Source organism: Osmerus mordax, chromosome 13, assembly GCF_038355195.1.
Source record: "Osmerus mordax isolate fOsmMor3 chromosome 13, fOsmMor3.pri, whole genome shotgun sequence".
In the NCBI taxonomy this organism is placed as follows: Eukaryota; Metazoa; Chordata; class Actinopteri; order Osmeriformes; family Osmeridae; genus Osmerus; species Osmerus mordax.
This window is the reverse complement of record NC_090062.1, coordinates 8,871,288-8,993,183: the sequence shown is the minus strand read 5'-3', so window position 1 is coordinate 8,993,183 and position 121,896 is coordinate 8,871,288. Positions and strand designations below refer to the sequence as shown.

At 44.2% G+C, this 121,896-nt stretch overlaps 1 protein-coding gene across 1 annotated transcript; it reads right to left on the bottom strand.

Annotated features, from left to right (window-relative positions):
* Positions 1-525: 525 nt before the first annotated feature.
* On the bottom strand, positions 526-114,354 carry neo1a (neogenin 1a). Its single transcript, XM_067249025.1, has 28 exons — positions 113,838-114,354; positions 70,443-70,763; positions 52,389-52,664; positions 51,152-51,302; positions 42,036-42,172; positions 35,135-35,289; positions 34,793-34,913; positions 23,475-23,634; positions 23,154-23,308; positions 21,377-21,525; positions 20,030-20,168; positions 19,584-19,633; positions 17,527-17,671; positions 15,894-16,004; positions 14,982-15,176; positions 14,453-14,548; positions 10,699-10,874; positions 8,967-9,105; positions 8,652-8,759; positions 8,104-8,298; positions 7,033-7,101; positions 6,701-6,839; positions 6,281-6,522; positions 5,570-5,662; positions 4,821-4,994; positions 3,797-4,051; positions 3,509-3,645; positions 526-2,811 (listed from the first exon to the last, which is right to left on the bottom strand). The coding sequence occupies exons 1-28, from the start codon at positions 113,926-113,928 to the stop codon at positions 2,728-2,730; spliced, it is 4,263 nt and encodes a 1,420-aa protein (XP_067105126.1). The 5' UTR covers positions 113,929-114,354; the 3' UTR covers positions 526-2,727.
* Between the last annotated feature and the right edge of the window lie 7,542 nt (positions 114,355-121,896).

The window sequence follows — 121,896 nt, the reverse complement described above, 5'->3', positions numbered from 1 at the left end:
CTAAAAAAAATTGCAGTAGGCCTACGACTGGGAATATTTATGGTTACAATGGTAATAAATGTACTGCTCTATATACTTTAGAAATGATGGAAAACAGTATGTATGAATCCTTCAATACTAATGAGAATAGTATGTTTTGACAGCAGCAGATGGCCTCATGAACAATAAAAAAGCCTCCCCAAATTAAGTTCTAAAAATCGGTATCCCAGTGTTTTTGGAAGATAAATGTATTTCCCTATAATGGTTTTTGTTATATTTGTTATAATAAATAGATACATATAATAGTGTTATAAAATTGGTTTCCAAAAACACAGGGATACAGATTATTAGGAATTTAATTTGGGGAACATGGTGAGTAACTGGGAAGTTCATGTGTATTAAACCCACCTCTTGTAAGCACTGAGATACTGATGACTAGTGCTTTGGATGATTTGAAGATTGGTTCATACAATGTATGTCAATGTTGTCTATGGACTTCTTCTACAAACTATAAAAATACATTCCATGACAAAACAGACAAGTAGAAACATGAACTTTGTTAGTATTAATAATAGTTTGTATACACAAAGTATAGGAGCACCAATAAAAAAAAAAAAAGATCTTATTTTTTCCAAACTTTTTAGATTTTTTTTAAAAAGCCACAGAATTTTCTACAGAAAGCAAAAAGAGATCTCTGTACAGAAACAAGCAACAACATAATTCCTCATCAGCAGCACAGTAAAACCCCCGCCGCTCAAATTCATATTATCTCAGAAGCAAAATGAACATAAAAACAAGACGAGCTGCCTGCTGCTAACCTAGGACACTACGTTACACAAACATAGCTTTCTATTTAAAACACAAAATATGTAAGAAATGTATTTTTCCAAAAATTGAAAAAGTGCAATACAGGTTTGACTGTCTACAACTTAATAGGTTATTTCCCAATGAATAGTCCAGGTCATTTTCTCCTCTTTGCTCAACATTTTTCTTAACATGTTCCTTTTGAATCCATAGTTTAAAATCTCTTACAGTTATATTGACATTCATGAGGATGTACATTATGAGAAACATGGTATTCACAAAAGTAGAGCAAACAACTATGATTGCAATGAAAAATTTCTTTGGGTAAGAGGGTAGATGAAAAACTAGTTTCTTACATCAACATATTTTAATTTTTTTCTTTTTACATTGTAATTGTGTAAAGAACACGTTTCTCTCTTTCTTCATACAAAACAAACTACAAGTAAAAAAAAAAAAAACTGATTCAGGGAGTTCTATTCAAAAGGCCAACATCTTTGTATGTAACATTTAAAAAGAGCCTATACAGCATGTAGTGTCTGAAAGAGACCTCAGGTAATATTAAACCACTTCTCCATTATTGATAAAACCTCGTTTAACAAAGAAAACCTCTTCAACCAAATATTGGCTCTCTTGGAAACAAGACACACATTTCATAGAATATCAGACAATATATCAGGATTCAACTGCCATGAATGGTCAACTGGGTAGAATTTGAGGTTTGGAGTGAGAAATCGACTAGCCGAGTGGCCAGTATAGATGCTGCCAGGATTTAATATCCAACAAACAGGTGAAAAATCAGCACCAAGCTACAAGCCTCGCACAGAGGCGAAACTGGTTTGTAGGAGGGAACTCGGCAGAATTGTCACAGTGTAACTCAAACAACTTCCCAGGAGGACCAAGTCATTATTGAGTCGACGCCTGAACACAGCAGTAAGGCTTTTTAAACAGAGCTCCCACAAAAAATAAACTGACTGAACATTTCAATGTACAACAGAATGCCAGAGAAGAATGCAAGAATTCATTCAAATGTACTGTAGCCACGCACAAGGCATCTTTCCTTGTTGATATTGAAAAAGAGCTTTGAGAGTTCATTTGTCACTCATCCCAAATAACAATGAAACCAAAAGGAATAGACAAAATTATGCAGTAAAAAAAACAACATTTGTACATATCTATTAGGATATGCATGTAAAAAATTATTATACATAAGACATATTAGAAAAATAATTAAAGACATGGCACAATATATGACAGAGCACAGGGAGAGAAAGACATAAATGGATCAAAATGATAGCTATAAAAATGACCGTTTTATGGAGACAGAGAGAGGACTGCTATCCAATGTTCACTTCACTGAAACAGGGCAATAGATACGGAAATGCACAAAGAAATGACACTAATCAAACAAACACTGTGTGTAGACTGTGCCTTACGAGCACCAACATCAATACCGGCATATTTTGGACTTTTCCTTTTGTCTTGGGAAAAAAATAAAGATAATAATAATTGCCGTCGTAAAAACTACGGCAACGCAAACCTTTTCATTTTTTTGCTGATAAAAATTCACAATCATCCAGCTGAAAGCGACCAATGTTAGATTATCGTCTCTGAGAATGTTTCTTCATAAAAAGGTTGAAGCATCTTGTTTTTTTCCTCTTAAAATGGCCATCTCCTTCCTGAGACTGAGCAAGGTGAGGCAAAGTTTGAAAGGTTTAGTCTGGAGTATTTTTTTAAATGTTTCTCTGCAAAGGGTGTGAGAACCATGAGCGTCAGCCATTTTGTGTCCGTGGGCCTCTGGCTCCCAGAATGCTGAGGGGATTTACGTGAGTGTGTATTTCTTCTGGTGTGCATGTAAATGTATATTCATTTAGTGTGTTCGTCAGTGTGTGTGCAATGTTTGTCTGCCTGTGTTGCAGCTGTGTGTGTGCGCAAGAGTATGTGTGTTTAGGTTGTGGTTATGGCATTCAGGTCCTTCATCAAGCCCTCTAGGTGGGCCATCTCCTCCGTCAGCTCATCGGGTTCGTAGCTCTGAGGGAGAGGAACAGGGTTACTGCGGGGGGCGGGGGAGGGGCAAGGGGCAAGGGAGGCAAGCACCTGGGGGAGGAGAGGACAGGGTTAGGGTCAGTTAGGGTGGTTCGTAGAACAAGGCCAAGAGGTGACACGAGATGGGATGAAAGGGGGGGGGGGGGGGGGGGGTTGAGGGAAGGTCAATGGGACTGCGTTGCAAGAACAAAAGCGGTAACCAAAGGACACAATGAATGAAACAAATGAAGCCAATGTCAACACATTCAGTAGCCAGACATGGATTAGGGAAGACAGTGCCCAAAATCATTCAAATGATGAGGTTTACAGAGGTAAATTAATTAATCAAGCCATTAATAGGATTTCAATCAAATTATTTCCAAAGCAGCCGACAACACCAACATAAAATGGTGAGAGAATGAGGCAACAAGTTGAAAAAGAATGAAGAGAGAAAGGAGACAAGAATGAGGTTAAAATTCAATAACCGAATGAAAAACTTAGCATTTAAGTGTTTACAAAGGAATATATGGCATGTTCATGAAATGTGAATGAAATTAATTGTCTTTGTTGATGAAATATCACTAGCTTCAACTGATTAAGTGAATATTTGCAAGTTCCTACATGTTTGTGACAAATACCTTGTCACAGTTCCTGATAAAGCTACTTCAAATCTATTGAAGACTATAAAAGGTGCTATACTCACACTGTCAACGTCCTCCAACATCTTGCTGGTCTCTGGCACATCTGGGGCACTGGGAACCGTGACTGGCATGGGCGTGCGTGTTCTACCCAGTGTGCCAATGGAGGCCGTCTTCACCACGTGGGGGTGAGAGGAGGGCCCTGCAACACCACACAGTCAGAATGACGACCTTTATCACTCGCAAGATTCCTAGTCTTCTACCTCTGTCTAACTGAGATACATCGTAGCTAGCTAGAGCAGTTTGAGCTAACATCTGTTCTACTGAGTCCCTGACTGGTATGTGCTCCTCACCAGCCTGGGCGAGCAGCGGTGTGCTGGGCAGGGCAGGCGACTCAAAGGTTATGGCGGGGATGGCGGGCACGGCAAAGCTTTTGAGTGGGTGTGTGGGGCGCACGTGGGCCGTGGGCGGGTTGCTGGCAAAGCTAGGCTCCTCATCGGTGGCAGTGGAGCCGTGGTAGCTGCCGTCCGGGTCGGCGTGCTCGGACGCGCAGGATGGCTGTGATGAGGTAATAACTGGCTCCACGCTCGGGGTGTTCCTGACTGACTCTGGAGGGGAGAAAGGGAGGAGGACGGGGAGAGGACGGAGGGAGTGGGGTGAGACAAATGGATGTGATAACCGAAGCCTACTCTTGGAAGCCTGTTTGAATCCTTTCGAATATGAATAAACTTGGATAGACTTGTAAAATCGTTAATATTTGTTCTGCCTAACCAATTTTGTTCATATTCACAGAGGGGGAAACAAGGGTTAACATCCATAATATGTATAGGATGTACATAACAGATGACAGAGGCAGTCTCTTCAATAACCATTTTTTTTTTACGGTGTTGTTAGGCTGTACCGACTTCATTAAGGTGCCAACAGTCACAATGTGGTAGGAAGGGGGAAATAAAACTAACATCAAACTACAGACTGCCTTCATTTGAGTCCTCACGCACTCACTAGCTTTAATCCCTGGGAGCGTGCAGCATTGCACATTTCATTTCCTCTAAGAGAGCACTTTAAGAGGACAGTGAGTAGATAAGGACACACAAAACAGAAATAAGCTGGAAGAAGCTGTACAGGTTAGAGGAGCTGAAACATATATACATGAAAATGGAGGAAGGAAGCAAGGGTTGTCCACAACAAATCCTTTCCGCAACTTTTCTACAAACACAACTGCCTAAAATGAGTGAGTGAAGAAATGAATGAAGTAGTGAATGAATGAATGAAAGAATGAAGGCAGAGACCGGAGCAGAATGAGTTGTTAACAGGTGGGCTCGGCAGATGGGCCTTGTCCTGTCCTCTGCCCAGCCATCCGCCGGGTGAGCATCTCACCTGTGGAGTCCACCCTGTCTAGATAGGAGCTGGGCGTGGCACATGCGTGCGGGCGCAGGTGGGCACTGCTCTGGTGGTGTTGGAGGTAGCTGCGCGTCGGGGATGCCAGGCTGCCCGTGTGATAATGGTGGTGATGGTTATCAAGGGAATGGATGGGGTGAGCGCTAATCACGGCTGTGAATTGACACACACAGGACAAGACGTTTAACCAGCCACACTGACAGAAGATTTCTGAAGGAATGATCTTCAAATGCACCGACACGCACATATCAGATATTGGCTTTCCCAAGTCATTAAGTCAAATAATTACATTACAAAAGAACAACTCTACTAAAATGCACTGCCTTAAGACTTCCATAAAAGAAAATACTTTGGCCTTATCCTGGCAAAAATGCCAAAGATAGAAAGTAATTTCACACTTCAAATGAATGAATGTCGCTGCTTAAACACTGACATTGAGTTCCCCAACAGCACTTTATTAATGCTGCAAGTTTAAGGAGGATATATCCATTCATGCAGGCATCAGACTCATGCATGTCAAGGCCAGGCTTTTGTTTACATAACCGTGAGTACTAGCTATTCATGTGCTTCTTCGTAGAAGTAAAATCTTTGTGGATATTTTATTCACTCTTTAGTGTTGACCTGAAAGAGAAACCAACCTTGTCTCTCAAACACACAAACACAGGCTCTCTCACTTACATGCTTGCTTGCTTGTGCAAACACACACACACACACACACACACACTTACGCTGAGGGGGCTGTGCATCAAAGGGCATCATCATTTTAGGCCTCATCCCCCGTCGCCCTGACAACGTAGACATACTGTCCTCTGATTCGTGTCCTAGAAGTCATGGCAGAAACCATCCAATGAGAGAAAGACAAGTGCCAACGTATCTCCCTTGTCATCTCTGGCACTGAAGGCTATTAAAGATGTAATTCATTCACAAAATAGTAAGGTGTTGTCCTATTAGTTTGTGACTACAGTTAATCCTTTTGAAGCACAGTTGTTGAGGGGGAAACACCAGCAGTTAGTGAAATGCATGACAAGCAGGAATGTTTGGCATGAGAATGAGAGATTTGGGCTGAACCGATGTATGACTAGGCTAATAAACCACACAGTTCATTAAAATAAGCAACTGAGACAAATCACTCAATCATCTGCTACTTCCATTTGTTTTTAACATTAGTGAACTACTACGTTATTACTCTTCACATTAAAGAGTCAAAAATCATCTATAAACTAGCTCCACTATTTTTTATGGTGTAAATTTGTTGGTATACAGCTTTTTAGTTGGTCTAACTGAGATACATCATAGCTAGCTATAGCTATTTCAGTAGTTTTTTCTTCAGTTTTCCTGTTGTCTTGATGGTAACACCCCATCAAATCCTGCCTGTCAATCTCCTAGCCTGTTGGCCTCCCAGCCTCTGAAGCTGGACCCTCCGTGTTCGGGAGGCTCACCACGGTAGGAGTTGCGTCTCTGCTGCAGCATGGGCTTCTCCAGGCTGGCCTCTGCTGGGGTGATGTCCTGGGAGGTGCGTGGGATGGGGGTGTCGGTCATCACCGGGTTGGGTTCTGGTGACTTGTCCATTGGTTTGAGCTCCAGCCTCTCGTGGTGGATCCACAAGTCAGGCGGCTTCAGGTCCTTGGAGTTGCCCTTGTACTTGTGGGAGCCGTTGGACGACTTGGATGCCGCTCGCTTTCTGTAGGGGGTGGGAAGACAATGTTGTCAAAATCAGTCACGTGCGTGTGTTTGTATGTGTCAGGTAAAGAACATTTATTGAAAACAAGTCATGGAAATGAGTAGTGAAAAAGACAGAAAGGGTGAAGAAAATGTCTGAGGAAACAAGTGACCCGTTTGTTATAGCAGCCAGTGCTCACTTTTTCTGGTGTGAGGTGGTGCGCCGTGTGCAGAGGAAGGCCCCGACCACCACCACGATAATGGTGAACGCTCCAACAGAGATGATGATGACGATGACCAGGATATGGTTGTCCCCACTGCCGGTCATCCCTGGGTTACCTACACAGAGACACGGAAGAGCCACAGTGAACCTACTACACCACTGTAAAGCTGTTGTCTGTGTTTGTGTGTGTGTGTGTGTGTGTGTGTGTGTATGTATCAAGATTTGTACACACTCCACTTTTACACATCTCCCTATTGGGTTCAAGACCTTAGAGCTGACAGTTAAGACCTTAAGAAGAGAGGATATTACCAACTGGAGACCCAGGACCATGGTTTGGAGGTGGCTGGTTGCTGCCTGGTTTTATTGGCAAATTAGAGGCTGAGAAAGAGTAGACAGGAACAATGTTGGCGTTTTCAAACTTTGCTGTGATTGATGATATACGCAACAGTTCCTTACTACACAGATTCAAACCAGTACAAGGGACCAAGATTAGAGATTAAAACATTTGAGTAACAGTTAATATAAGGAAATCCGACATTAAAACACATTCATTTGATCCTAATGAATGGCTATCACATGAAAAATGTAATATTACATTTGTAACATTTCTAGTATTTTGCATTTGCGCGTTTAAACAATGGGAATTATGAATTTGATTTATGTTTGTTCAGTGGACAGTCAGGGTTCTACATATTTAATATACATTACATTTACATTCTATGATTGGTTTGTCATCGCTATACCTGTAAAAGAGATTTGCATGTAACATCCCAACATTCTCCCAGAAGACTTGGGACCAGAGGAAAAAAACCATAAGAATATAACCCAAGAACCACCATAGCCACCATTTGGAAGTAAGTAAGAGTGAAAGAAAGAGGGAGGGAGGTTTACCTTGGTCATTAGCCATTTTGTCAGAGGATTCAGCTAAACAGGCCAAAGGAGACAGTAGCCAGGGAGGAGGGAAAGAAAATACAAAGGACACTGGTTAGAGGGGGGCGAGAGAGATAGAGTGGGAGAAGGGGTCGGAGCGAGGATGGATGGGGAGAGAGTGTGGAAACAAAACACTGAGGAGAAGCGGAGAGGAGGTGTGGTACAGGAGCAGAAGGATACAGGAGAAATAGAGAGAGAAGGATACAGTGTGAGATAAGCGGGAGAGATGTCTCAGGAGAAAGCCCTGAGAGTTCACCCCAAGTAGTGTTAGGATAAGAAAAGCGTCTATAGAAAGGCAGCCCAAATCAGAGAGGAGGTTTCTCACTTGGAATTCATTTTAACACCCAACTACAGAGAGAACATGTCATAGAACTACTTTGTCTCCTTTCACCCATACAGTTTCTGCATTGTCACTATTCCCTACCCCTCCTCGGAGTACAGCAGACTTACTCTTGGGCGTGCGGAAGTGCACCGCCTCCGACATGGGGCCCATGCCCTTGGAGTTGCGTGCCTGGATCTTGAAGTAGTAGGTGGTGTCCAGCGTGAGCTCCTGGATCTGGTGGGTCAGACGGTTTCCCACCACCGGCTCGATCACCCAGTCATGCACCTCTGCGTTCACATCAGTGCTGTAGTAGATAATGTAGCCTGGGGTAGGTGATGAGGAGGTGGAGTTATCATACAGTCGGAATGGGGAGGGGGGGACAATAGGTTCAAAGGGAGAGAGAAAGGAGGAGAGTGGGAGAGAGACAGCAGGAGAGGGGTGGGGGGGAATTGGGGGCTTAGACAACTGATAAGCTTCTCTATCTTCCCGTTTGGTGAATTCAAAATATCACATTTCCATTTCAAATGACGTCCGTCTGACCGACAGCCTTAAGCCTAAGAAAATATTTTTATTTGTATTTTATTAATCCAAAATACCAGGTATGTTTATATACATGAGTGTGTGTGTGTGTTTAGCACTGAGGAGGGAGATACAAGCGAAAGAGTGTGTGGCTCACCCGTGATTTTGCCGTTGGCCTCCGAGGGTGGTTGCCAGTTTACGATGATGGTCCTCGGCTTAGTCTCTTTGCTCACTACCGTCACATCTTTGGGGGAGGAGCTGGGTACTGTTGAACGAAAACCAATAATTATTCATTAGGTGTACTTCACTTCAGGGGGCGCAAATAATAGAAAAGGACTGTTATAGTAATGATGTGTTGGTGTTTGTGCTTGTTTGTGCTGAGGACATTTGAGTGTGAACACATGGTTATTGTTCTGGAGTGTATGTACTGTTCTAAGTGCTTATTACGCGTGTGTGTGTGTGTCGGTCATACTAGTCTCAAACGTGGTCCCCTGAGCGGTCATGCTCCAGGTGCTGGTCCTCCTGCCCTTGGTCACCATGACGGAGAACTCGTACAGAGTGTTGGGCTTCAGCCCGGTTACCATGTGGCTCAGGTTGGTGGTGTTGGCAGTCTAAAAAGACGCACACATAAACGTATCAGACCCGTGGATAGGGAGGCTGGAGCTCAGTGGTTGAGCATGCCATTGCATAGTAAGAGGCTGCAGGTTCAAATTCCCACATTGTCACTTCACTCATATTCATGACAAGGCAGTACACTTCACGCCCACTAGGTGGTACCAGAGACTCCAAAAATCAGAGTCTTAACACCAAAGCTGAGCCCTTTTCATCACGCCCCTCTAATGACACAAAGCCATTGAGTTTTCATACAGTGGGCCTACTTCAAGGACAACAGATGGCGCCATCTCTGGATGCTTTGGGAATACATATTAAATAAATAGCTGTAAAGCCATTTAATACCCTCTCAATGACAACATTACATTTTGAAACCCGGAACCTTCTGAAGCTGTATTTCTTTACTAATCTTCTTTATGATAGCATTCTAATCTCAGCTCTAATTTACTATGGTAGCACCCGAGCAAAATGTATGCAGATTGGCATAGTACCTGCTGCAAAGATGGTCCAACTACATGCTGGTGGATGTTAGAGAGAGGGCATTGGTCCCCTTGGTGGATCCAGCTCAGTGGAAAGCTGCCTGTCTCTTTAATAATACAACGGTTTGTCTAGTCTATTCTCTATCCACTCTGGACAAGGTGGTAAACCCAATGAATAAACAAGGTGAAAAACAACGATGTCGAACTGGAACATGGCAAACAAACAACAGGGTTGATCGAGTCCAGTAAATTGTGGAAATCCCTGCAAATCCTTCAGACGGTTAGGTTTTCATCAAGCTAGCGTTTAACTTCCTGGAGTTAAGAAGCTAATCACACAATGCCACACAATGACATATGAAGGATAACAAATAAAATAAAAATTCAAAATAAACATAAGATTAATAGTTTGCCTGTGGTCAAGCGTCCGAGCTGTATCAAAGGAATAAAACAATGCAGCCTTTTATAGCCCATTGGAGACTTTAGTGGCAATGTGAGACTATTGAATAACAGAAGGTTGTGTGTCCGCTATACGAGGGGGTTGTTTGATAGATCAGACTTGTGTGTGAGAATTGAGCATATTCAAAATGCACTGTCAGGTTTCCCCTTTCCTTCCCCCAGCTCTCAGTTTGTCTTGTCCTTGTTGAATAATTTATGATCAAATGCAGCCCTTTATCTGGGCTCTGCTCACTGGTGTGTGCACATACACACGTGCTCACACATGCATGCACAACAAATACACAGAAACATCAATCTTGTACTTGGAGATGGGTAATGATCTTAATTGGGCTAGAGCTGGCTAAATCAACACTAAATCTGTCTCACACACCCTATTTTAGGGTGAGCCTCACTGTGCTTGTCTCTTATCTTGTAAACCTGGGATTTTAACAGAATTTTTTTTTGTATCCAATTAGTTTATAATCAAAGGGAAGTATTTATCCATAAACACCACATCTACAGTATATTCCACACATTCAGATGTGACTTTCCCCCTCCTAAATTAAGAGCCTTGATGGTCTCATTATACAGTAGAATGTACCAGCATTTACCAACCCACTCCCTAGACAGCTACTGTCCAGTAAGCAGGGGGAAACGCGGTTCACTTGGGCACCATACCTTCATCTTGGTGTTGGCAGGGATGTTGGTCTTCCAGCGCACGGTGTAGTAGCGGGCGTCAGTGATCTTCTGGTTCTTGGGCAGTGAGTTGTCAGCCCAGGTGACCTTGATGGTGTCGTGGCTCAGCACAGAGGCCTGAACGCCGACGGGGGGCAGCATGGGGGTGGGGTCTGGTACTGGCGTGTATGGAGGATGGAAGAATTCAATCAAATCAACGTCAGGGTCTATGGGTTCTGCGAGCAGTTAACACAGGTATGAGGTTGAACGGACAAAACAATAATGCGAATGGTATTAAAGGGGGGCGGGGGGGCGTGGAGGGAGGGGCAGGGTGGAATCGGAGAGAAAGCACATGCATGTCAAATGTAAGGGATATATTATGTTAATGAGTTTGGTATGAAGGGAAAAGGGAGGGAGAAGGAGAGGAAAAAGGAGTACAACGAGCATGGGATTGGGAAGGGTGAAAAGAAAGAGAGAATATTCTATTAGAAACATCAGACATTGCTGGATCTACATAGACTGAGAATCTATACAGAAGGTTGGGGTTTTTCTACATCCCAACTAGTAAAACAGAGTCAAGGACAGTGAACCATTCCAAAGATGACTAGAGAGAACTAGAAAGAAGATGCACAGGAGTATAGTCACTAGAGTGAATTCATGTTTGAACCCTTCATACTTCATAAGCACCATCTTTTTTATTTGTAATGTAAAGGGACACAAGAACCATATGGGGAAAACAGAACTGTAAATGATTATTTCTGATTAAAAAACATTCCTAGATTAAGATTTTTTCCAGTGGGTTCTTCTATTGTTACAAACGTTTCCAAGTAGCACTTTTTGGGAGCCAGTGCTGTGCTCTATTATAAAATTGAAACTGGCCAAGAGCAATATTAGATTCATTGGAAATGAAAGCATATAGCTCAAATAGGGCTTCTAGAGTCCCCCACATTATCATTTACTGAGTCTTTCAAGGAAAAACACACACACACACACAAATACATTGGTAGGAAGGAAGAAAAACACCTGAAACGTGAAACTAAAATCATGTTTTTGCCACATTGTCAGAACGCAAATAGCTTCACATTACAAAAATGTGTGTGAGGGATAGGAGCATAAAATAAGACATTGGCTAAGAACATGTTTTTTTTTTTACTAACTTGAAAATGCTGGGAGCACAAGGTCAGGGACAAGTGCAGCACAGGCTGCACCTTCACAACATGAGTCGTGAGTGTGTCAGATGGCCCTTATCCTCTTATATGTGTCCATTGTTGCATGAATGTGTTGGAAAAAAAGGTGGGCAACATTGCTTCTTTCATGTATCCTATATAAAAAAAACGCAACCTATAAAGGTTTTGCTGCCTTGGTCTTGAACTTTAACCTTAAACCTGTGTTTACGTGTGTTCTGATCCAGAAGTTTCTTATTGAGTGGTTCTGTTTCCCAAGCTTATCCATTTTTGTTGTTGTAAAGGACACTGTGGTTATGAAGCTGACATAATTTACAACAGAATCACGTTGAATACATATCCATGGTGCCTTCAAGGCTATGAGCACACAATTGCAGAATGTGTAAACTCTGCAGTGTGTGTGTGTTTCTGTGTGAGTTTGTGTGAGAGAAATGGGAGGGAGTCAGTTGGCTGAGCGGTGAGGGAGTCGGGCTAGTAATCCGAAGGTTGCCAGTTCGATTCCCGGTCATGCCAGTTGGTGAAGTGCCTTGGGCAAGGCACTTCACCCTACTTGCCTCGGGGGAATGTCCCTGTACTTACTGTAAGTCGCTCTGGATAAGAGCGTCTGCTAAATGACTAAATGTAAATGTAAATGCAAGAACACGTGATTTCCTGGTTCGGGGTGCCACGTTGCTGGTTAAATGCTTCAAGAAGGCTCAGTCATGGTTACGCTACACTTCTCGCCAACTGACTGCCGTCTCTGCTCTACAGATTCCAACCGTGGTCCAGCGGTAATGAGAGAAAGGTTCTGGTCAATTGCCGAACCCTCCGTTTTACACATCATTATGCAGGGCCGGGCTCATTATTTGCTGGCCTGTGTGTGTGTGTATTTGTGTGTGTATGTGTGTGTGTAAGCACAAGTGTGTTGAACACTGAGACAATCCAAGAAATAAGTAGCAGAAGGGGGAAAAGTGGTTTCAGGTTGGCACGGTTTTGCCAGGCTTTGCCAGCTCAGTGTGTCAAAGGGGAATGGAGAATAAGTCCTCAGGTCTGTGGACTAACTGTGTACTCGGGTTTAGCAGCACCAAGAAGTTTGAAGCACACCATACAGTCACTTTCTGAGACATCTGATCTCTCACTTGGATGCAGATTCCACCAATACACTATCAACTCCCGCTTTTTTAACTGTTGTGATTGAAGCAAAAAAATATATAAAAATAAAAAACCGTCGCTCACTTTCCAAGCATTCCCATTTTCTTTTCAGGGAGAAATGTATCTGGGTCAACTTGACTTTTTGAATCCGAACGTTCTCATCTAATGAACAAAGTGGTGGGGAAGGAGCACACTAGGGTGGTGGGCTTAGGTTTGGCTGGGAAAGGGAAATACTTGATCTGACAAAAGGGGTTGCCAAAGCCACAGCAGGGGGTGTGTGTGAGAGAGAAGGAGAGAGGGATGGTGTATGACAACTTGTGCGTTGTTCTACAGCGCAGTTGCAGTTTGGGTTGTGTGTACAGACTATTTTGACGCAATCCACAGCCTTCCGGCATCCTGTCCCCTCTTCACAGGACTGCATGCTGGTATAGTGTAGCACAGACAGACAGGGGATGGCGATGGGGGGCTGGCTCAGGAAAGATAGTAGGGGGGCGTGGAACACGCTTACAGTCTGCCCATAGGGGCGCCGAGGGGGGTAAGAAGTTAACGTCTAACAAAGTGTGTGTGTGTGCAGTGTCAAACTTTGAGTGAACTTGGCTGAGAAAAGCAGCTTGGCTGAGTTTTGGGGGGTTCTAACTTGAAGTCTGACACTAATTGTCAACAGGAAGCCTATCCACGGGAATTATATATTGGCGGTCTCGTCACACAAAACCAGATAATCCTGAAGGAGAAAGGGCTGAGGACACTTTTATTGTTAGCAATGTTTGACCTAAATATATCCATTACAAAGAGTACCATTCAAGGAACTCAAAAACAAAACTAAAGATGTAAAACTAGACCAAATCTCCACTTAATCTAACCAGTATTTAGAGACTTGTAACAAAGTACAAAGGACAAACTCTAAGTTACTTTAAACAATGGCCCATGCTCTCTCTGTCAGGCTGACATATAATGATGCTGAGAGAAATGTAAGAAAGCCAAAGCTTGAAGCACTTCTTAAGAGAAGTTATGGGGCTCCTCTCAAAATATAAAATAGAATATTAAGGAATACTTAAAGTGCAGCTGGCACTTTTCAAGGGAAAATAGGTTTGGTATGCTATTTTACGAGCTCTGATTGAAAGTCCAATCCAAGCTGAAAGATTGATCAACATTGAGTAGAGAAGGATAGAAAACCTTGATACCTGAAGAGAAGAAATCCAACCAGGGACCCAGTATTGAAAATGTGACAGGCAATGCCATTGGTACAGAAATTTGTAATGGAGATAATGTTCCATTGATGTGGTATTGATAGTGGGGAAGCAAACAATGCCTTCTACATTTAAAAACGGTATCATTACTGCTAATTCCATATGAAGTAGACATGAATGCAGTAGTACAGTATGAAAGGTGTCTGCAGTTTGTGTGTGTGTGTGTGTGTGTGTGTGCATGGCTGTGTGTTCTACCTGACTGTGGCCTGGTGATAGCGCTCTCGTACACAGGGATGCCCTCCCCAACGTTGTTGAAGGCCTTCAGGGTTATCACATAGTGGGAGCTGGGGTCTGATGCATGGAAGGAGAGAGAGAAGAAGGGAGAGAAGAAGAAAGAGAGGGAGAGAGAGACGTCGATAAAGAAAGCAGACACGAAAGAGTGTGTGAAATTAGTTATCAAGCTAACCAGGGCCAGGCTCTTGAGACTCCTTTCACAATCATTCTATTGGCCAGGGTGAATATTTAAACACAATTATTTCTTTCTCATTGTAATTTTGATGGAAAACTACAATTATGCACATATTTAAGCTAAGCAACTCTGCCTTCCCCCACTGTTTTAATGAGCATATTAGGGGTTACGACTCCAAAGCCTCCCCAGTGAGCATATCTACTCGACAGTACTGCCCATCGACTCCACACATGTACAAACATACAGGAGCCGGCACAAGACAACACTCAAAATGGGGATAATCTTCAAAATAAAAAGCGTCTAGGGAGTACCTACCTAAGTTCTCAATGCTGTAGTAGCGCTGCTTGTAGTCCACCTTGATGGTCTGTGCATGGGGGCTGCCGATACCGTAGCCGATGGTGTAGCCACGAACCACAATGTCCTGGTTCTCTGGCGGGGTCCAGCTCACCACGATGCTGTTCACCAGCGGACGCACATGCAGGGAGCTGGGGATGTCCGGCACCCTGGACTCTAGATTTGGAGAGGGGGGGGGACGGCACACAGACAACCACAGACACACAATAAATTAAAATAAGGATCACAGCTTAAATGGGTTGAGATGTGCCATACGCTGAAATAAGATGACCAGATAAGAGTCAGAGTATTAGTGGTTTGGCTCCAAGTCTTAGGTCTTGGAGTCTTACGTTAGTATAGGTCTCGTCCTAGGTTAGTTAAGTCTAAAAGGTTAGTATATAGGTCATTATGTGTATTAGAGGTCTAGTATATTGTACTGTATATTGCATACTATTTTTTATATTTAGGTTTATTATTATTTTATTTCTATTCTATTTTAGATTATCATAGATGTAATCTATGTTCTTAGTACTTATATGTTATGTTATGCCAGGTCTTGTCCCAAGAATTTCAGTACCCAGTCTGACCTTGTGTCACCCCTGCACCTGACAATAAAAAACTTGAAGTGCCTTAGACTAATTCGAGCACCCACTGCAGGCCAGTCCTCGAAGCACTCTCCTCTGGCATTTAAACCATATTCTCCCAGACACCAATTAAGGTTGTTTTAACTGGAACCAATAAAACGTTGTGAATTCAGTAAACCAACTTTGGCCAGTACAAAACTCAGTAGAATAGTATTCAAAACAGGGTGTTTTACTTTTAAAAGTGCAACTGGTCTTGAAAGGGCTGTCTGAGGGGAAGGAAGTGATGCGCAGAGGGAGAGTTCCTCCTTACCATCCAGGTCGCTCTCAAACGTCTCAGCTGTGGTCCACTCTGTGGCGGGTCCAGTTCCGTTCACTGTGATGGCCGATACTCTGAAAGTGTACTCTGTCCCTCGCTCCAGACCTGAAGAGACACACACATGCACACCATACACACACACAATAACACACGCACACACAAAGAGGAGCCATTATATCAACTGTCCCTAACTGTTGGCTGGAGGAGATGAACTGTATAGTGAAAACAACTGTCCTTTCCAATAACATCAACTTCCTCAAAAATACGATACTCAAAAAAACAACAAATACTCAAAAAGACATCACTTGCAAGATCTTATTAGCCTTCTGGATATGTGAATCAGAACCATTATGATACCCACAGGTGCTATGAGCAGGCAGAATTAAATTTCCACGACTAAAACACTACTGGATTCTTTTTTTATTCACACGACAAGCATCAACGACAGCAGTAGATAATTGTTATTTAAAAGTCACAATTTTGGGGGAAAGACGGCTGGATATTTCTTGGGTGTGAGTGAGGAAAAAATCCATAACTCTGTCCTGAGGCTGTGCTTGTCGTGGCACAACAATATATTTTATCCTCGGTTCGATATACATTTTAAAATAGAGAAGCAACTTTCTGGTCATTGATCAGCATGTTTTGGGAGAGTAAATGTCCATAAGGGGTGCTTTACAAGTCATGAATTGCCCTGATGATTTATTTAGATTTTTTTACACATTCTCGGTAGTAGACATCGTTTCAATCTTTTGAGGCAACTTCTCTGTTGCCAAAGGGGATGGGGATGGGTTTGCAACTTCGGAATAAAAAATTGAGGGAACACCCGCTGTCATAAAAAAAAAACACTGCTTCCAATTGCTATGCAAGTTCCTCATAACTGTTGGATTTTGCTGCTGTTTGTACGCTAAATGCTAATCCATCTATCTGCTCTCGCACTCTCTATCCTCTCCGGGGCGTCCCAAAGGCTGGGTGTGGAGAACCGCAAAGCCACACGCAGCCCTGGAGGCTAAAACATTCCAGCTAAATGTCTTTAGACCAACAAACGCCCCCTCCATTTCACCCTCTGAATGAAACCAAAAATGACTTTTAAGTCATATTCTCTTTGATAGTGGCTCACAGTTTGAGACTGGACCCTCCCTCCCTACACGCACACGCTAAAAAGTTGCTGAGATTACTAATTTAGTATGCATCGCCATCGCTTAAGAATCCCCGGTGAGAGACTAAATTCCACTGTACATTTGGAGATAGAGAGAGACTCCTTGGAGGAGGTAGTAATTATGTTGGATTTTGAAAACAGTGTGGATCAGAAACATACTTTTTTTTAACACTTAATGCCAGACAATGACTAAAATCAACAAGTGTCCAAACTCTAGGCATCAACGATATTCCAGCAAAGAGACATACAAAAGTCGTTCCTTATAGATTTGCACCCTGGTTAGAAAAAAAGCACCATTTGGCACAATTTCTGGTTACAAAAAAGGACACTACCCTTATCTGGCTTAACTGGGACACACTTGGAAGTCTGCATCTTTCCCAGCTTCGTTATGAATATTCATGTCTTGTGATTACCATGATCGTGTACATTGGCTCCAGTAGTTTTGGCTAACCCAGGGTGAAGGGTCATTACCTTCGATGAGCTGGGAGAGCTGTGTGCCTCTGGTGGTCTCAGCCGCTTCGCTCTTCCTGGAGCCTTTCCGGTAACGGATCTTGTAGCCGGTAATCTCCCCATTCTGGGTGCCAGGGGGTGGGGGCTGCCAGCGGACCATGATGCTCTGGGAAGGAGGGGGGGGAGTAAACACACACCCAAATAAATATGAGAGGGGGAAATAACAAAATCACTGGTACCCTCGAGACGCACTGTAAGATCAGATAAGATACCAAACACAGAAAACCTTTTAGGAAAATTTAAGAGAGACATCATGCTTGTTGTTGGCCAACATAATTCAGGACGAAAGACAGACTATTGTAACTCCATTAACAATCAGCTTTTAACTACCTACATTACTGTATGAGGAGTTAAGGGTTACTTCTACAGCATAGCCAGGGATGTGCCTTGAACCCTTTCTAAATGACTACCGGTATGTGGCATACCCAATTCTAAAGGTGCTAGTGTAACCTGAGATTGATTGTCACACCTGCCGACCTGTGTGCAGACGATGTAAATGGATATTATGTGACTTAGCGTCACACTGGTCAACGCCCATTCAGATGCACTGTGCAATTGTGCGTTGGCAGCAGCACTATTTTAATATGTGGAAGAGGACCGTGGAGGCGCGCAGCGTTGCGTACCAATGTACCAAAAAATTTCGCTTGCACGCTCTGAGCGCTCGCATTAAGTGTGGAATTCCTTTCTAGCAAATCAAACCCAGAACACGTTGTTGGAACACGTTACAACGTATGGCTCCGCGCCTGATTAACACTCAGATCGATAAGCAGTCTCAAAGGTTGTAGCAATATAAAAAATAATACGATCCCTTTCCGTAATCATGATACCCCCCAAGAAATGTTCGATGCACCCCTAGTCAAAGCAGGCTGCATCCGTGCCAGCTAACATCACAAACCTCACCAAAGAGAAGCAGTTCCAGCCATCACATTAGGGGTGAGTAAATTAAATGTTTGACCAAATATAGCAGGCACATTTTTAAGTTGATAATTCTGTACGGCCCCCGAATGATTTTATAAATATCCAAATGGCCCTTGGCAGAAAAAAGATTCCCCACCCCTGCGGTAGAAGGTGATGTGTCATAGATACTATCTGAGTGTGAGGGAACACATGCATAGATAATAAATATGAGTTGAGGAGTCCTTGTGAGGGGTGTGTGTGTGTGTGCGTGTTTGCAGAGGGTGGGGGGTCCCTGCAGGGCTAAGGAGGTATAGAGAGAGATGAATGCGGGTCCTCAGTTGGCGGGCTTGCAGTGCACTGTGGGGGGGGTGGGGGGGTTGAAGTTGCGTGTATGTGTGTGTGATGGGGGGTGGCTAACTCGGCATGTGAGAAAAGTTAATTAACGCTACCACACTGTCGCACCCAGAGAGAGAGAGAGAGAGAGAGAGAGAGAGAGAGAGAGAGAGAGAGAGAGAGAGAGAGAGAGAGAAACACACACAGACATAGACACGCACTCTTCACCACCCGAGTCAAGGGAATAGTGCAAATTAAATTGGCGCTAAGTGTGTTCAATTAGTTTATTTCCTTTTTTCTTATAACACACTCTGGTTTACCTCGTTAGCCTTGTTTCCTGCCCCTCTCCCATCATTCCCTTCTCAAAAACACATGTGTTTGATTGACCTTTGGAAATCACAAGAGAAGGTGAGAAGGGGTGGGATTTGTGGATAAAAAGAGAGCGTGTCAAATTGAAGCTAGATTACCCCAAAATTGGCTCGTGGGTTGCCAGATTTCTCCAGTATGAGATTCCAGTTTATACAATCTACTCAAGCCACAGGCAATGAATTGCAAGTGCGTAACAAATGCTGTTAATGCACAATAACGAAGCAGGAGAGCATTGTGTTCTGAAATTAAAAGTATGATGTCGAAGGGCAGGCTATAAAAGAGAATATCAAACCCGAGAAACAACCTGGCCTCGTAGTATTGGAAACGTCTTTGTGAAGTGTCAATTCAACACATGGAAAGTGACAAACTGAATCTCTTTGAGGTTTTAACCAAGGCCTTCCTTGTAAGCAGGGTCTTACCTTTGAGTTCTGGACCTCCAGAGTGAGATTCTGAGGCGGAGCACTGGGAACTGGAGAGTAAGGAGCAGAAAGAGTGGATAAGAGGTCAAGTCTCATCAGAGGGTTCACACTGAAAAAGCGTGTAAAGAGTGTAATAGTGTACACAGTGTTTGTGTGTATCGCAACAAATATACATTTACATTTAGCAGATGCTCTTATCCAGAGCGACTTGCAGTAAGTACAGGAACATTCCCCCCAGGCAAGTAGGGTGAAGTGCCTTGCCCAAGGACACAACGTCATTTGACACAGCCGGGAATTGAACCAGCGACCTTCTGATTACTAGCCCGATTCTCTAACCGCTCAGCCACCTACCAATACTACTATTGTAAAACTAGGCTCTGCATTCACAGACACAAAAAAAGGACTTTGCATTGGAAGCTCAGTCCTGGTGTGGCCTCTCCGCTCACCATCAGACAGAGTCCGGACGCTCACGTCGTTAGTGGACACTCCCGGGCCGTGCTTGTTGTAAGCCACCACCCGAAAACTGTATTCGGTGTACTTCTTCAGGCCTGTGATGGTGTAGGACAGGGTCCCAATGTCAACGTCCTGGGAAAGAGAGTGTGTGTGTGTGTGTGTGTGAGAGAGAGAGAAAGATAGATAGAGTGAGCGTGCGCGAGAGTGAGAGAGTTAGAGAGAGATTGAGTGAGTGAGAGAGAAATAGATGATCATTATAATTGGCTTTCCATACACACAGACACCAACTGGAAACAAGCGACTGGCATTCACCTCTTGTTCACTAAAGTGACACAAAAAAGTCAAGTCCATGTGGGAAAGCTCATCAGCAACCAAAGGAACTACATTCACCTTTGGTCCCAGGTAAGGTACCCTGAATATGACAGCTTCCCCCTATAGACAACACATCACTTCCTGAATATTTCCCATATCCTTAAATAATTGAGAGGCTTCTAGGAGGCCAGTAGTCAGCATGCACTCTGCTCTGCCCCTTTGTTCCATCCCTGTCTGTCAGACACCAGAGAGGAGAATATCAGGTCCTTCCATCCCTTCCCTCCTCGTCAGTCCTTCCTCCCACTATCTCCCCTCCTCTTTCATTCTCTCACCTTCTCTGCTACGCTCCCTCTTCCCCGTCTCCCTTTTCTTTATCATTATCTCTCTACTTTAACTCTCTCTCCCACCTTTTCTCTCTCCGTGTCCTCCAGGGAACTGAGGCATCATTGCCTCTGACATTTCATCCATTATAATATTAAAGGCTCTTTAATGCCATGCTGCACAGTCCTACTGGTTACCCAGTCCTACTGGTTACCCAGTCACACTGGTTACCCAGTCCTACTGGTTACACAGTCCCACTGGTTACCCAGTCCTACTGGTTACACAGTCTCATTGGTAACCCAGTCTCACTGGTTACACAGTCCTACTGGTTACCCAGTCATACTAATTACACAGTCCTACTGGTTACCCAGTCATACTAATTACACAGTCCTACTGGTTACCCAGTCATACTGTGTAACTAGTATGATCGGGTAACTAGTGGTTCACAATTGTTGATTTCGCACATGTGGCATCGATATGACTGGGATGGGGTAGTGCAAGGAAATCTTGCTAGTGAATACTATACCACCACTATTATACTAGTACAGGAGTAGAAACCCCTGCATATACACACACACACATTAACCCTAACCACATTTTAGGCATGTTACCGAAATCCACTAGTTTAGTTAGCATTAATATTCATTAGAACATTGAGATTTTACAAACGCTTATGGATACACACATAACAAGCTTTCCCATCCCACCTGCTCGATGCCAGAGGCCTTGTCCATGTAGTACAGCTTGTAGGTAAGGATCTCTCCATTGCCCGTGAGGGGCATATTCCAGCTCAGTGTGGTGGATGAGGGCATGGTTGATACGACCTGTAGGTTGGGGGAAGGGCCAGGGACTTGAACTGCGAAATGGAGAAAAAAGGCAGGAGGAAGTCAACATGTGTAAAATGAACATGGGTGTAGACATTTGAGCCATAACCGGGCAGCCATTTTGGAATGTTGCCGCCCGGGTCTTCCCATAGGAACAGCCAGATGCATGTGGCATTCTCTGACACGCATTCACAGCCCGCAAATTCCCTTTAGCATTCCGTTGTTGCGCACGGGAGTCGGAAAGATGCGGCCATGCATCACTGATGGGGACATTTATTTGAAGATTTTACCTAATTACCTCGGATAAGCTGAGCGAGCCAGGCAAAAAATAATAATAAAGTGGTGGAAGGGTTGAGCGGGTGCATGGAGCATTTCTTTTTTGCTCTTCAGGGGAATGAATGGTTACATTTAATTAGCGGCTCTGATGGCAACCATCAAGGTGTAGCAACACTTGTACAGTGGCAGGTGCTGAGGTCATCATACGTACGCTGGAGAGGCAGCACTGCTGTCTCTGAGGGTGAAGGAGTGTGTGTGTGTGTGCGTGTGCGCAAGTTAGAGAGGTGTGTATGTTTCATAGAAAACGAGTGGTACCGTGTGTAAGTGAGAGCACAGAGCGAAGCTGCAGGTGGGTCTGGCAGTGTTTGAAAGGCCTCATTTGTCAAGTAGGTGTGTGTGTGCTCATTCCTGTGTGCCCTCATGTCCAGTCTCTGTGTGTGTGCATACAGTATGTAAGGCCCTCTCTCTGAGGGGAAGAGATATAGGGCTGAGCGGTGAGTCTAGGGCTGGTATTTGGATGCAGGTGAACAGTCAGTTAGAGCCCTCATTCATAACACTAACGCACACCCGCACAGCATTCAGACACTGACAGAGACATACTGCAGTGCACTGCCCGCCCACTCTTCACACCCTGCAGGTAGTTAGGACTCCCGCTGGAACACATTAACGTGTGTATGTGCCCGCCAAGCACCAAGGACAATTGTGGGGAAATGCAGACTGACCCAGAAACAGATTGAGATTGAGTTGAGGCCTGAGCAGACAGACAGATAAATGAATGGGCCACACACCTCCGCTGTGCGTACGGGGGAAACCTTTTCATCATCCCATTTTCAAACAGAAATAGAGAGGGATAAAATAATAATAAGTCAAAATTGTATTTGTGTTTCCAGTTAGAACCACCTAATAAGAGATAGTGTGTGCTAGTAGTAAACAGGAATGTGTGAGTGAGTGCCCTTTTGAGTTATTTGGAAAGGAAAGAGGAAAAAAAGAAGAGGAATTCAATTTCTGTCCACATCCCCTCCTCAGCCTTGGTTCACAGAGGGAGGTTGTGTGAGAACACACACAGACACACACACACACAGATGAACAAATATAAGCAACTAAACAACATTGGTTTAATGTGTTTTCCACAGCTCAGATGAGAACTGTACCCCTCTGAGGTGCAGTGGGGTGGTCTGGGACTTGATGCACTGACAGCCGGGTGTGTGTGTGGGTGTGTGTGTGTGCATGGAGGTGTGTCTGCATGTGTGCGTTTCAGACATTTGAGAGTGTATATGCATATAAATATTTTACCTGTACGTGTGCCTATATTTACCTTGGTGTGTCTTATTTGTGTGAATATGCAAATGCATATTTATGTAGGTGTGTGTGTGCGTTGCCTCACCTTCAGCCTGGGTGGCCACCTTGAGTACGGCTGAAGTCTCCCCCAGACCATTCCTGTTGTGCGCTACCACCCTGAACTTGTACTTGGAATCAGGCATCAGGCTCTGGATGGTCACTTGCATCTCGCCTGGTCGACTGGTGTTCAAGATCCGCTCCCTGAGAAACATGCAGCCAACACGGTACATGAAACACATCTTGGTACCAGCAAATGCTGCATGGTAAACACATGCTAGTGCTAGCATGATCCTCTCAATGACTTGGATGGGATCTTGAATAAAGTTGCAAGTGGGGTGGACATTTTGGGGGGTGGAAGTGCTCTTACCTGCTGGTACCCTCCTGGCTGTAGTAGACAGAGTAGGTGAGCTCGTCTCCGTGCGGCTCGGCCGGCGGGCGCCAGGTGAGCTTGATGAAGCGGGTGGAGACCAGCGAGGCCACGACGTCTCGGGGGGCGGAGGGGGCGGGGCCGGCGGGGGCGGCAGCGCCTCCGGAGCCTGGCGTTACATGGTCAGTAGTGTCAGGAGTCAGTGAGGGGGGAAGAGGGGAGGGAAGGGCTACGTCTTTGGGTGCAGGAAAGGGGAAGACGTGTTCAAGTGGTGGTGGGTGGGTGGGTGGGTGGGTGGAGAGGGGGGCAGCCCAGAGGAAGTTATAAAGACAGGGGAGGAGAGAGGGAGACAGATGGAGGGATGAAGAGTGGAGCGTGAGGGTGTTCAAAAGGAACAGGGAATGAGAGACAGAGAGGGGTTGGAGGGAATGGGAAATGACAGCGAAACAAAAAAACAAAAGGAACAAAAGGAACAGAAGAAAAAACAAAATAACAACAACGTAACGAAAAAGGACTTTTTCGGCATGACAAGAAATCACAAATAAAACACTTATAACTACAACTGGGTTACTCAACACGCAGAAAAGCACAATACATGGGAGACTAACATGCAGAATCTATGGCAAACATGTCTAAGGGGATGGCAGGAGTTGCAGCAGCATCACAGAAATAACACAATTCAACACTGTCTATGAATATCAATTTTAGATTTCTTTACTAAATAAAAGAAGGAAATTATATCATTTTACAGCCCTACAACCAGGCCTATCATAGAATCAGTTAATCCTATGTGCAACATGGTGCATAATATCTTTATGCACTTTATTGTCAAATTCCACAGTCCAGATACAGGAATGCAAAATATGTTATTGGTTATGTTTTGTCAGCTACTTGAAGCTACATGTGGGATAGGTTTGCTTTCTACTTCCTAACTGAACGAGGTTAAAGGAAATGACTTGTGAGAGAGCATGGTGTGTTGGCCATGGTGAGAAATTTGGCTGGAAACTAAGAGGTATTTACGTCTCTGCAATCTTGGAACATTGGGTATTGGAACTGTTGAATTGAGTAACATAGGATCAGGTGACACTTTCTAAAAGCACACACACAGATGAATCCATCTTCCAGATTTACAAAGCGTGTCAACAGACAGACAACCTCAATGCTGATGAAGTTTCATAACTCCAGCTACAGTACCATACCCACTCATAGACGGACATGGTCACACTGACAGTCACACAGACAGTCACACAGACAGTCACACAGACAGTCACACAGACAGTCACACAGACAGTCACACAGACAGTCACACAGACAGTCACACAGACAGTCACACAGACAACTTGAATAACCAGTTAGTGTTAGTGGCTGTCGAAGACAGAGAAGCTAAGTTAGTAGCAAAATACAGGAATGCCATTCCACCAAGCCAAATATTTTTTTTTAGTAGTCTTTAAATAACAAAACCCGTTTCACATGAACATCAGGGCTTCACATACGCCCATACAAATGCCCCTTAACCGACCTAAACCCTAAAGGAAGACAAAAACTAGAGAAAAAAACTAATTTTAGACTTTTGGGAGGAAACCTTAGGAGGAGCAATTCAGTGAGGGATCCCCTCCTCCAGAGACGGTTGGTGAAAGAGAGGTGCAGAACAGTCAAACTCCCTCCCTTCCTCTGCCTGCCTCCCTTCCTATACCACTACCTGCCTCCCTTCCTCCCTTCTTATACCACCCCTTCCTCCTGCCTCTCCTCACCTCCTCTCAACACCTCGTGTTGTTCCGGACTCTTCTATGGGGATCACCTTTGTGGCAGCCTGAGCCGCCGGCAAATTGGCCCGTGTCACGGAAGGAATGAATGAATAAAAAGAGAGGAGACTGGCTGCTCCCCAGACAGAGGGGAGTAAAAAGCTGCCTCCTGCCCGATGGCCGCCGGCACTGGGCACCACGCCAGAAGAACGGTTGGCACACTGGGCACAGGGACTACACTGTGACCAAAATGTTGGTCAGTGGCACTACACTAGTGCTGAGAGCATTTCTGTCTCCTTTGTCACAATCCATCTGGCTAGCAGCGGCCGTCGACAGTAACAGTAAGGCTGGCTCTGACTTCACCTGCCTGCGCTATTAATAGAGGATTAATTGTATCATTAGGATGCGTGACATAGGTAATGAATGGGTGACATTGGGGCCTAATGAGGAAAGCTATTCTCTATCTACATAATGATTCTGGCAACTGCCTATGTGAAATTGTGAAGTGACAAGATGCATGATAAAATGTTTATCTTAATAATGATGGACATTTTTTAAAGGGGGACCTTAAGGACAGAATTAAATGTATTCAAGTTCTTCACCAGCTACCACACTTCTCAGAGTTCCAGAAATAGATCAAACAAGTGAAATTATATTCAACTTTCCATTGCAGAGTGCAGAGTGCCCTACAGTACCTGCCTGAATAAAATGCCACTTTGTTCACTAGTGAGGGAAACTGTGACGCTATCAAGTCCTCCTACATCTCGTCACTGCGCACACGCACAGGATACTTACCTCACTAAACATTACAAATGAACCAAGGTACTCTGCCCATGGACCGATGACTATATCATCCATTGCTGGGACTACTGTCCTTACCAACCCTAACGTCTCTGCCAAACTCATGTAATGGCAAAATGGAAGTCTTTATTTGTGCGTCCGCATCAGTAATTGTAATGTAGGTTGAGTCGAAGCGCACCATTCCGCAAATGGCTTATTACTGAACAAGCGCTTTTATCTGGGGGAGGGAAAGAGGGAGGAGAGACGGTAAGAAGAAGGACAGAAAACAAGATCATGCCAGAAGGAAGTGGGCGAGAGACAAAGATGACATGATGATGATCTAAATTAAAAATGCCCTTAGACAAGGTCAAGAAAGTTACTTCAAAGGCTAATAATTTGGCCCATATACAAGCTGCAGTACAACTTGTATATGATATCAATGCATGGGAGTCCTTCATGATACTTCTATGGTTATGCCAAAATGTATTTTCTGTGCAACAGCATGCTGCTATTGCCTCTGTTTGGTTGTCAAGAGCACAGCGGAAACATTGTGACATGTCTGTTCTACAGGGCACATTCTGTCCCTTGGTCTTCTGAGATACAATCAGAAGAATGAGAACCCCGAAAGCTTGTGGCATTACTGAGCAGCCCGCTTGATGTTCTGATAAAAAGTAGGAAGTCTGTAAGGGGGACAGATGTTTGGAGGATGAGACAATGCTAGGTTGGGAGAGTGAGAGACAGATAGAGAGACAGATAGTCAGAGGGAGGGGAGAGAGGCAGATCAAAATACATCTGTTGTTTGTTCTTTTGATACATCTCCAGGGTCCCTTGCTTCCGGCGTAGGTCCGGTTGCCCCAACGCTGCTCCTTCGTTGGGGGACACCGTTGGTCCCTGGCTGGGGCCAAGAGTAACCCATCGCTTATTAAGCTGGCCCTGGAGGAGGACTTGTCTTTTCAGATGGGCGTGCAGGAAAGGCATACGATTCTGTGTGACAGACTCTACAAGACACATTACCCAAAGGGTGGAGTGACTCCAAATGTATTCTTAAAAAAAGACAGCCTCTAAGACAGCCAGGGTTAGGGTGAGAAATCAGAATGAAATCCTTGAACTGGGTAAGTTCAGCACACAAATGAGACACACAGAAAAAAGTAGTCTGTGGTGTCTAAACAGAGTGTTGCATTTTCAGGCTATACTTTTAGACTTTTCTTGGTCAACAGTCACAAACATATTTTCTGGAACACTGCTTTGGTAGGACACCAAGACCAAGTGAAAGAAGCTATTCAGGGCTTGATAGCCCTATTCTGGCTGTGGCATGGAGTCTTACATCCTATTAGACAAGCTGGTGCTGCACTGCCAGCTTTCACTGTCACTTGACCATCACAAATAAGAACAGCGGACCATGAGCCAAATAGCTCTACATTCTATGTGTAGCATCTGGTACCAGAGAGTGGAAACCAAAGCTATTATAGGTGCACTGGAAATTAGATAAAAGATTCAGAAAGGTTTTGAGGGGCTTAGGTGTGTATATCAGTGGTGTGTGTTTGTGTGTTTAAGGGAACTGGCTGAGGAGATAAAGGACTAGAGGGGGCCAAGAGGCGGAGCACATCAGAGAGAACTGGGGGGCTTTATGTGCCATGGGAGGTGGTGGGGAGGAGGGCCGGGGGGTGGAAAAGTGTGTGTGAGAGTGTGTGTGTGTGAGTATGTGTGTGTGAGAGAGTGTGTGTGTGAGTAAGTGTGTGTTTGTCATTTGGAGTAGGGGTCTCAGCATGGTAAAGTTGGATTAGGACCCCCAATGGACCATGAAGGGGGCATCATCTGTGTCATGTATGTGTAATATTATCATAATGGGGGGGTCGAATATAAGGGATCATCTGGTGGAGGAGGAGAGATGGCACCCCGTGGAGGGGACTCAGATCTAGCCACTCCCCTACCAGAGAGCTGGAAGCCCCCTGGCAGAGCTGAACATAAACCCATCCCTCAAGGGTCACAGAGTAAGTCCCCTTTTATTACTGGGACAACCTTATCTCCTCCACCACCAACTAAATCCACAACATAAACTCCCAGCCTAACCCTCAAAAGGCTCTGCATCCGGTCATAACCTCAGTGTGTTTCCCTCCACAGACCGAAGACATGAACACAAGTCTGCTAGTGACCAGTTAGGTCCCACTGGACCTCCACACACACACAATTCCAAAGTTTATATATAAATATATAACACAAATAAGACTCAAATAAGAACAAGCTTTGATGGTAATTGAATCTGGTGTTGGGGACCCATCCCTAATCAACAGCCTGTACGAGCAAGCGTGTGAACGCTTCTGAGCATGCGCTTGCATTATACTCCCTATCCACTGGAGGGTAATTTGATTATGTGTGTTGTAGCAGCCCTCTTTCCCCCCTTCCCCCTAGCTCTTGAACATGAACACCAGCTGTGGCGAGAAAGACTGATATGCAAATGAAGGCGTGTGTCCATGTTTTTGATATACGCCGTTTGGGCCACATCGCTCTCTCGTGTTGCGACGAGCTCACTCGTGGGAAATCAGGGTCTCATCCATCAAGTGTGCATGCCCGCTTGCGTGGAAAAAGCCCGAAGTGAGGGATGGACTCTAAGAAAGATGTCTGTAAGCTGTATGCTTCCCTGAATCTTCCAACCGTGCTTTCCATCTTCCTATTACCTAGGTCCGACAAGCTGAATCCCCCTTTAACGTGGCAATTTGTGTGAACAGTAAGGGATGTTGGTGTGTGGGAGCCATAGCTAGTGTATAAGTTAAATAAAGGTAAATATGGCGAGCTCGAGTGAACATGTGCATACATGTGGTCTCCACGGGTGCTTCTGGCACCGACTGTGTGTTTGTCACACTGGCATTCTCCCCCAAAGATAGGGTGAAGAGGTGAAATGGAATGTTTGTGTAGCTGGAAGAGTAACCCCTTGTGGTTTGTGGGTAGTCTGCGTGACTGGCTAGCCAACTCCCTGGGTCGGGCTGTAAAGTGGAGCAGATATCATGCTATGTGGTCCCGGCAGGGTCCGCTGGAGTGTGGGTCCAAAAATATATTTTCCGTGTTTGTGTGTAGGGAGTGGGTGAACGGGTGACGCCACGGGGGAGGGTGGGAGCGGGGTGGTTTGGCTTGGCCAGGAAATAGGAAGCTGAAAACGATCTGCGCCACCCCTTTCTGGGCAAAGGCCTATCGGGGGGTCAGGTGACCTACGGCATATAGAGGAAGAGGCCTGTTTTTGGGTCGCGTGGCGCTTTCCGCCATTCAGCAGCGGGAGGGAACACCTGATAGCACACTCCGGGGACTGCTGACGTCCAAAACCAGCAGCCAGGATCCTGGATGGCATGTGCGTCTGTGTGTGCGTCTGTGTGCGAGGGTGTGCCCAGGCCCAGAGCAGATTGGGAGAAGTAGGTTTTAAGTTTTTTCTAAAACTAGCAGATAACAACCTTGAAAGAACCACTAATTGTTTGTCGATGACGAACTGGAAAGAAGTCGCTATGGAGTAAATACTGAACATGAGAGCTGGTGCAGTTGTTTGGGATATGGACGTGCATTCAAAATGAAGAAAGAGCCAAGCTAACAACTCTTGTGACATTTTCAAATGGAACGGTGGAAAACAAATAGTGAAGATGGTAAGGTGCATATGGGGAACAGCAGGTAGGTCACACCATGCTGATAGGCCTCAGTCTGCAGAGGTCGGATGCACACCATTTTCATCGGCGCACACAAAAAACAACAAATCGAAAAGGGTCTGATTTCAGCTCTTCCCGATCAATTTCCCCGACCCCATACCAGTACCTCCACACCACCCGCCATTGATTTCAACTTATCACTGCACACACAAACACCACAGTGGTGGTGAGGGAGGTGGGTGGAGAGAACACAGGGAGGTTGGGGCGTTGCTGGTGATTACAGGTCATCATGCAACACAGGCTGCCTCCAATTCTGTCCACCGTGTTTCCTCTGGGCCTGCTAGGATCCAGTCTAATGGGATTGTGTGGAACCCCCCCCCACACACACACACATCCCACTCAACCTGACTGAGTTACCATGACACCTTGTGTCATTTATCAACTTACAGGTCTAAGATGGGCCCACAACCCTTCCGGATGTGAAAACAACAGTAAGAATACAGTCAATCAGCCAGAGTTTCAGTAGTCTTCCTTTAAAAAAAAAATATGTATGGCTTGGTTTCCGTTTTAGTCAAAAAGCTATTCTGGATACAATACGTTTTTGGAGGCCCCCCGAGGTCGACTTTTCAGCAAGTCTGAATGTCAGTCACTCGCTTGTCATCATTTTTATCAATCGAGGTCACAACACAAAGTGCAAGCGGCTCCAGCTCTACTGAATAGACAATTTTGGCACCAAGACCCAATCTCAGAGCATTCATTTGGTACGAAAAGAGAGGAAGAGAAATGGAGACAGAAATGGAGACAGAGATGGGGACAGAGAGAGAAAGAAAGTGGAAAGAGAGAGGGGAGTACACCTGACTGATGCAGTTTCCAGTTACAAGAGTAGAAAGAGAAAAACCTATCCTAGAAGTAGTACATTTACTCATTTAGCAGTAGTAAGGAAGAATTACGTTTCTTTTTCATTTGCTGTAGCTTTTCCCTGTGTTTACTTTCCACTTTTGTACTGTTTCTTCCAGTGTGTAAGAGTAGACAGTACAGTAGCTACACTATCTGATATTAACATATTGCTTTGCCATCATTGAGTCCATCCTCACCTCCTCCATCACCGTCTGGTACGCTGCTGCCACTGCCAAGGACAAGAGCAGACTGCAGCGTATCATCCGCACTGCTGAGAAGGTGATTGGCTGCAATCTGCCTACCCTCGAGGACCTGCACACCTCGAGGACCCTGAGGCGAGCGAGGAAGATTGTGGCCGACTCCTCCCACCCTGGACACTCCCTGTTTCAGTCACTCCCCTCCGGCAGAAGGCTGCAGTCCATCAGGACCAATACCTCACGCCACAAAAACAGTTTCTTCCCTTCCGCTGTTGGCCTCTTCAACAAGGCCAAGGGACCACACTGACTCTAATGACTTCTTGCTTAAAACAAACTGCTTTTTGCACTGCATTACAAAATGGTATCTTGTACATTTGTATTTTTTGTAATATTTGTATTTTTATATTGTAATTTACGGCAACTTATATTTTATTTTATTGTATATTTAATTCTATTCTAATCCCACTTAATACTGCTAGTTTATGTACCCTTAGTATAGATAGTCCACATATTTAAATTTTAGGTATATGTTTATTGTATGCACCTTCCTGCCAAAGCAAATTCCTTGTCTGTGCAAACTTTCATGGCGAATAAATCCCATTCTGATTCTGATTCTGAATATGGCTTCAGGTGCAAAATACTTAAGGCTGAGGAGCTAATGTAATGCAGCTCCCTCTCGGTGGAAAGCAATTACAGTTTTCACAATGATGCAATTAGCATCAGTTACAGAGATTATACCTGGTTATAGATACATTCCAAACTATAACTTCCCACAGTAATTATGCGCTGTATATATGTATATATGATAGCGACAAGATGTATAGCTGACTACAAAACACAGTTGTATGTGTTGATGACATACTGTAACTGATTATAATGCCAAGCAAACAATGAAAAACAATAAGAAGCAGTTTATCACACCCTCATGATCCGGGGAAAGGGTAGCAGGTTTACTAGATATCAACTGGGTACCTTCTATTGTGTGATGAGGTCCTTCAAGGTCTCTTTTTAGTCGTTTTGTTTTCCACACTCCCACATCTGTTTGCAACTAAGTTAACCTACATTGCACACGATTGTGGAATGTCAGCAAAATTGCCCTGGACTGCAATTTAGGTTCTATATTTGGATTCACAGACTTCTTTAAGCTTAAAGGATAGTGTGCTTGTCAGGTTTGGTGTGTTTAAGTTTTGAAAGAAGCTTAGGAAAGAAGTGACAAAACTACTCTCATCTGGTCAGTGCTATGTATTTCTTATTCATGTTGTTGTCTGCTTTTAGGGGTTAGTGGGAGGGGAGGTTTACAACAGTACACTTCTCTTATGGCAAGAACATACCAAGAGCACCACTTTCATCCCCTCACCAGTCCTCCCTTCATCAGCAGATCTAACGTGTCAAGCTACCCTGGTGGTGTTATTAAACAGCAATTACTGCCACTAATACATTTAAAACATGCTAATAATTCAATAATCCAGCAGATGTCGTATACATATGACTTTTTGTTGAAAATACCTTTTGATTTGCTGGTCTCTACCTGGTCTTTCCCAGGACTAGGCTAGCATACAATAGCACATCTCTTCATATTTGTGAGACAGAGATGTGAACTCAAGCCCAAAAGGTGAAGGAGAGCAGGGCGGGGTCATGTTAGGGATGATGTGTGTGTGTTTCTTATATACTAGTGTAATAATTGGACCAATACGCTGTTCCTATTGGTCCAGAAGACGTTCTCAAAAGTTAATAATACCGTTTATATACCTCCTGAAAGTTCGCAGAGGTAAATAAACGGTTTTATGGACCTAGCAACAAGCTGTTGCCTTGGAGATGTAGCCATTGACCTTAACAACGTGGCATCTGCTCGGCAACAAAGTAGCCTAAGTTGCCCCCCAAAAAACTAAAACAACCAAATATGGTTTCTGCACAGGTCCGCAAACGCCCCGCAATCGCTTCCCGTTTTAAAGAAGTATCTGAAGCAGACAGAAGATGAATTGATGTTGTTGATATGTTGCCTAACAGATGTAGTGACGTCACCAGTGCAAGTGCAGCTGATTGCTCTGACAACATGGCGTCTGCTCCAGATTCGACGTGTTTGATTTGTGATCTTCCCACGTATTGTTGTAGTATATAAGAAACCAAATGTTTACTCCATTTCCATTTATTTCCATTTAGCCATTTAGCAGACGCTCTTATCCAGAGCGACTTACAGTAAGTACAGGGACATTCCCCCCGAGGCAAGTAGGGTTAAGTGTCTTGCCCAAGGACACAACGTCATCTGGCACGGCCGGGAATTGAACTGGCAACCTTCTGATTACAAGCCCGCTTCCCGAACCGCTCAGCCACCTGACTCCTCGACAGGTCAGCAAACGCTTTGTCTCCTCGATTTGTTAAAACGATTTGTTCTCAAATCTCGGTTTACAAAGGCGTTTGCAGACCTGTCGAGGAGTAAACATTTGCTGTTTGTGTCAGTGTGTCTGTGGGAACACTCTGGACAGAACATTTAGCATGATGCTCAGTGGAACTGCTCAGGTGGTGTGTGTACCCCCGAGAGAGAGAGAGAGAGAGAGAGAGAGAGAGAGAGAGAGAGAGAGAGAGAGAGAGAGAGAGAGAGAGAGAAGAGAGAGCAAGAGAGAGAAATAGGGGTGTTGGGGTGAACAAGAGCAGGGGGAGAAAGAAAGAGAGAAAGAACACAGGGGGGAGGTGTCAGATGGTTCTGGGTCTCTACGCATCGTGTGTAAACCCACGGCACAGGAGAAAGGAGAGGAAAGGAGAGACTTTAGAGAGAGACACACACCTCATCTTTCAATTAGACTTGTGTGGGAGTGAATCAACTGTGAACCTCACAGCCCAGTGCTCCCGTGTGAGTTAGGCTATTCCTGCCGGCTTTACCACTGTCTTGCTCAACACTGAGTCACAGAATTACACTTTCATATTTTCAGGAGCGTATGCAATTATTAAACTGCCAGTGTACGTTTAAGTAAATTAAAATAAAACTGACATTCAGAAGCAGTGATGGATCATCTACCAATTAGTTATTTAGAATGGGAAAAAAATAACACCATCTGTGATCAACATCATCCTAACTCACTGTCAAAGAAAATGGAGAATTCTCTTTCAAATATCAAATGTCAATGCGTAAATAATCCGGTTAACTTGTGTATGTGTGTATTTGTTACTTATGCACAATTGCATCAGTTTTTGACATTCACTCCTCAGACACAATTAAATACACTCAGGATTACGTAAAAAGAAAAGTCGTCAAACGACAGATGTACTGGAAAGAAGAAAAAAAAGGTCCCCTTTGATAGTGTGAGATGAAAGACTGTGCTCTCCAATGTCCTGCTTTGGGCAGGAAAGGATGCAAGAACAGCTGTGTCACTGATTCATTTATCCTCATTACCACACATTTTCTTTATGGTATTTTGGGTACAGTGTATAGAGCATAACTTGTCAAGTGTACAATATAACCACAATATATAACAAGAATATGAAACTTTAATATTGTTTACTTTTATTTGAGTCTATTTTTGGTTGCTAAATGTATTTTATCATCTTGCTTTCTGTCTCTGGCTCTCTCTCTTTCTTGATCTTTCTCTCTGTGTGCGAGTTGTTTCATGATTCTTTCAGGCTCTTTGATTGTCACTATACATGATAGCTTTGTTGTGCTGTTGTATGAGGCACTTGGTGTTCTGCTCCTGTCTCTCAGTGTGAAGACGCACTATGCAAATAGAGTGTTCACTACACAAGTTGTTCCAATGTTGGTTCCTATTAACATGACTAGAGTTCAAATCCAGGACACCGGCACTCTCAAACTGTCAGCTTACTGTACCGAACTACAGCCTCAGTACCATCAGGGGTCGATTTTGTCTTTGGGTAGGGGATTATAATGTCACTTAAAGTATCCCTACTTTGAACTTTGGAGCTGTGGAATTGACTGTGCATTCAGGCAATCAAACAAAAAATCTATTTAAACAGGCAAAATGCTATTAGTTTATATTGATATAGTTTATATCAAAACTAAACTACTATTAGAAATAAGTCTTCCCCCCGAAACCCTCCAAAGCCCTCAGTTCCTCCTCCAAACGTACCGTGTTCCAGGATGATCAGCTGGGCGCTGGACTGCACGTTCCCTGCATCGTTTTCCGCCAGGCACTGATAGAAGCCCTCGTCTGACTTGACCAGCCCCAGCACCTGCAGGTGCTGCTCCTCCTGCAGTCACAGAGGGAGGGAGGAGGAGAGAGGCAATGTTGGTCAATATTGTCATAAACTGAGCAAGACTATCGCCGGAAGCTAAATCCGTTTAGTGTCTTGCTCAACACCTCGTTTTGAATCTGTCCATTTGCAGGAAGTCTCTTATTGATGAATCAGAACACCATCTATAGCATGTTACACCTTACTTCAAGTATCTCTCAAAAAACGTATAAACGTACAATGATTTTGAAATAGTCGCTGGGTATGACGGCATCTCCGTTCTTCACCCACTTCACAGTGGTAGCTGGCGAGCCTGTGACCTCACACTCGAAGATGATGTCCATGGACTCGCGGGCGTAGATGTTGGCTGGCCGCTTCAGGAACTGGGGGGGGACTGTGGAGACAAAAGGGACAAGCGTTCATGGATGCACCTGGAACAAGCGGAGACAGGCAATGTGGAGTGTGTAGTTTGCTCACGCTATGTGTAAAACCAATAACGGGAGATGTTTTCGAACCCAAACAACATATCCTTTGACATATGGTTCATTTAACTGAGAAATAACTACATCTTTGCATACTGTGCAGTTAAACCATTTTCCATTAGAAAGTTATACTTGGCTGTTCTGTTAGAGAGAACTATTCTGAATGCTTCAAGAACCAAACTAAGTGACGGAAATTATCAGTGAGGAATGGAAGATCACCGAACAGAAAAACAGTAAAAGCCCACAATCTGGTAGAGAAGAGCCAAGCATGCTGACTCGTGAACTTTTATCCAGCAGTTCTGAAATCAAAGCAGGCATGTGAAACCACAGTCATGCCATCTCTGGCTGAAGAACAAATCAGACATTTACATCCTGCTCGTTTCAATCCCAGGAACAGCAAATGAATCGCATTACAGAATAACTTATTGGTCATTTTCAAAAAACTTTTTCTGTTCAGTGAACCTTTCTGTAGACAGCGAATGGTCGGAAAAATATCACCGACCCAATCGAGCAGAAAATGACAAATGACAAAAAGTATCTAGAGAAATATGAACTCAAAGGAAAATAACTGTACTTCTCCTGAAACAGTCTTTGTTTCTCATTTCCTAACTCGCCACTTCCCCACAGGTGAATATAACAAGCATGTAAGTACAGTCTTGGTTAAACATCAGAGGACAGACTCTGCCCTCTGCTCAGTAATGAAGCTGGATGGATATTTGATCTAGGGACCAGATAAAGAACATCATCAATCTCTCCAATAACAAGGTCAAACAGAGCACAGGGCCCTGGCCTGCTCCTCTGACTGTAATTGAAGAACTGTGTGTGTGTGTGTGTGTGCGCACGCGTTTGCAATAAACTGGATGTTAGGGGGGGTAGTATGTATGTGTGTGTGTACATGTGTGTACAAACACACGTACAAGAGTTTGTCTCTCCATGTGTGTCTGCTTGTTCTGATAAAGACAGGATCCAAATGACTGAATGAACCCACTGCTGTCTGCAAGTCAAGCGTGTCTATCGGCCTTCGTGGCTCTCCGTCAGGAAACTATGAGCATCCTGTGAACGGGCGGGGCTGGATGCTGACACTGGATATGCCCAGTGGATATAAGGTTTGTTTACTGCCTTGTCTATGTGCAAGACTAGTGTCGCTCCTAGTGCCCCAGCAATCGGAGGCCATTTCTGTAACATGATAACGTGGTCATTCAGCTGATGGGCTTGTCCAAAGTGAATTACAGCTTCCGATCTCTTTTCTCTGTTCTGCTGTGGCTGCTGACTCCTGGGACAGTGGCTGTGTGCGGTAAATGAGGATGTTAATGGTGTTGGAAAGTGTGTCTGTCAACTCCCTGTGAGTGCTCCCCTTGCCAGCTCTCTGTATGCATGTCACAGTCTCTGCCAACTAGGACAAGCGCGGGCTGTGTGTGCAGTGTACACTGTGTGATATTCCAGACAGTTTATGGTAAGTGTGCATGTGTGCATGTGAGTACGTTTGAAATGTGAAGGATTTTGTCCTTATATCTGTGTGTGTGTGTGTGAGAGAGACAGAGAAAAAGGGACAGAGTGAGAAACAGGCACAAAGAGAAAGGTACAGTAAGAGAAACAAAGAAACAGGAAATAGACAGATCGACAGGCAGTGTGTTTTTGAGGGAACGTCCAGCATGGTCTATTCCTAAGGAGTGGGTTATGTGGTGTGTTCAATTGTGCTCCTTTGTTTGTGTGGCTAGTGTGGTAGTGGGAGTGTGTGTGTCTGACAGGATGGTGCTGAGCATTTGATTATGGTTCTGTGCTGTATGTTTATGAATGTGAGTCTGTGTGTGTGTGTGTGTGTGTGTGTGTGTGAGAGAGAGAGACAGAGACAGAGAGAGAGAGAGAAAGAGCAAGAAAGAGCGAGAAAGAGAGACAGAAAGAGAAGGGCCCCCTGGTGAGGATTTCTGGGGTTTCTGGTGACAGACCCCATGGGTGATTGGGGCCCTGCGGTGCTCGTTATCTTTGTGCAGAGACTTAACTTCACCATCCCCCCTCACCACACACACACACACACACTTTCTACCTCACTCCTTCCATCCATCCCTCCCTCAATCCATTTCCGTCCATTCTCTCTCCCTCAATATTCGCCGTCCCTGAGCTGACATGCACCATTTCCCCTAAATGGAGTTCAGACATTTGGAACCTATTTGACTGAGCAATGAGCACAAAAATGTCTAAATATACCAATAAAGCTTATGGGGGACTGGGAACTGTCAGAGGAGTCTTGTGTGGGTGTGGGTGTGTGCATGTGTCTGCGTACAAGGATTTATGATGTTTAGTTAAAGTTTGCAGAGGAGGACTGGTATTCACATAGAAGAAACAATCCTTTCTGTTAGAATAGTGTCCAGTCTGCGCAGAGAGGGAGTTGCACATATTCTGTGAGGAGGGTAGACACACACACACACAGTATGTAGTTAAACCTCAGCTCGAGTTCTCAGGCCTCCACTAGATGTGGAGAACTCAACAACAAATGCAACAACGCGTACAAAATATAATATGGTTGCACATTGGAACTTCAAAAGCATTTGAGATTGACATTTGTCAATAGTCTGTAAATGTTTCCAAACACATGTACTGTGTTGTTATTCATGAACACTGATATACATGAACGCCTCTGTAGAAAGCACTGTACTAGGGAGTAGTGGCTACAGTATCCCAAATGAACCGGGACATCATTATAATGCCTGATAAATAACTGTGTGATATCTCCGAAAAGGAAAACGTACCATTACACATGGACAATAAAGATGACTACTCCACTCAGCCTTAATTCCATTCCAGAACCATCTATTTCCCTCCTTTAATCCTTTTCAGCCCAGGTCCATAATCATTAATAACACACTTATAAACTCTCAGAAAGTCGCAGTCCCGTGCCGAACACAGAGAGGCACTCAGACAACAAACACACTCGTCTCTAGATCCCAGAACAGTAGTAAATGGATGCTGCTTCAAAGTAAGAGCCTCTTAAGATACCAGTCAGAAAGAGAGGGAGAGAAGGAAAGCGAGATAGGGGGAATGAAAGAGGAGGAGAGGCAAAGAGAGAGAGAGGGGAAGAGAGACTGCCTCAATCCTCACATGGGGTTCAAATTATATCTTATGCTTGTAGATTAGTAAAATAGGCTTTTTTGCCAGCCTCCAACTCCACTGTATGGTATTTAGGAGGAACAAGTCAAGGTCAAGCATCTTAAGACAACTCAATGGCTTCCCTATAGGATATTCTTGTGTTTTTCGGGTTGGGGACGGCTGTGCACATATGTGATGAAGCGGAAGCGACGTAGGTTAGGAAAGCAATAAAACTTGGAAATATGAACTGGGTTAATGCAATTTGTTAGAGATTACAGTCCTCATAACTTCTTTAGAAAACCTCCTAGCTCAATTAAAGAAGCTCTTAGGTTCTTAATATAGGCTCTTAATATAGGCAACATAATATTGCAAAAATGAATAGATTGATCAAACGCGCCATCAAATGTTTGGCCCATACTTTCTCTTAATTACAGTGAACTGTATAAAAAAATACTAGCAACATCAACAATATTATAGAGAAAATAAACAGTATCTAGGCCAACAGCTGCCATTATTCTAGACTTGATAAAGTAGAGAGAAAGCCCAAACACAAAAAATACACAAAGTTCCTTTTCATTGCTTTGACCAGAGTAATTTGTCATCGAGCTAGCTTTATGAGGTTAACAATAACTGGCCTAGCACCCCGGACGGCCTGTGTTCCCCCCCGGGCTAGCGAAGCCAGGCTTGGGCCAATTACTGCTCCTGCTCCTCTCACGATAACAGCTTTCTTCTTAATCTCCAACCCGCCAAATAAACGTTCCAGAATATGGGAGCGGTTGTGAAAAGATGCTTGTTTGAGAATGCTCTTCCTAGACGTTGAGCCAATAGCAGCATGATGTCTGGTTTGAACTTGTATATCAGGGCATTGTCAGTCTTGGGACACTTCTGACTACCTTTTGTTGTTTCCAGAATGGCTTTACTCTCCCAGAGGACTTGTAAATACCCATTACAAAAGCTCACTTTCTGATCCACTACATGCTACTGACTGACCACCCCTGTAACATGGTATATATCATGGTAAGTGATGAGCATTAAGTACACTGCAGTATCATCTTCCACCCTCTAGGGGGCACTCTGTTGTTCAAAGAGAATAAAGACGTCACTGCAAGGGCAATGAACTACTAAACAGTTGGGACCCTTCTAACATGTTTCTGCTTCAGGGTTTGAAAACAAGCAAAGGACTCCACCAGCCCCTATGGACACTGCTTTAATGCTTTTAGGTTTCACAAAGGCCACATAAATAAGTTAGAAGTTAGTTGGATACAAGGTCCAATCAGACAACTAAGACTACAACAAAGCCTACCTCATGTGAAATAAAGTGTAACTATATAGTACAGCCTACTTACTACAATTGTGTTACTCTATCCTACATAGTAATGCATATGTCCTGGGTGTTTGGTGAAGCTCTATGGTGGTTCATGTAATCTTGATGTTGCCGAGCTTTTAGTACCTTGGGGTTTCATTATAACATGGGCAAAAACTGTGACAAATCATCATACATTCCTAAGATTCACTAATTGAATAAACTTGACTTATAAACAATGTACGGTAATTCTATATTCCTTTCCTGAAAAAATAAACAATTTCCTGCCAATCCCTTTCATTTATCCACTTAGCCCAGAGCGGTTCAAGAACAAAACAAAATCTAATCCAAGGCATGACATGCCAAGGGCCAAAACTAACATGGCTGGAAAACAATGTGCAAAAACGTCAACTCTTAACATGAGACAGCATTAAATGAGGGAGACAGGGGTGGGAGAGTGACAGAGACATGGGTGAGATAGTGAGTGACACTAATCACACTGATGTATGCTCCAGGCACACACACACACCTGCACTCTAAAACCAGATGTGAGAAAGCACTTCCAGAGATTTCCCCCCCATAAGGTTCTACACTTAAAAATACCTCCTGGAAAAATCCTCATTGCGCCTGGTTTATGACTGGTAACAAAAAAAAAGACTAGGTGGAGAGACCAGGAAGACAATGTGTTTCGAAGTGAACACCCACATATACAGCTTTTGGTCCACGGCAGGGACGCTCACACTCATATCCTTATCAAACATTCAAACGCCCACATCCTCTGCTTTTCTCCAATTTACAACTGCTATTTTTGTCGCTTGGGTGGGAAAACAGCACCTGCCTCATTCGGTAAGAGCTGCTATCTTTCCACACATTGCACGCACGCACATACACAGCTAGCTCCAATCTATGCTCAACTCCATTGGGGACTATGAAAGTTCGATGGGAAACAGGCCCTTCCTGTTCATAAGGGGCACACACACATTTGGATAAAGGCCCACAAAAACACACTGTACATATGCAACAACTAAAAGAGATACTGACACACAATCACACTTCTCAACTAGTAGATATGTGAGTGTGTGTAGGGGCCGGGGGCAGGCCCACAGCACTACAACAGTCGTACAGGTTCTCCATGATTAAAACCGCCTGCATCCTCCAGCTTAATGTATTGTCTTGCCAGCCCTAATAAAGGGGGATACGGTGCAGAGTGGCCATGAGGAAGGCGCCCCCCCCCCCCCCCTCCTCACCACCACTTTGTCTCCAAAGAGGGAGGGAGGGGGAGAGAGAGACAGAGGCGGGGGGGGGGATTGTGTGTGTGAAGAAAAGGAAAAGGAGGGATGGAGAGAGAAGAGAGCAGACCGCTCCAAAGATCTGAAACACACTTCTCCTTCTCTGGCAGAAAGGCCTGACTATTGATCTTGGGGAATGGAGAATGGAGAGGGAGAGAGGGAGTGAGAGAGCTGGCTTGTGTGGGTGTGGATATGTGGCAGGAACAGGAAACAGTCATGTTAGTAAGCCCTGCAATATTCCTATTCACCCCAGGTCCAGGTTACCTCATGGGGGGAAACTTCAGACGCTTATATTATAATAATCACATTCTTTGTATGTACTTTTTAAACATACTGTGACATCTGAGCACTAGTAAAGGCTATCATGTTTCTTGAGTTTCAAGTTTCTAAATGACTACACTGTTTTCACAAAACCTAACTATATGTTAATATGTAACTGGATCGTCAGTTTTATTGGGAATGGAAATGAGAGCAAGCTGTAGAGCAAAAGAGAGCATTTTTGTGAGAACACATACTGCCTTGATTGAATCAATATGTTCTGTGTGTGTGTGTGTGTGTGTGTGTGTGTGTGTGTGTGTGTGTGTGTGTGTGTGTGTGTGTGTGCAGATGTGAGTGAGAGTTCACGGACAATAGTGTGAGGATCTGTGTGTATGAACATGTGGAAGATCCAACTGTAGTGCTCACACTAATCCTACTGTCAAAGTGGCCTGTCCCTCTCTAAAGAAATACTGGAGTGAGAGAGGAAAAGGTGATGGTGACAGAGAGACAGAAGCAACAGAGATTTACAGGAAACCTCCATCGTTCTGTGTGTGTGTGTGTGTGTGTATGGATCAATTTATGGATCAATTAATCGATCGTTCTATCCATCTGTCTATCCCACAATAACACGTGCTAATGTGAGACTGTGGATAACCTTGGTCTTGAGAGACCCAGTATGCTGGCGTGTGTGAGCGTGTTAACCCCAGCCTGTCCCGGGTCCTACCCTGCACAGTGAGCCCCGCCTGGGCCTCCAGGGTGTCGTTGGTGTTGTCGGCCATGCAGGTGTAGTCTCCGGCATCCTCCTGCGTCAAGTTGAGGATCTGCAGGCTGCCTCCACCCACCACCTCCAAACGCCCCTCACTGTTTGGTGGAAAAGAGAGTGAAAAGCAAAGAAGATGTTAATAATAAAGTCCATATGACATACTGTTTGTGACCTGCAAGATGCTTCATTTGTTGCAAGATGCTTTGATTGTTTTTTGAAAACGTTAACTTTAAGGGACAGAACCAGATTGGCCGACACGTACACACTCGCTCACTCTGGATGGACGATCTGACAGGATTACCTGGTTTGAGTGGCCTGACATCTAACCCTCCCTGATAGAGACAATGGGGGCGTATAGATCTTTACAGGCCTATTAACTGTATGCTGAATGGTCACTTACAAGACTTAAAATAAAAAGATTTAACATGAGTTTAGTGTCGTAAGATCCGATGTTCTGCCTAGCCAGCGCCAAGGCCCAAAGATGACAATGTACCAGGCTTGGGTCATTGTAAACAGAACAAGCAACTACATCTTGACAGGTTAGGGTTAGGGCGATAACATTTGAAATTGGAGTCTGTAGTCCAAGATGACAAAATGACACTTGAATCTCCTTATGGAGCCGACTCTGTCTGGTTTGTATTGGCCGCCTTTCCCGGTTTTGCCTCCAGCTAACGCTGTGACGTATTTGTGACGTCAACTCTAAAAGGGTCAAAAGGTAAAGAGAAGGCCAGAGACATGTTCAGAAAAAGGAAGGGGAGGGGCCAAAAGGAAGAGGGGCTGCTGTGGAAGAAGAGACCGAGACAGCATACAGAGGGGGAGAGAGAACTGAACTGAAGGAGATGGAGAGAATGCCTGAAAACTGGGCTCAGGATGAGAAGACAGCAAGAGGCATACTGCACAAGCATCTGGATTGAAACCCCTTACATGTCAAATATTCCCTTCATGCCCTATTCCTTTCCCCCCATCTTTGTCTTGCGCTTTTGCAACATACAGCCCCTACCCAGAGTTCATCTGCTTGGCAGAACGGGTCTATATGTTGGAGTGGAGGGGCTGGAGAGGGTCACTGCTGTAGTGACCGGGCTTGTTCCCTGACATCATTATATTTGCCTGTACATTTCTACACGTATTCCCTGCCTGTTTATGAAGCCAAAGTTAATGTTGTCATACATGGCCGATAATGGGTTCAGGAATGGGGACACAAATACCTTGACATGAGATTCTGACATTGAACTAATACTTTTAAAAAGAGCTGAAACAACTTGGCCATCTTACACAATGGTTAAAGAAATAGGCCTAGAAGATAAAACGAAAACAGTCAATGTTTTGCTTTTCACCAAACAGTCAATCCAAAAGTTGTGTGTTGGCCATTCAGACTGGTTAGTCTCTTTACATTAAGCCAACTGGTCAATGTCCTGTACCAAGATGGAACCTAACGTTCTCCTATACTTAACGAGAAAAATAAATAAATACAAAAAAACTATCAGAACATTCTAGAACATATTTCCCCACCACCTTGTGGAAACAAATGAGGCTGAACACATTTATAAGGAATGTCTTTGTAATTTCCCAGGTTCCCAAGGCCGCTTAATTAAAAGGTACACAAGGGACCACAAATACCGTGCCGCTGTTTGCTTTTCTTTATGAACCGGGGACTACTTAACCTCACAAGTATTGGGCTTTTCGAGAAGAAAAAAAACAACAGTAGTAATAAAAACATTTCAGCCGCTGTTCATCTGATAAACAAATCAATGAGGCTCCATTTCAGAGGCCACCTTCCCTGTGGTACGCCTTACCGGCGAGTCTGTCTATTCATAGATGGAGGTATTACAATGCATGTATCAATAATGCCAATATTCTTTCTCGTAATACTAAATGCTGCAGCCGCCCCCCACAACCCCCACCCGCAGTGTTGAAACGCATCTCCAGAATGAGATCTTAGATGCTAATTGCAACAGCTAAAGTGCCTTAGGCATTCAAGTGGAAGATAACTGTATGTGAGGTAAATTTGCTTTACTTTATTTCGTTTGAATGGGTGCGAGCAAAGCAATGGAACTCCGCTACATTGTCGTGGAGATGATACTGTCTTTTGTGCTTTCCATAGTTGTTTCATTGTAATTTCCTTCTGAGTCGCGGTGGCGTCTGCCTCTGAAAGATACGCCATAGTTCTCGCGTTAGCAGCCGACACTTCACCGAGAGAGGCAGGTGAGCGAGGCGCTAATTAAAAATGCATTACACAGTCTTCACCTACAAAGAGCTTTTTAATTAACTTGGAATTTACACTGTCACTTCTCATCCGTTCGCGACGGTGTGAGAAAGCTAAAGTGAGTGCGGTGGACTCCTGAAACGCTATCACAAGCCTGGGGTTCAGGCCTCCAGATGAGGTGTCTGGTGAATGGTGCTAATTGGGACGTCGTGCTTTCTTTAACAGGCGTGGTAGAGGTTCTGTGTTGTAGATTTCAACCGTTGGAATTATTTGGTATGAGAATGCTGTACAAGTGTGAACCATGACTAAATGGATTACATTAGCAGACTGTCGACTGAATGAGATTGTTACAACCTACTACCGAATCAAACTGGTCCAGAGGCCACTGACAAGAGTATGGAGCACTGTTCAAGATCTTCATGTCACACTTTTCAGAGTGGCTCTGTGGCATGGTGATGTCTCTTATGCATTGCACCCACACACACAAAATATGATACACTTTCTTCCAACACATATGGGTATGCAGCATTTTTTATCTGTGTTTGATGGATGCTGTCTGTGTCAAGGAAAGCGGGTTGCTCTAAGCCGGGGAGGGGGGGGGGACAGGGGCGAGGGCAATCATAACGGTCACAACGGACATTCCTTATTAATGGGCAGAGAGAGTGGTGCACTTTCATGGGTCACTATTGCTCACCCTCCCCTTCCTTCTCCGATTCATTCTTTCTCTCACAATGTTCTCCATACCCCTCCCCCCCCCCCTCCCCTCCCGACACACGGACACTACCTGTACCTTCACTCCTCTTGGCTTCTCTGCCTACCTCTTTCTGACCCTGTCTCCCACCTTGTATATTTCACCCAGACTTTCTCAATCTGTCTCTCTCCCAGTCCAATTCCATTGATCCCACCCTCTCGCTTTCTCTCCCTCTCACACTTTATTACTCTCTCCCATTCCAACTCCTTAGTTCTCTCCCTCTTTCTCTCTCTTTTTCTACACTTCCCATTGCTCTCTAGTTCTCCCTATTCATTCCAACTCCATTGCTTTCTTCCGTCTTTCTTTCCTCTCCTGACAGTTTTCCCCTCAGCCAGCCAGAAAGCCTTCCTGTGTAGTGGTGAATGGTAGCTTCTGTGAGGTCCAGGTGTTCTGCTCAAGAATGAAAGCAAACTTCCCTCTCCTCGTCAGGGGTACAATTGAGCCAGTGCCCTGAATTCTGAAACTTTTCAGGAGGGAGAAATGAGAAAGAAGAAAACCTTATTTTCATTTCAGAGCCTTGCAGCCCATGAACGGACCGTTTTCGTTGTCATTTTTGGTGGGGAACTTGTGCGAGCACACAGTAATAAAATAAAATAAATCAAGTGCCATCCAAATTGGATTTGCTGCAACATGACAACAAATATGTTGTGTAAGGGGTTTTCATATCTGGATAGAAGCTTTGTGGGAGAGATACAATAGTAAGTCAAATAAGAATCGATGCAAGAGGCAAAGAAACAAAAACAAGGATGCCTTGGCAAGCCATGTCAAACGAGTCAGCCGTGAAAAACCTTTTTTTTTCCTTCGGCTTGTAATGGTTATCCACAGGGGCACAGAGATGGTAATGACTTGCACATACCTGAGTTTATTCACCCCAGCCACAGCCTGCTAGGGTAACCTGATTGTCTGATTAGCTTTTTATTAAAGTAAAGCTTACAGACCGCAGCATGCGTAATATCCACATATAAGTGGTTTTGAGAATGCTGGGAACAATATGTGTTTGAGTGGGTGTCTTTGTTTTTCTGTGTATGTGAGTGTGTGTGTGTGTGTGTGTGTGTGTGTGTGTGCGTGCGTAGACAGAAAGCCAGGGTCCAGGTGTATCTCAACTGGCTAAAGAAATACACCTTTCTGTGCTTTTATTTTTGCATTCATCTCAACCACCAAGGATAGATGAAAGTAAAACTGGGATTGGTCAATTACAAATTCATAGGCTAGTGGCAACTCAGGGGGTGTACAAGTGTACGGAAGCATGATGGTGGAAGACTAGGAGGGTTTGAATGTTGACACACACCCAGGCACGGTATCTGTAAAAGGTCGACAAGGGCAAGACGAGGAAAGTGGATGCCGCGGGGAGGTGTTAGACAGAGAAAGAGAGCCCAGCGTGTGTTGTGGCAATCCTGAGCGACAGACTTCCAGGAGTTTCTCTGCTCTGGTGGCAGAAAACAAGTATGCCTGTCTGTTCCCTCAGCTCAGACATAATGGAGAAAGTCATTCTGGAGCTAGGGCTTCTGTCACCAGCCATCATGCCAGAAACTGGGGCTTTGGTGGAGAGAGTTTCGTCCTGATGCATTACATGACACGCAAGAGGAGAAGTACATTTGCTAAAAAGGGGATGACTAGAGTTGTGGGGTTGGTTATATTGGAGTAATAATTGTGTTGCAAGTAGGTTATGCCAAGTTTGAAACCACCCAATGTATCTATTGTTTAAACAATGCACGTCCCACGCATTTCCAATTATGTTACCAATGGTCCCATGTACAACAATAATTCATACTTGTACAGTATCCATCCATTTTCTTCTACAAAAATGTGTATTTCTGTTCTGTGTGTGTGTGTGTGGGGGGGGGGCACAGAAGCTAAATGTATGAGCTTAGCAAAAGGTGGACACGCCATTAATCTTGTTGACTGACAATGGAAAAAAATTGAAAAGAAATCCTAGCCCCTTAATATTGATGGCTGGTGTCTCCAAAAGATTACTGTATTGGACTCTGCAGAAAACTTCCAGACAAGATATCTGTATTGTTCCTGCATGTGTTCATGCCACAGAGTGGGTAGAAGGAACAAATGGAAAACAGTGGGGCCTTCAAACCACAATGGAAATAGACAACAAGAAAAACGACACTATGTGTTAGCGACCCGTCTAAACATTAGGTCTATTTATGCAGTAATCATCGTCTGGTGATGCTGCAGTTAGGTAGTAATTTAGGTCAGGGAGTAATCCACAAAGGCAAGTGATATCAGCAATTGTTCCCAATTACATAAGTGGGTAGCTGGGACTGCAAAGCACACCGTTTTTGTATAGCCAGCAATAGCCTATTGAACATCTACTGAAGCTTACTGAATACCTAAAGACAGTGGGAGCAAACAAACAGCACAAGGGGACAGCTTTGTCATCACGTGGCTGCTGGTACGAGGCCTCCTGATCAGGCTTGTTGCCCCTTAAAGATGTCATGTCATGGTTTCCCATGGCGAGTGGTCATTTGCTTTAGCGTGATGGAGGGTGATGCCCATAAAATGGGCATTTCTTGAGGGGTTAGGGCGTCAGGACAGAAATGCAGGGAACACACCGAGGATATAAGGGTCTGATGGTGCGATAGGAGTAGGAGGAGGGTATGCTACAGGGGTCATTGCTACTGAGACATAGCTCCTGCCAGCTCCCTGCCAACCAGATGTAAGGACTTTCCAAGGCCAATGGGAAAGGGAGGGGTGGGTGAAAGAGGGAAAATAATAAGAGGGAAAAAAAGGGGGGAGAGGAGGAAAAAAAGAGATACAAGCAAAGCCAGTGAGCCAAGAAGGGAGAGTCTTACCCCATTATAGTCCCACTGCAAACACATTTCCCCCACCGCACCCTATTCATACATAAGCAAATATAATAAAAGCAATCATATTTAAATGAGGGAGTGAGACAAAGAGGAGAAGAGACAGCTTTGAGACTTCGGAGTCTTGATTTACATGCAATGTCAATTTTCCCGTCGCCTCTAGCTATACATAATTCATCGGCTTTATTGACTACCGGAGAATTCTATTAGGTGATAGAGTGATACTCGCAGAAGAACAAAAGCCAGTGCTTGCTTTCATAATGACCAAAGTTATACGTGAAGAACCAAATTGCAGAGGGTTGAAATAAAAAAGATTATGCATGTGAGACGGTCGCAACCAATCGACACAGGATTTATATTCAATGTGCGTCTCGCTACAGTTATTGCCATTGCTGTGGAATAAACGAATGGTTTTATGTATTTACTTTGGCTATTCGTTTCTTCTAAAGACTGTGGAAATGTTACTTGCAGTGTGACACCGGCCATGTTCTCCACTTTAAAACTTTTATGAGGTTGTTTCCAGGCCACCAGGGGGCTGTCTAGGGATACCTCCGCAGGAAAGGGGCGCAACACACAGTCCCAAAATGAATGACAATTTTTTTTTTACAAAAATGAAATTCTAATAATAATTTCTAAGCAGTATTTAGTTGGCTAAAAACATGCGCGATCACTGAAGGGTCCCAAACTCTTCAGTAGCATTACCAGAATGTAATTTGTAGTGACTCCTTACTTGACAACAACAACGGTGGGGTATTATTAATTTGGAAATAATTTGGAAGTAGGTAGTAAAAAACCTCATGCCATGGTTTGGACAGGCTTCTGGTTTGACACCATTAAGACAAATCTGACGACCCTCTGACTTCTCATGCACCTGCAACATCTGAACCCAACCATTCTATCGGATTTCCTTTCTGTTCCATCCTTTATTCTGTCTACATCTTTCATCCTCTACAACATCAAAGGCAGCATAGGTATAGTATTCTGCATGGACATGAAGCTGTACTGTATTTGATGTGCAAAACGGACTCCTGGTATCAAGGTTATGCGAAAGCAATAGACTATCAACCATTGCTGAAATATTCAACTTTCTCATCGTAGTTTGAGCTTAAAGGCAGGATAGGCAAGTTTTGCGAACCTATCAATTGTATCTCCAATTTGAAAGGATTCAAACCAACATTTCCCACCCCCTCCCTTAAAAGCCACTGATCCAAAACACACTTGACTTCTGCCAGAAGGCAGCCAGACAAATAGCCTGTCCAATCATTGCATTTGGTCCAAGAGATTTCAGATTGATTTCATTTTACTATCAAACCTTTAGATTTATTGGTTGCTATCAGGATGTTAAGTTTTTTTCAGGAAATATTAAAAAAAAGTACTTCTAAACAACATTACCTACCCTGCCTTTAAGTCAACCTCAGATAGAGATGCCATCTCAAAGGAATACATGCTTGAGAAGCCAATACTAAGGAATTAATTTGAGACTGTGGACAATAGTACCTACAGCACAACCACTAATGGCTATGGTGATAGAGGAAGCTTGTGGAATAAATGAAACAATATAAGCAAACTATATATCAGTATATTTGACTATAAGGTGAAAGTTTGTGTTTCCCACAAGCGGCAAAATGCATCCTTGAATCACACTGATAAGCTAATAAAAAATAATAATAAAATAGTTTTTTTAATGTCAAACAAAGACGCTACGTTGCTAAGAGACAGCAACCTCAGAGTGGTTCATTTTAAAAGAGCATGAAGATAAAAATGAGTGTAACAATAGATAAAGTCACATTTTGCCTCAACCCTCTGCCCTGTTACATTTCCACAAACGTTCTTTCATGGGCTCACTTATGCTGTTTGTCCTTTTAAGGGTCCCCAAATACGCCTGACTATTGTTCCAAAGACCAATTCGATTCTTCTCACAGATTTTACCCTTTTCCCTCCCCTATCCATGAACGCAGTTCCAATTACAAACTGACAAGTCCTCTCCCCTTGAGAGTGAAAGGAGGCTTTAAAGGAGAAACAGGGAGAGAGAGAGAGAGAGAGAGAGAGAGAGAGAGAGAGAGAAAGAGAGAGAGAGAGAGAGAGAGAGAGAGAGAGAGAGAGAGAGAGAGAGAAAGAGAGAGACTAACTCCACTGGTACCTCATTTTAATTGTCGGTATCACGGATGGTTCCCTTGATAATGTATTCGGCCCGTGTGATTCTTTGAGTAAGACGGGAAGACCTCCTTTGCTTTTGCCGCACATTCTAATTGCCAATGTAAGCCCTCCCCACCACCCTCCCCTTTAAATACCCAGAGGACATTTGGAATCTAAGCAATGAATAGTCCATATTGTAATTATACATTCAATTTAGTTAGTAACCTCCTAAATAAACGCAATGCGTTTTGTCTAACAATTACATATCTTCGTGAAGAATACCATATGAAGATGACTTATTGTGTTGGGACCGACAGACATGAGTGGGTGGGAAGAATTCTATTCAGTCTGACATTCACGACATTCAGTTGGCTAAGGCAGCCACAAAGGTGAATTATTTAGTTATTTCGAAGGGGCAATGCACGAAACCTACACTGCTAAACTTAGATAAATGAGTGTGCCTTGGTAGTTTTGTGATGTCCTCTAAACTTACAAAACGCATCACTCGAGGGGACCTAAAGGCTCTGGATAAGAGCGTAGACTAAATTTAAAGGGAGGGGACCCTAAAAGCCCCATACGTGAGGTGGAAAAACAACAGTCTACTCTAATTGGTCAGAAGACACTTTTTAGTGGCCGGTCCAGTCAGCTCCTCTCCCAGGGATTTGGGGTTGCCAAGGATACGATAACGAGCCAAGAGCAAGGCACAAACACGGGGGCCTTTAAAGAACTCCATTTATGAACTTCTCCCACATTCTGCCCACCCTTGTCGTCGTATCCTGCTGAAGTGACACAGCTGGCAGGACTGTGGCTCTGCTGAGGGGGAGGCGGTAGAGGGGGGGAGAGAGTAGTATTAACACCTCTCAGAACAGGCTCCCCCACTTAAAAGTGCTCGACTCTCCAGGGGCACTGGCACTGCATACAAAGGAGTACAAGGCAAACCGTCTCAGAGCGACTTGGAGTGTGTGAGAACTGGAAGAGAGTTTTCCAGTGAGTGGAAGCATAAGATTTCAACATCCACCACTATACTTTGGTGTGAGTTCAGGGAAGGGTCAGGACAAGTTACCCTGTTGTCTTTTGCCTCCATCTTTGAATCGACTGTTGAGCTCACAATCTTGTATTGGTGCACAAAAGGCTTGTAAGGCGGACAAAAAAGGAGACGCATCGTCCTTACCTTTCTTCAACCAGTTTGTCGCCAAACATCCATCGGACGTAGGGAGCTGGGTAGCCTGTCACCACGCATGGCAGCAGCACATTTTCCCCCACTGATTTGGTCACAGGAAGCGGTTGCACCAGGAACTCCAGCTTTCTTTCCTCTCCGGTTTCTGGGGAGGGTGAGAGAGAGAGGAGGGGGTGACCTTCTGCTTAACATGTTTTATCATTATTGTCTTCAAAAGCCTACCCTCTTACCAGGGACTTGTTCTAAGGGCATAGGGCAGGAACATGAAAAATGGTGTGCCACTGCATTGTTTGAACTGGGTAAACTCTAGGGTTTAACTATATTCTCTCTAGTATTTGAACTGTGTTCTCACTGTGTCAATCAGGGTATTTGGGGTCACTGCTAAAAAGTAGCAGAACAGAAATGAAAATTTATTTTTCAGGAAACCGAGAGGAAATATATTAAAATCACAGTCTCGTGTCTGTTTACACTCATATTAAGTCAATTTAATGTACATTCAAAGACCCAACTAGACTAAAGCTACTCGGTGGCCTAATATTCGCCAAAATGGCAGAGATCAGTTAGCTGTGTGTGTGTTTATGTCAACATACATCTCAGAGTCGTTCTACCACACGTAGTGGAATAGACAGACACCAGCTGGGTCTAGTTGAAGGCCGATTTATAACCTGTAATATCTTTTCCGTGCAGGCAGACTCCAGCTCTTAACAACACCAGTAAATAAAGTTTGGTGAGGTGGGGGGGAGGTGAAGCTCTGACACAATGGAATTCAGCCGCATTGAGCTGCGATTGAATTACTGTGCTTTTTCTGATGACCCACCGGGAGTTTTTCTTTCATTGCTCTGTCACTTTCCTTCTCCCTCAAATATTCTCTTTCAAATGTGTTCATATGTTTGTAGTTTAACAAAATGCTACTGAGTGTACACTGTGTACAAGCTTCTCTGGATTTCAAGCGCAGCATGTTGGATCGAGACCACTTAAAAAAATAAAATAAAACACATTTGGAGAAACAATGATACTGTGCAATTAGACTCTGCGAACTTACTCACTTTGCAGAAGATAAAACAAAAAAGATTCTCTCCTCAGTAGTGTTTCACCCACAGCAAAATTCGCCAAAATGTGCCAAATATGAACTAACTCTGTCACGTCAGCTTCTAACAAACTAATAAACCAGAGAGAAGGTACTAATGATGGCCACTGTGCTATGCTATGCCATGCTAAAGCTTCCTCTGACCTGGCAGTGTCAGGAGCTGAGCCTCCTCGCTGGTCTTGGCTGGTCCGGCATTCTCCACCACGCAGCGGTACATTCCAGAATCTGCCTCGGAGGCGTTGCTTATCACCAGGGCCCCACTGGGCAGCTGGACCCGCCGCGTGCCCAGATCAAGCAGCTCGCGTTCCCGCTCCCAGTGCACGAAGGCCGCCAGGTCTGCATTGACGTCGCACGCCAGTACCTGGCTGTCGCCCGGGCGCACGCTGGCTGGCGCAGGCTGACTGGCGAAGCGGGGCATACCTGAGAGAAGCGGAGGGATGGGGTGTTATGACACGGTCCAATATTATACATTCTCTTAATTGGTGGGGGTCACCTAGGCATACTGTCCACACACACACGCACACACAATCAAACACAATGTAATCATCTCTTAAAAAAGAACGAGTGCTCCTTTTCTGAGGGAGGCTAATTTGCTACATAGTGAAGACACACACAACACTAATTAAAAACCCGAATCCACAGGCTGTTTGTGTTTCTCTCTCCCACTTTCATCTCGGATAATAATTATTTACCGCGTTAGAAGCTATTGATCTGAGACAACTTTGCGAGCAGGCACAGAGAGGAGCAAAACAGAAGATTCCATTCTGAAAAATAACATTAAATAGGAAACATGCAGGCTTGTGAATAAGGATTCTTCTTTTATAAGGGAGAACCACTTTACTCACAATGTATTTGTGAACTTTGTTGAATGGGAATAAATGAATGCTTTGTTGCTGTGATAGGGGACCTCAAAGTGTTTTGGTTGGCTGTTCCTCGGTGAAGTGGCAAGAGCAATGTTGAATGTGTTAGGCTGCTGTGTAACTCTTTGTCTGTACACAGGAAATGGTGTTGAAGGCTTGTTGAGTTGTGAGCTGGTCTTTTTTTGCGTACAGGCAGGGGTTTTAGACCCCCCCGCGGTTTAAGAGACCTGACAGCTCTGGAGTAAATCACACTTCCAGATAAGACCCAAGAGACTTGCCTTCCCCCATGTCTGACTGCTCTGGGTGAGGGAATGCAAAAGACACACACACACACACACTTCCAGAATACACTTCCACACATTTTCAACCGCTGACAAATCAAACACTAACAAAGACGCAGGAGTGTATTGTAGACTCAAGTTGCACATCTGTTTGCTGTTTGCGATTCCAAAAAAATGTTCCACCCACCTTTCCAGTTATATTTAGTCAGATCTAGCCTCTTGGCTCTGCTTCACAATGCATCATTTATATTACAGTGCCATCTGATAAAGCCACATGTAAACCTACATGACTGGCTCTCAGTATTTCCTTATCTTTTAGCTAGTTGGAATGTGCAGGTCTTAAGTACCTCATTGCGGCCCACCGTAAATCACTGGGGCCAATGCATGGATGCAATTTCAAAGGAACAACCTTGAAAACAATGCCCGTAAGGTGATCCGTCTCCAGATGTGGGTGGAACATATATGGCTGGACTGGCATATGTGGCTGCCTCAAGCAAAACAGCTGGCCGAGAGGACCCTGGATATGTTGTCAAGTCGCATAGGTAGAAGAACCACATGGGAAGAAATGAGGTTCTGCTGAGACTGACCCAAAGTTTTGGCTTAGGGAGAGTAGCAGTGTGAACTTTTACAAATGAAGAGAGAGTGAGCGCGGAAGTTTCTGGGTCTGTCAGCACTTCGGACTGCTAGACCTGATCTAGCATCATTGACAGTCTTTGTTTTCTCACGTTCTTCAAGCTGGCCTCATCAGATCCCGCTGGCCTAAATTGACTTTACCGATACCTGGGAGGTGTGGGTTGGGGTGGTGGAAACATTATAGATGGCCAACACTGAGCTCCTAGGCGAACACCATCAACTCTAATTAATCACAATTCACCCAGTAATCTGGGTAATCTACTGGGTGGGCACTTTGTTCCCCCTCCTGCCTGATTGAATGTTCTGGGTTGATAGGCAATTTTTTCCCCTTTCTGTTGTATTCTCCTAGGAAATGCAATAACTCCACACCGGCCAGACAACTAGTGCAGACAATTCACTGATCTTTTAACAATCTGCATAGCTTGGCAGCAAGTAATAACCTGATAATCGTAGGAATCATCTGAATAAATCTGGCCATCTCTTTTCAGATTAATAGATCTGGATGTTAGCCGATACTCGTGAGTAGGCAGGGGGTATTTCTAACCTTGGACACACACACGCAGAGGGGATCCTACACTTTTTAATTAAAAGCAGGTCCAGAATCAGGAAAAAGGGCTTACTGCAATATACATAAGGCTGTGGGATCCCCTTAGATCCCAAAACATTAATATTTCTAATTGCAGAACTGCTGGCGTTTTGCCTCCCTGTTGCTACAAGTACATCCCACAAACATGAGGATTTGATTTCAAAGGCGCTTGGCTGGAGCAGTTTCACAAAGTGTTACATCCTTCCTTTGTCCAGAGCATTACTGGAGAAAATGAGATTCCATAGCAATATTTGGCCGGTATTTGCAAAACACAGTGTGGTTGGAGCAATACAAATATTATAATAATATTCCATTTCATAATAATATATAATACATTCAGGACAGATTTGATCAAAACCCGTACGCTCTTCTCTCTGCTTAGTTGTAGTTACCTAGTCAACCACAGAGCAGGATGAAGCCCTTTTTTTTTACACAAATCTTAATATCTTTAGTGGACAGTCTGTGAGACATCAACAAGGACAAAGAGGCAACGGGGCCAGCAATTGATTTTAGAATCAATTCCACATGCATCCATAACCTGTATATTCTTCAAATGCCCAGTATCATTGGCATTATACCTTCTGCACACACACCAACCTCACTGCATATTGACAGAGCAATTGCATCCAGACCTACTGGACTCTTGATCAATGGCAGAACAGCAGACAGCAACCAAGCTGAGCTGAGCTTGCTGTGGGCATCATTTAATAGAACGCGCCCAAACACAGGCCGATAACTCCCCAGTCCAATGTGAGGAGTTAGTTATGGGAGTGTGAAGACTGGATCGATGAAGCGTTTCTTTGCGGTAGACTCGAGAGACTATTGAATAAGCAGCCTCATTGCAGAGATGATGAGAACGTATAATACCCTGTGTGTGTCTGTGGGTGTGCTTTTCACATTTATCATTACATGTACTTGATATAAAAATAAGGAATGCTCCCTTCTTTTTACAGTGTGTTGCTCATTTCATCTTAAGTTTCCCTTAAGGTTGCGGCTGGCTATAATGAACTTGCTCCAAGGTTTTAAGCACATTTTACAGATTGGGACCTTTACAATGTGTACAGGAACACTCTGAATCAGACTCTAAATGGTGAGTTTACAGTTCTGAGGAGGTTCTCAGTCAGGCAGTTGTTTAAACACTGGGGACCATTCACAAAGGTGGAAAGGACGGAGTGTCTGATTGTGTTTGTCAGTTCTGTTGGATGTGAGTAAGTACCTCTGTGAGATTGTGTGTTTGCCTGTGTCCATAGGCAGCAGGGCTGAAGCTCAGAGAGAGCGAACATCACACAGCTCTGTGGAAGTTCAAGGCTCGCAGGGAAACAAAGAAATATCAGCTTCGTAAGACTCATAGATAACCACTAGACAAATGCTTCCAGTTCTAATTTGGCAGCTGTCGAACGTTTATTCCCTTTGTTATGCAAACCCAAACCCCACTGTGTTACCAGATCAAAGGCACACACGCTGTATAGTCCCAACAGTTTTCCGGCTGCATAAATTAGAGGACTTTTAAGGACTGACGTGTGATAGACAAGCTGTGAATGGTTGTGTGTGTATATACTGTAGGTAGGTATATTTGTATATGTGCACACAAGGCCTGGATGAAAAGGACCCAGTTTCCAGTGAAGTTCATGTTGGTAGAGGCTTCTTGAGAGGCTGTGCATATTGCATGACTCAAACACTGGACAATTAATTCTTTATGGCAAGTTTGTGAAGGTTCTTGCCTGGCCACTACAGGCACAAGCTGTCTTGAAAGCAAAGTCTGTTTGACTACTTCAATGTATTTGTCCAGTGATCTTCGGGGGCCAAAGGCATAACACCAGATTTCCTTAAACTGATCCGATTTCGCACTCGGGAGTGAAATCAACAAAGAGGGGAAAGGGAAGGTCAATTTTGGGGAGTATTTCAACGAGGCCGTGGAGTAGTGACGGAAATCTGTTGTATTCATTAGATGGAAAGGCCGCCACATCCTGATAGTCTTGGATCAGACCATGTCTTGTCAGCCCTTCATTTCCTTCTCGAGAAGGGAGGGGGGAAGGACCAAATTCCTATTTGAGAATAGAACTTTGAGTGACAAAACAGTATATTAATTGTTTACTGAGGCAGAATTGAATAACGTCTATTCGGCCACTTTGTCATACTCCACTGTGCCTGTCAAACTCGACAAGCTGATGAAATGAGGAAATGTGTCGTTCGGTGGCGTCGTCACAGCGTATTTGTCTTCTGTGACAGGGGACATCTTTGATGTATGCTACAACTGCAGCAATATTGTAGACAACAGCTTGCTTACTAGAGTGTTTCTTTATGTCCATGTGGCTCGTTATCTCAATGGTTCCTTGATAAGGAAAATCTGTTTCAAAGCTGAAAAATACTCCAATAATAAAATAAAAAAAAAGAATCTAGAAAACCATCGTTTTTATGCAGGCTTGTAAGAGACCACTCTAGAAAATAAAATATTTGACAGATGGACCTGAGAGGGTTATGAGTTTTGTGCACTCAAAAAAACTGCCAACGGAAATTGACACAATGTCCGATTTTCTGTCACATTGTCTAAAAGAGCAGACATCAGTCCACTCTCTCTGTCACACTCATACACACTCATCCATCTCTCTCACAAGCACACAGGCAAGCACATGGCCTTTTAGAGGTCATGCACAGTGTTTAGAAGGGGGCTGAAGACAGAAAATTGATGGGTGGTGCTTTGCAAGAGTGGATGCTACAGTCAGAGGTACTTATTTTATCTATTGGACTGTAAAAATGCCTCCAGGGGTAGTTGATATGACAGCGAAGGCTGAGCCAGGTCTTGTTGCCAGTGTTAGTCTGAAGCAAATACATTGAAACTGAAACTACAACTATAGCATCACCAACAGAAATACACACACGCAGACACGCACCCACACACAGGAAGTGTATACATCTCAGTCTCAAAGTAATCACCACACTACCATGCAACATCCTGAACAATTTCAATCACTCAATTTTCATTCAAACAATGTCAAACGAAACCATCAATCTCTATTTCAGTTTTCGATCAACTCGACCATCAAACGCTTGCTTTTATTTGGAAAGGTCTTCTCATTCCAGGGGCTGAGGGCACGCCCCCTTTTTTGTGTGCAGGCGGCTGGGAATCAATGGAGTCTCACAGAGCTGTTAGCTCACCCGGCCTGGGGAGAGATATTTTTAACCTGGCCGCTAAACCGCTTCAGGTGCAGCCCAGATGCTGTGCTGAGGATGAACTTGTAAACATTTAGGAGGGCTGTGTTAGCGGTGGTCAAGTTCCCCTTGGGCACAGCTGCTGTTTAGAATACAACCGAGGCTGTGTGTGTGCGTGTGTGTGTGCGTGTGTATGTGAGAGAGAGAGAGAGAGAGAGAGAGAGAGAGAGAGAGAGAGAGAGAGAGAGAGAGAGAGAATGGAGGTAGGGAGTCATCTCCTGTTTACAAAAAAACGTTCAATCTTCAGAGAAGTGTTTATGTTCACTGAGCCCAGTATTTATTTATGTTTATTATGTTATGTTTTTTAGTTATGTTTTTTATGTTTTACCCGATGCAGCGTAGCAACGGTTGAAGAGTATGTTTCATCCATCGCACTGGTTGGCTCTTTGCCTGTATGAGTGGATTTTGCATTTCAGTTAGAGACTTAAGATGAGGATGGAAAACAAAGAAATGCTGATAAAATGAAGCCATCTGTATGAAACCTGCCTAGCGAAGGTTTGATGGTTGCATTATCATGACTGCTCAGTTGGCACAGATGTAACTACCCTGAGGCGGTGGAGGAAATTGGGGGCACCCATGTTGGCCGACAGGGAACCAGGCAAGATGCTACGAGAGGAAGATATTGAGGTGACATGTAAGAAGTTCTAACAGAAGTGAGACAATTGTTTTTGTAATGTAAATATACTATAGCTGAATTCATAATATACTGTTGTGAGACACATTCTCTTCTTCCTTTTCCTTGTGAATGATTAGCCAGATTTTCATTTTCACTATATGCTAGGAGACGGAAGAGATAGATTTCCATTTCGATGCCTCCACAGGCATCAATTGGGAATCCATGTTTTAGGGCTTGTCCTCCTGGGCTCACACAGGAAGAGGTTTCTAAAACAAAATGGCTTCTGAAAAGGTTTCCCACAAGCCCTTTGTTTCTGCTTGTGAACCAAAACTGTTAACACAGCAATAGAGCCATCTCAGAAAGACATGTGCAATGAGGGGTGTCTGTGCCAACTTCTCTAATCTGCACGCAGACAGGTTGATCTGTGGGTGTTTCAGGGTGTCACAATCAACAACAGTTCAAGACTAAAACTTGTGTGTACCAATAAACTATTGAAATTTTAACACTGAAAATATAGCATGCGGATCTTGATCCTGTTTAACTGTATATTGCGGCTGACATGCGTAGGAGTGAACAGTTAATGAGTATGTGTGTCACATGCACATGTTTTTCCCTTGGTTAGGTGTATTTGACGTCAATAGCTGCAGGTGTGTGTGTGTGAGTGTGTGGTGGTGGTCACGTTTTCCACCATCTTGGCAGCTCCTGATTGGACACCAGCCGCGGTAACGCCTCCCCAGGATCCACCAAGGAAAAGGTCTGTTTCATTAGAGGTAATTGAGTTGTATCTGAAACAATGCTAATTTCATTAACCCCCCACCCACACCCACACTATAATCACGTTAAAGTGTTTTATTTTATCCCTTGGAATTTAGCTCATTCTTGGCCCATTTGCAGCCGACCTTCTGCAGAGGTTGTTGCCATGGGAAGGCCCCGGCTGGGGGGGAATGGTTGCTTCTGTTACAAACGGTGCAGATTTATGTGCTATAACATCAGCTGAGAATCCCTTCATCTATCTGTCTGGATGAGACAAAAGAGAGGATGGAGAGAGAGTGGAGAAAGGCTCAACAGAGCAGGCTCCCCGCAATGTCACAGCGAGGCGAGGAGTTGAGGTGTGTCAGAAGCACCTTTCAATCAAAAGCCTACAAATCCTGGAGCTGGGGTGGATGCTCCAAGCCAACCACTTGCAGACCTGCACCTTCTCTGGCCTCGTGTCTGGCGAACGCCACTGCTGCTTCATCAGTTACACCCCCCCCCCATGCAGACACACAAGCGCGCCCCACCCCCTTCTCACCCCCCTCCGCCCAGCCGGCTCATCAGGGCATCCCGATAAAGGAGAGAAACACACCCTGGCCTGCAGATGATGGACAGATAGATAAGACCCGGAGGGATAATACTAGCCTTTCAGTTCTCTCTCTCCCTTCTTCCGCCTCCCTCAGTCTCCCCTTCCCCCTCACTCTAGCTCGCTCTTTGTAGTTCCCCTCCCTGCTTTTCTCACCGTCTACGATATGTCTTTCTCTCCACATGCATCTCTCTCTCTCTTTCCTCCATCTGTCTTTCTTTCCCTGTACTCCTCTGCCACCCCCCTTTTCCCCCTCACTTGTCTATCTCGATGTGCTAACAAACATTAGTCAGCAGGTGCTGAGTGTGTGTGTGAGAGAGAGACAGAGAGAGAGAAAAAAGGGAGATAGATAGAGGACCCACCCCACCCTCAACCCCCCACTGTTGTTCTTATCGGCCAATGGCGGCACATCTGCAGATGCCTATCTGTAGCTGTCGGCCTGTTTATCCTCAAGCTTTGCCAGGAAAAACTAATGGAGAATAGAGAGGCCATGTTAACATGCGAGAGCAAGGGAGGGGAAGGGAGGGAAAAGGACGGGAAAGGGGAGGTTGTAAGATCTCATTAACACCACACGTGTTGGAGCAGTGTAGAGGAAGGGGTGGTCGTATGCCAGGTATATGGTGTTGCTTTTGGGGTTTCTGCTAGCAAGCCGGTGAAAACTGTGTGTGTCAGTGATATTTAAAGACGTTGCTTCTAAACTAGCCCTGACTGTGCCATCGGTAGCATTCGATCATGATATTTGAAGACCAGACACACACACACACAATCAACAATGCCTGCATTCAAACCCACATAAGCATACAGTGCACACATAAATCCCACTTGAAGATGTTTCTAAGGAGATACAACTTTTCAAATGCAAGAAGCAAGACCACAGGCGTCTATACAAAGGACCTGGATGGTTACTAACAAAGGTTATACATGGTGAACAGAAATGTTCACAACTCAAAAGATTGAGTGAAATGTCATCGACCTTGGACAAGCGCTCAGCCAACGCTCCACACGTTGCTTCCTGTGTTTGGCGGGTCGCAGAGGAGCAGATGTTTCATACCAACAGTCAGTCGGAGACCCAGATGCGGCGCCTGCTGATGATGTCACTCCCGGTGGTGGGAGGCATTCATCATCATTTGCTTCTTTCAGGGAACATGATGAGTCGGTCAATTACTGTCAGTTAAGGACCCCCCCACACATGGGGACCCTGGCAGTCATCAAGGGCCCCATGCAGACCATAATATTCCTATTCATGCTTACATAGGACACAGTCCAGGGTGCCTTGGTAGCGGTGGTCTACAACAGCATTGATATGTGAATGGAATATAATGCAGGATTTAGATCACTAGAAAACGCAGGTTGAAATAGAAATGTGTGTGGCAAAGCACCAGAGGTGATAGTTTAATATGGGATAATGGCCGAGACGTTTCATCCATGAAGTCTACTTACAGGGACATCAAGCCCAAAATCCGCTTTGCGCATGATATGTCAGTATGTACATGATGATCTCTGCAGGCGCTAATGACAGGAAGGGATTTAATCTGATGGCTTATGTGCAGCCGTACTATGTGTTTATGGTTGGATATTGGGAGTGTGTGTGGGATGTTGCCATTCCAGCATAAAACCTGTTTAGAGGAGGACAAAACATGCGGTGGAGAGGATGTGTATTTGGCACCCACAGAACATCACACATCAGCCCCAGCAGCGGGGGCTCTTAAAGGGGAAGCCGGAAAACTCATCAACAATTGAGCTCCCTCACTCAACTCAGCACCTCTGCTCCTTCCACCCCTCCCGTCCTCCTCGGCTCAGAGGGCTGGACACCTCTGCAGCCCGCCCGCTCCAATCAGGATGCGGCGAAAGGCAGCGTGCGAGGGGAGGAATTCCGACCCCCTCCCCGGGGCCCTGGCACACAGAGTTCAGCGCAGCCCCAGTGAAACGAAGACGTGGACACACACGTACGGCCACAGTCGCAGCCAACGTCGCCATGTCCTTTACGCCTCCTCCGTCTCCTCCGAACGCCAGACTTGCTGGTCCTCGTCCCAGTCCTCCCTTCCCTCGGAACAAACGATGCCCTTCACTCCTCATCTTTCCTTTATATGCCATCGCTTTCGCTCACACGCTCTTTATCACCCAAAATGTAATGCTCCCCCCACACATCAAATAAGGAGGGGGTGTAAGAAGTGAGAGAAGAGCGGGAGGATAGAGCCGGTTCTAACAGCTCCTTAACGGCACTTCATTCAACACAGATAACACGTCCTCTGTTCATTTCAGAACTCTACTTTACTTCTGTTGTCTCTCTTTCCCCACCCTCCACACTGTTTTTAATCATGAGTGACAACTGGCACTAAAAGCCACATATCGCACACAGATAAGCTTTTTCCGCGACATGTTAACAAACCAAAACACAACTTTGCCGACTTCTTACTCATAACAGGCAAAAACCCGCGCTGCTGACGTAAATCGAAGGCAGTTTGGTGGGCTAAAAAGATGTTAAATAAGCTTGGATGTTATTCACAAGGAGGGACGTGTTTGAAAGGGGAAGGAGTGGAATGTATTCAGTTGGAAAGAGACGCCAGAACTTTGAGTGGGTCTGGAGGGAGCCAGGCGGATGCTGCTCGAGGTGTCGCCCCTGATGACTCCAAGCTGCCCTGTGTGCAGGAGTGTGAGAAATGTTACACGGGTGTGGAGTGCCCCCCCCATCCCCTCCAACACACACACACACATAACATCACAGGGCTCTCAAAATACCATGCCTATAGGGATGTTGAGCTGGAGCGGGAGTGTGTAAAAGAATATATAAAAACACACGTTCAAAAAGTATAGAAATCTCCAAGAAATCCAGATCTCTCCAGCTTTCATGCGTTCCCCAGTGTGCTCTGTCATGCCATAGGCTAGGCTCCCTCTGCAGAATCTACAATGAAACACCCATGTCTCTGCTGGTTCAATCAACATAAAACATTACATAAAGTTCATTGGTAGGAGTATACAGTAGAAAGTGTAATTATTGGAGTAAAATACAAAAGCTATAAGGAAGTTCAAAGAAAGTCAAACTTCTGTGCTCCCAAAAACAAGAGCTATGCTCAGTAAGTCAGGCGACTGTTGACATTAACACATCAGAATGGTTAGTGCATAAAACCCCCCCAGTGTCGATCCCAATCTCACTCATCCAACTCCAAAACTGCCTTACAAATTCTGCCAAGAGCTCCGAAAAAGAACTTTCCCTCCTCCTCTTCCCTTCCTCTCAATGTCCATGAATTGATTGAATAATTGAGATGGGTTTACATTTAGACTTTATATTTACATTTAGTCATTTAGCAGACGCTCTTATCCAGAGCGACTTACAGTAAGTACAGGGACATTCCCCCGAGGCAAGTAGGGTGAAGTGCCTTGCCCAAGGACACAACGTCAGTTGGCATGACCGGGAATCGAACTGGCAATCGAACTTGCAACCTTCGGATTACTAGCCCGACTCCCTCACCTCTCAGCCAACTGATTTCCTGACTGTTTGAACACACATCGCTCCCACCTCAAAATGAATCATGCAGGGTTTCAACAGTCAGAACTGACGTTCTATCAGGGTTCAAATGCACGATGAAAGACTTACTTTAAGCCTGGCTTTGAAAGAACAAAGCAAAGTTTCCATTGGCCAACCCTGACCCACGCTTGTGCACTGCTGGCCATATCGGAGCTGAAAGGGTCACAAAGAAGAGACATGCAGGCCTTGGACTTGTGCGTAACCTTCATGCCGTTGTTATCTAGCGAGTGCTAGGAAACGCAGGATGGACTGTGAATCTCAATAAGGTTTGGGAAGGTAAACAAACCGCATGGGAGCGGAGTGCAGTCAGTCATCCTTTCTTATGCAGATTGACTGGTCCGGAAAGCGAGCGAGATAGAATGGAGAGCGAGTGCCAGCAAGGGGCAGAAAATAGTCTTTTTCCTACCACTCTCTGCGTTTGTATCTGCTTGACTGCATTGAAACAGACTATTCAGTGCAAGCTGTGACTGACAACAGGCTACGGCTCTTCTCGTGTTGGTTATCTCAACTTGGTAACCCACTTGCAGTAAAGCTTTGCCATGCTAATCTTCTTAAGAGGTGCACTAGACTAACCAGGGGGTCCTTTACACTCCCTTTCCCACTGCTCCCACTTCGTTCCCCAAAGACTGGCAGATCTGAATACGGCTTCTCTACACCCCCCCCCCCCCCAAAAAAAAAGCCCCAGAATCCTTGACTTAACGGTTCTGTGTGGCAATGGGATGGTGAGTAATATGTCTATGCCGACGGCTTTGAAGAGTGTCGGATTCCTCGGTGCGAGGGCAGGGGCGCTTTGGTGGCAGTCATCTGGGGGAAGAGGAGGGGAGCTTCAAAGAGACTATGGCTGACGATGTGTCTAACAAAATGGATGAGTGACAGGAAACAGTTAGAGCGCAGCGTCTGTGTTGGAGCGCCCTGTACTCCTCTGGTACCCTGCAGGTGTGGAGGGGGATGATTCATGATGCTGTCTCCCCTCCACGTCCGTCCTAACGTGAAGAAGAGGATGCCATTTCAATTGAATGCTGAATCCCAAATATTTTCATTGAAATGGACCCCGCTCAACTGTTGAGGATGCTAATAACAGACAACCACAGAAGACAAAAAAAAACTGTATAGAAATATTTGTACAGTATTTGTGGAGTCTAGGACTTGTACAGTTTAGTGAATGTTAAGAGAGAAGACACTAAGTATACAGTAATATATTAATCAAAGCTGCATAACCAAGAACAGACCTTAAAACCATGAAAGCCCTTTCCTTACTGTATGCCTGTATTATGTTTTACTAAGTAACTGATTAACATGTCAAGATGGAAGCCCATATGGAAGGTGAAATACCGGCAATGGCAAATTCCCAGTGCGCTTAAGTAAAATTTAAATCCCCACTTTTGTCTACAGAGGAGGGGGGAGAGCTAAACACAGGAAGCTCTCAGGTTTTGTAAAGGTACTTTGTAGACAGATGTCTTCATTGATGTGTAGCTACACTGCCAATGCATTATGCATTGTGATGTGTGTGACTGTGTGTTGGGAGGTGGGGAGTCTTGAGAGACACAAGAGCATGGGAAGTCATGGAGTGCAAAATACAGTCCAAAACAGAGTTTGTCTCCCTCTGCCCAAATGAGCGACTCAATCTCTGGTTTGTGTACTTGGGGGGAGGGGTGTGTGGTCCATTGCCATAAAAACTATCGCAACTCACAAAGGCTTGTGTGGTCTAAGGTTAAGTCGATCTATGAAGGTCTGTTTAAATTTGGGCGTGTTTGTTTTCAGGTGAGAATTCTAGAAGCAAACTGATATGATAGGTTTCAAGTCACAGAGGCAGAGTAGGCAAGGCCAGACTGATGCTATATTGAGCAGAGTGGAAACACTAGCAAACCCAGTCTGGTCACATCCCCACATTAACACTTACTGAGCAGGTGCAAGAGGCTTCCAAGCCCTCGCTAATACCTGTGAGGTTGCTGTGGCAACCTAATGTAAACAAGACCCCCCATCCTCCCCTCTCCCCCTCCCATTACTTGCGACAATGACAGGTGTTTGCAAACAGAGCAGCAAAGTGCCCCTTTACAATGAGAATCCATCCACGTGGTTGTTACACTTGACATGATTCTGGTTCCACCCAGGCAGCTCCCCTGTGGAAAGGAACACCGGATAAACTGTGGCAGCCAAATGCACACATGTACGCACGCACTGAAGTGGGTGTCCAGAACACGTACATCCCATGTTCATATGCACATCCATGTTTGGACAAACATAATTTTCTCGTGCATGCGCGCACAAATACAGCAGCATATGTAAACACAAGGGTTATTAAAACCCATGTGAAGGGGAACAGGTGCCTGGAGAGCAGTGATACAGCCCTCCCTTCATCAAGTTTCCTACCCGGACCATTCATCTAATACATTTGTAAACAAAAACTAAATAGAGTCTGTTAGCGGAATTCACGGCTCCCTGCAGAGGGCTTCTTTCCTCCATCACTTCCTGATGTCCCCTGTCACCCTCTCTCCATTTCATCCAATCTCAGTTTCCCTCCCTGGTCATTCCCAGGCTCTTGGTGACATATGAGAATCAGGGTACTAAAACATCACTTTGACCCTGAACTCACTTCCAAGTTCAGGGCCATTCGTCACCAAGATGACCCCCTGGTTTCTCCCAGAGACTGTCACGCGGCAACATGACAACAGTCGTTAATAAAGGTTTCACATTTCAAGTGGAGCTGTTGTCCAGATTGAACTGTGATTTGGGGCTGGATCGTAACCAGCGGAAAACAACAAAAACCTGGGTCCATTTTGGGGGATATTGAGACCTAGCATTTCTAACTGCCTTTTTGTTCCGAAGCAACAATGGATGGGAGGGGCGAGGGGATATGGCTTGAAGGAGCCTCAGAAACAGGTAAAGGATGACATGGTTGATTTGTTTCTTTGGAGGCTGCAGTTTCAAACGTGAGCTCCCGCTCCTGTACAGAGGGCTGTTTGTTTGCAGTGTTTGTGTTTTACGACTCGGGCGCAGTCACTGTGCAGCTGTGAAATGGGGTTGTGTAAAAAGAGTGAGGGCTGAAGGGGAGGTGGGGGGAGGGGGGGAGAGAAAGAAGGAGAGATAGAATGAGGAGGAGGGGGAATGAAGAAAAATGACCAGATGTGGGAGTAGAAGATGGTAAAGTGACATGCATGGGGAGGGGGAGAGAGAGAGGCAGGGAGCTAGAGGGGAGAGAGAGGCAGGGAGCTAGAGGGGAGAGAGAGGCAGGGAGATGGAGGGGAGAGAGAGGCAGGGAGATGGAGGGGAGAGAGAGGTATAGGGAGTGTGAAATGAAACACTGATTGATTGAGAGGGAGGGACACAGACAGCTCAGGGTACAGCTCAGACCGAGGAGACGGGTCACCGCTGGAATGAGAGGAGAGGGAGGGGCGGCGGTGAGGCTGAGTGTGTAGAAATATACGTGTGTGTGTGTATCAGGAAAGTAACCAGCCAATCCTGCTACATCCCACATAGTGTGTACTTGGAAACAGACGGGGCTTTGAGATAACAGTCATGTCTTAGTCCTGGATCATCCACTTGTCTGTGTGTGTGTGTGTGTGTGTGTGTGTGTGTGTGTGTGTGTGTGTGTGTGCGTGTAAGCATGCCTGTGTGTCTGTGTGTGTGTCCACTTTCACGCAACTTGGACACCATTTAACCACTCCCCTCACACCTCCACCCAATGGAAACACAGACGCCTCTATGTCCCCAATCAGTTTCCACACATCCCATCCTTCGCTATTTCCACTTGCTACGGCTGTGACAATACCGCCATGACAAAAAATGCAACAAGAACGACCAACATGCAGACACTACCGCAAAGTGCCGACCGTGGCAACACCTCGAAACACATACCTAACCATTTAATCTGGTCAGCAGTCAGATGACTCTCTGGATTAGGCCTTTTGGTGAGCAGGTGAAGAGCACAAATGAGCCTATATACAGGAGTGATAAAAACCCCATCAAGAAATAAAACACTTAAAAGTGGACACAGTGCAAATGATCGAAACCGATAATGGCATGCGAGTAGTTCACGACAACGGAAAAGATGTTAAAAGCACGATGTCTGTATGTATCTCTTACTGTTGTATAACAAATTGAACATTCCTTATTTCAGGGTAATCTGTCACACCTGATAAAATGAAGGCAAATGAAAGAACTGGCTATATTTATGAAGGAGGGAAAACACAGACAGGGACAGTGGCGCTCTATCCTCCCAATATAGGGGGGTTTGAGCTCTATAACATGAGAATAACAAGATACAGCACATCAAACAGGGGATTTAAGAGTCTCTCCAGGCATACACATGTACAAGAGGGAGAGGAAGGAAATCCTTCCTCTCCAAGCTTCCCACTGAATATATCACAGGTGTGAGCGGTGGTAAATGTGACATTTGTGACACGCACAGTCAACGATAATCTACACTGCTGCTGGTGGTTGGGGAGGGGGTGGGGACTTTTTTGTGGACATGTTGTCTGGAAGGCTTTGTGTATGAGAGAGGGAAACAAAAAGACTAGCACAGCATAGGTCAGAAAAGCGACAGAAAAAGAGAGGCAGAGAGACACACACACCTCTTGCCGACTCATCTCAAGACACAGTAATGAGGAAGGGATGGAGGAAGGAAGAGAATAGAGGGAATCGGGGGTGGGGGGGGGGGGCAGAGTGGGAGCAGACAGGGAGGGGTGGAGACATGATTCTCATTACGCGCTTCTCGTCGTCTGCCCTACAGACCCCCCCCTCCACCCCCTCGGCCCTCCTCTCGCTCTCCCCTTCCTCTGCTTCTCTCTCGGACACCGACTGAATACATATGATCTTGCTCGGCCGGGAGAAGCCACACCCCCTGCTGTGCCTGTGTGTGTGTGTGTGTGGGGGGGGGGGGGGGGGGTGGGAGGGTGGGGAGAGCACACACACAGAGAGGTGCACACGAAACATGCCGAAAAGAAGGGAGGGGATGGAGAGACGTGGGAGAAAGATGGAACAGTGAGAGGAAAGAAATGAGAAAGAGAGACAGATGGATGACAAGGGAGCGGCGAAGAGGAAGGGTGGTATCAGATGAAATGGGGAGAGGTAGAGGCGAGGGAGAGAGAGAGAGGAGGCAACAGCACAGGCAGAGAGATGATCAAACGACTGGAGACGGGGAGAGGGGAAACCAAAAGAATTGAGGGGAAGGGAAGAGGAACAAGGAGGCGGCAGGACGCGGAGGAAGAAGAGAGAGGTGAGAAGAGAGACCCAGCCCCTGCAGGAGCAGAGGGATGGGAAAGAGACAGCGGGGGGGAAAGAGGAGAGAAGAGTGACAGGGTATAGGGAGGAGAGACGGCCAATGTGTCATAGAAAGGAAGGGAGACAAAGGTCACAGTAAAAGCACGAGTGCAGGCACAAGAGACAGGGGTGGGTGTGCAGGGCGGGGAGGCGGGCAAGATCACCTCCTATGGATGATCAGGAACACGTCTCTAGAACATCAATCACTGATATTACCCCCCCACCCATCCTCCGCCCCCCCCTCGCTTTGCTCCCCCCCCCCCACCCCGCATGCCATCGTTACATCTCAGGGTTCACGCCCATCGCTCCCGTTTCCAGGCCAATTGCTGTGTAATGGCCTGCTCCCACTACGCCACAATTAACCTTTTTATTGCCCACCTGCCAGCGAGCCAGAGAGGGATCATTTCCCCGCATGCAGGGATGTGTGGCTGCATGTGGATGCGTCAAGACGGTGGAGCGGGGTTGTGTGCACGTGTGGACAGGTGATAACACGACCGTGTGGGATCCATCTTTGTGACTAGGAATTAGCTTCAGAGTGTGTCCTCGTAGTTGCATGTGTGTGTGAGTGTGAGAGAGACGTAAAGTCATAAAAAGATATAAAACAGCAGATGAAATGAATTTGATCTAACATCGTTTGATGGTTTACCCTGGAGGATTTCACAGACTCGGTTTCATCATTTCATAGTGCGATCAGATCTCTTGGCGGGTTCCCGGACACATTAAACATGCATAGGGTTCAACGACGCAGATTTACTATGTGCAATTGACCTGTGAATCTCCTCAAGCTCCAATTGCTGCCACACAAGCAAACTTTAAAAACCCATCACTTCACCCCCCCAGAACACACTTAACTATCACTAAACACACGATGCATGTGCACTCACACAAGAGGATGGATGTGTCGACACACACACACACCCTAATACTCTCACTCTCCTCCCTTTTCCTCTCACACGTCCAGCGAAGCCTGTCCTATCCCGAGGAAGACCATATTGATTTGCCGGTGTGACCTAAGAGGTCAGCAGATTTCCCATGATGATAGTCCTGGGTCGCTATGTGATGGAGTAGAGTGTTATGGGGGTGGGGGAGCTGTGTGGATCTGCACCACTTATGGCCATATGAGTAGACAGCACACAAACTGAGGTCTGACGCTACCACTGTCTACCACAGTTCTTTATAACCAATGTCCGCATTAATTATATAGCTAATGCTATGCTACAGCTATGCTAAAACTCTTAAGCATGATTGCAGTGGACCACTGTCGTGGGGGCAAGTAAAATATCAAACTTATTCTATTTCCTTTGGAAATAACTACTTTTCTCGACAAAGTGCTAAAAAATGGAATGCATACACAAAGTATTATAAGTTCATCATAACACCGTTCACCTCCAGTTCATTTATTTCAAGTTTCTTTCCGCCACCCTAGCTGGCAGCACACTGTCTCATTAGTGTTCTTCTCCTAAAGGTTATGACAAGACAAACTGTCAGGGTGACAAGAAGTGGGACTTTGCTTCAGACACTTCAGATTTTCACACACCCACTCATTCTTTTATTGTCTCAAACAGGCGTAAACCTAAGGGGAGACCAGGTTCTCTGGTTCTTTCTACAGAACCGGGCCGAGGGAGAACATAATCATGTTTTACACTCCTCCCTCCAGCTTCAAATTGAATATCAGGGCTCAGACCAGACTCAAAGCACCTCATAATCCTTGCATCTTTCAAAATATAAGTCATATGACATATAACTACCAAACTACCAGTTCTTACACAGAATTTCTTTTTTTGTATATTCCACACTGTGACCTGCTATGGAATCATTTAACCATAACCATACACAAGAAACGTGCTGGGAAAATGCACGTGAGTACGTCAAACGTGAGTCTTCCCACCTGCTACAGAGAGACGGGCCGTGCGGCTGGCAATGGTCCCCAGGTTGTCGATGGTGGCCATGCACTGGTAGGTGCCCTCGTCTGGCTTGTTGTGCTTGGAGTGCACTACCGCCGAGATGAGCAGCGAGCCGTCAGGCAGCACCCGCCGCCGCTCGTCCGATGCCAGGCTCAAGAAGGTGCCGTCCTTCTTCCACTCCACACGCGCCGGCGTGGCTGCCTCGCTGTGGGCGGAGCAGTTGAGCAGCGCCGCAGCGCCCCGGATGGCAAGCGTGTCCTGTGGCTCCACCGAGAACCAGAACGGGCTGAAGGGTTCCGCCACACCTTGAGGAACAACGAAAGAAGAGAAGTTAGGCTCGAGACATTTATAGTTCTACACACCACAGGAACGGGATGTAAAAAAATACAAGATTATAATACAAGGAAAAAAACATCAACTTTTCCAAATGGCTTTTCATTACCAAAGCTAAGCCAAAGTAACCCCAATGGAGAACACTGGCTGATAGACCGGGACAGACAAATATAAGAAGTCAGTTTTATGATGAGAGGAGAGAGAGGGGAAGGATATAGAATATTGTTGCAATTTCTTTTTCTTTGCTTAATGGCCAAACTCCCTGTAAGCGATGGTGCCAAAGTAAAAATGCGTCCAATTGCTTTGCATTTGTCCTCATCCATAATTCAAAAACTCTGAACCCCAGAGTCATACGGTGGTATTGTTTAGATAAATAACACCAATTATCAGTTCCACAGAGATGGGTGAGAGAAATAATTGAGGGGGTCTGCACGAATTTTAATAATGTAACAAAAAGAGGAGTAAAATAAGTGTCTGAATGTTAAATGTAGTTTAATGTATGCTCAGTCTGTTCCAAGGATGTGTCAAGTCTCCTGAGAGTGAGAGCAAGAGAGAGCGGGAGCAGGACAGAGAATGAGACAGAGAGATAAGGACTATGGCCTTCTACTATTTAACTTCTAGAAGGTAATTTCTCTCTCAAGGGACCAGATCCCAAAAGAGAGATCCACAACGGGAAGAAATGCATGGCTATTCATTAGGAGTGGGAACACAACCACATTCCAACCCAGTACGGCAAAAGCAGCAACAGATTCCTTGCATGTTACCATTGGCAAACATTCGCCACCTTTTGAACCGTGTACACTGTCTGTGGTTGCCAACCACTGACATTATTTCTGAACTATTCTCATGCTAAACTTTGCAGAGTAGCGTGAGGTTAGATCACGGTCATGAGGTTGTGTCCTCAGGCCTCCTGACAGAAGTCAGCCCAGGTCCCTCAGCAGCACCATGAATCCTATCCAGTCTCACAACTGGCAGGCTACTGTTGTTGTTGGCTGCTGTTCCACTGAATCCTCTCTGCCTGTTTATTGCTGTGTTTAGAATATGATAACAAGGTCCTGGCAAACTTTGGGGATGAGCAGAGATTAAATGAGGTAAGCTATGAGAAAGGAAAGATTTCGATCGAAGGGTGAAGTGAGTGTTGTTCACCTGTGGTCGTAAAAGAGTATATTTTGTGATATGCTTTTTGGATCCAAAGTCTTAAGATGAAACACTATGGCTTGTGATGACTACTTTTCTTTGTGTGCAAAACTTAATGGCACTGGACATTTTTTCAGTGTAACTTTGGAAACGAACAAAGAGTGGGTCAGTGCTGCTTGTACTGTAGCAAAGTTTGGAGCTCAAATCAATCCATCTAAAGGTCCACGGTGGCCATTTTGTCCAGAACACACCCACTGCCTGTGTTTCACCAGGAGTGTGTGTGTGTATGTGTGTGTGACAGATGGAGAGAGACCTGCGCAGAGCTCCTGTGAGGGGAGTTGGGCCGTGGGCACCATCGCATGCTTAATCATGTCTGTCTTTAGCTGCTGTTGGAAGGATGTGGGCCATCCCAAGCCCAAACCCTACGTACCCTGAGCCAAAACTGCCATTTTTTATTGGTTCTCCAACAGACCAAGAAGGCTGGGAGGCTCAAAGGCCCTCAAGCATTTCTCTGCACCAAAATGGCCATCATCGGGTGCTTTCCAACAGAGAGAGATAAGGGGTGGAGGGGAGGGGACTTGAACCTAAATGGCCGCCTTTGCAGAGTGGACCTCTGGGAGACAGGTCAGCTGTGCCCTGTCAGCTTCCCGGCACAGACACAACATCCCCAGTCAGCAGAGCGGAGGCCACCGGAAGCAGAGGGGATGTTGCCCCCCCCCCCCCCGATGCCCCTCTTTCTCAGCCTGACACACTCATCTAAAGTCATTCATCTCCAAGCCAAAGCTCTGCTGCTACCACCGGGCATGATGTGGGGAAGGGGAGGACAGGAGGGATAACTGCTGCCACTCGACAAACACAGCGGCAGCATGGCTAGCCTCGCCAAGCTCTCACTCTGGCAGAGCAGGAACACTACAGTGCATTGCCATATGACACCAATGAGCATTGGCCTAATCTCAACACTGGCTATGAAGAGCTGTGGGTAATTTTAAAGTGATGGTAAAGATGAGTGGAATGTTTGTAGCATCTGCTCCTATTTGTTTTAAAAAATTGCCTCACGTATGAGCCAGTGGTGCAGACATAGCAAGAGGACAGCCAACATTTTGGAAGCCAGAACCACTTTTCTACCCTATTCTAAATGTCGAGATCTCTCCTGTGTTTTGGCAATGACAACATTGTGCTATATTTATCCAGGGCATCAAGGTAAGGATAAGAGAACATGTAAAGAAAATTAAATGCATTCTTTGTTGGAATTCCTTTGGGTCCCAACAACAAAGTAAAAACAAAGACCAAATATCTCTATAGAACTCCAGACTTGTGGCATAAGCATTTTTTCAACTCCTTCCAGATTTTGTTTACAATGAAACCAACAGATTTTTTTCTTGATCATTAAAGGTTAATGAGCCCAAATGTTGGAGGAAGAAAACAAGCTTGCAAATGCAAATACAACATATAAAACAAACTCAGTTCTTCACCACTATGAATAACTTATCTGTTGCTTCTTCAGTATTTTTTCCTTATGGCAATCTAAGATGATTTGTGTTGAAAGGAAGTGTTTCTTCATAGAACACCCACAACGTGACTAGGATCCAAGATAGGATGGAGTGAAGAGAAGTAGCCAGTCAGGCAGAGAAGGCCATGTGTTCGTCCTGGCTCTGTCACCTGCCCTATTATTTGTATGTCACCTTGGATAGGGTCTGGTCAGTAAAAGTTATTGTAAAGAGGTGCTGCACCATCAAAAACCAAAATGAGAAATAGAAATAAAGGCAACTCTGTTGCTTGAACTGTCTCTGCAAGAGAAATACACTGTTGCTTGAACTAATTGCAAGACGAATGCACACATTTTGGTTTGGGGGAACTAGTGCCACATTTGGAGATTTGTGCCAGTGAGACACATGCTTTCAGGGACAAACATTTTAGTCAGGGTGTGTGTGTTTGCGCAAGTATCGTTATATGGTGCTAAGTTTAAAAAGTTTTAGAAACAAGATTTGGGAAAAGATTCTGATCATTTAAATTCAATGTGATCAATCAATATCGACAAATCTGTAGGCTGCACAACCTAAACATGTGAATACTGACAACCACAAAATGGAGTTAACTGTGTTGTGAATAGGCCTACTGAAGGCCGTTAAGAATCAATTTTTCAGTCAGATTAATTCAGTGGGTGAATAGTGTGAATATCCATCCGTACTTTCCTCAATGGATAAAGGAAGACGACCCCCCTGGTGTTGCTCTATTGAGTCCCAGGGCAGTCTGACCTTCACAAGAATCAACAGTCTCAGCAACAACATTTGCCACAGTGGGTCTGGTGGAATATAGATGTGAAATATGCCTGTCATAGGTAAAAGGGAGACATTCACAGAAAATCTTCTTCTACGATAAAAAGGCGCTTATTTCTTCTTGTCTGCATCTTTCCATCACAGCATCTTCCTCTTTGTGTCTCTTTGTCTCTCTGCCTACCGTGTCTTTTGCAGTGGAAATTCTTCTCACTCTCTCAATCTTTCATGTCTGGCCACCTCAACCCTGTTAGCCGCTCTCTCTCCCCCTCTCCCCCCCCTGTCTCCCTCTCCCCCCCCCCTCTCTCCCTCCCCCCTCTCCCTCTCCCCCCCCTTCTTTCTCTCCCTCTCCCCCCCCCCTCTCTCTCTCTCCCTCTCTCCCCCCCCCCTCTCTCCCTATCCCCCTCTGTCCACCCTTTTCAGTCATCTCCATCCCACTTGTTTTCAAGACCATCTGTCATCAGGAAACACGTCGGAGAAAAAACAGTGATCCGGAGAGAAAACTTAAGGTGGGGGATGGGTTGGCTTAAAGAATATTATATTATTATATAATAGAGTATTGTGTAGCTAGCTGGCTTCATATACAATTAAGTAAAAATTGTATCATCAAGGGAACAAAAAAACAATCCCTAACAAGGATGTATTTTGTGTGGTATATTTCAATGCTATTGGCAGTTGAAGAGGCTTGCATTACAGGAAAAGAGTAGCTCTACAGTAAAATATACTTTACATGTATACTGTAGAAATGACAATATTTACTACTACTACCTACTTTCAACAACTCTATCAAAACTCTATTGATCCTCCATTAGGCTATTCAAAACGTTGGCAGATTGGAAAACCTATTAATAACAATCTGTGTTATGCTTTGACTGCCAGAATGGATGGGCTTGAGGTGAAGGAATAAGGGCAAGCTATTCATTACGACACAGTGAATTTCAAAATCTCCCATGGTTTATTACAACACATTCTGAGGACAAATAACTGCTACTCGAGGGAAAAATAATGGTATGAGTACTGTCATTACAATGTTCACAAGCACCAGGCTCTGCTTGTGTCTTCAGAAAATGGCACCTGCCCAGGGTTGCGAATATTTACCTTGAGTGGAAAGATCACCACAGGAAATGACACGAGGGATGGAGTACTGAAATTAAAGGACCTCCGAAGATGTCCTAGGGGGTAACTACGAGAACTAGATTAGGAGAAAATAATTTATGTAAGAACCTAAACACATAGCTAGATTGGCTAGTAGTGTGAAATTGCAGCTGCCTATCAAATTAATTTGTTAGCTAGTTAGTCAATTCAAATTACATTTGAATGTTAAGAGAAAAACAAAATACTTGTACTTAGATTCGTTCAACAACTTACTGCACTGATACGAGGTTTATTCAAAATCAAATGTCAAGTTCCTTGATGAATCAGAATCTAACCATGATCCCAAGAATCCAAACTGAATCCTGAGATTGGTACCCCTAACAAGCTCTCTTCCTGTTCAATTAATTCAAGTCTTGTTTTCTGGTGCCAGTGTACCCGCCTGAGTTTCCCTTCAGCAGTGCTGCTTAGTCTGATGGTAGCTGTTGGGCTTGGAGGATTCAGATACGGGAAGTAACCCGTTAGTTGTGGAATACGTTCTCTAAATGTTATGATAGCTGTTGAGGAGGAGTGGGCGTCGGGTAGCCAAGGCATAAAAGGTTGGACAAAATGATTGGTATGCCCAGCCATGGTGGCTTTAACAGGGTTGGCAAGGGTTCAACTGGCAGATTAGAGAAGGAAAGGATCCAATATTCGAAGCTCCGTCATCATGTGTGCTAGCTGCTAAGCCTAAACCTGTGGCCTTCCAGACAAAAACAGGACTGAGGTGGGTTGCAACTACATAGGTTGACATAAAAAAGCACTGGGGAGAGATGGCTGTTCTAAACATATACATTTGCAAGACAGCTCTAAAAGCAGTGGGGATGGCAAAGTGAAGCTCCCTTCAGCTAAATGGACACCCTAGTGGAGACAGTAGGTGACCCGCAATATCACATCGGACCTCTGTAATTAAATCAGGGAAGCAGTAGGAAGGATAATGAAACAAAGTGCTCCATTTACAGACATGACAACATATACCACAGGGAAGACAAACAACATGGACAGCACATACACATCTGTGTGTCTTTAGCTGGGGGCAAAGGAGCACTATACGATGGACAATAAAGCACATAACTATTAGTGCATGGACCAAGAGTTGCCCCCGAGCTATAAGGAGGAGCCCACCAAAGAGCTACTAAATGAAATGATGGTGACAGAAACGCATTTGATGACTGGGGCCACAGCAGGAGAGAAGATGGAAGGGGGTTAGCATGTATGTCTTCATGTGTGCATGTCGGTAGGAAGGGAGAGTAAAGGCAAGAATATGGGAAACTAGGTAACAAGAGACTTGTGGGAGGGGGGGGGGGGTATGTGAAGATTGCATGTTAGTGAGGGAGAGAGCAAGACTGAGGTGTCAGAGAGAGAAAGAGAGAGAGAGAGAGACAGGAAGATAAAGAGAGAGAACAACCTCTGATGTCGGCAGGATTAGAGTGCATCTCTGTCCCTACCTGATAGCAAATCCCTGGTGTATCCTAGTAATTTAAAACCGGCGAGTCCCACTCATTGGACATGGACACCTCTACCCTCAACTGGACAAGGTAATTAACCACTCTGATGGAGGCTCACGGTACTACTCTCTTTCAGCCATCAAATGAAGCCTGCTTGGCTGTGCTGAAGGACTGGGCCATTGTAACAACAGCACACCCAAACCAAGTGAGAGACGGACCAGAACACGGGAATTGGAAAGTGAAGACTTAATGTGCATGAATCTCATTCAGTTTTAAAGGTTAAAAAAATGAACGCTATTAAGATTGGTTGTAAGAAGGGTTTTAACCCATAACCCATATAAGCACTCATTTTCTTTTAACTTTGCCTCAACCTTTTCAATTGTCAATGAAAACCTGACGTACCCAACACTACACTATGGCTTCAAATGCAATTAGAAGCACTTTGATAGTAAAAAGGGCCTTTAAAAGGTGAACTCTGGAACTGAAGCTGTCAGACATGAAACTAGCACAGCGAAACTACCGCACATGAAAACAATATAGGCAGTCGTTAACACAACTGAAGTAGAACCCAGACACTTAGCATTAGCATCCCATACAACACCCAAGACAAAGTCTGTGGAAACAAATTGCATTCGTATTCCTCACGTGCAGTGCTGTATCATCCAAGAATCTGGCAGAGAATGAAACAGACAGTCAGACACAACCTCAGACAGCAAGTCATTTGAACCAAGGTGGCCTGGCATGATAAAACAAACTGGATTAATAAATAAAGGGGTTGCTCCAGAGGCTATGGGGGGGGGGGGGCACAGTAGGGGAGCTGCCTCGGCAGGTGGGTTGGGATTGGAGGACAGCAGTTCAAGTGTCTGACGGGTGGTGATGATGATGCTGAATGATGGCTCTCTTTAATTTATGAATATAGGAATAGTAGGTGATGAAAGATCAGTAAAACGTAGATATAGATGTGGAACACGTAAAATATTCGAATTACATAGTTCTGAAGAACAGCATGGAACGACGACTTATTTAACCTCCCACTAGATGCCATGATTATTATTACTCACAATTCCAGAACATACTGGCAAAGAATGTGAATTAGCATGCCAGGCCAGGAAGAGATTCACATGCTGGGCAAATTGAGCAGAGATCCAATAGTTCCTATCCTCAGAACTACAATAGATGAGATAGTCGACTGGGAAGGAAAGGGACATTCGTCTTGGTTTTTCCTCCTTCAGTAAAAAGAAAAATTATGTATGAGATATCCAATGGATTTCTTTAATAAAATACAATATTGCAGTCTCTTAGCTCTGCCCTTTCACAATTATATACAGAGAGAGAGACAGAAAGAGAAAAATCAATAGGATCTAATACACCTCACAAAGTCAACCATCTAGCAATTGTCTGCATCGGATTTGAAAGAATGTGTTTCTGTCAATTTTTATTCTTAACATTAATATTATACATTTCAGTGCTTTTCAAGGCAACTTCATCCTTGTATCAGAAAAAAATTGAAAGGGTAAACTGTAATTCACTGGGAATGCAGGTGTGAACCGAGGAAAAACAAGGAACTTTTCAAACCATTGTCTGATCTCAAATGTGCTCATTTTCTTCTGGTTCCACTGTGCAGCCTAGTGTAGTTTGGTCAAGCCCAGTCTGATAACTAAATAAGTGTGATGCCAATTAGTCTCAAAACACCAAAACATTCCCAAAATCATCCCAATCTCTTGAGAACATGAATATGCAAATGAGTTGCAAGTTATGAGAGAGACATTTGCTCAACCTCATATTTTTCAAGTTGCTAATGAACTTTGAGTTTGTAAAAATGGTTCAATTAAAATTGGTAGAATTTCAAGTGAGCAAGTGTCAAAAACCTGGGGATTAAACGCTCAGACACTTCACCGAAGGGGCTGTACACCATGAGTCAACTATTCTCACGAAACCAGAGAAGAAGATGCCTTTCTGCCTTAGAAGTTAATGTAAACCCGAACGCAAAAAATGGTAAGACCTAAATTTCTGGAGTCCGGTTTGTCTGTACTTGTTCTTCCTTGAGTGGCAGTGTTTGAGGCTTCTGGGGCAGCAACTAGTAAGGGAGGCCTGGGAGCCTTCTTCTGATAGAAGAGCAGCGGGTCGCTGCATGTTTGCAGCAATTTGAAGGAAACCATTTAACACTGGAGCACAAGACAGATCAAAGGCTTGCAAGAGCTGGGAGTCGGGGGTGGGAGACTATTACCAATTTACTTGAAACCGGATGCTCACTTGCTCATTTCTCTCAACCCCCAAAAAAGACAGTAAAAATAACTTTGGCCAAAACACACATGGTGGTAATAGAAGCAAGAGGTGGTATGGGATGCTATAATAAGGCTGTACAGTAATAAAGGCTAAGTGTGGTTAGAAAGGTTAAGTACTTGCATCAGGCGCACAGTTAAACAACTAGCCTGGCAACCAGACAAATCTGCAAGCTCATGTTTTATTTGCTCTGGCAGATGGGCTGGCCACCCTCCCATTCAGACAGATTTCCACCCGGCCTGGATTGTGTCGGGCCAATCACAACTGTTAATGTAATATGGGGCAGGTTTGATTTAGTGACTGTACAGAGGAGCACTGTTGAGCATTAGCAAATTGGTCTGGCAAAGCCAGGCTATCGGACATCATAAGGGAGGCATATGAGCATGGGGGAGGCCTCACAATACTGAGAGAGACAGGTTCTGTTTGGAGTTACAAACTTAGCTAGTCAGCCTAACCGTGGCACTGCAACCTATTATTTTATCATCTGCTTCGCAAGCAAAGCAATTATCTATTTGTTTGGGGCGAAAAGGTCAAGAGTGTCGTTTCATCCAAAAGTTAAGCCTTTGCTTAACCTCTTCCTTTGCTTAAACGTGTACTCTTCAGAACCCCCTGATGAACCATACCGCCATTTTCTTCATCCGAGAAACTGTTTAACACAGTGCATCTTTTGCAACACATTCCAAAAGGTCTTTAGAATGTGGGGGCTTGATATGGTGCCCTTTTCCAGTCAGGATGTGTAGAAGCGTCAAGGTTGAGTGTGTGCGGAAAAGTCAGGCCAGGCTGAAGAGATAAGGGCTCATGAATCGGTGCGGAGCGCAGCGTCATTAGCGGGAGCTATTTGCACTGATGCTATCTCTCAACTCCCTTCTTTCTCTCGGGTTCCAGAGGCCAGGAGCAGAACCTCTGTTCCACTGGGATGCCCGGGAATGCTAGTTTTTGTTTTTTCACCCAGTCCAGCATATTTCCTACACTACACATATTTAATACCCACACAATATCTCCACAGTCCCTCATCAATGTCCCCTTCCCCTGCCTCCATTAGCCCATTGTTGTACCTTTGTTCTTCTGCATATAGTAGCCTACTCTACCCCTACCCCCCCCCCTCACCCCCCACCATGATGATGTGTTGTTGAGCATTATGGTGCAACTACACAAAAGAGGGGAAAAAGAATGTACTGGAGAGGATATCTGTGTGTGTGCAGGTGTGTTGGTTACTGTCACCAGTAACTCAAACAAATTCTGTCACAAAAAGTAGGCTATTGGTGTTTTCTTTTCTTTTTTTCAATGTATCCTTCGACAGGAAGTGTATTCTCATTACCGTCCGGGGCTTATTGGTTTCAGTCTGTGGGTTAAGAGACAGTGAGTCGCGGCGGCCTTTGTTGACTCTAGTGTGGATCACATTGCAAGAGGAGCAGGGAAGCTGCCCATGTGTCAATGGTGGGAGAATTGGTTTGTTGTGCCGTTGGACTGTGGACCTCATGAAAATCAAGCATACCCAGAGCCAAGGTAAGTATGTGTTTGCTTGTAGATGTGTGTGTGTGTGTGTGTGTGTCTAAAAACAGCTCTATTGGCACAACAAAAGAATTACAGAATTACAAATACATCTCCTTTATCAGTCCAAGGGGGAGATAATATGCTAAAGGATAGAACTATCTACTAGCTGCCAGAAATGCAATGAGCATAGTTAAATTGTGTATGTGTTTATGCGTTTGTGTTTATGTGTTTATCCATAGCCTGTGGAAGCTGTACACTGTGAAAGGGGAATCCAGCCATCCTACTCCCCTTTATCTCTCCTCTACCATCTCCCTGGTGCTCGCGCAACAAAAACACAGGAAGTAGAACAGGGCGGCACTTAACAGAGACGCGTTCTCTGGCAGATTGGATCAGAGAGGACAGCAATCCTGCCTTATCTGCCTCTAGAGGTGTGTAAACAGACAACCGCTGGATATGACCCTCAGTGCGTGTGTGTGAGCATGTGTGTCGGAGAAATTTAGAATGTAAGGTTCTATTCTGAAAATAACGGTGCTAGCATTCCTTTGTCAGTAGAGAGCCCTCTCCCCACATGATCTATAGATGACACTAGGCTTACGTACACAAACTGACCTAGGTTGACCATTATCATACTAGAGGTGCAATAAACCTTATCTGTGTTGAGTGAATCATATGGTCAAGCCTAGGGTCAGAGAACTCTGTAAGTTTCTATGTGCACGCGCACTCTGTCTCTGGGATCGATCATATTGACAGCTGATATGCTGAGGAGGGGACTTCTCACCAATAAATGGTCTTACCTACTATTGTACTTTCTTTGAATCCAACGACTCTGTGCATTACTTGATAAAGAATTTATCGTAACAATGTGCCGGTGTGTGTCTGTCTATCTGTGTTTGTATAACTGTGTGTCTGCACAGGTCTTTGCCTGTGTGTTTACGGAGATGTTAACGTAAGCTAGATGTCTGCTGATTCATCTCCCCATCCTGCTGCCACGGGTAACATTTCTTTCCAGTCTCTAGCACACAGACATTTCATCACCATTACTTCAACATTCATCTCACAGAGCAGAAGTCTTGGCCAGCTTAGAAAACTTGCATCAACTGTACATCAATAAGCAATGAGAGGGTTATGTATTTAATATGCACTGTATAGCCTGTGTGCAATAGAAGTAATGCATAATTTATCAGTGCTAGTGGATAGGGCCTTTGTTTTGCTGAGGCAATGTTCAGCCATGCTCCAGGAATCTATAGCCCATCTAGAGGTTTACTGAATTATATGTATAGTTTCACCTGTGATGCATCATGGGATGTGTTGAACACACTGTCTATACTCCTCTGTTCTGTAAGAAATGAAGGGGGGATTGGACTTCAGGAATAAGAGTTCAAGAGAACTTGCCTCATTGTAAGTTTACCAATGTACTAATTATCTCAACTGATAAGCCTAACAAATTTGCTTAACAAATGAGAGATCCTTATAATGATGAGTCTTGTATGCTGGTGTGCGTGGGCTAGTGTGTGTGTGTGTGTGTGTGTGTGTGTGTGTCTCTGCATAACTGTTCCTGGGCAAGTGAGTAACTAAGTGGCTGAGTGGCAGCAGCTGATGAGCGGTAATGATTTGTGTGCAGTGCAGCCCCCTCCCCTGAGGACCTTGGCTCCCTCAGCCCACCCCCCACCCAGCCCAGCTGAGAGCTGCAACCAGAAGGGCATGCTGGCCCTGAACCCACCTAATCCTCCACACAAGCCTATTTATACGCCTCGTGTGTGTGTTTTCATGGGGGCTGCAGCAGCACTCTCATGAATGTATAAATACACAAGTAGCCTAGCTTCTGTGTGTGTGTGTGTGTGTGTGTGTGTGTGTGTGTGTGTGTGTGTGTGTGTGTGTGTGTGTGTGTGTGTGTGTGTGAGAAAGAGTAAGTAAGAGAGAGAAAGAGAGATATTGGGCCTATTTAATGCAGTGGCATCTGACAGAGGTTAAACAGAGAACACATCTATTGGGACGTATTTGTTTCAGTCATGCAGATTAGCCATTAACAAGAATACTGGCACAGAACACAAAAGCGCCATACCAAAGGGTGACCATGATAACTATGTAGCGCTGCTAAATTTGGGATGGAGTTCCACTGATGTTGAATGACAGAGACATTAACACAACGCTACTCAATTTATATCTCTGCAACAGTCTCTCCATCTACATCAAACAACTCATCCAACCAACTGATTACAGCAAAACATGGAGCATGCAAGACAATTCCAAAACACTATTTACTGCTTCTCAGTTTGTATATTTAATGGTTCCTTGGCCAGAGTACCTTCCAGAAAGCTCCACTGTCCTCTCCATTACATCTGAGTGTTCGGTTAATTATTCATGCTTGCCTTGCAAGCTCCTAGTTAGCCTAATCTGGAAGGTTTGGCCTTGAGGTAGCTGGCTGTATGTTTATTTGTGGGAATTGTGAGTGAGTGTTGATATGCCATCGGAACTCAATAGTTATGGCGTTGCCATAGTACACCATTACACTACTCATGTACCGCAGTCATGGTAACACACAGTCGGGGACATTAATATACACTCTTGACTGATTATTAAAACCATGTGCACGTGCCCAACTGTGGTACACTGATGTGTTAAGCAGTTCTCCCCATAGAAATCGACTCTGAAAGTAGAGCGTGATTATCATAATGGCCAGGTAAAGACTCCGGTGCACCCTTGGCTGCTTCAGACGATCAGAAGCAAACCAGAATAATTATCCACCTTGATGATTTCACCACAAGATGCATTAGTGGTTCCAATGAGAGCTTGGATAGTCTTCTGTATGGAGGGTATGGACTGTAAGGGGAGCCTGGGCTTGAAAAAGCCCCTCTAGGACCCTGACTGGTTCTGCCAACCTCACACAGAACTAGTGGGCTTAGTCTCGTATGAGCTCTGGGCTCAGCTGAAGTTATTTGCTCAGTTCCGGTAGCACTCATGAAAACCCTCATCAACCAAACGTTCCCATAATACCAGGACACAGAGATCCATTAACTCACTGGAACAGCATCCAGAGTAAATGGAGAGAAGTTTTGAGGAAAGTCAAAAGAAAACAAACCTCACCTTGAACGCCATCCATGCACAATGGCATAAATGAAATCCTGTTCATTATGGAGCCATCTTTGCAAGTTGAAATATTCCATTGAGGTTGAACAAAAGATATGTTTGGTGAGAGCGGGCGGGCAGAGAAGTAGCCAGGACACCATGTAGTGTGCATCAAGGAGTGAGTGAATGCCAGGGCACAGGGGAAGATTGGAACGGCTTCATTTGACTCTTGACAAGGATCTGGGTAGACTCCAGGTCTGTCTTGGATATGATTGAGTGGTGGGGGGGGGGGGGGGGAGAGAGAGAGAGAAACCAAGGGGCACCTCTGTTTGAGTGTTCGGTGTCTGGCATGCAAGACAAAAGTCCAACTATGACAGAGCAATTTGGCAGTGGTCGGTACTTTTTCTTCTTATCCATTTGGTTTCCTGTCATGAGCGCAGACGGCACAAAGGGGTAATGGCAGGCCCAGCTCTGACGGGGATTATGGTAACGGCTGCATGAGCGGTACAAAGCGACGCCCACATTGGTCGCTGTTGACACACACACACACACAGTGGACACACTCATGTGAATTCAGTACATGAACACAGGAGAACCCTCAAGCACACACGTACGATTGGCAGTGACAAAAATATTCTAACCGGTAAACAAATCCAATCACTGTCTCTCAAACACACACAGACCCAGACACATATCGGGAGACGTGACATTTGTTTTAAATGTCCTTATTCTTTCATCTCCCTCAGTGCACTTTACATTTCCGTCATTAGACCCGTTTTTGCATGCTTTGGATCTGCAATAATTTGCTTTGACGCTTGCAATCTATTTTTGGTGCCAGCTGCCTGCAGAGCTTCTAACTGCGCACTGTCACACGCTGTACATAAAAGGCCAGAATGAGCAATGACGCCATCTATTAGCTTTGAGGTCATGGGGTTTCGCCATGACAAGACGAGGCCAGGTTCCCACCCTTGCTCACTCCCTCTCTCTCTCTCTCCGCCCCCTCTCGCCCTCCAAGGGTTTGGGCGGCGGCAGTGTTGAAAGGTTGGGGGCGATAATTGGTCTTGGCTCTTTGATGTGCAGTCAACTCCGTAATCCCCCTTAATCATATTAACGGGACCCTTCCTGGTCATCAAACAACGGCCAAGATATAGGCAATATGCCCTCAGCACTGACGAGACACAGCGTCATATCTTACAGACATGAGGGAACGACTTGGGTAAAATATTTGAACCTAATGCGTGAGTCTCGGGAAATTAAACTTTGAGGCTTAAGAGCAATAATTCAATGTCAAGATCTATCAAACTATAAACTTTTTTTGAAAATGAATAACGGTATTGGAAGAGTTCTGTTATCCTGAGCACTCGTCTCCAGGTGCCAGGCTAGGTGGTCGCCTGGCAGACTTTAAGCCAGTTAACTGTCATCTATCCAGGTAGAACATCCTGGAGGACAGTTGGTGATGGAACAGGAGGTCTGGATATAAGACCATCTTAAACCATGCACCCCTCCCCTAGGGGGTTAGCCAATGACATCCTTATCCTAGGGGGGGTCAACCCAGAGAAAAACATCCAACAACAAATACCTCTCCCCCAAATATACATTTACTCACATTACACCACATTGATATTCACATCAACAAACATTTCAAAATGACTCCCCCCCCCCCCCCCCCCCCCAAACAAATGGATCTGACAGTCAGCTACATTACCAGTGCCAATTGGGTTTCATCATCTCATGTGGGGGGAGACAAATAGCTTCTAAATAATAATATGCACTAATCATTCCTGTGTATTAAGGATTTTGGAAATGTAAAAGGCTGGCATTTTCATCTGGGAAAATGCTCTGTGGAACATGTTGGATTTAGAACGGTAACAATTGTAGTCAAAGTTAATTACATAAACACTGACTATTTTGGACTGTCTTATTATTCAGACGCAGATGACAGAAAGGCAGCAAAATATCACGTCAGCAACACCTAACCCTAACCCAACACCTAACACTGTTCTAGAATACTGGTGACCATGCTAAACAGTGCAACTCTTGTTGTAGTCCTCTCCAGCACCTAACACTTTCAAACCTCAGCAGACCGGCACACTGCGGCAGGGTCACACACAGCCATCATAGAGCTGTTGCTTCTCTCTTGCTCTCCCCTTGACACACACGTTCAACACATACCTTTGCTTTTCTCTTAAGCGCACACCCAAGCACACCATCTGTAAAACAGAGGCAGCCATTTTCTCTACGTTTTTTTCTTCTGGCAGGACTATCCATCAAGGGACATTTACAGAGGAGGGGAGGGTTATCAAGCCTGTGCAATTACTGCCCCGTTAGAGTGTACAGCCCTTGTGTAACAAGCCCAACAAGAGAAGCACACACTGAAGCTGGACCATAAGCATGAACATCAGACATAAAAGGTGTGTGTGTGTGCGTGCAGAGCAGCACACGTGTCCACCAATGAAATTCTAATTTTTCTCCTATCTTGTAGAAGATGAACAGTGAACAGTGCACCAATCAGGGAATCAAGCCCAGGATCTTCTTGCTGTGAGGCACATGTTTGTATGCGAGCGTCAAAAAATTGAATGAATTTATGCTAAACTGAAACATAATAAGTATTTTAAAGCAAAACACACATCTTAGAAAATATAGATCAGAATTTTTATCCCAAGAAAAGTTTGAATAAAACATGCCTCTGAACAGTTGTCCAGTTTTGACAGACAGCACCCTAGTCACTGGTGTGCTCAGGGGATCTTTTATGATGTCATGTTCCAGTGCAATGATCAAATTGATGAATTGTTAGTTGATAAACGTAATCAATCAAATCATTAACGTGATTAATCTACCACTGATTTATGATTGGTGTTTGTGTAAATAGGTGTGTGCGTGTGTGCGAAGCATGCGTAGTACTGTATTTGTATGCAAGCGTGATAGATTTGAGGAGGGGGGAGGATCTAGCATTGTTGTAGGAATCAAATAACGAGCGTTACCATGGCTACCCACTGGCAATGACAGCCTCTTCAGAGTAACCAGAGAGCTAGGACCCCAAGGGACACCCCTCCCCCTCCCACCCCTCACCCTTTGCCCACGACACAGTTGTAATGGGGAGGGCTGGGGGGATTCTTCTTTGGGGAGGGGGGGGGGTGAGGGCTACCAAACCATCGACTATTTCCCCTCAATATTCTTACCTTTACGGTTCCAGTTTTATCGTGTGGCTGGTTAAAAATGTTGAGCACAATGACCCCAAACGAAGTCTGGACCCTGCTGATTGACATGTAGGGAGGGGAGCTGCAGCAGGCTTTTTTCAGTGCTAAATAACTACCCTGTGCACGCACACTCACACACACACACACCACCCCCTCCTACTCCTAACACAGGTGGGTATTGTCTGTGGCATGCACGCTCCTGGCAGCTGGCCAGGTCCAGTCACTGGGCTAGTCCTACAACAGTTCCAACACACAGCTCTAAAGTCTGAACACACACACACAAAAGACTGCTCTAAAAATGGTTCTTTAACCATTTACTTACCCCTTTACTAAAATAACAATTTTTTAATCAAATGAAGCTGGCAAATAGGCTTGTGCAGTTTAAGACTATTTTGGAGGAAAGCCATAGATAAGAAGAATACATCATTTATTTTGTAAAATGACACAAAACAAAGATACACGATCGTCAGACAAAATCATTCATGGGGGTTTCAGCCGTGTTTGAACAGTACGTCCTACGTTTCTCCTTGGCTTCAGAGCTCTACGTGACCCATAAAAGGGTTTTTTCCATTATAGTCCATTCATGGAAGCCATGAGACTGTATGTTTAACACTCTCCCTGTAATGTGAGAGCAGCTTGTGAGAGGTTATCTGGTTTGAGATTATTCTCCCCCCAGGATGCTGATAAACAAGTGAAGCCAGTAAAGCCTTTGACTCAGCAGGCTTCCGACGGAATATTACAGCATATCTGCGGCGGGGGGGGGGGGGGGGGGGGGGGGGGGGTTATTAAAAAACAAAGCAACCATCTTGTTCCTCGAATCCCAAGTGAGGTAGACCTCCCCCAGAAATGTGGCACACGGTCAACAGGAAGAGATAGGAGAGATGAAAGGGTCCAGAGAAACAAAGAGGAAGGTGGAAACGTACCATTGATTAATCACCGAGTCATTAGACATTCATTACCCTGGAGATCTAGTGCGGTATAACAAAGGCCTATGTGAGGAGGGAGATTATTGATAGCCGTACATCGATTAGCTGTCAAATTCAAAATGTAAAAAGGCGGTCGGGCTGTAATTCCTTATCAATCAACGCAGCTCAGTGTCGGTGTGTAATATGTAGTGCAGCACACATCCAACATGTTGATGAAGCGACAAGGGAGGAAGGCGCCTCAAAGCCCCGTAAAGGTTTCTCTAAAGGTTTTTTTTTTCTGTTCCAACTGTTGCTTTGTTTGCTGCTGTTCTTGCTTCGGGAAGGAGTGTTACGAGGAGATGGAAACACTTTTTTTTCTTCTACTTTTGCCTTCCAAAGGGGAAGAAAAACTAACTCTGGAGGGCATTTAAGGAGTTTTTTTCCCTTTGGTTTAATTACAGGCTTCTTGTTAGACAGATCTGTCTCCAAGAACTATAAATTGGAGGGAGATGGTTTGAATAGGAAGCTGAGCCATTCTTTCCCGGTCTCCTTCACTTTTTTCTTTTCTTTACTTCCCCTCAAACACGCAGCATGCAGTCACACGCTGGCAAACACAGTTGGTGAATTCACTGACAATGACCTGAATAGACAAATGTATCTTATTTACACGACACAAACACATACACACACAGTGATTGTATGTTGTTTCAGTAGCTCCTATGGGCAATGCACTGAGCTCGAAATGTGACTTTGCTACTTTACTGGATGGCTTCACACACAAACACACTTGCACACACATACAATACTACTGTAGACCACAGCGGAAATCATGTTCAGCAATAATACCACCAAAACGAGAGTTCTCAGATTCACTGAAAAAAAAAAGACGACATGATTACAGAAACCCTTTGAGGTTTCAGAATGATCTGGAACCTCTTCCTTCAGTTTGTCAGTCTGCACCGCGCAAACACAAAACACAGACACTCTGACACGACACAGATCATGACAAATCTCCCCACTCGACTGCAAGGGCCCCTATGGGATCTGTCTGTACTTTTTTCTTCTTCTGCAAAAGAAACAAAAAAAAGAAGATGGAGGAAAATCTAAACAAGGCCCACAGAGTGCAGAGCGTTTGTAAACAGCTGGGGCCTGGAGACAAGCAAACGTCTTTATCTCTGTCACTGGACTCGCTTTAGCCTGTCAACTTGTTCAGAAACCATGACGACAGGTCCCAGTTGGTTGCACAAAGGTTGTGGGAAGGTTGTACAAATGTCGTGGTACACACGCGCATTGACACGCACTTGGAATTAACCCGCCACCACTCTGGCGGGTTATTGTGGGGATGTAGTGTGATGGTATTTGGTGGAGGTTGCATGGATATAGAGGCAAACTGTTGAGGTGTTAGCCCACTGGTGCTTTGGGTCAAGCTGCTGCACGCTCTGAAGAGCAGAGCTGGCAGCTTTCCTTTATTCATGTATGGTGATGGCTCACAGATCAAATTTTGAGCTTTTTTTCCTCAGGGTCAGTATTCAATCAAAGCATTGTCCTGAAGTTTAGGCAAAAAAGCTCAGACAACACAGATGCACCCATGTGCTGTAGCACCATCCAAAGGATGCTAGTAAGACACAAACCTCCCATTTCCATACTTGTGATGATAATAGAAATCTATTCAAATTAGATTACAACAGCATGTCATGCTGAACCCTTTCTCTAACCAAATGTGTTTCCTTATTCCTTACTTAACCTAATTCCAAACAAGTTGGGCTCAACCTATTGGGCTGTCTATTTGCCGGAGAAGAAACATGATGGTCCAAAAACCTCTCCTGCTCTGGGCTGTATCTTTCAGCTTTGACACAGAAACAGACCCTAGGCTAGTCTGACATGATATCTACGTCAACCGTGGAAAGCGCACCGGGTGTCACATACTGTAGTAGCACCTCCCTGCCCCCCCAACACCCCACCCCAACACCCCCCCATCCCCCCCCCCACTCATCCCTTACCTCACCCCCCTTCTCACTCTCACCCGCTTGTGAGTTGTCCCTGCCGCCAAAGGGACGACTGGTGCGAAATCCGATTTTGGCATGACACCTCTGATACGCAGTGTTGCACCCCCCCCCCCCCCATGAAATCTGTTTGTCTGCCGGGCTTTGTGGTAAGTCTATGCAGCCCCCCCCCTCCCCTCCCCCTCCTTCTGTGGGCTTGGCGTCTGGTATTCCCCATATGCACACTCATTTGCATCTCATTAAGCAGTTGTGTGTATGTGCGTGTGTGCCCGTGTCCATGTGCAGATATCCACCTCGGTAGCTATTTGCATGTGATCTCGTGTGCTCGGTCGACGTGGGAAGTTGCAGTGAATACAGCTATGTGCCCCGGTGTGCATGTGCCTGAATGCTCGTACCAATGAGACTAATGGCGAGGATCTGATTGCAGCGTGCAGGAAATGCCTCAGCAGGGAATAATCAGAGGCGATGATAAAGGACGGCGCACCACGGCGCTCAAGACAAGCGCTCAGAAGAAGACGTGTGTTTTACAAGGGTGTGTGTGCGCTCTGGGCTCATTGCTCTGACAGCCATCCGGCTCACCATCAGAATGACTCACTGAGACAGATGAACAAACAGACACAGACAAGCACAATCGCAAAAACATACCTGTAAACATGCGAAGACACCATAGAACAGGGTGCCGTGAGCAGTATAGGAATGAAAAAGACAGATTTTTCCACCAAAAAGGGGTTTTAATGCATGGAAATTCACACAAGGTCGGCATTGTGCATGCATGTATACAACTCCAACTAAAGGGTACATGTATTCAGTACCAGAAATTGGACACTCCAGATATATAGAGGTAGGGGAGACAAAGGAATCAGAACCTTGGTAGGTGTGTGCCTGCGTGCTTTGAATGGCCTTTACCCAGGAAGCGGGTCAAACACGGCACGCATTCAGCCCCTTCAGTACCACATGGGACCCATCTTGGCATGGGCACGCTACATTGCCATGACACCCCACACAATGGGTGCAGCAGCCTAGTGTGGGCTGCTAATCCCCCACAACACAGCCCCTGGCTTCCGTAGGCCCCCCACTTTTGTCGAGGGTGGAGGGGGACGCAGTGTTGTTCCATATACAACCTGACAATGGCGGCGAATGACCGTGACGGAGTCGGCGCAGGAGGAAGTGCGTTTGTTTTGGTCATTATGTGGGCGCTCAAAAGAGGGATCTTGAGAGAGAGAAAAGAAAAAAAGAGGGAAAAGGGGAAAGGAGGAAACCGAAATAATGTAACAAAAAAAAATTACGAGTGAAGAAGGAGGGGAAGTCGACTATATCCACAGTGGGTACTTGGGGATGTGGGCTGGGGAGGGGCGTGGGGGAGATTCCTGTGTAATAAAAGCTCCTTGGTATAGCTAGCTGTGATCTGACGGGGAGCGGGGGACAGGCAGGCAGACAGCTCCTGGAGAGCCCCAGTCGATACATGAGGAGATACCGCAGACAGAAGTGGCTTTGAGCCTGGGGGAAGGACGGCTGGAATGGAGGATTCACTTGGGAATGGAGGAGGGTTTGTAAGACCCCCCCCCTCCCCCCTGATAGGCATTTCATTTCCTGCACCGTTTCCCCCACTGTCTGTACCATTCAGCCCTAAACCCCTCTCCTCCCCCCAACCTCCTGGTGAGCATACAAGAGCAAGGTAGACACAGCGTTGTCTGGGGGTGGATCGTGGGGGGGGGGGTCACAGGTTCTGTACAGGGTTCCTTTGTCTCCATGCAGGCCTCTGGCTGGCAGGACGGACGGCCGCTGGTCTGAGGTAGCTCCCCCGAGAGACGCCCAGACTCATGAGTGGTCACGTCTGCTGGGAGGGAAGATCATTCTACATGAGGGCCAAGGGTCGTGCCATGGTTCTGCTGGTGATAATGACAACGATGACCAAAAGCCTAATTGTTTCATAACACCATAGGGAGGTGGTGGTGGTGGGGGTGTTACATTGTTTGACTAGTGTGACGGAAGGAAGGCCGATCAATATGACTTGAGTGTTGTGAATGCTGAGCCCTGGGGCCTTCCACTGACTGCCAGCTCCAATGTTGAAAGGTGCTTACCCTTACACTCAGTTTACCTGATTCAATAACAAGCCAATGTGTCTCATTTACTATCAATCTGACCACATTTCCCCCCCAATGAACAGACACTAATCACACGTAAATAGATGGTGCATCATTAGATGTACATTTCATGGTCTGTACATCAACCCATTTACTTTTACATTTCCCAGGTCACTGGTTGCACATTGAAAGTGTAACAGTTTAACAGGAAATGGAAGAAGCTACACTTGTCAAAGAGAGAAGAGACCATTTTCTCCAATAAGATGAACACCTCTGGGATGCCGCTTAGTAGGAAAAACCGAGAGAGCTTGACGGCTCAGACAGCGGGGAAAAAACAAAACCAAGACCACTTAACCAACATGAAATACAAGAAAAGACAAGCTGGATAAAGTACATAAAGGCATTTCAAAGTTACTACCTACATCCTTCATACTTGACATTTGTGAACTTGTCAAGGCTGAAATGAATGAACAGAATCGATAAGGCATGTTTTGGTTACGGTACCATTATTTAAAGCTGGGCATTTTGAAGGCTACAGGCTAATCGCGCTAATACAATAAAGCCAGATTTGCAGTGTCGCATTACACCGCCTTGATTGTGCCCCGATACAATCCGTTCAGGCCATATTACCTCGTCAGGGTTTAGAACAATCCTGTTTGAGGATTAAGACAGGCGGGTTTGTGGAACCGCGTTAATCTAGCCTACAGGAGCCAGCACGGGAGCGTCTGTGCAAGAGAAGATGAGAGAGAGAACAGAGAGGAACCATGCCATCGCTCTGAACTCATTTCCCCTGCTTTTGGGGCCAAGGAAAAACTGCAAAGCTAATGCTGACATCAATTTGGAGGAAGCCAGTCAGAAAGCCAGCCAACCAGCCAGGCGCACTGACACTGCATCTGGGGAAGATGGCGGAATATGTTTTGGGCTTTTTCCCCAAAATGGCAGTTAAGTATAGCTTGATATGAGGTTTGTTATGTTGCCTACTCTTTACCCAGGGTATGTGAATTAGCTGCTCTAAGATTCATTTTGGGCATTGAGTGATAAATGGTCTAAACTGAAAAGGTTACATATTTTGCAGTAAGTCAGTGAGTTAAGGAACTACACAAAGAAGACGTTGACTTATGAGGGCCACGCCAACAGGGCACTGTATGCAACTGGTCTATAACGGGATGGGAGAGCCGACACGCTGGTTTCTTGTTCCCCTTTAATAGTAACAGGGTCACCTCAATAGCATCCTATATTTATCTACCTTCCAGGAGGGGAACATTATATTACTACACAGTGTTGAAAGTTAATTTTGTTAGGTGTTAAACTGATCCTTCGAAGACCACTCACCTTGTTTTTCCACAGGAAGGACACTCGCCTTAGGCTGTGAGGTCTCGTACCCATTTTCCACTAAAGCAGTTTGAGGGCCAGTTCGGAGCAGGTGCCCAATATTTAACAATCAGTCACAAATTTGCAATTAAAACACATGACCGACTCTTAATTGTCACCATCATTGACAGCAGTAGGTTTAGTTTTGTATCAAAAAAAGAATCCATGGAAAGGCATTTCAGAAAGCCTCTGTCTGCCTCTTCCTAAGTTAGGAGTAAACAAGGACCCAGGGTTAGGGTCTGAAGATTTTGAATATAAAAGGTCTGAGGCCTTAAAATCATTTGCAAGAGATGAACCCTTAAGGTACAGATCATATTACCCTGTATTACCAAGCCGAAGGGAAAAACGTCATTCATCCATCTATATATAAACATGGCTTACACAATGTTGTCTGAATGCACAAATAAGCAAACAACATGGCCACAAAACACAACAACATTTTAGTTATTAATGGTAATGACAAGCAAATAATATATCCTGATTACCCAGAAGAGGTAGGTGTATGCTTGTGTGTGTACATGGACATACAATTAAGAGTGCTGCCTTATGGGTAATCAAATCCCTTCTACTTTCCCATCCATTAGGGATGGGGAATGACCAAACATGAGAGAGAAGATATTAGAGGCCCTCCTTTGTTCCAGCCACAATGCCACTTCCATTATCTCAGTTAGTCCACCATTTTCTTACAATGGTACTTCTGATTAAAGGGGTTGGTTTGGGCGCCAGATGTATGTGTCAGCAAGGACCTAGCTTCCAAAACCAGTGGTAGAAAGCCCACAGTTAGAGTGTGTTTGTGTGTATAGATATCAACAGATGTGTATCATTTACTAATATTGTTTGTACCTGTTTTATACGGTGCTCTATGTGCATAATGCCATTAAAAAGAAGAAAACCTGTACAGGGGATTTCTGCTTCCAGTAGCAAACCTATCAGAATTGAGACAAATTATATTTTGATGCAGCATGACATTCTCAAGCGAATGTATTTTCATCTCATCATCTCTTTTCACGGAAAATCAATGCCCTGAAAAAGAAAATAATAATCCAAACAATAAGCCATCTAATTTGATCGAGTGTATTACCTTATTGGAGATTTGTTTAGGGCTGGGGTAGGGGCTGGGGTAGGGGCTGCACACAGGACTAGATGCTCAGCAGAGCCAAAAAGTGGAGCTGTGCACACACACCAAAAATACACACTTTTGACATGAGCAGTACCAATACACAAATACCAAAGCAGAACACATTAGCACCTAATGACATAGACAACACCTATTGGAGATAGTCCTCTGTGTTCACTCTGGGTAATGGTGTTTGCAGACCTCGCCTCCCTCGCCTCTCTCCTCTTGCTGGGAAGCTCGGCTGTCATCTCAGCCGCACATGCTGACTGAGATGATTGGCATTAATAACCCAGACCATCATCATCAATAAATCATAAAGGAGGCTGTTTGAAACGGGGGGCTTTTAGGGCCAATGATGGCCATCAGGAATCAACTACTGTACGAGTAGCGAGTAAAAGAGTGGGGCATGAGGGTGCAGACTGTGATCTAAGACTGGGTCCACTGGATCCTTTGCTCTTCAGAGTAGCCTCAACTGACCAGCCCTCCCTTCCACACACACCACACTCCCAGCCACACACACTATGATATCTTAAACAGGGGGGGGGAGGTCTGAACAGGGTGAATTATTTATTGCATGCCCCATTGCTGCATGTCAGCAGCTTCGCTGGATGAAATGATATTTATGGGGCCCCTTGGGCAAGGGTGGGGAGGACGCAGAGAGAGAGAGGGAATGAAAGAGCTGGAAGACAGTGGGGAAGATCCCGATAATGACAGGGCTTTGGAGGTGGCCAGTGAAGGTGGGGGAAGAGGAGATCCTCACACAACACTGAGCAGACAGCACAAGGTGAGTCGTGACCGGTGCCAAGACAGATCTGCAGGCACCAGGGTGTAGGGAGATGGTAGGAAAACTGTGTGGGGGGGGGAAGGGGGGTGCCATGGGTCCAGACAACAGGGTTGCCTCTTAATGGGAAGGTTCTCTTCCAATCCTCCTATCTCTGTAGGGGGGAAACGGGGGGGTGCACTATAGACAGTGCACACACAGGGGCAACCCCAAATGTCTACTTGGCAGCAGACAATTCAGTGAATGTCTTTTCCTGGTAGTGTTAAGCCTTCTCAAAAGAGAAGTGAAAACACAAAAGCATCACATTTAAAGATGGGACCAGAAATCCATGAATTCTCACTGCTGCCTCCAAAGTTGAACTCTTTCGGCGATGTGGTGAAGCGTATATTCTTTTCCACCATAGTCTATCATTACGACCGCTTTTTTCCCCCACTTTATTTCCAAATCAGACAGGAAATGGTTCAAAAGGAGTCTGGTTTCTGCGAGAGGGCTAGATTTCACAAAGACGAAAAATCACTGTGGTGAGAGAAGGAGCGAAAGAGAGGGAGTTGGAGGTAGAGAAAGAATGAGAGAAAGAGAGAAGGAACCTAATCTAAGGGGGCCGTGTGGGAAGTAGTCATTCTCTCAACGGGAAATGAGCTGGCGTGTCTTGCCACACAGCTTTACAGTTCACTTTCAGTGTGGCCACACCGTGGCTGAGAGGGAGAGGGAGGGGATATGGGATTGAGGGGAAGGCAGTTGTATATTCATGCATTCCTTTTTCTGTCTCTCACCTTGACAAGCATTTTGTCAAGGTGAGACAAACCTTGTTTTTCTTCTGTCCCCCTCTCTGGGCCTGCCTCTCAGTTTGTCTCTCACACCTTGTCTCACTCTCCACTTCCTGTACTCGCTTGCTTGCTTGCTTTCGGCCACACTTTTTGCTCCTTTTCTCTTTGTTTCTCTCTCACCCACACGCATTCTTTCTTGGACCCTGCCTTTTGTTTTTCCATACATCCATTTTTTCCCCCCAGTCTTACCCTCTCTTCATATGCGTTTCTCTACCTCCATCTTTCTCTGCCTTAGTGCTGAGCCCTGCCTCTCAGCCTTTATGGCCCCTCCCTCCCTGGCAGTGCATCTCCAACTAGACAGAGCGTGGAGGCCAGCAGACCAGGCAAGGGGGAGGGGGGTTAAAGTTCACATGATAATTACATGGAGGGATTTACCGGTGTCATTAGAATGCAAATAAATGTCAGCGGAAGGATTGCGCCAGCACGCTGGTCTGTGTACGTGGGTGTGTGTGCGCGCGCGCATGCGCGACAGAGAGGGAGAGAGACAGGTGTGCGCATGCGTGTCCATCTGTCATCTGAAACAGCGCTGGGTCGTGTGTGAGCGGAGGTGTGCTAACACCCGGTTTCTGCTTCTGCTCGGCGTGATGCCAGTGGCGTGGGGGGGGGGGAGAGGGATTCCTTTAATTACTAAATTAATTGAGGCTTGACGTTGTCTGGTGCTGATAAGAGCCTACATGCCACCAAATGAACACCAGGGCCGGCCTGACCGGGAACCTTCACGTCACAGTCGTCATACCCTCTGATGGAGGGATAAAAGAAAAGTGGAGAGGAGGGGGAAGAGAGAAGGTAGGGATGTAGAGAGAGAGGGATGAGAGAGAGAGAGAGAGAGAGAGAGAGAGAGAGAGAGAGAGAGAGAGAGAGAGAGAGAGAGAGAGAGAGAGAGACCAAGGGAGAAGAGAAAGACAGATGAGGTCTTCGGAGTGTGAGAAAACAGAAGGAAATGGATAGATGCAGGTGGAAAGACAGGAAGAGCAGGCATCAGACAGAACACATCTGTGGACAAAACAGACTGGGTGAGCCTGGAAGGGAGGAAGTTATATGAAGCAGACACAGTTGGACACGAGATGAGGAAAAGGATGACATCTTTGGAAAAGGCTAAATGGAACTTGCATTGCTATCTGACATCTTCCCTGTATCTATTCAGAAAGATATGTTTGCCAGTGGATGCATTCTGTTCCGCCACCATGTACCTTATTTTCAGTTCTGTCATATTGTTAGAAGGCACAGCTCTGTTGTCATTTTATTTTCTACGCAGACATGTGAAACTAGTTTGTCTCTAAAGTGCATAAACCTGTGATAAAGGTGTGTGTTGATTCAAGAGGGCGTAGCATGTGCTAGGAAACACGTACAGAAACACTGTCACAGTATTATGCATTATGAGACAGTGCCAATGATTTGTGTATGTGTGTGTGTGTGTGTGTGCATGCGCTCAGGCCTCAGTCTGCTGGAACAGAGGAGGGAACGGTTGTGGATGGTGGTGTGTCAGTGCATGTGTGTGTAAAGCAAGGGGGAGGACAGGGGAGTCCAGAGGGGATAGATGTTGCTGGGTCTTCCAGTATTTTAAAAGGTTGTAGTGCTGCATTTCTACTATGTGACAACCTTTTATAACTTTGGTGATTTGCGTGACAAGTATGCAAAATTCATACATATATCTGCCATGAATACAGACATTTGGCTGGAAACACTTCGCCATATATCCCATTCAAATCCATCAAATGAATGCAGAAATGGCAATTTACACTTGGCACAGAGCCAATTACACGGAGCCACCTTATCTAAATGGTGACAGACCCAATTATCCATGAGGACACAGAAAAGTTAGAAACTGAACCGAACCTATCCGCGCCTCTTTTGTTGAGGCACCATTCTCCATGCATCTTTTAAGCCCATAGTCCATTTTCCCTTGGCCCTTATTTGAAGCCATTGAAATAGTCACTAATTACTGGAGAATAGGCAGTTAATGGCCATCTGCGGCGGCCTTGCTGTCTCTCTCTCTCCCTCTTGCTCGCCCTGTACAAGGGTGTCTCCATGGCGACCTGTCGCTGAGTGGCCAGTAGGCAGTGGGTGAGGCGTAATGATTCAGGGGTGAGCCTGCCTTCACTGCTCCTTGTGCCACTTGACTAAGCATAGTGCTTATTAATGGACAGTTCCTCAATGCTCCCTGAATCACTAACACGTTATTACAGGAGGGGTGGGGACTGGGAGTGGCAAAGGGCAGAAGTTTTACAAAGGTGGATATCAGTGGCACAAGGGAACATGAGTATTTTCACAAATGTAAAAAAACAGGTAAACAAATGTAGCTGGACCCTACGGCTTTCTAATTAGGTAAAGGGCTCCTTTGTAAGGGGTGCCTTCTTCAGGAGTTTAAATCAGTTTTCAACAGCCTTCATTCATGCCAACAGTAATATTTTTCTGAGGACCTTTTTTTTTTTTTATATATGTGAAACGTGAAGTCCCTGTGACAGTTTGCCAATGGTTATTTGAACATTAAAATGAAGGTGAGGAGAGAGCAATGTCTATTTTACAGTATTACACTAGGCCAAAATTCTGAAAAAACATTTCCTACTTTTATCAAGTCTATAAACAAATAAGGCAGGCAAGCGTTCAGCTGTCACTTGGATTAAAAAAAAAAAACCAGCAGATGCATTGGGTATCCCATGACTGCATCATGAGCATATGGTGCAAAACAGAGCCCATATGAATGCAAATAAACACCCAACATCCGAAGAGGGTGCGGAACACGTGCTACTTCTGCTTCCTGAGATGTGCACATTCAATTAAGGGGATTTCTGAGAATATGTACTCTATAAAGAGAGAGGGGCGTCATTCCACCCCCGAGGCAGGTAGACATAGTAAAGTAAAGGATATGCTATTCAGATATTCTGCTTAGGCTGACTTAGCATAAGCAAGCAAATGTAAGCTCGAGTTTTACAGTTCAACAGAAAGATTGTTTATGTTTGCGAGCTCAAATAGAATCCTACACTTGCACTTGGAAGAGAGGCTGGGGACAAGGGAGCATTGTGAGCCCCTTGTTTCTGCGTGGTGCATCGCCCTCTAAAAGGCTTCTGTTGTTTAAGGTCAAACGATTGACGCGGATCAGCGGACATATAAAAAAAAAAAGAGCCACTCTCTTTTACACAGTGTAACATCACAAACTAATAGCCTGGTACTTTAATGTTTGTGAGCTGAATCAAACAAGTGTCCTGTGGATAGCTGCGAGAAAGGGGGGAAGAAGAAAAAAAAGCCAAGCTTCTCCATATATTATGGCCAGATAAATTATGCTTGTTCTATTTACACACCTCCTCAATGTCAAACAGCAGCAACCCTCCCATCTCCGGCTCAATGGTCTTTTCTCCATATTAATGAGAGCCAGGGATCAATAGGATGACAGGAAGACGGATCGCCCCAGGGAGGAAGAGAGGAGAGGCCTGGAGGGCAGAAAGGAGGTTGCTCTCCAGAGGGAAAGCTAACAAATACCAATAGATGCAACAACTAAGCACTGACACCGCCGTGGTCATGTTTAGACGTTCACATTTTTCCGGGGTCTTGCATTAGGCACACACGCTGTTTGCAGCATAACACACACATCCCAATCTGGATTAGCAGCCATGCTGTTGGCTTTAGTTAGGCTAAAGGTCAGATCATATTTCATTTTCAAATGAGAAGGCTTCTTGCTGGCCGTGAATGGGATTTGCCAGTTCCATTGGAGCAATGGTGGTATGCATGCATGCTTTGTATGCTGCCCATTGTGGCTCCATCTTGGAGCACCAGCAGTAGTTCACCATAATAAACCTTTAAGTAAGCCGGCATGGCCATGTCACTGTCCTTTCTTTCCAATTTGAAGACGGTTAGGGTAGTGGTAATTTACGTACATTATTACTATTACAGATGCCATCCCACTAGTGCCATCCTACCTCTTAGTTGCATCAGTGCCTTGTTGAACAACATGGCTTAAAACTGCATTGAGAAGCATTTAGTAAGGAAGTAAGGAATAAATTCACTTCACAGATACATTTAACCGTATGAACCCATCATCCTTTACTAGAGTGTGTCCAATAATGTGTTCAATGTGGGTGTTGGTAACTTGTCCATGGCCTGTATTGAGGATCAGTTGAGTTGCTTTTTCAGATAACTTTTCCCTCCTTCACTTGGTGGGTTTGTTTGGGTTAGCCAGGTTCCGTTTCTTCTTTGAATTCAGTTAATCTAAGCTTCTCAAGACTGTTGCCCTTGTGATAAAACCTGGGATAAGAAAACGTCTGTTTCAAACAGGTAGTGAACTATCAGGACCAGGTGGTCACTAAAGGGGGAGCACAGAGCATCTTGAGCCCACGCGTCAAAGTCCAGATCCTGCTGATAAACCATGTGAAGAGCCCTTTGTCTTCACGGCTGACCTCCAAGCTATCTTTTTTTTTTTATATTTGTATCTGCTTACTTCAGCTTTATTGTGATAGTGACAGTGGAGAGACAGGGAATGTAAAGGAGAAAGAGAGAGGGAGGACATGCAGGAAATGGCCCAGGCTGGAATCAAACCCGGGCTCCTTAACCTACATGGTACACACTCTACCCAGTAACAAAGAATATTTTGATAAAAAAGAAAACCAATGTCTTGGTTTTGTTTGGTGATATAATCCATGTTCAAGGTCTACTAGTACATTCAGCGTATTCAAAGAAAACAGCCATTTAGGTGAATAAAACAAAGTCTAAATGGAAAAGTTATAAACCATTCATGTCCAAGATTAAGCAGTGATTTCGAGGAGCAAGCATCAAATACAAGCCATAAGACAGAACGTGTATGCTAATTCAACTGAATCCACAGGCAGGTGGCCACTGGGTGGATTGGCAGTGTGCTGGAGAGCTACAGGCTGTGGTCTGTGTGATGAGGGATGCACACCTGCCATGTCTGCTAGCTGGCGGTCTCACAGCTGAAATACAGGGGGATGGGCAGGTGCATGGAGGGAGGAGAGGGGACCACTGAAGGGCTGGGGGAGGGGGAGCCGAGAGAGGGAGGAATGGAGAGAGAGGGAGCTGCATTTATTATTAATGGCAGCTCGCTGGATGGGAGAAAGAGATCTAATGCGGCCTTGAAGGTTGTAGCATGTGCGTAATTGCCAAAGAGGGACTCGCTCACTATGCAGTTCCCACCATCCCTCCAACCCCCCCCCCCCCTCCTCCTCCCTCCCTCCCTCTCTCAATACATCTGTTTCTCATAGTCCACCTTCTTATTGTGGAGAATACATCTTTTAGAGCCAGGTGAACCTTCAGGTGACAGTTGTATCAAACTGGTAACTCGGCTTAATCCAGCGCTGAGATCCTTCTCCTTGCCTTTGTGAATCCAATGAGAGACCAATGATCTGTGACTATAGCAATAGCATGTGGAAATAAGGGACTGCATTAGAGTCAAGATGCTTACAACACTATACAGATGTTAAGGTCTCGAGAACAGGTCTTTGGCTTCGTGGCAGTTGATGGGGGAAGATGGGTGGAAGGGGAGGATAACAGAGCCACCTTGGAGTATCTAATACAATTACACCAACTGAAGGTTTTTGGGGGTGGGGGGTCTCGTTGGATAGAGAATGATGAAGTGACTTCAAACGCAGTGTTGATGAATGGAAAGCAGGGTGTGACAGGCCAAAATAGATGAGCAACAATAGAAGGAGATGGGGAGCAGGGTGGGGGGGAAAAGGCAAGGGTGAGGTTGTTATTGATTCTGCTGACTGTGTTCTGAGGTACAGTGGGGGGTGACTAGAGGGAAGAAGTGTATGAAGAATGGAGGCAGAGTTTGCCCTCGGGCTGTAGTTAAAGCCGTGTGTCCTTTGGGGCCACATCAACGAGCCTCAAATGAGCCGCACATTGGTCACGCCGAATATTCCATATAAACACACTACCAGCTACCAACCCCCCCCCCCCCCCCCCCCCCACACACACACACACACCTCCCCCCACCCCATCCCCCTTAAAATAAACATAGGCCCTCGCGACAATACATTCAGGGCTGATTGAAATTCAAAATAGGAGCCCAGCCGCCACAGGGAGACAGGGATGGGCGGTGGGGGGGTGGACATTGTGGCTCACTGGGGCCCTATAAAAAACAGATGCTAAATCACTTAACTACTCCAAAATGAGTTGCCAGGGATGACGGGATGTAGTGGAATCTGTAACAGCGCACAGTGTGATCTGTCTGTGGAAGATCGCCTGCGTTTAGCCAGAAGGCTGGCTACAATGGAACAAAGGAAAAAGGCCAGTCTGACTTTCTGTGAATTCTCCATTACCTACAACCCAAAATAACTCATTACATCATCTGTATTAAAATTCCTATCTGCGACACCGTTTGCAGAGATGTGGGGGGAAAAACACATGTCCAGAGCAGCCATTGCATTAGAATAGCTTTACCTCAAGTGAATTTGATTTAAGATCTTGATTAAGCTCCACTCTGAAGGACTACGCTGCATCTGAAGGATCCAAAATCTATTTATTGGATACAGGACTGATGTCCCGCTGACTGGCGATGCCCTGTGTGCATCTCATTTCCTTGTGCGGGGGTGAGGGTTCCAGAGTAATCGTTTCACCTGGCCTGGTTTCCTCTTCATATGCTAGTGAATCTCAGGTAGAGCAGACATTCAGGGTAATAAAGCAGATGACAATAATGGAGAGACTGAATTCCTGTATTTAATCTGTAAAAATCCTCAATGCTAATCTTCTTACCGCAAACTTAATCGGGAGAACAGGAAGACTATCAATTACACTTAGCCTACACAAGTACAATGAGTCTTCTAATCTTTTACTTTGAGGATTCAACTTGATTAAAAATGTAGATCCTTTATTTGATAGCATTTAGTTAGCTCTGGCACTGCTTAGTTAACACCACACCAAGTTTAACACCATGTTAAACTCAAACCTTCAAATCTTCTTGCTTCTAAAATGCAAAGCAGAACTGTCACTCATTTCAGTTCAGGGTTCTAAAACAAGTTTCTTGCAGCATTAGAGCTTCAACGGTATGCACTGCAGTGCACTGCAAGGACAGAACAACTTTCCTCACTCAAGCCCCAAAGGTGATATTTAAGGTAACAGCATTAACAATGAGTCAGACACACAAACACACATACACCAAGTAGAAAAATTAGGTTGCCACCAGGTATGGTAAACAAATAGTAAACAGTACGGTACTGAGGAATGCAGCCTGTTCTGCACGGTTTATACCTGCACACAGGAGACCTGTCTTTTGTTCCTGTAAGGTATCATGAATAACAGGAAACATTAGTTTGGAGACCTCTGGAATGTAGACACTGATATGTGTATTTTCAACTATGGCCAGGAAGTCTTTTAGAGCATAGAGTCATGCTAGTCTAGTATAACAAATTATTATACTAATAAAAATTAATAAATGAATACATTCTGTTTCTGAATTTCTGTCATTCACAAGCATGTTCCATTTGTGGATTGTGGCAAACCCTCCTCAGTCCACAAAAACACAATGAGCACCTACTTTCCCCTGTTTCTACAGTTCATTTCCTGTCTTTATTATGACTGGAGCTCAGCTCATTCACAGTGGCTAAATAGGGGAGGCTCGGGCACTGTTTACTCAGCGTGGAGAGACGTGAGGCTCAGTCTTCCTAATGGCTTCCTGCATTTCACACGATTGTTTCCCCTCAGGAAATCTTATCAACACAGGCCACTGCTGCACTGACCAAAACGGGCCAAAACCGGGGCACTTATTAATGTACCACTAATGTATCATTAAACAAGCATTCGTATCTTTTTACTGAAGTGCCGCCTGAATTAGGGTCTTAGGTTGGTTTAGGTGTAGCTGTATGGACATTTGTGAAGCTCTCTGTGACATTGCTTGTAAAAAGGAGATACAAATGAAATTTTATTTGACAAAGTACATGGCACACTGTATAGGACAGCAGCCAACGTACATCATTGTGATAAGAGCACGATGAACACAAAGAAAAACTGACAAGTACGCCAAGATAAGTACACAGACACACACACAAACTTTCTGGGGTGATGTTCGCAAAGGGAATACACTCCCTGTCTACAAGCAGGGTTAGGCATGTGCAGAACTATCAAAACAGCCCATAAAACTCACAATCCAAGCCAGACTAGCATGTGAGGAATGTTTCTCCTCAGAACAGAACACTCCTCAACCGGCAGAGAGGATGAGCTGGGAGCGCCTGTCCTCCTCTTCCCTTTGAAGTCTGTGTGTTTGAGAGGGCTGAAGACTGAGGCGGACGTTGCTACAAGCACTGCGAATGGGTAAGCTGGTACCAGGCCAGGCAATTCCTTTCTCGTTAGAAATTAATTACTGACTTAGCCAGCAAAAGGGCTCCTGTAACGGTCGCTAGGCATCGGCCCACGGGGAGCACTTGAACCCCTGACCCCCTCACCCCCCCTGCCTGCCTCCTGCGGTTGTTTCAGACCGATGGGGGTGCGTGACATTGCCTTCCAGTCCAGGGACACTGCCCAGCCAGCCCGGGAATGCAGTATCACTGGGGGGGTATATGGGGAAGAAAGGGGAAGGGTGGGTAAGTAGAACGGGTCCCAATGATTTAGAGCCTGAATGGGTTCAGAGGTTAGAGAGCTTCATCATTAAGTCCTCAGTCACTCTCGTAATATAGCGCCCTGCTAGCTAACAAAATACTGACCCGGATTACTGAGGGGAAATGAGAGTCCGAAAAAGAAGAGAGATTACAAACACACTGGGGCTTTTATTTGATGGGACTACATATCAACACATTAATATGGTTACCTATTAAATATAGGTGAGTTGAAATATGAAGTCAGTATGAAGTCACTGATCAGGTCAACTGAAAAAAACTACTTGTTTCAGACAGTAACATTTGTTTCTAAGAAACTGTTATACAGCAACTAAGAGACTTTCAAGGAACATGTAAGTAGTTAGTGTATCAGATTGATGGTGTGTGTGTGTGTGTGTGTATCTGTATCTGTATGAGCGATTGTATGTGTGTGCATACTGAGATAATGTGCAAGAATGTGCAAGAAAGAGTGTGTGTGTGTATTTTGAGAGCATTTGTTCAGCCGTTTTCCTGAAAGCTTGAATGACATGCTTATGCACTCAGGACTAATTTAGACCACTCTAGGTAAATGGAGTATGAAAGCAGCCCTAAAGCAGAAAATCTATTTAGTTTCCCTCCGACCCACAACCCACCCACAGTACCTGAACAAGTCCTACCCATCATTCAGAAGTTCGAATAGGATGCATTGGTAAAAGAAAATGTCCATGCAGGAATAGGAAATGTGACATTTAAATAGCTCTACCTAGCACAACCCCATAGTTTATGAATCTGACAAAGTCCTGCTTAAAAAACAAACAAAGGATGCCAAGTTAACTTTGTATTTCATGTATGGAGTGCATTAATATCTTAACATGGCAGACTCTGCCTCAGGAGCCGGTGTAAAGGTAATTACTGTGTTTGTGTTTGAGTGTGTGTGTGCCTGTCTGTGTCACTAATGTTCTTCCTCTGTCCTTCTTGATAGGAAGCCTCGTTAGGGTTGCTCAGTAACAGCTGGCCTACTCCCACCCCCTCTGCTCCTTACCCCTAGCCCCCCTCCCAATGTTGGAATGCTGCCCTCTTCTCACACACCCCTCCCTACAACACTGGAGTTTGTCACTAAATTGCTTGTCCTGTGGAGAGGTGGGGGGGGTCTTTGTAGCTGAAGGAGTAGGAACCTTGTACAACTGGCATCCCTCAGTGAAGCAGAACCTTATGATGGTGGTACAGAAAGCGAATCACATCTTATGCCCTCCAATCTCAATCTCGTCTTTCTCTTTCATACTTTGGAGATAAAGATCATATCTTGCCTGACGCTCCACTGACTTTCCATACAGTTGCATCACCATGAAAGAATGATGCCTAGTTGTACTACAATACAGGGTAGGTGGAAGGTGAAGTTTTGACATAGGGCCTGTTGGAAATACAACATTGCACTGTGCCATACTACCCAGTCACAGCAAAGAGAGCACATTATCTTGGATACAGTAACATTCAGAGAGATGGCACACCATTTGTGAGTTTGGTGTCACCTTTGACAGCAAACTAAATGTGATGAAATAACACTCGGATTAGAAACATGAAATGTGAATAACTGAACTATAAAGCAATGGGGCTGATCCTAATCTGAAGTCAATCTCAACAACAAAACAAACTTTTTCACAGCAAATTGCAACACAGTTTTCCAAGTCTTGATATCTTCAGTTCCAGATATCGAGTTGAGTTTTCTTAACACTGTACATAATAAACTGTTCAAATCAGAGTGGTCAGCTTTTGTATCTGCTTTTCACATAAGCTTTTGTAACTCAACAATAAAAGTCACCTTAACTAAAATCTAAATATTTTACAGTGCCTTGGCTTTCCATGTGCACTATCCTTGGGAAATCTAGGTTTCTGACTCAAGATTACCTTAAAAGAAACCCCTGGTGGCAATTTCAAGCCCAAAGAATGACTTCTGTTATTCAAAGTTAACAAAGCCTGTTAAGACCGGTTCCCTAAAGCTATGGTTTTGTAATATAGGAATACAGAGACCTGATCAATTCCTCAGGACAAGATAGAAAATGTATCAGGACTGCAAATGGATCAAATATGACATAGCATTCACTGTGGGGTTACTCTGCCAGTGACTTTTCAGAACCTCAATAAGCACATTCATTTCTGAGCTCTTTTTCTAAAGCAAAGCTATGCAGTTGACCATTGTTAATTCTTCTGAAGAGCCGAGAGGAAAAGGGAATACAATATGGAAGTGGGGTGCTGTGAGGGCAAGTCCCTTCAGTTCTGAGGGGCCTGAAAGTCAAAAGAGTTTGTCAATTCCATTACATAATGGCAGCATATTAAAGAGGCTTTGGTCGTAATTTTGCCATTTCAGCCGCCTCTCTTGACTTCCACTAGCTTTAGCAGGCTCAATGTTGAGGAGAAACAGGCTCTAACAACATGGTGAAAAGCCAGTGCAGCTAATGGAGCAACCAAAGCCAAAAGAGGAGCTCCTGCAGACACAAAAGAACCTCTATACTACACCGCACTCTTGAAAGACTCATTTCAGCGCCAGATTTTCACACAGAAACACACGTTACTGCAGATGACCATGGATGAGTAGTGGTGTTGCCATGGTAGCAATGAAAATCTAAACAAAACAAAAAAATCATGGAGGTCAGGAGGATACAGGATGCTGATTTAAAAGGACAGCTTACAATGAAAGGCCAAATAAGACTTGTGCCATCAGATGTAATCAGCTCTTACAGCTTCTAATAAAATGTATACAGCCACCCATATCACTGGTAGAGACAAGAGAAAAATGAATTTGGTTACTTGCATATCAACCCAAAACGGGTTTTGGTTTATATTTTCTGCGAAACAATGCATAAACTTTATCTAAGATGAAGACAGAAAAAAATACTACATTTTTGCATCACACAAACAATCTTCTACCAGAAACCATGGCAACATCAAAGAAAACAATACCGGGCCAGCTCCCACAAATTCACAGCAACTCATTTACTATTTTAAAGACCCTATTATTAAACATCAAGGAAGCACCAGCAGAGGTAACCTATTTTAAGTGAGAATCTGAGCAAACCATGGATGTCAAAAGTTTAACTAACTTTGTACATGTGCAGTAGAAGAAAAAAAAAATCCCACTCTCCACTCTTGTCAAGTATTCTAGTTAAGTTGAGAGAAACTGTTTTCATATCTGTGGCTCCTCAAAAACTCTTTCCGGCACACACTTATAGAAATCAAAGGTCTTTAAATGGGGTTTGAAAGCAACTTGCATAAACCACACATCTAACAATCTCTCTCATTTGTCATTTGCAGCTGCCTGCAAATCTATAATTTTGTCCCAGCCTAAAAGAGGCTCATCCTATAAAAAGGTATAATCAAAGTGGTGCAATTAAAGCCTGCCTTTTGCTAAATTTTGTTGTGTGCAATGCTAGATGACACTTCAAGCTTAGCTGGCTTCACCAGAGAAATCTGTAACGAAAGCCAAATGAAAATGTCAAAACAACCTAATCTCTTCGCCTACCCTCTGCTAGACCAGGTAAACAAACTAATTTTGAGAAACAGCAAAGATGGCAAAACTCTGAACCTTGTTGATAAAACAAACAGCTGTTCATCTGAAGGCAGACAGAACACACACAAATGTACACACATCCCTTCGTATCTGAAGCTGCCAAAAGCCACAGGCCAGGCACAAGATGACGGCAGGCGGTTAGCTTGAGCAGCCCTAACAATCCTCTCTCTGTGACTGACAGACCCACACCCCTTCAGTCTATGAAGTGCTCCTTTGACTGATTGTGTGTGTGTGCGCACGTGCGTGTGAATATGTGTGTGTGTCGGTGTGCACGTGTGTGTGTGTAAAGGCACGGTCATGCACACATGTTAAGTCAGCACCCCTGTGCATGGCAAGTGTATAAAGACAAGTGAAGATGAAGAGGAAGATTTGGGGGAAACAATACAAGTTAATTTGGTCTGAGATCTAGGTCACTGTTGGGCTGCCCTTTTATTGTTCGGACACAGAGGGCTAGCAAACCCATCAAAAGAATTCTGACAAACTAGGTCAGGGTTAACTAAGTTCTAATTACACTGGCCAAACTGACGCATGGCCAAGCCCAAAATCAGTGGGAAAAGGCAAGTATTATTGATTCTAGTTTCATGTGCAGGATCTATTATGATCTCACTTCCTCAAAATTCCCACTAACTCCTTAGCATTCAAGCTGATTCTCCAAACCCTGGACGACATCCAAAAAGCCAGCAGCAGAAAATTTATGTCTGGCTGGTGGAGAACTCCAGTAGGTATGGCAGAATCTGATTTAGGTTATTAATCATGGTTTCCAGAAGAATATTAGTCTTTTTATTTATGGCGAAAAGCACACAGCCAGTGATGAGATTTAAAGTCTTAAAATGTATTAAAAGGGCTCTAGAGTAACAGTTAATGAGAATGGAAATGTAGAATATAAGGTAATTGCAAAATAAGTAAGGAAATATTACATGGGGTGATAGTGTTGCCTAATTAATCCCTATTTTTCCTAAAGTATTTCTCTCTAAGAGGGTAACCAATGAAGGAATGAACATATTTCATTCTTTGAACGCAAGGTAACACCAAAGTTTTAAACAAAGCTGTGGAGTGTGTGGAATCAAGACATCACAAATGAGGATCCCATAGTATGTGTCATCATAGGCCTTCTTTGAAACATGAATGTTAAAATTCCAACGAGGAGCAAGGTTTGTAAGAAACCCGCCTCAATAACCTTTCCCTTCTTGTGGAGTATGACCATAAATGGGTTCCCTGTAGTAAGTAAGGCCTAGCTCTCTCGTTAGGCCAAACTTCACTGACGAGCACAGCTTGCATGTGTCATAATCCTCTGCAGCTGCCACCATTGGCAGGAGACTCCACGGCAGGAGCTCGGGCAGAACCCAAAAAAGTTTGAGGAAAATTTGAGGCAAAAGTCCTTGCAGTCCTGCTAAGCTTGCAGAAATAGGGTTTTGGAATGTCCACAAAGCCCATTCCTTCAAACAATTTGGCCTCAATGCCAGGCAAGGGATAAGGAAATAAAAATATTGTCTCTTCAAAAAAACATTTATCTGCAGTTTGTATTTTAGATTGATGTACACGTCCACCATTTTTTACAGTTGGGCTGTAAGGAAAAGAGTGCATTGCTTCTGCACATAGGTGGATGGGAAAGCTTGGATTCTGTCTTCGTAAACAATGAAGGACATAATAACATTATCCTCTTCAAGAAAGCATCCATCACAGCTTCCGCAGTCTTGCATGATGCCTGCTGCAGAACATGACATGCTCCTTAAGGGCTAGTTGCTTGTTGTTCCAATAGTTTCTCCATGTGATTTAGCATGGCAGTTACATGCTGCTCTCAGAAAGGCGGGAGGGAACTGAGGGGTTCCGATATTTATTTGGTTATGGTTCGTCAATCGAGCATTCTTGTTTGTTTCATTGTAAAACCCTATGTCTGCAATAGCCAGCCCCTGCCACCATCCCACATACCTCCAGTCCAACAACCCATGAAAGAAACACAATTACAAACGTCTAGAGGAATGTATGAGGTAGCCTTTTGCACTAAGCTACAGTTAGTGTTATGCATTTAGAGACCTCAAATAAATAGGAATGTAACAATACTTTCAGAGGCAGTTTGTTCACGATACAAATGTGATGATTCAAATCGGTGAAATTAAAAGGATTTTGAAACAGCAGAGGATGCTATCCTAAAGCGATACGTAATATGTAAAACATTTTGTTAAAAGAATACCAATTGGGAGAAAAACGTACCGTAAACCCAGTATTGTGAACTGTATGAAATCGTACATTTAGTTACACCCCTACACATTGATAACAAAACTTAAGCATTAAAAACCCTGAAAGCGCATCTGACAAACATCAGGGAAAACAACTGAACTAGGAGCAGCAGCAATAGCTTAGATTTTGAGGAGACTTTGAAGGACTTTGAAAGCTAACCAGAATCTGAGAAGGAGGAGGCAAACAAGTTGGCGCTGGTGGGCACTGGTGTGGAGGACGGAGAGCAATGTGCTGGTCATGTTTCTCTGAACACTGCGCCATACCACTGGAGGACGAGACATCACAGCTCAGAAAGAGTGTCTCTTTTATCTCAGCAGGGGTGAATGGAAGCCATGTCGATGATCTGGTCCAGGCTTTGGAGAATGCTGGCTTCCCTCCACTAGAAACAGCCCTCTTTCTCCAACCCTCTATTTCCTGTTGAGTGGCTAGCCAGCCTTTACAGGCTGTCACTATTCAAGAAGACGGTTTCGTTCAGTCGGGCAACACAGGGGACATAATTTTTAAAAAAATCAGCAGGTTTTAAACTTTGTTGTCATCTTATAGTTGACAATCAATGAAGCCAGCATACTTTCGCCCAAGCCAGAAGGCTAACAGAAAGAATTAAAGATCGATTAAATCCTCCCAATGAAGTCCCAATTTGGTGTGCAGACCTAATTTGCAAATAAGGCAATTAGCAAAACAGGCTGATAGTTAATATTTTGGTAATGAATAAAATAATTTAAAAAAAACAAGACACTTGAAAGGAGGTGCAAAGAGTTTGTGGAAAAATATTACCATTGTAAAACATCACCAATATAATTAAGATGATATTGGTGATTACCTGCCGTTCATCCCGGAGATATTGATCTTCTCATGCCAATTACTAAATTAAAAACTGTTGTAGTAGATATTGTAAATTATAACTAACGACTGTTGCCATTTAACATGCTGAAGACAAGACTGTGATACTGAGCAAACAATTTTGAAGGCTAACATAGCAATTAGAAACAAAGGTAAAGCAGTCGGACGTCTTCACCATCGGTCTCATCTGCTGAACTTTCCATTCCTATATTTTTGCTGAGGACTAGGCTAGACGCTGTGCAGCAATACCTCGACCTTCCCCACCCCTGACCATAGGAGATCACCAGTTTCTCCTAATGAGGGTGGTTTCATTAGCAAAGCAGATGAATCAAACACTTCGCAAAGCGCACAATTATCCCACTCTCAGTGGAAAGAGGTCATTAGGACTTTATGAGCAATTGGAGCTCATAAATAAGAGATCAGTAAACAGCTTGATATATCGGCAAGACGGCAGGTGATGGGAGTTCCCCGTGAGATCCCTGCTAGCTTTATACAAAAAATATGGGACCTTGGAGGAAACTACCCAACCATTTTAAGGGTTGATTCATTGGTCTTTGAGAACACATTCAAAGTCTTCATTCTAAAATGTCAGTGAAGGTTGTAATCAATATTAGCCTAGAATTATGCCTAAATCACCATTGTCAGACATATCCTCTCCCTGAAAGAATCTCACAATACCAGTACAATGGGGGTCTTAGTGATTTTGCTTACCTGAAAGACATTAGGTGGAAAAAAAGAAAATGGTTGTTGTTTATAAGTTGGGCTTTGCTGCAGCCAAGGTGGTCTTAGAGGGGGTGAATCCCTCAGGTGTGGTTTGTGGAAGCTGAGAGCGACTTGCCAAATGTTTACACATGTCAGTAAGTTATTTGCATTGTCCACGGGGAAACTAAAAGCATACAATTCCCTGCTATGGGCATTACAAAGATAAAAGGGAATACAAATTGATGCTAATAAACCTCTGACAAAAAATACAGTTACCAAGTTAAACTTAAGACAGGGAAGTTTCCCCGCAATTAGTAAATACAGGAAAGGGTATTAGATGATGAACTGTCTAATGTAAGAGTTTTCCTTCAGTTTGTTCCTGGGTAAAAAAGTGCTTATCCTTGATGGCAGAAGAAACCAAATAAAAGAAAAAGAACTGAAATTCAAGCTAATAGTTTGACTCTCCAACTTTGATGAAGACAGGTTCTATCTGTTTCTTATTGCAAAGTCTCAAGACCTCAGAGCAATGTGTTTCAAATAAACAGATATTTTCAGTGAGTGGGGACCCCACAATTAGTAATTTGAAACTCTCTCCTGCATGTAGGTCCCAGTCCAATTCTCTGGAATCAATCAGAGCTCCCAAAGGAACTCCCCGCTCCCCTTAATCTCCTGGTTTTATTACTTTCCAGACAGAGTCGGGCCATTCCACCCTACCCCCATCTCTCTCTTTTGTACTGAACTCCAGCAAAGCCTAGGAGGGGCTTTTTTCACTCGCCTTCCCTTCCACCACTGCAGAGTGCTTTTCATGCAGGAGAGGCTCTTTCATCACCTTCCTCACGCAAGAGAGCCCAAAAGCTAGATGAGGCCCCCACCATCTTTTCAACATCTTAAAAACAAGCTTGAAAAGCATTACAGGCATTTCTGCTTTTCACAACATTGTTTATTGCTGGAAAGCCTATTCCTTCCCAAGCAATAGGCTACACACTGTTGGCAGGGGACATGTAAATAGTAGATCTTTGTGAAAGGCAATGAATGGTGTGCATTTGTGGTGATCAGCAGTAGATAAAGGCATGTGCTTTATCCTCATTAAAGCCTGCCAATGGACTCAGTGTCCTGACCTCAGCACCTAAAATGATTCAAGTATTGGTGGTAATAGGAATGAAAGTGCCTTCAGCTCAGTTGACTATTGTATTAACAAAGAGCAGACTACTACCAAATCTAGGTGGTATCCAACTTGGTTTCATAAGACTCACACAAAAGTTTTCAACACAATTAGCTAGATGCTGTAGCAAATTAATTGTGCAGGCCTACTGATTATCCATCAGCTAAGCATGTATTGACACCCAGGTAATGAGATGTCTTGTGGACTGATGATGCTAGTGCATTGCTTGACTGAAAGCTCAAGTGCGTGTCATTAGGTTTGTGGTTTTCTAGATCAAAGTTCTTGCCATCGGTTGCCATTTCAAGACAGTAACGGTTACCTAAGAAAAAACCTGTGCTAAATCAATAAATTATATTCCACTTTGCGTACAGATACAGTATCGTTTGTACTCAGTGCAGAAGAAGGTATTTGACCTAGGGTCTGGAAAATATTTCCAAATCCATGTGTAAAAGCTGCAAAACTGCATATTAGAACCTTTCTGACCACCACAAGACCAATATGGAGAATAATACTGCATTTACAAATCACAGCACAAAACTGACTCCAAAAAGATGGACAGCAAACTGCTATTCGGTCTCCTTCGCTTTACCTACAAAATGCCTAAATGTCAAACCAATTACGATTAGATTAGTTTGTGGTGTGCAGAGTAGCCAAGCCAATGTTATACTTGAATAGTGCCAAAGTCTCGGTCCTTTGTCGAAAAGGTTACCGGATAGGCTTCCTATTGCCTGAGACCTATGCGCTACAAGTCGATGCTTCATGTCTGTTACTAGAAGACTAGCTACATTCCAGGGCTTTGCAATGTCTCGTTCTTTTGTCGAACGTGATACATTGTAACTACCATTGTAAAAACGTGTTAACTGTTATACCATAGTGTAGCCTACAGGTAGCGAATCTATAGCTTACCTTTGTCGGCATGTCTTGTATATGTGGTCGCAGGGTAGAAGAAGGTGAGACAGAGGAGAGAGAGGAGCGACCGTGCTCCCCGCTCGGCCATCACTTTTCAAAAACAAATGTTTGCAGGCTTCAAGAAACCCAAAGAAAATCCGTGTTTTATATCCTCGACCACCTCCTTCGATAGACTCACACTCCCAAAGACAAATGAAGAAGTTTAATGCTTCCCTAAGAAATGGGTAAAAAACATCCGGAACCAGCTACTTTTGAAACTGGCCGGATGAAACATGTAGCTGGCTCGTGAGCTCGAATTATGGAGAGACCGCAGGTTAGAATGTTTTCTCAACTTGGTGGAGAAGATTTAAGGAAAACTAAAGTCACACCATTGCCCCAGACACAGACCTCGAAAATGTTAGGAAACGACGATTAGCCTACGCGCTGCTTCAAGATATTCCAATTAAAATCAAATGCGTTCGACTCTATTATAAGGACAGTTGAAAATATATATCAAGGTCCGATTGAAAGAGGAATCAACACCACTACCAGCTCCTGCCTGCGAACGGAACGTAATAGCAGCGTGGAAGGGCTGGAATTCTGGGTCCCCGGAAAACAGGGTGTGGAGTTCCACGGAACTCTGGATTGTGGTTGCTTGTTTAGGTAAAACCTAAAATATGGTGTCGGATTTTCAGAAGATTACAAAGGTACATCCAAAAGCACTTGTAACTCACTGGGAATAATCTGCAAACCAATTCGTTTTTAACTATTTCTGAATAACGAACTACATATAATTGTACTTACCGTAGTCTATGGAAATATTAAACAGCCTGACATGTATCTTGTTTTCTTAATGGGCAAACAAATGTATTGAACCTTTGAACAAATGAAAAAGCATTAAATGTTTACGATGGTAGCACTAATCTCACATAGGTTTTAAGACGTATCAAGCATCCAAGAATATTAACATGTAGCCTGTGTTTATAGCTAGACTTACAATATTTGTGATTTTTTACATTTGGATAGTTTCGGTATTGTGTACTACTTCTTTTGTGCATAATGCAATAACATAAAACATTATTTAAAAATTCGACAAAATGTGGTTATGTAAAACTCCTTCTGTAGATAATCACTTGTCAGTTACCATATTTGGGCAATTTTAGTGAATTTCCATTGACTATTAACAGTTAGAATGTTATTTTCGTGTTACTATCACCTAGTTAGTACAAGGTATGAAGATGGTTATGAGTCTGATGTCAAAATAAGATTATTTATAAGGAACATTGAGTCATTAATAACAGCAAGCAAGGTTTCTGTGTTGACAATACACTTTCAGTAGATAAGTGCGGAAGAACTGAAGTTGTTTTGATACATCAGAAGATAATGTAGTCTTTGTCTCGTTTTATCAGATTCAAGCAATAGAAAGATCACTTTTAATCCTGACAGACATCCTTATTCACATAATTACTCACCCATGTATTGAATATATAAAAAAAAAAACATTCACTTAGAAATATGAAAGAGCACCCCCCACTGGTTTTGTGGCCCCATAACATGTGAACCAACCCCAAGTGCATGACAAAGCATTATTTCCATCCAAGCCTTTTAATACATATCTCATTTGAAAGTCTCACATATACACAGATACCAACAAATACAATTCATAGTAAACATTCGTTTTGTTAAACCATTGAGTAGCCATCCAATATGCACTCAATTAAAATTTTGAATAGTTCAAAATTAGCTTGGTCTCATCCAGGTTGGATTGAAAAAGGTTGGCTTTTGAAGAAAAAATTTAATAGTGACTGCGGTATCAACCCAATGCTCCACATTCATTTCAAGCAAGGCTTCTCCTGCCCGCTGAACCATATAGTAGAATATCAGGGTCCTTCAGCCAAAATCGGTGCACAGAGCTGGATATGCCAGACAGTTCATCACCTTCAATATGCAATCTACATCCATGACCAAAAGCTGAGTGCAGACTTGAAATGATAAGGAGTCTGATAAGAAAATCTGAGAAGGTATCTGAATATTCCTTGATGGGAAATAGAGGCATTATCTACTCCACTGTCATCATTGCATCTTATAATTTGTTAGTTTTATAATTGTTACATGTTAAACCTCCTAAAAAAAATTGTAAATGTGCAGAGTTTCTTCATATGTTAACATTTGATAATGTATTTGTAAATTTGTCTTGAACCTTTTTCTTCCATTTTGTTGTGTGTTGCATATCTGTGTGTTGCATATCTGCACGGTATTTACCACTGATGCTTTAGGTTTTAAACACCTCCTTGTAGTCTACGGCCTTGGAATAATATTTCCTCTAGATTAATAAAAGGTTGGACTTAATCCCACAGCTCTACTCTCTCACATGTGAAGTGGTCTTCATATAGAGTATTATGCGGAATGTATACAGAATATCATCTCAAATAAATTTAACTTCTGATAGATGAAGAGCTGTGAGATTAGTGCTCTATGACTGCTTTTCATATCTTCTCTTTGGCCGTTGATTAAGGATACTATTTTTAAACCGTTTAATCTTTTCATCCCCCTTAAGGTGAAATAACCCTTAACAGTACGGTAAATGTGTGGCATTAAAGAAAGCATAATCACTTCACATTTATGTAAGTGCCTTTAGTGTGGGTTTCGTCATTCTGCCATCCATTTTGAGCAAATGTGGAGGACATATGCAACATCATTTGATCAAAGTCCTATTGCAGCGAGACCGAGTTATCAACTAAAAGGACTATTTTAGAATGATCAACTTTTCATCTGGATAGCTTTGATATCAAATCGATAGAACAAACTATAATGGTCAAAAAATATGATGGTAACTAGAAAGCAGGACATGGCGTGGCATTATGAATCAGATGTCCATTGGTTCATGTTAAGCAGTCTGTGACTGTCAGCACCTGTCAAGGGGTAGGACAGACATCTTTTTGCACTGCATTACAAAATTGTATCTTCTACATTTGTATTTTTTGTAATATTTGTATTTTTATATTGCAATTTACGGCAACTTATATTTTATTTTATTTTATTGTATATTTAATTCAATTCTAATCCCACTTAGTACTTCTAGTTTATGTACCCTTGGTATAGATAGTCCACATATAGATAGTCCCTATATGTTTATTGTATGCACCTTCCTGCCAAAGCAAATTCCTTGTCTGTGCAAACTTTCATGGCGAATAAATCCCATTCTGATTCTGATTCTGATTCTGGAAGCAGTCCTAGGGGTTCAGGTTTGTGTGTGAATTAGTATATTAGAGTGTGCATGTGTATGTGTGAAAGAGAAATAGAAAGAGAGAGGTAGAGAGAAAAAGAAAGAAATACAGAAAGTGTGTACTCAAAACATTTGTAGTTGTCTCAAGCTTGAACCTTTCAGACAAACATCTGCTGTGTGACTCCTAGCCAACACCCCTGGGTAAAGATGGCAGTGTATCGCCTCACAGAGCAATCTCACCTACCAGTGCACAATACATACTTACTTCAGCAAGAACCATGGTACTCTGAGACACCCCACGATACATGTGCTTACACTGGCACATTTTCAGACCTGGCACACCTGAACCTCACATGTCAGCAGTTTCTCTCTTATACTCTCTTCTCTCTCTCTCTTAGCTCTTTCACTGGTAATCATTATTCTAATTACCTCGTCTTTGACATTCACTGGTCAATATCAAATGCTGTGCTACAGGAAGAACACAGGACACAGTCTGCTACTGCACAGCTTGACCTCTGGAACCCACAGTGGGTGTTCTTAGAGAAGTGGAATGATAGACCCATAGTATGACAACACAAATTGAAATATTTTTCTATTTTAAACTTTGATCTGTAAAAGTAAGGAACTGGAGTTAAGTTAATTAATTTGGGGTTCCCAGGCATCATGACCAAACACTTTCCTGCCTAGTGCTTTCACTTTCACTGCTGTTCATCATTTGTTCAGATCAATCAGAACCTTTCTGATGCTGTCAGACCAGGCATAACCAAATCTTCTAGTAGAATGGTACTCTGTGTGTCTAGTGTCAATATAAAAAAAAAACACATTGACCATTTAGGGTCAACATTCTTTGTGATATCTTGGCTTGCAAAAAGTCTGTAATGGTTTTCCAAGTAGCTGTCTGCCTCTCCCAGTATACTTCCAATGAAGTTTAATAAACAAAATACTTTACTGGTGTACAACACAGCGGAGAATATGGCATCAATCACATACAACACAGGTGGTACTGCTCAGTGCTCTCCAAAAAGACTAAAATCCTGAATCTGGATCTTTCTATGACATTGATCCAAGAACCTCGGGTTTTTGTGGTGTCTTTGGCCTTTTTCTTTTCTGGTGAGTTCTAAGGGCATTGTTTCTTCTGCCTCTATGTCGTCAATGTGTCTATAACCATTTTTCTCTAATCTAACCAATGTTAATCTAACCACCTGCTGAATGAGCAAAGTAAGTTTCTAATTATGTGATTTTGGACATTCAGAAGAGAATAACTTCACACCTAAGACTACCTTTGTGACAGGACAGTACTGGTAATTTAAAAGGCAGGTTAACAGAGGCGAGAGTCATTCAGATAACATGAGATTTCATGGGATTCCTATTGGAATTCATCCATGAAATGTCACTAAGGTCTCATTGTGAATTGACACCCATGAAACGTAAAATAAATAAATTGGGATTTGAATGGGTCTCTCATTTGTAATTAACTGGAACATTGTTGGAATTCAATGAAACTTCGATTGTGAATTAATAAAACAGGTCTATATACTGTAGGACTATTCAAAAAATTGATTTGAAAGTGGTTTCTATCTTGCAAAGCTACAAGCACATTTGAATAGTGTGCGGTAGAGACTTATCAAACATCATTCAATGGTAAACTGAGATTTTCAGACAGGTTGAAACACAGTTATCCTACTTTATGTGGCAAGCAAAAGTTGTGAAGTTGAATTTGTTTTGTATCACAGAAAGCCATGAAATTGCAAGACAAATCCAAGACTTGCATCATTTGGTTTGCTAACTGTTTCTGCTTACTGTGGCTCATTTTGACAGAAACCGTGAAATGTATCACAATGTCTAAAACAAACATAAAATGGGAACAGTCCATGACAAATCAACATTATTTTGGTGCAGTATGCAGATGTATTTCATGGATATTTTTGTAGCATTTTAGTGAGTTTAGTTTCTGGATGTTCTGTAAGGAAGACAAAAAGCAAGGTGAAATGTTTTCTTTCACCTGCTCTAAGGCTTAAGATCCACAAACCTTAGAGAGTCCTATGTGACAGGACTGGTTGCTGAAATGTCAATAAAATGACACTGAAATAAATACATTAAATACAGTTGTACGTGTCTGGGTATTTCACTGGGGAGAGAGAGTATTAAATCTAAGGGTCAGAGTCATTTGCAGAAATTGTCCGCTCTTAACACTTCAAAGACTGTGGTTACGTATAATCTTCGATATACTTGAAGGCAGATAAGGCATGTGGAATAGAAATTTGGTCTGGAAAAGGCGTAATTTGTCAAAAATGACATCTTAAAGGGTTTGAGTACAGATGATAACGCACTTGAGAGTACAGAGCCCGGTTTGCCCACCCCTCATTTGAGCTGTCTTTCCAAGAGGAAGACTCACTTACCATCCCAGCAGGAAGCTGGTGGTTGAAGATGCAAGGCCAACAAACCAAGCAACGTAAACACAGGCTTCAAAATGAATACTCAGCGCTCTGTGCATTGCTCAGCTCTGATCCTCTTTGAATTAACCACTGAAATATGTGTTTACGAAGACCAGCTGTGCAACCACTGGAATTTATTTCTGTAACAAGCAAATATTAAGAGATTTTCAGGCTGCCGCTTCTGAAACAACCATATCTGGGGGGAATAAATACAGAGCAGTAATGCTAGTTAGCCAGATCACAGAGCAGACCCTGTGATCTACACATGACCTGGCATTATTATCAAAACACCCTTTTGAGATTGGAAATGTGTGAACAACCTTCAAACTTAAAAAAAATGATTGACACATCTACTGTGCTCTCTTACTCCAGAGGCGATTTTACAGAGTTGTGCTGAATAAAATGGTTTTCTAGATTTGTAATAAACACCACTGAGTTTGAGTCACTTAAAAGAAAGTCTGGGAAACACATAAGTTTCTGACTAACAACCCAAAATGTACAACCCCTTCCTCATACCAGCTCCGGCTCTTGTGGTTAAGGATTTTCTTCCTGCCCAAGGAGGTCGGCCAATGTTGTCAGAATTACTGTGGCCACTTTAAGGGACTCTCTCAATCAACAGTAACTACATTTGCTTAAAGGGGCTTATGAGGGACAGCCAAAGAATACAAAATGGGGATTAAATAATGCCTCTACTTACCTCCAGCGTGAAGAACAAAAGAAAACAAAGTGTTTAAAATTCCAAATCACAATTTAACTCTGACAAATACAACATGGGTTTCAGTAAGTGATTAATTTTGATAAGGCTAGTCAATTTTGCTACCACGTTTGTCTTTCTTATCCCACATTTTAAAGATAAGCAGTTTTCCCTGGCCACATGCATGGACTGTAATGTTTTATCTGTGATGGATGACCATTCTTGTTTTACAAGGGAGTGGGGTCTGTGGGTTTTCTGCACAATTAAATGAGTTACATCCACAAAGCAGAGCTGCCCAGACTGACAATGAAATGGAGGCTGCCATATTGCAATAATGGCAGTAAGAGACAGAGAGGGAGAGGGAGAGGAAAAGGGGGGGGAGGGAGGGAGGGGAGAGGGAGAGGGAGAGGGAGAGGGAGAGAGGAAGGGGGAGGGAGAGGAAAAATACAGAGAGCTCCAACAGGGAAACAAAGTACCAACAATCTGCTCAGGCAGAACAGACTGAAACGATTACAGTTGGGAGAATATTCATCTTTTCTTCTGTGCTTTCCACATCTGTCTAAATGTGCATGAATGCTGCAGTGGGATTAACAGAGAATAAATAACTGTTGGACCCCTTTGGATCATATGAATGCCATTCTCTTTCAGTTTTGTTTGTTTTCTAGCTATGTCAATGTGTCTACCAGGTCTAAGTATTAATTTGATTTGAAGAATTCAGATGAGTCAGTATATCAGACTCTTAGTAAATTAAAAGCTTGCTGTCTTCTTACAGAGATCACTATTTAAACTAATGACTGAAGTAAAGCTGGACATTAGGATCCCCCACTTATCCTCACATGTATCATTTTACTGACATTCCTGATTACTGAAAATGCTGCAAGGGTTTCCCACCATGTAGTTGATAGTCCATAACCCAATGACAGTAACAACAGCTATTTACTTGCAAGATTTCCTAAGGTCCTTGGATTTAAGCACAACCAATCAATAAGTTCCACAAATTCATTTCAGGCAAGCACAATAACACAAGTACATCTCGAAAACCACTAATCTGATTTTCCAGATGAATGGAATTGTTTTCACAGGGTCCCACAACCTTGCATCGAACCAGACTTGCATGCCACATGAAAGCAACATGTCAGGCAGGAATAATTAAAGAAATGTATGCATTAATCCCCTGTCGTCCATTACAATGGATCTACACTGGCATGCCCCCACTTCCCCCTTCAACTGTTGTTTATTCCTGCCCTGTAATTAGGAAGCGCCTGCATAAGAAGCCGATTTGTCTATCCTGACGTTATATCTTGTTATGTCTTGAACACACTCCTTGGAGAATACACTCTGCATGTAGAAGGTTGGAGATAGGGTGCTGCTGTCAGTATATCAATATAGCCATCTCCTTTTGTTCTTCTATGGAAAATATGATGTTCCAAGCTAAGTCAAAAGGCATTCCCATTTATGGATTGAAAAGTTGGGGAGGTTTCACAAAACACCTTGGCATCAGCTGTGTGAGTGTGTCAGTGTCAGGGAAATGTCTGGAGTCATGCACAACTAAGGTAGAATAAGGTACAGTTTATTGATTTAATATTTGTATCCCTTCCATATCACCCACTTTAGAGGCACCATGTGGTAGTGTAGATATGGGTAAAGACAGCCTTTGTATTCTCAATGTCTCTCAGAACAGCACTAATTTAGGATCAGGGCTGTGCATTTACAACCATTTTG

Excerpts from the sequence above, each read along its gene's own strand:
- neo1a (XM_067249025.1), bottom strand. The coding sequence starts at position 113,928 with ATGGCCGAGCGGGGAGCACGGTCGCTCCTCTCTCTCCTCTGTCTCACC. Across the intron at positions 19,634-20,029 it reads CGTCCGGACTCTGTCTGATG|TTCCCAGTGCTCCGCCTCAG; the intron begins GTGAGCGGAGAG and ends CTTACTCTCCAG. Across the intron at positions 7,102-8,103 it reads GCACTTCCGCACGCCCAAGA|CCTCTAATTTGCCAATAAAA; the intron begins GTAAGTCTGCTG and ends ACTCTTTCTCAG.